At 40.2% G+C, this 120983-nt stretch overlaps 8 protein-coding genes across 14 annotated transcripts; 3 read left to right on the plus strand and 5 right to left on the minus strand.

Annotated features, from left to right (window-relative positions):
* The first annotated feature begins 5572 nt into the window (after positions 1-5572).
* Positions 5573-9478, plus strand: gfi1aa (growth factor independent 1A transcription repressor a). Its single transcript, XM_063885352.1, has 7 exons — positions 5573-5609; positions 7028-7225; positions 7383-7586; positions 7956-8356; positions 8557-8694; positions 8878-9043; positions 9137-9478. Exons 2-7 carry the CDS (start codon positions 7114-7116, stop codon positions 9313-9315), a joined length of 1200 nt encoding a protein of 399 aa, XP_063741422.1. The 5' UTR covers positions 5573-5609; positions 7028-7113; the 3' UTR covers positions 9316-9478.
* A 2081-nt stretch (positions 9479-11559) lies between these two features.
* On the minus strand, positions 11560-33023 carry rpap2 (RNA polymerase II associated protein 2). 3 transcript variants are annotated; one of them, XM_063885351.1, is made up of 12 exons: positions 32094-33023; positions 25642-25690; positions 25327-25441; positions 24402-24500; positions 24247-24312; positions 24060-24148; positions 23837-23872; positions 21833-22820; positions 20448-20542; positions 19833-19913; positions 16684-16752; positions 11560-12175 (listed from the first exon to the last, which is right to left on the minus strand). In XM_063885351.1, exons 1-12 carry the CDS (start codon positions 32395-32397, stop codon positions 12031-12033), a joined length of 2136 nt encoding a protein of 711 aa, XP_063741421.1. In that variant the 5' UTR covers positions 32398-33023; the 3' UTR covers positions 11560-12030. The 3 variants fall into 3 exon arrangements, with proteins under 3 accessions (XP_063741421.1, XP_063741420.1, XP_063741419.1); XM_063885350.1 differs by lacking the exon at positions 32094-33023 and adding an exon at positions 28872-31847 and having other exon boundaries at positions 20448-20539; XM_063885349.1 differs by lacking the exon at positions 32094-33023 and adding an exon at positions 28872-31847.
* A 503-nt stretch (positions 33024-33526) lies between these two features.
* Positions 33527-46216, plus strand: glmna (glomulin, FKBP associated protein a). Its single transcript, XM_063885357.1, has 19 exons — positions 33527-33609; positions 33994-34068; positions 35601-35726; positions 35809-35922; positions 36577-36685; positions 37566-37854; positions 37932-38031; positions 39116-39297; positions 39956-40009; positions 40335-40365; positions 40589-40678; positions 40766-40807; positions 42767-42840; positions 42922-43006; positions 43115-43224; positions 44658-44721; positions 44861-44996; positions 45712-45782; positions 45867-46216. Exons 2-19 carry the CDS (start codon positions 34030-34032, stop codon positions 45954-45956), a joined length of 1806 nt encoding a protein of 601 aa, XP_063741427.1. The 5' UTR covers positions 33527-33609; positions 33994-34029; the 3' UTR covers positions 45957-46216.
* Positions 46217-46742: 526 nt separating this feature from the next.
* cdc7 (cell division cycle 7 homolog (S. cerevisiae)) lies at positions 46743-54191 on the minus strand. 4 transcript variants are annotated; one of them, XM_063885356.1, is made up of 12 exons: positions 53972-54191; positions 53028-53118; positions 52698-52784; positions 52453-52588; positions 51544-51637; positions 51259-51401; positions 49889-49952; positions 49337-49444; positions 48721-48908; positions 48464-48546; positions 47897-48046; positions 46743-47734 (listed from the first exon to the last, which is right to left on the minus strand). In XM_063885356.1, the coding sequence occupies exons 2-12, from the start codon at positions 53116-53118 to the stop codon at positions 47340-47342; spliced, it is 1539 nt and encodes a 512-aa protein (XP_063741426.1). In that variant the 5' UTR covers positions 53972-54191; the 3' UTR covers positions 46743-47339. The 4 variants fall into 4 exon arrangements, with proteins under 4 accessions (XP_063741426.1, XP_063741425.1, XP_063741424.1 ...); XM_063885355.1 differs by having other exon boundaries at positions 49886-49952; XM_063885354.1 differs by having other exon boundaries at positions 49616-49952; positions 53028-53162.
* A 500-nt stretch (positions 54192-54691) lies between these two features.
* hfm1 (helicase for meiosis 1) lies at positions 54692-85192 on the minus strand. Its single transcript, XM_063886426.1, has 40 exons — positions 85107-85192; positions 84187-84305; positions 83986-84101; positions 83229-83541; positions 82329-82669; positions 80982-81023; positions 80809-80879; positions 80555-80687; positions 79819-79970; positions 79641-79718; positions 77788-77943; positions 72218-72418; positions 72020-72108; positions 71874-71917; positions 71664-71765; positions 70648-70793; positions 70277-70371; positions 68747-68880; positions 68601-68648; positions 68321-68401; positions 66910-67001; positions 66686-66792; positions 66554-66601; positions 65977-66074; positions 65747-65881; positions 65559-65644; positions 64971-65054; positions 63053-63210; positions 62772-62875; positions 61950-62123; positions 61288-61353; positions 61073-61197; positions 60225-60307; positions 59958-60073; positions 59796-59879; positions 55910-56203; positions 55656-55731; positions 55382-55460; positions 55003-55136; positions 54692-54891 (listed from the first exon to the last, which is right to left on the minus strand). The coding sequence occupies exons 2-40, from the start codon at positions 84270-84272 to the stop codon at positions 54837-54839; spliced, it is 4626 nt and encodes a 1541-aa protein (XP_063742496.1). The 5' UTR covers positions 84273-84305; positions 85107-85192; the 3' UTR covers positions 54692-54836.
* Positions 85193-85902: 710 nt separating this feature from the next.
* On the plus strand, positions 85903-97214 carry znf644a (zinc finger protein 644a). 2 transcript variants are annotated; one of them, XM_063886023.1, is made up of 6 exons: positions 85903-85950; positions 90028-92488; positions 93006-93581; positions 94336-94461; positions 95413-95515; positions 96202-97214. In XM_063886023.1, the coding sequence occupies exons 2-6, from the start codon at positions 90031-90033 to the stop codon at positions 96395-96397; spliced, it is 3459 nt and encodes a 1152-aa protein (XP_063742093.1). In that variant the 5' UTR covers positions 85903-85950; positions 90028-90030; the 3' UTR covers positions 96398-97214. The 2 variants fall into 2 exon arrangements, with proteins under 2 accessions (XP_063742093.1, XP_063742092.1); XM_063886022.1 differs by having other exon boundaries at positions 85907-86011.
* On the minus strand, positions 94097-109721 carry LOC134866085 (uncharacterized). The gene is made up of 11 exons (XM_063886025.1): positions 109523-109721; positions 109011-109126; positions 108636-108726; positions 104604-105180; positions 104299-104371; positions 104054-104129; positions 102685-102838; positions 102517-102577; positions 102298-102428; positions 100874-100963; positions 94097-97549 (listed from the first exon to the last, which is right to left on the minus strand). Exons 1-11 carry the CDS (start codon positions 109627-109629, stop codon positions 97529-97531), a joined length of 1497 nt encoding a protein of 498 aa, XP_063742095.1. The 5' UTR covers positions 109630-109721; the 3' UTR covers positions 94097-97528.
* Positions 109722-111668: 1947 nt separating this feature from the next.
* Positions 111669-120726, minus strand: lrrc8da (leucine rich repeat containing 8 VRAC subunit Da). The gene is made up of 2 exons (XM_063886043.1): positions 120398-120726; positions 111669-115587 (listed from the first exon to the last, which is right to left on the minus strand). Coding segments are annotated over exons 1-2 (2556 nt in total). The 5' UTR covers positions 120399-120726; the 3' UTR covers positions 111669-113032.
* Positions 120727-120983: the final 257 nt, after the last annotated feature.

The raw sequence follows: 120983 nt of genomic DNA on the forward strand, positions 1-120983 counted from the left end.
CTATGGTCACGAAGGATGGGTCATGACCGAAAGAACGAGATCGCGGATACAAGCGGCCGAAATGGGATTTCTCTGCAGGGTGGCTGGCATCTCCCTTAGGGATAAGGTGAGAAGTTCAGTCATCCGGGAGGGACTCGGAGTAGAACCGCTGGTCCTTCGCGTTCAAAGGAGCCAGTTGAGGTGGTTCGGGCACCTAGTGAGGATGCCACCTGGGCGCCTCCCTAGGGAGGTGTTCCAGGCACGTCCAGCTTGGAAGAGACCGAGGGGTAGACCTAGGACCAGGTGGAGGGATTATATCTCTTCGCTGGCCTGGGAGCACCTTGGAATCCCCCAGTCAGAGCTGGTTGATGTGGCCAGGGAAAGGAAAGTTTGGGGCTCTCTGCTGGAGCTGTTACCTCCGCGACCCTGAGGGATAAGCGGGAGAAGATGGATGGATGTTTCACAAAATGTCAAACTATGAGGCTACTTTAAAATAACGCAGAAGCAGACCCAGAAACGTTCTTATATCTCTGTTTTTTAAAATTTAAATATACAACAGAATACGTTACATCGATGTGCTGGTAGTTTTCAGTCTTTATGCTAGGCTAAGCTAACTGGCAGCTACATGTAGATTGATATTTATGGTACAGAAATTAGAATAGATATAGTCAGAAGTTTAAACTTGAAATATAGGCTACATAATATGTGTTTTATGTGTGCAGTACTAACTCAACAGTGGACTACATTTAATTGACACATTTAGTTTGTAAGTGTCTTGAGTCTGTTTTATTCAATGGTCAACTGTACATTTGACACATTTTGTTGTATGGGTAAAACAAATCATTTAACAGTTGTGTCAAAACCAAACCAGTTCAGTGTCTATCTGTTACTTCTATCAACAACTAGACTTCTTAAAAAAAGGAACCAGGGTCTTCTGCTTTTCCGTTAGAGCAGAGACAGATAATATCCCACACAGTCACTCTTGGTGCAGATGTTCTCAGTGTTAGATAAGAAAAGCCAAAGTCACTCTTGTGGACAGCTTTGTTGCAGTCGATCAAGCTCTTTTTCTGCAGAACTGATTTCACAATAAAGAGAAGCAACTGTCCAGTCATGCAGCCGTGCTCAGCGGTGATGAAGATTCACACTTGGGGAAGAGGTGTGGTGGGTGGAGGGAGGGAGTAACACTGTTAGCACATATTTACACTTAAAATGGTCATTCCCTGAGCTTGTTTTGAGTTTGACTCTCCCACGCTACATTTTAATATTTCGCTCACTGCCTACTGTAAAGATGTGTTATTGACAAGAAAATGACCACTGATTTTCTTATCAGCTGCTAATACATGTTTTTCTCCTAAAAGTCACAAAATAGAATTGAAAGAAGTCGGCTTTGAGGTTGAAATAGAAATGACTTGCAAAAAGTCACACGTCAAAAAATATGTTAACAGGCATGCCGCAGATAAGAACGTTGCGCTTTGTGGACAGGCAACACACTTTCATGCCTTTTTTTCTCACTTCTGAATGCTTTTATTTCTCATGTGTATGCAGACACATTGTAGAAGTAAACATTTCCCTTTGTGCATGAGTGTGATTACAGCTGCAACATGTATGTACCTCATTGAGCTGCCACTTATTTTTAAGCAGTATGTGCTATGATACAATACTAAGTTCTGTGTCCTGTATGCAGTGGTGGAAGTACTCAGATCCTTTACTTCAGTAAACATAGAAATACTTTGAAAATACTCAATACTCCAAGTAAAAGTGCTGAACTGAAAATGTTGTCTAAGTAGAAGAACAGATGTAAAGTATACCCATAAAGCAAAATGTGTCTTTTCAAACTTATTATAAAATATTATGTAATTCTGTTTTTATCACTCATAAATACATATAAGAGCAATAGAAAATAAAGAGCCTTTTGAACATTAAAGCATGGAGACATGTCCCAGTAGAGACATTAAATACTTATATGAACCTGAAAATGAGAATAATATGTCCTCTTTTAATTGCATTGAATGGAAATACTTAATTAGAGTACAAGTATTTTAAAACAGTAGTAATTAAGTAAATGTTATTAGTTACATTACATCACTGCCTGTATGGCATACAGTGGAACACACAGAGAAGGCCTTTTTAGCTAAACACAAATCAGTTCTGCTGAAACTGAGTCCTGCTAACTTTAACACCAGACAGAATATTTCAGGAACAGCAGAGATGGGGAACAGATGAAGTTTGTGTGTGAAAGCCTTGCCTTTTTTTCTCAAAACGCCAAAGCGACAGCATCAGCTCAAAGTAGTTAGCCCTTGTATGAATCAAAGAACAGTAGAGGAAATATTTCTATTTGATAGTACATATTAGGTGCATATCTAGAGTTTAAAGCAGTGTCAATGCTATAAAGGTATTAAAAACATCAACAACTCATAAAGGCAAACTCACACATTAACTGCCTGTTGAACTTTGACCTTTCAAACGGTCACATCACCCCCCAGTCATGCACAGAGACACAATGACCAGGAAGCACGGAGCAGGTTTCTTAACAACCACACACCAATGTCCCCTGATGAAATGCTCAGTATTTAAGAAAGAAATTTACAACCAGAAACGGGCTGGCTGCAAAAAGGGGAGCTGCTGATCACAGTGATGGATGAGGGAGGTGATTTGTGGAGTGTTTACAGCACAAATCTAAGCATCCGTTCAGTGTAATATGAGGGTTTCTCCCGGGTTTTTCACTCTCAAGGTTTTGTTTTAGCTTAGCCTTGCTGAGGTTTTAGGATGTAACTGTTAAATCCGAATAATTCAGGTAAATTGACACAACAAAATCAATGTCAGTTGACTGCTGTTGGACCTAAAGATTTAAAGTGAGTGTAGGCTAAGAAAACCAGACATTTGTTGAGCTACTATGTGAAAGAAGAACTGTCTTGAGGTCAGCAGCGTCCAGTAAATCATTCATTGTGTTCACACTCTGTCCCTATCTGGTGGCTGCAGTTGGGGCCAGTGCAGAGCTCGATGAGATTCAGACATCCACCGACAGCGAAGGGGGGCTGCCTGCAGTTGAACCTGAGGAAAAAGGACTAAAATCAGATTGTAGCTGTAGGAAAAAGGACGGAGATGGTTTGAAAAAAGAACAGAGGGAGGGGCGGGGTTTGTCACACTGTGGTTAGAGTTCTGGAGCCAGAGGAACCTGTGAGGGGATGAGATAGCATGATGTGGTTTTCATTGAGACGCCACAGCATAGGGGAGGTTCAGAGGAGAACACTCACACTCTGGGAAAGTCAGTTTAGCCACAATAAGCTATCATGGCGTGAATCCATTGCATGCAGAATACTATAGGACAAAAATGATCACTGGTTTTAAATATTATTCCTCTTCAGTCTGAATTTCCCGGAGTATAAACTGCACAAGTGTTGCGGAATGACTTTTTACACACTGGTTTCTATTTTCGTCCATCCGACAAAACCAAATCTGTTTTAGTTTCATTTGTCAGCAGTTGGACTTGAAGTGAGACGATTCTATTTTAAAAGAAGAAATAACACAATTATGCAACCAAAAAGACAGTACAAGTAAAACATATATTAAATCTGTGCTACAGTTTTATAAATCAATTCAACTCAGGTATGTTATGTCTTCCAAACATACACTTCCTGTGTTGCTTTTCTCCCTTATTTACTCCATTATGTTGTCTTTGTCCATGTTAATTGTGTTGTTTGAAAAAAATAATGAAGTTAGACAAAATAGCACTTTAACATGATACTTTAACACACCAATGACTTCCTGCTGCAGTGTTATTTGATCTCGTATGACCAGTACTGTAGGAAGGTTAATGTGAGCTATTGTTAGCAAAAAAAATGCAAGTTATTTTTTGGGGGCTTTTTGCCTTTAATCGGATAGGACAGTGGAGAGTGACAGAAAAGTGGGAGAGAGAGTCGGGGTGGGATCCGGAAAGGACCACGGGTTGGGAATCGAACCCGGGTCGCCGGCGTACGGTGCAGGTGCCCCAGCCAGTTGCGCCACGGCCGGGGCCTTGTTAGCAAACTTTTGTCTGAAATTCTTATGTAACAGAAGCCAGCTGGCCACTTGATGAATGTTTTTACTTTTTCATGTAGCCATTTTTGTTAGCTTATGTCATTTGAAGGAGTAATATTGACCTGCAACACTTGGAAGCTCCAGGACACTTAGCCTGTTTGGTGTCCCTAACTTTCTGGCTTATAAATAAGAAAGTGATAAAGGGCGCATTAAAAAGTTGACTGATCTAACATTGAGCTCAAATGGTCCTCCTGAATCAGCCCCTTGGTGCTGGGTTTGCTCAAGCTGAATTGGAGCTAACGGCTAACTGAGGGTCCAACTTCTGGTGAAAAAGCCTCTCAACGGTGGGGAAAAAAAGTGGAGTCGCTTAATTGTTTACTACTTCAGATTTAATCAAATCTACATGTTTAAAGCATCCACAGGCCATTATTCTCTACTTCTTTATAATTTTTTGTTGAACTGAGGGCAGACTGGCAGCGATTATAAGGCAGGACAGGCCAGGGCTAACTGCTTAGCATGCTAATTTCAGTAGATATCTCTAAAACACAATACATAGACAGTTTCAACATGAGGTCAAAACTGTAACCTCTTCAAATTCTGTTCCTAAAGTTTATTTTGTGCATGTATTGAATTCATATACACGGTGCCCCTTTTAAACAAATTACATTGGGTCAAAATCAAGACAGCGTTTTGACAGCCTTGGTGACCTCTGCTTCCCTTGTCAACATTCACACACATGTGGTATAAAAGCTGCGGCTTCTGGTATATTAAAAACTACGAGGAGTCCCCACAGTCTCTTTCTATCCTCGTGCGGGCGCAGAGAGAAGCCCTAAGTTGAGCTCGATGAATTAACCTTAATGGCTCAACAGCACAAAGAGTCTTTATTTAACCCCCCGGTGGTGATCTGCTACTTTGACTCAAGGTACTCAAGCGCTGCTGCGAAAAGCAAAGCAATAACACAAGAAACAACCCCTCCACCCCCCACCCCCACACCTTCTTTCCCCTGGCTGTGATCACTGCGATTGAGCCTCTATTTCAATCACATACTTGCTGTAAAACCGAAAGAGCGAGAATCAAGGCCTCGGGGGGAAGGAGGTGGTGGGGGGGATACAGAGAGACAAGAGGCTGTGGCAACACTGATAGCGTCTTCTCTGCGCTGGGTTTCCTGTTCTGACTCAGTGTGTAACTCGGAGTTTAACACTGTCCTCCTCTAACTCACTGCTTATGATTGAATTGAATACTGTCAATCAGCAGCTTGATTTTAAACCTGTTAAGATATTTAAAATGAAAAGCATTTATTTAATATCTGGTTGTGAGTCTCATGAGATGTGAGGTTATAGAATAAAATGGAGCATTTGTTGTAGAGATAATTTGATTTTAGCTTTAAGAATTCTCTCGCTCAAGACTAAAATTCTATTAATACAGAAAACTGATGTCTGGTGGGACAACAATTGCTGTCTGCTAATATGGCTAAGAATTACATCTTTAAAATCCCAGTATTGGGGGGGGGGGGGGGGGGGGGGGGTTTGTGGTGTGTCTCTGCAGCCTGTGCGGATATTTAGACATTCAGCCTGATTGTGGACAGAGTTCCGGGCAGAGTGTGCTGGGAGACAGTGAGTATGGGACATGTGTTCAGCTTTATGGCTCGGCTATCTGCGCTCTGCTTGCAGCTCTGCCACTTGTTGCAGCTGCACCAAACAACCCCTGTTCCCACATGGGAGAAAAATCGATGTTCTGCCGCTTTGCTTTGACCTTGAACACAGCCCAAACCTTCGCTATGATTTGTGACAGATTGGAAAACTCTGTGTTGATTCAGTTTATCTTATTCTCAGTATTCCGCCTGACACTTAAGTATCCAGTCCTGCATTTCTTTCAGTGGACAGCCTAATTGCGTCTGAGTATAGGGGAGGGGGTTTTAATGATGTAAAACAATAAGGCTGAAGCAGTGTCGCTGTAAAGGGATACCCAGCTCCCCAGCAGCAGGCTGGTGTGCGGAGCGCCCGTGCGCGTCTCTTTAACAGGATCACTTTACAAGCAGCCAAACAAATAGGTCATTATGCAGCACAGCCTCTCTGTCCGCACAGATCCACAGGTTTAAAAGTCTAAAAACATTCAGTTAATATATTGTTACCGGCACGTGTGGCAATGGTCTAGCTCGATGAGACTGAATTGCCAAGTTTTTATTGTCAATTCTGCTTCTAAAGCGCAAATTCAATCTCGGTTTTTAAATAAAATGAATTTGAACAGACATGACATAATACTGGAAATATTTAGGATGGAAAGAATCACCTTTTCCGTGAAGCTTCAGGAAAACCAATTTGATCATGCTTTCGTATAATCCCTGCTGTTTGCTTTTCCTTAACACTGAAAACACCCCGTGTCTAATGTTTCATTTATTTATTACTATTGGTTTATTTTATTTATTTCTTTTCTTGTTTATTTACTAAGTTATTATACGTTGGTTTGTTTGCTGTTTTTGGGTCAATGAAAAAGATTGACTGTCAAAATGTTATGAATACTGTGATCCCAAATAAAGAACTACACATTCATTATTTTCTGAGGTTTAGAAAAAAACTTGTTCATTTGTGGACACCAATTGGACATTTATTATAGAAAAAAAATATTTCTGGGTGTGAACAAATGTCATACATTTTTATTAGGTTTTCCCTTTTAAAAACACTCTCCATTGTGATAAAAATATAAAAATCATACTTGAAATGATTAACGTTTAATCTAAGCACACTATATCCATTTAAGTTCAACAGGTTTGGTTTTAGTCTTTAATAAAACATGTCTGTAAACTTCCTGTTATGATTCAGCCTTTGTCAGTTTAGTATAAAGACATACAACAAGCCCTCTTGGATCCCATCTCTACCGGGATCATTCGGGGGGGGGGGGGGGGGGGTCGCACTTTTGGCCACCTGCCCTGCAGCACCTGCTAAACGATACCTTCTCTCTGCGCATGCGTAATAGTTGGCCAAAATCCCAACGCAGTCTCGCCTGTCAACCAATTGTGTTGCAATCTGTCCAGAGATAAAGTCAGAGCGGCGTGGAGAGGGTGAAGTGAAGTGGAGGATTTTCAGAGACGCAGCAGCGAAACACTGAAGGAGAGTAAACATGCCGAGGTCTTTCCTGGTGAAGAGTAAACGGGCCCACAGCTACCACCAGCCCCGGTACCTGGACGATGAGTACAATAGGCTGGACACGATTCTGGCACACGTGTGCGCAGGTAGGTTCACTTGTGCGTAATTACGCACAGAAATGATTGAATAACGCAAAAAAGAGCGATCCGTGGAATGTATCCATATGTTGTCCTCATCGACGTAGTATATGTTTTCCCCCTATCCTGCACATTAACTGCCATTGCTCTCCTCTGTTGTCACTAGAAACCAAATCTCAGGCGGAGTTTGAGTCCACTTTGGAGCTGAAGGAGGATGTGAGCGGCGGCGCTGACAGGCTGCCCCCCGGGGCCAGGCTGCTTTCCCCGGGGTCGCTGTCCTCCAGCTCCCCGCTGAGCTGCGGAAGCAGTGTGTGTGACCGATCCTCTGACTGTGATTACTGGCGTCCCCCGTCCCCATCCTCCTCACCAGGTCTGTGGATATGTTTTTCAGATTTGTTTGTTAGAATTGATTTTAAACGCAAGAAGAGACAAAGCATCGTTTGTTAGTGTTTGTCCCATTTGACTTGTGATCTTTTAGACACGATAGTTTACATACAATTTCATTTTATAATTTGTAACAGTTGTCATGAATCCATATCCGCGTTATGATTGGGTACAATGTTTTGAAAATGTTTAGCACCGTTGCCCTAATATCCTGGTAATTTTGGATTATCATAAAGGGGAACCAAAACAAATATATTGTCACTCTCTGGGTGTCGGAAGAGGGACACAAGCCTTTAATAAATCATCACTTATAAATACGATTGTCCACTCACATTAATTCTATATTATTCTCCAGATTCCGAGAAATGCTGCACTCCAGCAGATGACGGGAACCACTTCGACTCCCCGCTCTTTCCTTGCTCCTGGACGGCGTATTCGGGCTCGGAGCTGAGACATCTGGTCCAGGGGCCATATCATCGCCACCTCCAGGGCCACAGAGAGCTTCACTCACCCAGTGGCCTCTACGGTGCAGAGGACAGCGGTACAGAGACTCTTTACGCACAGCGGGGCCCGCTCTCCGGATGCTACCAGCACTTTCCTTCAACGGCCCACCAGATGTGCAGGATGCGGGACGGGGACGAGCTGAGTGTGGATGTTAAGCAGAAACCTCGCGTCGCGGAAATCAAGTCTGAAAATGATTTTGTCTGCTCTAACATCGAGTCCAGTGAATCCTTTAAATGCATGAAATGTTCCAAGGTAGGCCCAAAACCACATCCGTCCTATTATTTTTTGAGATTGTTGATATTTTAGAAATTATTTTAGTCGTTTTTTATTAGTAACCATTGTACCAAAATGTAATACAGATGTCATTCCACACGTACAAAGTGTGTGATCAGAATACATTCCGCAGTTTTTAAGTTTAATGTCGAATTAAAAATCACCGTATTCTTCTAAAGGTGTTTTCAACACCTCATGGGTTGGAGGTGCACGTGCGGCGGTCACACAGCGGCACGCGGCCGTTTGAGTGCGGAATCTGCGGGAAAACCTTCGGACACGCAGTGAGCCTGGATCAGCACAGGGCAGTTCACTCGCAGGTAGGCCTCTCGCTGGAAGTAAAATCTGCTATAACTCTCAAGGCCCACATACTGTGCGTAAAGGGCCCAGATTGCATATTTCCAAACAACATTTCACACTTTTGCGGTTTTACTGTTTTTCTGCAGATAAATCTTATGTATTTAAAGCCTTCCACCATGACATGGTGCATTTTCTTTTTTAAGGAGAGGAGCTTCAGCTGTAAAATCTGCGGGAAAAGCTTCAAGCGCTCCTCCACACTGTCCACGCACCTGCTCATCCACTCGGACACGCGGCCTTATCCGTGCCAGTACTGCGGGAAGAGGTTCCACCAAAAGTCAGACATGAAGAAACACACTTTCATCCACACAGGTAAACACTGCAATAACAAATTAAATGCCTCATTGTGCGTAAAACGCCTCTATGTGGACACGTTCTTATTGTGTGATCTCGTTTGTGCTGCAGGTGAGAAGCCGCACAAGTGTCAGGTGTGTGGGAAGGCCTTCAGTCAGAGCTCTAACCTCATCACGCACAGCAGGAAACACACAGGCTTCAAACCGTTCGGCTGCGACCTGTGCGGGAAGGGTTTCCAGAGGAAGGTGGACCTGCGGAGGCACAAGGAGACGCAGCACGGACTCAAATGAGCAGACTTCCATGCTTCAGCACTTTACTGTACTCTATTTATATGGTCATGATTTATTTTTATTCTATTGTTTGTTGCATTGGCCTGTATTATGTTGAATGTAGTTGATTATTTAGCCTGAGTTATTATTGATGATTTCATGGAAATAAACGTTTATTTATCGAGTGTGCTTTTACATTATTATTGACATGTATGACATTCTATAGGCTGTAAACAATGCTTAAAAAAGGATGATGCTCTTTTGTTATGTTTTCTGAAATTACTTTAAAAAATATATAAATAAATCCTTTGTTATTTGGCCGATATGTCAGGGACTAAACGTGAATTTTTCGAGCTCAGTTTTATTTTATTTTTAAAATTGGAATTGACAAGCCTTTAATTCCAGCTTTTCTACATTTATTCTGTTTTCAAATTATTATACAGCATCTCACATACTGAAACGTTGACTTCAATTAAATGTATTATGTCAACGAGTTCCACATGATTGTTTCAGGTTAGTTGAAAGCAATAATATTAAGTTGAACCTGAAATGTTATATTAAACTTAATATTATTTTCATCTTAATACAGTTGAGTGTTATCTGTTGACATCATATATTTAAATGAAGTCAACGTTTCAGTTTTTTCAGTCCACACCATGCAGACATTTTTAAGGTTTGGACAATAACCTCTTTAAAATAATGTTAAATCCACAGATTGTAGGAACGTTGTAAGAAACGAGAAGCGGTGTTAATCTAAGCAGGCCATCAATCACATCCCCAATCTGCATGACAGCACAAAGTTATATCTCCTCTCTTAAAAAGAAAAACGTTTTGCTGCGTGCGCCACCTGCTCAAAACCAAATATCTTCAGACACACATTGTCAACATACCCATATAACAAACGTCATTAGGGTGTCATAAAGCTCCACGTGAAGGAAGTCTGAGAAACTTTTATTGCAGCACAGGCTCCATAAGCAGCGTGTCCACATGGTGTTTTCGGGGGGAAAGCTGGGTGTGATTTATTTGGCTCTGCAGAGGTTAAACATCCACAGCTCTAAAACTTCAAGGATGTGATTTGCACACATCGCACCACAGATTGTAGACATGCTGTACTGTAATGCTGCTGGACAGAATCAACAGTATAACAGCCTGCAGAGCAGCGGTGGGGGGGTAATCAGATCCTTTATCCAAGTATAGGTATGCAAGTAATCATAAAAATGTACTGAAGCTAAAATGCACAAAAGAACCCTGGGACTTTTTGCTATTATATTACTTAGTTAATAATAATTCATCAATATAAAAGCAGGATGTAACTGCTATTGTTAGCAAGTAACACATTTTCAACTATTTTGTATCATACTATAACTAATGCTTTTTTTATTATACATTTATTTGCAGATTTTCTTTTTCTATTGATTGTTTGGTTTGTAAATAAATAAGAAATAAAAGTGAGAAATGCTGCCAGAAATGATCAGATTCCAAAGTGTTTAAACTAAATGAAAACAAAAGAATAAAGCAGCACATATTTAAATGTCAGAAGCAGCAAACATGGATCAATTTAATTTTGGTCCATTGATTAATATTCATTTACTTGTAAAAACAGATGGTTAGTTTAATTTCAGAAAATTATATATGCTCTTTTCTGCTTTTTCGGGGTTTCCTTTCCTGTAGTGTGTCCGCTTTTGTTTACTTCTCTAGAAAACTGTAGCAATACTGTGGCGCTGATCCTGTATATAAGAAATATCAATTCTCACGAGAACATGACGCCCGTATACAAGACGTCGCTGCAGACGTAAACAACACAACATATGTTTTTCCCGGCATCACTTAAACATTTTACAGGAAACATTTTGGTACGAGGGCACACGCCGAAAGCAAACACGTAAACACTTTTTTCTTAATTTTCCAAGGGGTGGGACATCTCTAAGCGATTGAACAATCACAACAGAGCCGCCCAGCTAACCAATCAGAGCAGACTGGGCTCTGGTTTCAGACAGAGGGTGAAAAGAGGTGCTGCAGCACAGGCAGTATGAGAAAAATAAAGAGCTTTCTGAGCATTAAAGCATGGAGATATGTCACAGGAGAGGCACTAAATACAAATATGAACCTGAAAATGAGCAGAATATGTCCTCTTTAAGACAGAGGGTGCTCAATTTAAGATTAGACCTTGAAGAATTGATCCTGAATTTATTATTATGAGAAAAAGGAAAACTAGAAAGTCACCAGAATACACTTCTTGCTGAAAAAATCCCTCTGGCAATATAATGATGTCTTAATGCAGTGCTGTCTTGTTTTAAAATAGCTACATTTTTCAAGCTCCTCGTTTGTTTTGTGTGCAGAAATCTTAATTTATAAAGTAACTTAAACAGTCAGATGACTGTAGAGCAGTAAAGCAGAACCCTCTGAATAGTGGAGTGGAAGATTAAAATGGCATGAAAAGAAATAATCTCACATCTGTAATTCAGTGCAGAATTCAAGTAAATGTACTTCTAAAGCTGCAGATTGCTGTATCCTAGATCAGAAGTAAATAGATCTGGTAAAAAAAATAAGCTTTTGTTACAAAATAATTATAATCAGGTTTTATTTTATGAAAACAAACTTGATAGTAAATGCAGGATACCCACATTTATATAATCCAGTCAGTGATCCTGAGACAGTATTTATTATTAATACGTCTGTGTGTGTGTGTGTGTGTGTGTGTGTGTGTGTGTGTGTGTGTGTGTGTGTGTGTGTGTGTCAGTGTGCAGGGGCTTTAAACAGCCACACTAAGTCCAGCAGGTCCTGGTCCTGCAGCCCGAGCTCCTCCATCAGTGTGTTCAGATACTTTGCTGACGCTGCCGTCTGCAGGGCCTCCCGCACCCCCAGAGACACCTCGGACAACCTGCAACACAAAATGATACTCAATCACACTTCATGTTATGCATTTTCTGCAACAAAAGGGAACATTAATAATAACAATAACGTTCTTTAGCACACATTTCAATAGCTAAACCTATATTAAGTGCTAAATATGGCTAACGTCCAAAAAAAGGAAACTGGTTTACTGAGTCATACAGATATCTCATGACTAAAGCACTGATCACATCTCTGAAAAACAGTGGTTGAGCTGGGTTCTAGTTCTGACTCAGCAAAGGCACAACTCTGCCCACTGCCCACATGTACCATAGTGTTTACAGTGGTGTTGAAATGCACATCAGTATCATGGTTTCTCACGTTCCAGCTTCACATTGAACCAGGTTACAGATTGTCATGACTCCTCAGTGTCCTGGTAGTGGGGGACTGCAGCAGCAATATTAAGGTTTCTTTAACCATGATTTATTATCTACATGTGAAAACACAAAACCCAGATACTGCAAAAACCTCGACAGGAAGAGGAGGAGGTCCCTTCCTCTCCAAATCAAATGGATGATTAGATCTACTGAAAAAAACCAAACAGTTTGACAGTAAAATGAGTGTTTTTTAAAGCTGTTCAACTGATGTTTCCCAGCTTGTTCTTCATAACCTAAAGTTCCAGACCAGATCAGAAAAAAAGTGGAGGTTTTTTTTCTCCTGAATATATATCTTTTAATTATAATTTTGAGTGGATACAAAAAGTATTTACGATAAATAAATAATACTAAAACATAAAAATAAATGAAAATACTAAAAACAAATTGTATTGTTGAATGACACTTCTGTATAATAATAATACATTTTACTTAGAGGTGCCCCCCCCCCCCCCGTACAAAGTACACAACAAAAAACAAAAACAAGACAGTATAATGGATAAAAACAGAGGACGTGTGATGTATGCGAAAAAAGGGATCCAACTATCACACAACCCATATTCTCCAGGGATAAAGTAAGTATTTCTGATGAGGAGTAACATGATTAGCATCTGAGTGTCATCATTCTTGCACAGTGTCACATTTGAACAGAAAATGTAAACTAAATCAGCACAGAAAGTGTTTACCTCCAGCTCTAAATCCAGCTTGCAACCTTCTACCTGATCTCCGTCACCTCTCCAACACCCGTCCCTCCCCTCCCTCCCCTGTCCTCTCTACCTGTGTGGAGGCTGCCTGATCTCCGGTTCACCCCGGGGTCTAGTGTTGCAGGGGGAGCATCCATTATTCAGCCGGCCTCAACAATAGAGGCCAGACTAGCCCCACAGCTGCCGTGCAGCAGACAGATAGAGCGCCACCAAATTATTCATGATGGAGGAATGGGAGGATGGAGAAGCTGGAATCATAGAGAACCAGCGGGACATCTGACAACGACAGTAAATGTTTCCAAAAGGGACGATTATCAAAAACGGATAACACAACTATCTGGACGGTAGTCATCATGTGGATCGTCATGCTACTACATGTAATGACTTTAGGTTATTAAGGGGTACATAGATCAGACAAAATCTGTGTTTAAAAAAAGGGTTAAATTGAGCTTCTACTGACTTAAAGAGGCCCTATTCTGCTCATATCAGGTTCATGTTTGTATGTAGTGTCTCTCCTGGGACATGTCTCCATGCTTTAATGTTCAAAAAGTTCTTTATGTTTCTCATACTGCCTGTGCTGCAGCACCTCTTTTCACCCTCTGTCTAAAACCAGAGCCCAGTCTGCTCTGATTGGTTAGCTGGCTGGCTCTGTTGGGATTAGTCAACCGCTTAGAGATGTCCCGCTCCTTAGCCTATCACAAACAATGTGTTATCCTATAGAGGCATCATAATGTCACTAAGATCCAGAAGTAAACAAAAGAGTCCAAGGTGTTAAGCAGGGGGAGTGTGTGGGAGACACACTCCGTCTGGGTGGAACTTTAGGATTTTAGCCTTTGTAGACCATTTATATGCACTAAAACATATGTAACACACTATACAGGAGAGGGAAAACCCCCCAAAACATCATAGGGCCTCTTTAATATTTATCTTTCAACGTCACAAGAGCCCTACGATCGAGTAAAGTCACAAAGTCTCCCCCTCAGATAGGTTGAAAAAGTCTCATCAGCACATCCCATTACCAGCATTTGTGTTGGATTATAATGCTAAATCTATTTTGTCCAACAAAAAAACGTAATAAATCCATTTTATAATGTCCTGAGGCTCCCATGCATTAAAAGTCATAGAGTTGTGGACCGCCATGTTCCTCACCTGGTAAAACTAGCGGCCCATGCTCAGTCCCTGGAGGACCCAGGTTCAAATCCAGCCTCGGACCTTTTACACGTCTCCCCTGTCAAAACTGTGACTCTCCAATAAAGGCTAACCCGTCCCAAAGTAAACAGCACTCAGTATATCATGTTGTTGTGTTATTGCAAACTGACCTGGGGCCAGTGTTGGAGTCATAAATCAGAGTCAGCCGGGCATCAGGTGAAAGTTTTCCCAGGCAGAGCAATTTAAAGAGCTGGGATGTATACAAACTCAACTGTGAGTGTGTTTAAAGGGCTGCTTCTGTGTGTGTGTGTGTGTTCTCTCTCCTGGATCACGGATCTGGATGGGGGCAATCAGGTGGAGATAAGGCTATGAGGAGTCTGTGTGTACTCAGGCGGGAGCAGCACGGAACTGTCCATGAACTGCCAACACACACACACACACACACACACACACACACACACACACACACACACACACACACACACACACACACACACACACACACACACACACACACACACACACACACACACACACACACACACACACACACACACACACACACACACACACACACACACACACACACACACACACACACACACACACACACACACACACACACACACACACACACACACACACACACACACACACACACACACACACACTAAAGGGTCTCGTCTAAAGCAGCATGAAGCTCTGAAGCTGGAATTACAGTCACATGGGACAGTTTTCTTCTTTGGATGAAGAATAGAAGCTTTGATTTAAGCATCCATATATTAAACGGTAACATTTCAGTATTAAAATGTCTAAAAATAACTAGACTACATATTTTGTTGAGTTGTGTACTTGCTTTTCCCAGATGTGTCCAGGATTGTTCAAACTAAGGGACCTAAATGACAGATTTCTGCATCTGTTTCTTTGATTGTGCCTGTAATGGCGACCTATCCCCTAGTGTTGTAGTTGTCTGCTAGAAGGGCCCTACATTTACTGTATACTCACCTTTAAGTCACATTTTTTACGATACACTTTTAATAACTAAGTGATTTTTTTACCTTGTTTTTACCGGTAACTTCTGTGTCCATTTCTTTTGGAAATAAGGGGCCTGTGTGGGTAGTTCGGCTCCTGGTAAAAACCTTCTTAACCTTACCAGAGACACATTAACCATGAACATTTTGGCATAACTGCTACTTAAATAACTGTAATTCATATACTGCCATATGTATATATGTTTTCTGCTACTGTAATATATTGTGGAAAATGATCTAGAACATTTTATATTGAGTATTTTTGTGGTTCATGTCCTTCATACTGTAGATATGTACATAGCCTTGCTGCTGTTTGTTTTTACTGCCATTTTATTTTATTATGTAATACTCTCTTCCACCTTTAAAGATTTTAATGCCTGTACACAAAATAAGTTCCCAATTTGGGATCAATAATATTCTAATATAGGTTAAGCAGCAGATCTCTCTGTGTTGCTCATAGCAGAGATCTGTTTAAGTCCAAGCAGTGTTGTGGAATCACTGATTTTGAAGACGATCTGCTTTACTGGTTTCAGATCATCTGGGCTGCTTGTTTTGAGAGAGTTCAGACTTCTTCCTAAAAACCTCTGGATCGATGAACACTGAAGGAACTTTAATTCCATGATACTTCCCCATGCCACCAAACTCTGTCTTCTTTATTGTTAAGATCCTAGTGACAGAAAATTAAACATTGGGTGTTCTCAGTATAAAATGATGGCAGAACACTAATTATACTAAAGTATTCCATTTCATTTATCATTAAAGGGTGCTTTTTACTTTCATGTCTTTCGTCTTTCAAATGTAAAACATGCTGTTTATTTCAGCTTTATTCATTTCATTTGACCTCTGAGCTTATTCTTTATAAGCTACACTAGGTTAATACAATCTCACACACACACACACACACACACACACACACACACACACACACACACACACACACACACACACACACACACACACACACACACACACACACACACACACACACACACACACACACACACACACACACACACACACACACACACACACACACACACACACACACACACACACACACACACACACACACACTAGCTGGATGGGTGTATTTCTTGGAAACAACTGCACTTAAATTCTGGTCATCATGTTTAGTCTTTCTATAAATTCCTCTACAACTGCATCACCATTTCATCCCCTTCACACTCCATTAACACACACACACACACACACACACACACACACACACACACAACTTACAGATGGAGAAGCACGACAGCTATGAGTGTCCACTCTGAAGTTTTGTGGATGATGTTTGTGTTGCTGAACCTGCAGTGTGAAGACAAAAACAAACAAAAGGTCAAACATAGATTTATGTGCTGTAAAGTCATGTGTGTATACGCTACACATATCTCACCTCAGGATCTGGGTTAACACACACACACACACATAACTCTAACAACCTTTCAAGGCAGGCGTCAAAAATCACCCGATTGTGACGCTAAGTGAAACAGGGAAACAGAATGAGCCCCCGGCTGCAGCGAGCGCCACACACACTGCCTGTAATAGAGCTGTGATGTGTGTGTGTGTGACAGCGCTGTGCATATCCTCTGGGTTAGCCTCTTGTCAGCGGGGCCTCTGGCAGCAGAAAGGAGAATTCCTGGAAGCAGGGCCGTGGAGGTGCCCTCTCTGCACAGTGATTTAATAGCTCTGCTGCTGAAAACATGCTAACCAGCCAATGGGAACGCAGAGTGCTTCTATGGCAGGAAATGTTCCATTCTGGGGAGAGTTCTAAAGAACCGCCATACTGACTAACACAGGGCAAGGAAAATTTAAATACCATTTCTATTAGTGCTGCTTGATATAAGGGAAATATACAATGATGCTGAATATCACGATACGTACATTACTTGAAATATAGAAATAGATAATAAAGTGGAGGTGCAGTTTAGTGCATATTAGTTGCTTTCCATATACTGCGTAAATAAAGAAAGGAAATTAGCAATTTTCTATAGTTGGAACATTGATCTGCGTGATGTTTGTGTTTGTTTTTTTTGTTTCTTTCCCTTGACTGTCAAGTGGGAACTAAGTATTTTTTGTACGTTTTTGTGTTTCTCTTATTTTCCTATGACAGACCATCTATTTCTATTTTATTTTGAGAAAGGGGCAGGTGATACAAGATTATTGCCTTCTAACTGCTCCTTTTCGGGTATGGTGTGTTTACAGACATGATTTGTGATCTGTGTATCCAATGTAGTTTCTTCAATTAAACTGTGCTTGTTCTTTTTTAAGCATTACTTAAATATACCCTAACCATTGTTATTAAGCACCTCTGCTTTACCTGCAGTGACACGTCCATATTATAGCCGTGGGAAATAAGAACGTCGTTTTGGTTTCTGAAAATTGGTGACTTCATGTTATTGGTCTAACCATATTTAACCTCAGCTGAGTGTAAGAAGCCTGGTACAAAACATATCAATACTGTGTGAAGTGTATTTAATGACATGACTGTGTTTTCTATATGCTTCAGTATCCACCTGGTAAGTAGATCAGGCCAGTGTGTTTTTTTTTTACTTCTTGACAGAGCTTCAAGTGTTATGATAACACAGGGAAATTGCACAGCAAGCCAATACATCTATTGAACATGACAGAAATGCACATTTCAAAATGCCTGGTCAATAAATACTGAATTGTGACGTGTTCTTATTTAAAATAGACATTAGGATTTCACATTGTAAGAGAAAGCCCAGCTGTTGAACAATATGAGGAATATGGAAAGAAAGCACCCCAAGAGAATATATAAACATCTCATAATTGATGAATTAACTACAGCTGTGCTTCTAAAAATGCTACAGAGTTGTTAAAACGTCTTGTTATTTTTTAATGCGTCCTGAAGGGGGCGCCCATGTTCCTTATCACAGTTCTCCACACTGCTGAGGGGTTCAAACAAACTCCAGCTAGCTTTAGGATAAAAATCAGCTCCTATCGTCTATTCCAGTCTACTATTCCTTGACCTTTGCGTGAAACATCACGGGGTTAAGGAATAGTGGATAGGAGAATTCAAAAGGACTATGGAAAAGAGACTGTGGTGCTTTGAGAATCCAACTTACACTATCCCACGTATTTATGATGAAGCACGTTATTAATGTGCGTCTGCTGTGGGGAACTACAGCTTCTATAAAGCGGACTACTGAAAGTGCATCTACTCTGCACCGTGCTCTGATGGGGCTGCTTATGCTTTATGAACGAGGACAACAGAGAGACATATATTCTTCATTACAAAGGCTGGAATTGAAATAAAAAAAGTGAAACTTGTGCTGTCCCCCTCACCCCCCGGTCCACATGTATTAACCCACATGAATCCCAATATGTATGATTATATTTAAAATAAATACAAACGTGTTTATTATAAACTAGTTATGCCTTAACCTATCACTTTGAATATCACAATTCAAACATGTTTTAAAACGTTTCAGAAACCCCACACAGCTCAGTAAACGCTGAAATGTGGACTTTATTTGATCATTTCAGTTAAAAGGTTCATATTTCTCCTTTTGATTAATACAGTGCTGAACGTTGAAAAAAGAGCCCTTTATTAAGTAACAGCATACATTTTAAACTGCTTAATAAGCACCGTAACTTTCATGATACACATTTCTCCGTCACGATCGGCTGTTTCCGTGAACGGCCGAATGTAGTGTGATGGTAACTGTTGCCGCCGCAATGCATTGTGGGACAGCATTTTCTCCTTTCCTTTCGTAAAGGAAGGTCCAGTGTTTCCTAAGCTCATTATATAATAAAGGTTATAAAAGTTTCAAAGCTCCTTTCCTATCATCTAGAGAATTCAAACAGCTCTTATCATGGCTGCCACTGAGGTATGTCCGGGTCATTTCACTCCGTTAGGAACCTTCCTAAGATATACTGACTATTCCACCGCAACCTTAGTTTCTCTAGGACTATAACAGTAGTCTCAGGGAGATTGGTGGCCATCTTTGTTGCTGCCAGCAGACTGTTGCAAAGGTTTACAGACAAATGAGTTTTCCCTGCCTTTACACCAAAAAGACAACAACACCAAAATGTTTCTAATTATATTAAGCCAAATGTTGCAATACTTGGATCATAAAGACAGTCTTAATTAAGATGAATCATATATCACAGGAAATATATAATCTGATGATGAAGTGTAGGCCTACTTTACACACAAGGCATCTTTAAAGTTGGGAATGTCTCAATTTCATGAATAAGGCAAGTGGTATTTGGTCATTGGGAGGCATGCAGAATGTTGTACTGATCCTTATATCCCATAAACACATATTTATGCCTTTTGCAAGATGTTAAAAATACATTTTAGAGACAGATTTCAGGCCTCTTCGGATCGCTGTATCTGTATCTGAGTGTGCTTCACTGACCTGAAGGTCCTGACCAGGTTGTTGAGGTCACTGGAGACGTCAGTCATGGTGAGACGCAGAGAACCCACAATGTTTCTGAGGCTGCAACACAGACACAAAGATGAGGCACAGGGACAGAAACACTGCATAGTATATGTAAACTAAAACATATTCCTGTGAGAGTGAATGAGACTTCTATTGTCCAGCAGCTTGATAACTCATGGAATGGCTCTCTGAGTGCACGGCAGTTATTTCGCCCTGTGTGTGAAGGAGCTTTAAGTTGTAATGTGGGAACAACATGGCTGCTAAACAACACGTGGATAGCTGTTCCTGAGACTTTCTTATTCCAATATTATTTCCCAGTCAGGAACATATTATTTAGATTATTTGGAGACCATACGAATCCCGCCGTTTAAACAAAGTGAATTGGATCTGCTTCTTAATTTATTCAACAGGCTTTCCTTTGTCCATACTAAAACCCTTTACCAAGTTTAGTTCAAATTGGTCTGTTTATTTTTACGTTATCCTGCTGACCGATACAAAACTGATAACTAACCAATCCCTCCTTTGCAGCGGAAACTTTAAAATGCAAAAAGCTGGAAAAAAAAGAATCAGAAAATCCCCACAAACACACACCAGCTGCTGAGCTTCTCCACTGTGATCCGTTTCTGGATGAGGTGCTGAGCGTGAGAGTCCACGACTGGCAGAGTGGGATCCTGGACCATCAGCTGCTGAGAGATCAAAAATCATTTAATAATAAACCTACTCGCATCAGCGTAGACAGACATGTTAAATCAGTGGTTTGATAAGGATTTCATTCTCTTAGGTACAATTCAACTCAATTCTTCAACATCCTGGTTGGGTAACCTGCCTTTAAAGAGCAGGAACTCTCTCAGTCAGATCATACAGTGGTCTAGCATAATGATTGGTCAGCTTAACCTGGAGTTCAGACAGTGACAGCGGTTGTCCAGCTCCCTATAGAATGATCACTCCCACCCTCAGAATGTAAACTCCTTCCTTCTGGCTGGGGGTTAGTTGTCCCAAAGCGTAGAACAAAGCGATATGAGAACAGCTTTATTCTAGCAGCTATCGCACAAAGGAATAAGTTCCACAGATGCCAATTTATTTATTTATTAACTTCCAATGCCCACATTTGTACTAGTGGTTTTTAGAAGTGACAGAGCAGGGTGTACTTCTATTAGAGATGTGTCTGTTGTTTTTAGAATGTGCTTCAGGATGGATCCCTTGTCTTTTTATCTGAATACTCAATCTCCCTACTACTACCTACTAATAAATAACCTGAACCTGAAGTCCCAAACATCTGAAAACTGTTCTCCATGCATTCATCACTAGCAGATTAGATGACTGTCTCTTTCCTGCCTCATTAAAAACTGCCAGAAATGTTGATCTGACTGGGAAGCATGACCACACCTCACGGATCCTGGCTTCCCTTCACTGGTTGCTATAACATTTAAAAATGTCATTGCTTACTTACAAATCTGTGAGGCTATGTATCCCCTCCCACACCATGAGATCCTTCCTTCATCCTCCTCTTTTTGTCTGTTTAGTTGCTGTTTTTTCGTTTATTAAAAGGTGTTCTGTTTTTATGTGAAACCATGTTGTAAGTCTGTTTAAAAAAGTGCTGCATGGATGAAGTTTATTATTACTTTAATTAATACTACGTCCCAATTACAGTTTAAAGGGGCAAATATGCTCATCTTCAGGTTCATATTAGTATGTAGTGCCTCTACTGGGACATGTCTCCATGCTTTAATGTTCAAAAAGCTCTTTATGTTTCTCATACTGCCTGTGCTGCAGCACCTGTGCCCAGTCTGCTGTGATTGGTTAGCTGGGCGGCTCTGTTGTGATAAGTCAACCTCTTGGAGATGTCCCGCCCCTTAGGCTATCACGTACAATGTGTTGGAGTGCTGTGATGTCACTTACAAAGAGGTTTCATATAGTGCCTCCATGTCGCCACTGATTCTCCCTTCATTTCCAACCCTCCTCTCTCCTTCCCTCACCTTGCTTCCTTGCTGCTGCTCTTCCTCCTCCTTCCTGCTGCCTTTATAGAACTCCCTGACTTTGATCATGGCCTGCTGGGTCTCCTGCCTCAGCGTCTGGTAGTCTGGAGCCGCAGCAGACGGTCTCTTCTCCTCCCGATCATCATCCTCATCTTCAAGGTCGTCTTCATCCAGCTCCTCCTCCTTCTCTTTATCCTCTTCTTCTTCTTCTTCTTCTTTAACACCAGCAATAGCCGAGCTGTGTGAGTGGTCAGTGCCGTACAGGAACTTCAGCGTGTGCTCTGTCCTCCACTCCTTCAGCGTTCTCCTCAGCCTCTCCAGCAGATTGAGCCTGATGGAGTCGGGTTTGGCAGCAGCGTGGTGTTTAAGGAGATCTCGAAGCCCGGCTGCACCTCTCTTGCTCATCCCCACCTGGGTGATGTTGAGGCCTGGCTGGATGTTCGATGTGGTATCATCCTGATTACTGTGGATCAGGGTTGAAGCTGAGCTGTATGAGTCTTCACAACGTGCAGAAGCAATAAGATGTGTGTGTTCTGCTTGTGGTGTTGAGTGAACAGTTGGAGGAGCGGCGTGAGTCTCAGTTAAATTGTACAAATTCAGCTTGGCTATAGCCTCTTCAATGCTGGGTTCTTCCTCTGGCTCTCCATTTGGTTTGTCTGTATTTAAAGATGGCGGCTGTTTTTCAGCATCAGTTTCTGTTGGTGATTCTTGTTTCCTTCTCCTCTCCGTCTTCACTTGATCTTCTTTCTGGTCTTCATCCATGCGTTTAGGCAGGTCGCCCCAGTGCACCCTGGGTCCCTGTCGCTTGGAAACCACGCTGGAGACAAAGTCCTGCTCGTGCCCGATGTCGCTGCTTTCACTGAAGGGATGGCCAGGGTCATCAGGACCCTGCTCAGAGTTGATAGGCTCCTCTGAAGGAGCAACATTCTCGATGTCCTCCTCTTTCAGACGCTCCACCGTCAACCTCACCTCCTCACCAGAACTCCCGCTAGAAAAGACAGAAGAATGCCTGTTATAGGACTTGTGGTGGAGGGGAGGACACTGACCAGACTGTTATCTATCATGGATAACCCCACCCACCCTCTCCACCTGCAGCGGGACAGACAGCAGAGCTCCTGCTCCAACAGAGTGCTCAAGCTCCACTGTCACAAGGACAGATTCAGGAGAACATTCCTGCCTACTGCCATAACACTCTATAACAATTCACCCCTGGCTGGCAGAGAACTCTCTCATCCACAGCTTCTATTGCACTACTGGACTTGAACCCACGCTGTACATTTCACATTTAGATTCTATTTAATATTCCATTCCTCAAACACTTAAATATACAATATCCTACTTTATATTTTGTATGTATATTTTATAAATTGGGATTGCTATTTTGTTTTTATTGAGCTGCTGCAATGCAAAAACTTCCCAAACTGGGATCAATAAAGTACTTATCTATCTATTCATCTTATATAATATTTAGAAAATGATAGAAGAACAAGTGTTCATTAGTTAGTTGATTCTGCTCTAAATTATTGAGATATTTTAGTAAAAACTAAAAATGCATAATATTGAATATTTTGGCACTTAATCAAAAAAGGCAGAGTATGGTGATGTTGTGAAGTAGCATAGCATCATGGGAGTTTTTCAGTTCAGTCAACTTCTCCCAGGAAGGATTATTTTGTTCTTCATATAATTTAATTTAAAATAAATCGGTGTTTCTTTTATCACTAATTGGTGGATATAGGATGGAGGGTCTGTACTTGTTAATTTAAGGTAGAGATATTGAGTAAGTTTAAACAAGGAGCTGAATTATTCACAGAGGAATCCTCTTCTTGAAAACAACTGGATCCAGTGAAAACGCTGAATAAAAAAACAAAAAAATCCATGTTTTGGCTGCTGCAAACGTCTGCTCAGGTGTAAACATTTTTTGAACAATGTGGGATTATGCAAGTACACACGGAATATGAAATACAGGTCTAGTTGTTTTTATAATATCTTTAATAAGATACATACCCATCTCCTTTCTTCATCAATTTAATTTCTGGAGGACTGTCAGTGATTTAAAAGAAGTAAAACACACAGTTTTAGTACAAGATAACATAAGATGTACCTTTGTTAATCCCCGTGGGGAAATTCAAGTGTTTATGCAGCAACAGAGAAGAGTAGTACAGTGTGTAGTAGAAGTATGTACAATATTATGATATTTAATCATCAGTTGATAGAAGAGTACACCTACCTCTCATGATGCCTGAGCCACAGAGGGGAGGTGGATATCTGCAGCTCAAACTCTTTGGAGGCTTTGTAGCAGAAGTTACTACAATAACACTGATCACAAGAGGGAGGTGCAAAAATAACATGTTCTTAACCGTTCATGAGAAATAAATCTTTATGATACTTGAATTTGTTATCCATGAAGTCCTTACCTTGCGCTCTGTGATGTCGTACACCTTATTGGTCTTTGTCGATATTTTATACCGTTGAGTTGGGATCTATAAAATGAACAGAGTCAGTTTGGAAGAATAAAACAGCAGAGACACAACGACGTTTAATGTTTGAGTTTAATTGTAAAGGCTCTTACCTTGCCCAGTTTATTTGAACATATGGGATAAGCACACATCTTAGCGATGAACCTCTCCTCCACAACATCTTTGTAATTAGTAGGAGTGATGAACTTCGCCTGCGGAGAAAGGAGACGATAAAAACAAATGTGACTATTTTAAACAATACAAAAAAAGAGAAAGTCCACGGCTTTCACCATGACAGATATCTGGTTCTGGATTGAATACTTCTCACAGAGAGCCAAACAATGACACATCAGTATTTGACAGTGAAAACACAAACAAATACAAAATCAGTGGGCTTATGTTCCCTTTTAACACGAGGGGGATGGTTTTAGACATTTTTAGCGCATTAATGTTTACAATATTTATGGTTGAAATGTCTTTATTTATGTAAATAAATAAAATCATTCAGCCACCAGGTGATAATTCTAAATACAATGAATTAAAAAGCAGTATTGGCATCAGACAGTGTGTACTAATTTCCAATATTAATGTTATCCCTGCTGAGTCCATACAAGTCAATTAATCTGTTAGTTGTTAGCCCTAATTTCATTTAAATGTATGAAACCCCTGGGATTACATTTAAAATGCACCATTAATACAATGACAATATTTTAAGCCTCACCTTTACTGATCAACATAGTTCATATCTTTTATTGTTGACAGACCCATGTTTTAGGACATATTCCACAAAGGAAAAGGCTAATTTAATCTGGATTGAAATTCAAGTCCAAAGAAAATTACAAGATCGACATTCAAGTGGATGCGCAGTGTCATAGGAACAGGGTGATGTCAGGAAGAAATATCTCATGACATGGCAGGCATGACTGTTCAAAGCTTGGGCAATGTCCGGCAGATGTCTCACGCTAGACTATTTCGGCGTGAACTGTGTGCTGGAGTTCTTGTTGATCTAGCACAAAAGTGAACTGACATGATACCTACACAGTCAACCAGGAAGTCTTCTGCCACATTGTCCTCCAGGAGACGCTCCACTATCCTCAGGGCTCTCTTCTCCAGATCAAGCTGCTCCCTCAATTTTTCCTTCACTATCTCTCTCCTGACAGAAGACAGATCACACGTTAGAGGAAGTGCTGTTACTAATGACATACAAATACAAGTTTGCCCATAAAGAGATTAAAGTGAAGGGGAAAACCATCAGAGTACAGTCTGAATGATAAGTGTCTGCAAATGTACAAAACTCAACTCTATCTGGCTCCTCCAACACAGACTTCAAATGTAAAACATGCCATTTCTCACCTTCTTGCTTCTTCTTCTTCGGCAGGCATTGCTTTGACGCGTCTCCCCCCTGCCGCACAAACATGTTTACATTATTAAAATCAGATAGTAAAAAAGTTTCAGATCCCCTACTAAAGTAGAAGTACTAATAAAACACTGTACAAAGAACTTCATTATCAGTAAAAGTACTCCATTGAGAATAGTACTATCATACTTAAGGTATTTAAGTATGATCAGGAAAATGTATTTGAAGTAAAATAAAAATAATAAAATAATTTAAATACATTCAAATATGTATATTGCAAAAGCACCGAATCTTCACCCTTTAGACTGGAACTATAAACATTTGTATATAAAAAAAACGACTTAAACTATTTGCTTTCAGTGTTTTATTTTTAAATACACAGTTTAATCAACATATATTCTTCTGCCCTCAGCTATATGTGGTGCTACACAGCCTAGACAGCGAGTTAAACAAACTGATCCAAGGAGTCTGAAGAGGCTTTCAGAGCGTTTACTTGACACAGTATTCTTGTGAAACTGCAAAAAATACAAAAATACAAAATAAAGATCTGTTTTCAATCTACTTGCATTGTTAACCTACTCTAGCATTACGCTATCTAATTTATGCTACAACAAAGGACCAGTTCAATGCTAAGCTCCACCGAATTGCTAGCTAGCACAACATGTTGTTTCATTACATTACAAACATGAATATATATGCTAAAATTAACCCAAGCACATATAGTTGACCTAGTTACAAAATGACTACTTACAGATTGTCCTGTATCGAGTGCATTGCGAGCAACAGAAACAGCACGTCTTTCTCCCTCGTTTACCGTTTGCACACTAACCACACTGAACGTAACTTACTGACTAAATTAAAACCGATACCTAACTTGGCCACTAGATGGCAGTATTTGACCACATAATAGGCGATTTTAGCAACAAACCTAGAGACAGAATACTCCCCGCTTGACATCTTAAGGATGTCACCCAAACAAACTTATGTAGAATATTTGAAAAGGATATAAAAGGAGTTCAAAGTCTCTTAAGCAGTGTCCTTAGAAACCAGAAGGACGACTTCACTTATAGGCCGTAGGAAGAGTCTCTGTTCGCCCTTCCGCATGACTTTGACCTCTATTTTCCTGACTCTGCCATCCTCACTGAAAAAGGTTTTGTTGACGAGTCCGATGGGCCAGTCATTCCTCTTCTCCTGACCATCCTTCAGCAGGACCACGTCTCCTTCTTGTAGGTTCGGTCTCGGTGTCCGCCATATCCGTCGGTCTTGGAGCCCGCTGATGTATTCTTTTCGCCATCGTGCCCAGAAGACCTCAGCCATGTACTGCACGCGCCGCCACTGCCCTCTGAAGAGGTCACGGCTTTCAAACTGGCCTGGTGGTGCTGGTGACGTGCCATACTTTTGTGTGAGCAGCATGGCAGGGGTGAGAATCACAGGGTGCTCTGGATCTGTGGAAACTGTTGTAAGGGGCCTTGCGTTCACTATTGCTGTTACTTCAGCCATGAATGTTACTAACACCTCATGAGTTAGCTTTGCATGCCCATGTTGCAGTAGAATCGCATCCAGGATTCGGCGAGCAACTCCAATCATGCGTTCCCAGGATCCGGCCATGTGTGACGCATGAGGAGGATTAAACAGCCACTGGCAACCGTTGTCTTCAAGGTAAGTTTCGATGTTTTTGTTGTGGCATCCGTTCTTGTCAATCTGCAGCTCTTTGCAGGCGCTCACAAAGTTGGTCCCACAATCAGATCTGAGCAGCTTCGCAGCACCTCTGATCGCTAAGAACCGGCGCAGAGCATTTATGAATGATGATGTGTCCATTGATTCTATGATTTCAATATGTATGGCACGTATACTCATACATGCGAAGATGACCGCCCATCTTTTGGCCTCTGCGTAACCTACTCTTGTCTTCCTTGCTGTGACCAGTCCATGGCCCGAACACATCCAGACCCACATATGTGAATGGAGGGTCTGAACGTAGTCTGTCCTTAGGCAGGTCAGCCATGAGCTGCTCTTCTTGCTTGCCTCTTAGCCTGCGGCATGTGACGCAATTGAAGATTGTGCTGCTCACCGCTCTTTCCTCCCACAATCCAAAATCCAGCGGCTCTAACCGCCCCTTCAGTGAAATGTCTGCCCTGGTGGCACACTTTTTCATGGAAGTGCCTGACTATTAGCTCCGTCACATGATGTCTTCCTGGAATAAGAAGAGGATGTGTTTCATCCAAAGTCAGCTGTGCTCTTGTTAGCCGACCTCCCACTCTAAGAAGTCCACTAGTGTCCACAAATGGACTGAGTTTGCTAAGCGGGCTTGCTTTCTTTACAGGCTCATGCCGCTCCAAACATTTTAACTCATCAGAGAATATCTCTCTCTGAACGGCGCGAATGACTGTGACTTTGGCCCGATGAAACTGTTCTTCACCAAACTTCAAGCTACATTCATGCCAGCCGTGACAGACATTCTCTTGCCTGTCTTTGAAGCACTTGGCAATGTGTTGCAGTCTAGCAATGGCTTTCAGCAGAATGTTCCAACTAGAAAATCTTTCAAATCTAGCACTTCCTAGTTTACCTTCTGACAGAGTGGTAGTACAGGTCACGACCTCTGGCCGCAGTTCTGGATCCACGTCGGGTTCGACAAGGCTGAAGGGCTTCCCCTGTTTTTGACTTTGCCTCGGGCTTGTGAGGAAAGCAGGTCCACTCAGCCATGTAGAGAGTGAGAGCTGTTCAGCAGGTAGTGCTCTCGTGGCATGATCAGCTGGATTCAGATGAGTTGGCACAAAATGCCACTGATGCACCTGTGTGGATCGCCTGATACGTTCTACTCGGTTATGGACATAGACATAAAACCGTCTCTTCTCATTAGAGATGTAGCCCAGCACCACTTTTGAGTCTGTAAAGAAGTTCACTTCATCCAAATCAATGTCTAGCTCTTCTTGAACTAATTCTGCTACTTCCACAGCCAGCACTGCAGCGCAGAGCTCCAGTCTCGGGATGGTGATGTCTGGTTTTGGAGCGAGTTTCGCTCTATCGAAGAGGAAGCCCGCTTCACTGTCACCATCAGCGTTGGTAAGCTTCAAATAAGCAACAGCACCCACTGCTTTTATGGATGCATCACAGAAAATGATTACCTCTTTCCTCTGTGCTGCGGACGAAGGGATTGAGGTGTACATCCTTGGGATGCTAAGCTGCTGTAAGTGCTTTAAAGAATCTTTCCATCTTTCCCACATACCTTGCTTCTCTTCTGGCAGCTGTTCGTCCCAGTCACAGACATCAGAAGAGATGTCTCTCAGAATGACACGACCTTCAATGCTGACAGGCACCGCAAAGCCGAGGGGGTCGAACAGGCTGTTGATGACTGATAGCACTCCACGCTTTGTAAATGGCTTCTCATTGGTGGTCACCTGAAACATGAACAGGTCTGTGGACAAGTCCCATCCTAATCCTAGGGTACGCTGCATAGATGGTGTGCTTTGTCCAAGACCCAGGCCCTGTAGTCCGGTGGCCAGATCTTCATCTGGAAAGGCGCTTGTGATAGTCGAACTGTTGGATGAGATCTTGTGCAGGCGTATATTTGATTGTGCCAGCATTTTCTGGGTTCTGCGCAGCACATCAATAGCCTCAGTCTCTGAAGAGAAGGATTTCAATCCATCATCCACATAAAAATGGCGTTCGATGAACATCCTTGCATCACTCCCATAGTCTTCCTCGCCTTCGATGGCAGCCCTTTTTAGCCCATAGATGGCGACTGATGGTGATGGACAATTTCCAAATACATGGACCCTCATTCGAAACTCTGCAATGTCTCCATCCAGGTCGTGGTTCTGAAACCACAAGAACCGAAGGTAATCCCGGTGTTCCTCGTTGACAATGAAATTGTGGAACATTTGCTCAACATCTGCCATCACTGCATAAGGTTCGCGTCTGAATCGGATGAGCACACCGACCAAGGTGTTGTTGAGATCTGGGCCCTTGAGCAGCACATCATTAAGGGATACGTTATTGCATTGAGCGCTGGAGTCGAAGACTATCCTGATTTTTCCAGGCTTTTGTGGATGGTAAATGCCAAAGCTCGGGAGATACCAGCATTCTTGATCAGCACTAATGGGAGGAGCGCGTTCTGCATGGTTCTTCTTAAACATCTTCTCCATAAACTCCACATAATGATCTTTCATCTCTGTGTTCTTTTTCAGCGTCCGACGGAGGGACATTAGACGATGGACGGCTTGACCTCTGTTGTTGGGCAGGCGCTGTCGAGTGGAACGAAAGGGGAGTGGAGCCATCCAGCTATTGGCCTTGTCTTTGTGGAATTCTCTGTTCATGATATCCAGAAATGTCTGGTCTTCTACAGAAAGTGCCAGCTTGTCATCATCGGCTGTTTGCTTGAATATGAGTTTGCCTACATCCTCCTTAGTCTGCGTCTTTTCACCTAGGGGGCAGGTGTCTGTGTACCTCTCCCTGACGTGAATTCTGCTCTCACAGGGGGTGAGGAAACTGGGTCGCCCATTTTCAAGTATGCTGGTCTTGAAAGAACTCACAGTGGGTTTGTGAGCTCCTCTGAGGCAAACGTCCCCTATGATCACCCACCCTAGATCAAGACATTGAGCGTAAGGTGCATCATGTGGGCCGTTCACCTGACTGCGTACCTTGTGTGCCCTGATGATATCCCTGCCTAGGAGGAGAAGGATCTCTGCAGAGGGATCCAGTGGAGGTATCAGAGACGCGATGGGCTTCAGATGAGGGTGATGAGCTGCAGCCTCAGGCGTAGGTATTTCTCTCCTATTATCCGGAATCTGGTTACATTCAGTGAGTGTCGGTAATGGCATAGGTGCTTTCCCATCCATCCCCTCAATGATGAAGCCGTTGACTCTTCTTCCGCTGGTGTTCGTTATGCCAGAGCATGTCTTCATTGTATATGGTAGAGCTTCACTTTGTACGTCAAACATATCAAAAAAGGAAGACCTTGCCAGTGATACATTGCTCTGGTCATCTAACATTGCATACATTTTCTTCTTCTTTTCAGGGAACTTGGTTGGATAAACATAGACCAGGCAAATCTTCGAGCATGACTTTCCCTGTAGCCCCTTTCCACATACCTCTGTGCAACTGGAGGAGGTTTCAATGTAGTGTGGGTTGTCTGGCTCCCCGCCTTGACCCTCTGTAGGTGTCTTTGGATCTTTGACTGACCAGGGCAGTGGGCCAGCATGCAGTGCTGACACGTGACTGTTGCTGTTGCACTCTGAACAGTGAATCACTGCTTTGCAGTCTTTTGCCCTGTGCCTTGTAGATATGCAACATTTGTAGCAGATGGAATGCTCTTTGAGTAAACCTTTTCTCTCGTCCAATGTCTTCATTCTAAAGCCCCGACATTTAGCAAGAGAATGTGGCTTCTTGTGAATGGGACATTGTTTATCTGGATCAAGAGGTGGTGTATAAGCATTTGCATCAGGCGTGTCGATTTCTGTTTTGTTTGCTGTGATGGGTGTTCTAATCTTTGTCTGCTTCTCTTGTGCTTTTTCTGCTTTGGGATGTGGCGTGTTGTAGCCTTGAAGCATAAAGCTGGGGTCTGTTTTCATTTCAGCATGACTGTTCAGAAACTCGACAAAATAAGAAAAGGGTGGATATAAAGCATTATGTTCTTTCTTATATCTTGATCCTTGCTTGATCCAAGCCTCTTGGAGATTATTCGGTAGCTTTTCAACTATGGGGTTTATTCCTCTCGACGTATCAAGAAAACTGAGGCCTGGTAGATAGCCTTCGTTCTTCGCTGCTTGTAGCTCAAGAAGGAGGTCAGCGAGTTCTTGCAGCAGGTGGTTGTCTTTGTAGAAGATCCGGGGGAAACTTTCCAGACGCTTAAACAGGGACGCCTCAATGGCTTCTGATGAACCGTAATTCTTGTCCAGCCGCTGCCACAGACGCCAGAGGCCTGTCTCTGGATTGTTCACATGAACTGCTCTAATCCTCAGGGCATGTTGAAGCGACTCCCCGTCCAGCCATTTTGTGAGTAGATTGAGCTCCTCGCTGGCTTTGAGGTTTAGTCCTTCGATGCCATTGCAAAACATAGACTTCCAGGACAAATAAGTCTCTGGCTTGTTGTCAAAGACCTTGAACCCAGTGGTTAGAAGATCACGGCGTGCAAGGTAAGTGGCGAGATCTGAGAATTCTGTTGTTCTGGACATTGATCTGCTTTGTGAATGTGTGTTGTCTGTTCTGGTACCTATGTTAAAGACAGGTGGGGCTCGATGAGGATGCCATCCAGCTGGGGTCCCTGTAGCCCACCCAGGTGTGTACTGAGTGACTGGTGGTGGCACACTGTACCTAGGCTGAGATTCTCGCTGAGGCCTTTCTTCCATCTCAGGTTCAGGCTCATCTTTAAAGTGAGTTTTGATGTATTCTGCAACGCGTTTGACTGGATCATGCGTTGTTACTGGGATAGCTGGAGTGGTCAACTCACGGTCATCTGGGCCTTCAGCTGCCGCCTCAAGGACTCTTGCTGCAGCGAGGGCTGCTTCAGCCTCACCCTCCTGCTTTAGAGCATTCAGCCTTGCTTCAATCCGTGCCTTCTCGACCTCCATATCGATTTGGCGTTTGGCAAACTCGGCTTTGGCGCGGGCAGCTTCAGCTACAGCCCGTGCTCGGACTGCAGCCATGCTAGCACTTGACTTGCTTGACCGGTGTGAAGCTGACGTTTTTGCTGATCCACACTTTGATCTAACTTCCATTTGGGAGACGGGAGGGGTGTTATGTGCATCTGACATCTTGACTGGTTAGAGATGTAGCTCTTGGTGAATAACTTGATGTGTTGACTAATCTTTTCACTCTTCTGCCCTCAGCTATATGTGGTGCTACACAGCCTAGACAGCGAGTTAAACAAACTGATCCAAGGAGTCTGAAGAGGCTTTCAGAGCGTTTACTTGACACAGTATTCTTGTGAAACTGCAAAAAATACAAAAATACAAAATAAAGATCTGTTTTCAATCTACTTGCATTGTTAACCTACTCTAGCATTACGCTATCTAATTTATGCTACAACAAAGGACCAGTTCAATGCTAAGCTCCACAGAATTGCTAGCTAGCACAACATGTTGTTTCATAAATGCACAATTACTCTTTACACATTACAAACATGAATATATATGCTAAAATTAACCCAAGCACATATAGTTGACCTAGTTACAAAATGACTACTTACAGATTGTCCTTTATCGAGTGCATTGCGAGCAACAGAAACAGCACGTCTTTCTCCCTCGTTTACCGTTTGCACACTAACCACACTGAACGTAACTTACTGACTAAATTAAAACCGATACCTAACTTGGCCACTAGATGGCAGTATTTGACCACATAATAGGCGATTTTAGCAACAAACCTAGAGACAGAATATATATTTTGTAATTGTCTTTGACATGTATCAGATATATTAGTAACTTAAGCAGTCAAATAAATGTAGTGAGGTAAAAGCAAAGTACTTCCGTTGAAGTAGAAGTATGAAAGGGGCACAGAAAGAAAATAAATGAAATTCTAAATACCTCAAATGTGAACTTAAGTACAGTACTTGGGTTAATGTACTCAGTTATTTACCACCACTGATTAAAACGCTAAAGGCCTGTTTAACGTTTCTTACTGTACAGTGATGTTTTACAGTCATAGAGAAACTACACATGTACGTATTTGAACTCTTACGGACACGTGCTGGGCTATACACATATACAGAAAGTCTATTAATGATAAGAAAGAACAAAACATTAGTGAAAACCTACCATTTTTAGTGTTTTTAGTTTTTTTAGCAGAGACTTCGCTCCTTCTCCGCTCGGTCTCCATGATGTTTCTGTTTGCTTCGGTTTGAACTCTGACATATGACGTAGTTCCTTCTACGGCAAGCGCGAACGGACAACAAGCCGTTTGCGCTTTATTACGGTAGCGTTAGCATGGTATTGTCACCGGGCTGTTTGGGCATGTAGTGTGCTAAGGTGGGGTTCTACATTTGTGTTCATTTTGTTCCGTTTTTTACTTTTATATTCTGAAATAGGGAATACTGCTTAACTGTGTTTGTATAGCCAAGCTAGCACAATAACATGTTTTAATGCCTAAAAGCTAGGCTAATTGAGATCTATTCAGTAGCATTCATTCTCATTTACATTTGTTTACAGCAGGCTGCCCAGTATGTACTGCACACACAGGCATGTGCACGTGGCTTATCTGACTTGAACCTGATCATAGTAAAAGTGTTTGCACATATAATGAATTAACTCATGTGCAGCTGTGGGAGTATGCACTCAAATTAGGAGAGATATGTACTTGATTATTATATGTTATTCATTATTTTGACATGAAGCTTCCTTTTTGTTTTTGAGGAGTTTCTGAGTGAAGATAAACCTGAAGACAGAGGCATGGCTCTGGAGCAGCTCAGTGATGTGGTCCAGAGATGTGTGAGTCACCACACCCACCTCCTTTCATGCATCCGCACTTTACACTCATTAACGTCATGTCTGTGTTCTCCAATATTATTCAATGCAATGTATTATTTTACTTGGTCTGAATGTTTTCACACAGTGGGCAATAGTGATTTATGCATCTCTATTTTATCTGCTATTTTCACACAGCACTGCATCCCATCAGGAAACTTTAAATAACTATCAAATGTTTCAGTTTTAAGTGAAGGAGACATTTTTCCAGGCCTCTGTGTTTTTCATTAAAGGAATACCATATCCCTAAAATTTACCTTTTTAATATAAATTACTCCTGTGTTTCCTTGAATTTTTTTCCCTTCCACGATAAAAGACAGAACGAAGAAAAAGTGTTAATGGAAATATGGGCCAAATTTAACAACATCAAACTAAAGCCAAACATTGTTTACGCTAAAAGTTTTCAATAGGTGTTTTAAATAGTAAGGTTTTGACCAAACTCCCATGTGTTTTGGAAGTAAGTGGTTTGGAAGTAAGAGTTGTGTGAGAGTTTGTAACGGTGGTTTTGCTGTTAAACACAGCCCTCATTAGATTCAATTCATCAACAATTGTTTTCATTTTTCTGATGACGTTTCATCCGAAATTCAAGGTAACACAGGTTGAGTGTCTAATATCAGAATCAGAATCAGGTTTATTTCCAAGTAGGTTAACACATTTTAAAATAGCCTTAGTGTATTTGGTGCATTCATAACCACAGTTAAAGAAGATACATTGGAAGTGAAGGACCATCAAATAAAACAAGAAGATAAAAAACTATCTTAAGAAAACTTTAATAACATTAAAATATAGCAATATTTATATGGAATATGGATGAAATATAAATATAACCATAAAAATAAAATATAATAAAATGTGTGCATGGGAGGGATGGCACATTGCAGCCGATCAGCCTCTCTGCAGAGCGGATGATACGCTGCAGCCTGTCCATGTCCTGATCAAATTCTAATTTATTTAATCTATTCACAATTGACTTGTCAAATATTTTTGATTAAGGAGACATCTCACATTTTAATACGTCAAAAAGAAGGATACAACTTTGAATTAGGGCTTGATGATATAGAGAAATTCAAATATTCCTATAATTCTGATCAATAACCTCAATATCCTTATTGTGGCAAAATGGTAGAGTTGAGTGTTGGTGCTTTCAAAAAATACACAACAACATTTTTGATTACTAATAATTAGTTTTGTGGATATAATGGTCTGATAAAGGCATATAAACATACAGTCTAGTAAGTTCAGAAAGTGACATGTCTTTACTATAATGCATTCTTTGAAACCAGGTAAGAATTGTATGAAATATGACAATATCAGAAATCTAAGATGATATCTCGTCCTATGGCAGGATATTGATATATTAGTGATAGATAAAAGCAGTAAAATGTCACGTTGAGCAGTTAGAAACAAGCATTTTGATCTTAAAAAATGACTGATCAATTTCCTGCAATACAAATGTTTCTTTTTCTAATCCCTTCACCTGTCTGTTTTTAATACAGCAAGCGCTCCCTGATGACCGCTATACCTCAGAGGACCATGACGTATTCACCATTTCTGGGAGGACCTGCATCGAGGAGGGGAACTGCGCTCAGGTCCTCAGCATCGTCCTGGATGAGAAGAACCAGGTACTCAGTGAGCCCTGTTCCAGCACGGAGACTTGCTACATGTGTGTTGCACTGCATTAACACTCCATTTCTCTCTCCGCAGGACATAGTGAGGTGTATGGGCTGGAACCTGCTGCCTCCTCTGATCCAGGTTCTGCTGAAGAAGGACAGCCAGAAGCTCTCTCAATGCCTAGCCATTTTCAACCACCTGCTACAGGTCTGTTCATAAGATATATAGGATGAAACATAAGGTAGAATTGATTAGATCCACTATCCAACTACAACCGTGTAGAATGTAGATGTATAGTAAGTAAGATTTGTATTGCTATATCACGTTTAAAAGAGTTTTACAAAAGGCTTCACAGAAAAAAAAACATGCATTTATAAATATAAACAGATGAACAAATACAGAGGACACTAATACATTGCAGCCCTATAGAGGGAATGCATGTCTGTAGAGGTGGATTCTAAGTAGGCCTGCAGGAATAACTGAATTCAATCGGAACTGCAAATTGGACTCGCAATATTACGACGGCAGGAAGCACAATATCTGTTAAAGGCTAAATATGTGAGAATACCATTTAAAATGAAGTATTGTGGAGAGGTATTAAAAAATATTGAAGTAGATCTGATATCCTACAGATGTAACAAAACATGTTTGTTTTGAACAGACCCTGTTAAAAAATCACCACATTATCATTTAATATTTATATAACTTCATCAGAATTCCCAACAATATGGGGAATCATATCGCAGTTGCAATCTCCAATTAGTGCAGCCCTGGTTTGTAGAAGTTCGAGCAGTTTGCTGACAGCTGATCTGACAGAGAGGGAGGATGAGACCGGGTGTTGATGCTGGTTTTGGTTTTCAGACCTGCAGACCCAAAGAGCTGCTGATCGGCCTGTTGGAGCAGCTGGAGCAGGACGACCTCGTCGCCATAGCAGAAAGCCTCCACCTGTTGCTGAACCCCCTGCAGAGAGGTAAACACATCAGGGCTGCTGCTAAACATTATGTAATTATGGATTATGTACGACTCATGTGGTCGACAGTGGCTCATTCTGGGTCGCCGTATCAAGTCCCAGAATGGATCAAGTTTGGAGAGGGGGACTGGTACTTTGAGATGTGTCAGTTTTTGAGCAAGGCACCAAACCCCCATTACTGTGGGTGCTGCACAACAGATGCCCACTGTTAACAATACTATAACTAGTAAATATACTAATACTAGTGATACTAGGATGGGTTGAATGCAGCCTTAGGTTAACTTTATTTATTTTTAGAATTCCTCTGTGTGTGCGGTACTTTATACATGTACATGTATATCCTTGCACTCTTAATGTAAAATATCCTGATTTATATTGTGTTAACTGAAAATTGTTTTATTTGTCAGACAGTTTATTGTTGTGTTGTTTTGTTTTATGCTGCTTCACTGTAAACATTTCCCAGTTAGGGATCAATAAAGTACCTCTTATCTTATTATCTTATCTTAATGAGGAATTAATTCAAATCCTTAATTTCCTCAATTTTTTGATTAATATTTTGTTGATTTTGGTAAATGAAATGATAGAAAATATAAAAAAATGTCCATCCCTGTCCAAGTACATGTCTTTAAATGTCTCGTCCGTCAGTCATTAACCAAGAGATATTCACTTTAGTGTGACTTAAAACTGAGAAAAGCAGGAAAAATAGAGCATTCTCTACCAATTCTGGATGAAAAACGTGATAGAAATTAATCAAATATCGGAATATATGGCGACTTCGGTTCAATTAGTCCACTTTTAATTGCAGCTTTACTGCAAATATGTACTCCAGTAGATTGCGCCACATGTTGACTCAAACAGATGCATTTGCCTCTCCTCTCAGTGCTGCTGTGTCTGGGCAGCCGGAAGGCCTCGTCTCTGGGCATGACTCTGTGCTCTGTCCTGGACCAGCTGGCCAAACTGCCTCTACCTCACACCAAGGAACAGGAGGAGGACGACGTCTTCCTGCTGTGCCGCTGCTGCAGCGATATCACACACTTTGTCAAGCCCTTCGTCCAGGAGGCCAGGCAGAACCTCCAGAACAGAGAGGAAAACAACCAGAGAACAGACAGTGTGGGGGGGGAGCTGGGCAGGGACAAGGAGGACGAGCTGGGGACAGAACTGCTGAAGTTGTGCGTGAGAAGTTTAGGATTCAGATTGCATATTAAATCTCTGCAGTGTGTTAAACTCTGTGTCTCCCTGTCTGCAGCTGCATGAAGACTCTGAGCCACACTCTGCTGGAGGCGCAGCTCAAAGATCCGGACACTCTGCCAGAGTCCCCCCTCAGGGACTTCGCCACAGACATTTTGGTATGGAATTAAATCACTATTACTCTGTCAAAAGTGCATGCTGACCAGTATCTGTATTATAAATGTTGGGATGGGTCCTGCAGATTGGGGGAGTTACTACAGCAGTAAGGCAAATAAATATACTATACTATACTATATATTTTGACTCTACACTCATTTAATTTATTATCTGTTTGCACTAATACAATCTTAATGTTACATTTTCTTTTAATAACGCTTTATGAGATTATTATTTATTTATTTTCTACGTAATTATTTACTTTTGGAGGCTTAATTTATGGCATATTCTTTTTTTTCTAATTATTGTATGGAAATTAGAAATATGTTTGTAAAGAAAATACAAAAATGTCCATGTGAATTGACTTCTCAATTCACATGGACATTTTTTAATGAAACAACAGTCTAACAAATATCTTTGGTGATTGACCTCCTTACTTTAACAAAAGTATAAACATATCTTTTAGTTTTTTTCATTTTTGATTCCATTTCCGCCTACAAATCATTATGTTAAGGGTTATGTATTACACAGATGGGCAGAGGAATAGATGAAAGCTTTGCTCTATTGTATGCTCTGCCTCTCTGGGAAAATGGAGTCCAGATTTGGTGAAATTCTGATCATTATTCCCAGATTCATGTGATAGCACAGACAAGTTCCCCTTTGTCTTCATTTGTCTATTTTTGGTTATGGGGAGGATCCAAACATCAACCAGAAAACTCACTTGAAAAACCATATATATAATAATAATAATAATAATAATAATAATAATGAAGTGCTCAAAGCGCTTTACATTACATATTACATATATTCGACATGTAATACATCAATACTGTGGACAATACCCAGAGGAGTAATTTAGGGTGAAGTGTCTAGCCTAAGGACACAGTGGCATGTTGACTGCAGTGGTGATCAGCGCACTTGCCCACTGCAACAATGACCCCCCCCAAAAAATATAACATACAACATATATAAGATCAGTAGATACAGGACTCTTATTTGGTTGGTTGATCGTGTCAGATGGTTTGTTAATGGTGTGTGTGTGTGTGTGTGTGTGTGTGTGTCTGTGTGTGTGTGTGTGTGTTACAGAACAGCCTGAGTGCTGTGGGCGAGTCCCTCCCCAGTCTGGTGTTCCAGCCTCTGCTGAGGAGGAAGCAGGTCACAGGCTTCCTGGAGGAGGAGGTGCGTTACCCTAAAGAGTCTCTGGCCTGCCTGGCTCACCTGCTGTTCGTCCATCACCTGGCTGCGGACACCTTCCCCAGTGTCTTCAGGTACCAGAGAACAATATGTTCTACCCTAAAGCTCAGGGGCTCCGATACACTGCATGAGATTCCTCCATGGTGGCTCGATATTAACAATGGACAATACTGACGGTTATCTATACAGCTTTCACACCTAAGAAAAAGGCTACTTTGTTTTTTTAACCTGGACACCCCAATTTTTCTTGTGTTTTTATGTCCAAGTGTCCTATGGTGACAACAGTTTTTTCAATAGGTCTTTGCCTCTGACAGGCTCAGATAGTTATACAGATTATACACAGAAATATCTGTATTTGTGAGGAATAAAACGTTTACTTTAGCTTTCACTCGATGCAGTCTGTTTTCTCACCAAGTCTCGCTCGTTCTGAAATCTTGCGCTGCAACCACAGTGTCAGAATCAGCTAGTATATAGCCATGAAAAATATTTTAGATAAAACTACACCTGGACTCCTCTCTTTAACCCACCCTGAACTTTCCATGTTGTCATTGGCCCACAAGTCACATGAAACAATGACAGTGTTGTGTGCTTTCACTCTACACTGGACCTAACTCGTCCGCCACTTAATCACCACGAGATAAGAACCTAGGGTTAAAACAACAGAAGTGATCCTTTAAAATGATATTCTGAATTTGGATGCATTGTTAACCCTCCTGACCTTCTGTGTCACAGTCCTGTGTTCGCTCTCCGGTGCAACATGGAGCACGTCTGCCTCCTGCTGTCCAGGTGAACACACACACACACACACACACACACACACACACACACACACACACACACACACACACACACACACACACACACACACACACACAATATCATTTCATCAGTCATGTTCTATCGCCCCGCTGGCCGTGTTCATGATAGTTGGATTTCATAAAACGACATATGAAGCATAAACGAGGATGAACATCATGCCAAACAAAACCATTTGAAGGGAATTGATTTTAAAAAATGTCTTCATGAAATTCATGAAAAATAATTTGGTGCATGTGCGCTGTGTTTATGAGCTGAACCCCTCATAAGTTATTTTATTATATTTTATTGACAGAACTGAGGAGTCCAGGATTCAGAAAGGACTGGTGAGTTAAACTGGAACATTAAATTGAAGATTATTAAAGATTTGTTTGCAACATGCTGGAGATTTGTATTGAGGTTACTGTTCAAATATTACCCAGGTGATTTAGCTTCAAAATAAAAAATGAAGAACATTTTCTCCTTCTTTTCCAGCTGTTATAGCGAGCTAAATCTTAAGATGTCCATGTTTATTTTGAACAAACCTTTCACGTGTGATTTCCCTCTCAGGAGCTGTATGAGAAGAGTCTGGTGCGGGTGGAGGACGGCAGCCTGCCCGCAGACCTGCTGGAGATCAGGAGCTTCCTCACAGTCCCTCAGGTGACCTATGATCAGCTGTTTCTCTGCTGGGGTCCTCAGGGTGCTGCTCTGTGATGCTCACTGACTGATTTCCCCGTTTGTTTCCAGAACTTGGTGAAGGTGATGACGCTGTGTCCGAGGCATGATTTGGTAAGTCTTCACATTGTGGATGATTTACTGTGTGTGTGCAAAAGCTTCATCAGGTGTAACAATAGCACAATAGATAAGGGGAGAGTTCATCCTAAAATAAACAACACATATTTTCCCTCCTAAATGTAACGCTTTTTATCTATCGAGATGTTTTGTCATTTTTAGAAATGATGACCCGGATACTTAAGATTATCCATAAATTTGTTTTGGATGGTTTCATTTAGGGAACTACTTTCTTGTTGACCTTACCATCAGGAAGGTGGCAGCATGCATCTGCACCGAGATCAGAGGCTCATAGTCCTGAGATGAACTCTTTTGAATCAGAATACCTACATTGGTCACACAGAGGGGACAATTGCATTTGTTACAGCGATTAAAGAGCCATCAATCAATAAGCATGCATACAATTATTAAAAGGTACAACTACAAATTACACAATTTACAAAAACCACATCCAGTACCAGAAACAGTTTTCTGATACAGCAGCCAGGTAAAAGTATTAAAGGTGGAAGTATATATTATACAGCTATCTACGGTATATGTGAGCTTATCACTCGGCCAGATACTAAACAAACTAACGGCTCGCCTCCCAGTAATAATTGAAATGATTTTATTGACTCAAAAATGATCGTATTTCTTCCGTAAGAAAAAAAACCTCCATTCCACGGCGCACCAACGGCTGGAACTGCGACAACAACAACTTTACGGCAGCACTGATGGAGGTTTTCTGTAACTGTTCAAGTCTGTTCACAGTTTCTGGTCCAATAACAAGTCCTTAAACCCTGCAGAGCCCAGACCATGTTCCTGTTGGTGTTCACTTCCTGTCTGTCTTCTTCTGGTGATTTATCTGACGTCCAGCGCTCCAGCTTTGAACCCCTTTTCATTTCTCTCTCTTGATCCTCCTTAGCAACGGTCAATATAGTCCTGGACAGCGGTCTGTACTACTGGATTAACAACGTGTCACATGTTCTGAATTGACCAATCAGAATCGAGTATTCAACTAAACCATGTAATAAATATACAGCCCCGGAAAAAATTAAGAGACCGCTTCACATTTTTCTTAAATCTTGATCTCTACATGTATGGCAGCCATTCCAGTGTCTGTTGAATTCCAACACAGAGAAAACATTTCAGTAGTTTATAGAATACAATAAAATAAATAATAATTTAACACAAAGACATGTCTATAAAAAATAAAAGAAGAGAAAATGATAATGCTGAATTGGTCTCTTAATTTTTTCCGCGGCTGTATATATTGCACGACTGTAGTGCTATAGTCTTTGTTATACGTATGTGTGTGGCGGGGGTCTATCACGGGCCGTGGTGGTTGTAAAGACTGACTGCTGGTGTTGGGAAGGACTTTTTGTAAACCCTTTGCCTGTATTTACAATTCACATGTGAAATGTGAATTTTTTAAGTCAATCAAAATGCTATTTCATATGTAACTAGAAGGAAACTCAGAGAGTGCAGACCTCCATCACCCCCAATCTCGCAATGTTTTTTTTTAACATTTATTTTGAGATAATGGTTGATGTTAATGGTGGTCTCCTCTGCTGAGCTGAACATCAGCTAGCTCCGGAGAGCCTCTAGTGGTGTGTGCATGATTTCATCTGCGCAGTGATACAGTAGAGAGAAAATAGTTCCTACATGAAACAGCTCTCAACAAGATCTGTAGATTATCTTAAGTAGCTGGGTCAAGATTTCTGAAAACAGACATTGCTGTTAAGTTTTTCTGTGCTCTGAGCACCAGCAGCTGGGTGCCATTGGGTTCTATTATTTTTGAGAGAAGTTAGGCAACTTTCAGCAGATAACGCCAACGCTCTGCAACCCACACTAAGACAATCTAGAGACAGACTTTGGCTTGGATTTTAAATTAGGTCCCACTTCATTTGTATGTATTTTTATCGAGACGATTTTCTATAATAGATATTCCTTCAATGTTTCCTTCTGTGTCTTCAGAGAACCAGAGGTCTGAAGGTGTTGCAGCTGAGCATCGATAAGCTCAACACTGAAGCCAAGTACAGCTTCTTCCAGTAGGTTCCACTTCTCCTCCATAAACCTGTCCTCCTGCTCCACCCTCCAGCAGACTGACTTTCACTTTACCTTTGTTTCAGGTACATGCTGAAAACCAGCAGTCACTCAGGAGTGGAAGGCTACGTCATCAAAAACATCAAGAACCAGATCGACGCGGCGCTGCAGGTCTGAGGCAGCGACTGACCGCTAATGAGGGTTGTGTACTGCAGTTAAAATGTCTTATACAAAGCATCTTTCTTTCTTCCTCCCTTCCTCCCTCCCTCCCTCCCTCAGCCCGGGAACAGTAACTCGTGGTTTGAGGGGGTGCAGCTGCTGCCTCTGCTGCGTAAGGTTCTGGTTCTGCCCAACGGCCCAGAGACCGACCTGCTGCAGTACCTGGACAGGTCAGCACACACAACACTGCATGCATCATCTTTAAATGCCCCTTGTCTAGCTCATTGGAACATTTCCCAGCATGCATTAGGGTGAGAGTTCATAGCACTCACACATAAGAAATGAGTCGGTGAGCTTTTTTCTCCTAACAGTGTGATTTGACGTTGTTAAAGTTGTTCCTAAAGATAGATAACGATAAAATGTTAACAATTATTTATTCTATGAAGCATTAGTGTGCGTTTAATGAAACGGAACAAAAAGCCAGCATAGGATTTAAATGAATAGGAGTTTAACATTATTTCCCCTTGAATTTGGGATTGATTTTAGCCTATATAACTTAAAAGATTAGAGAAATATTTCTTAATCATTTGCTGTTGATTAGCAGGCATACGTTTTGTATCAGTTTTACATAGACTGACATGTAGTTTCATCAAACAAAAGGATAACAAAGTGTTCTTATTGAACATTGTTTAGATCTTTCAACTATGTCACATGCAACTCAGTAGCCATTTTTTTATGCAGCCAGCATTTGGTCGGTGTTGTTAATTTACAATACAACATTTTGATATTCTCTGGGGTAGTGTTACATTTACATTACAACAAAAAACACATTGGGGTTATGTTAAGAAACCACATCGATTTGGAAAGGCAAATATGTCTGCAGTCAGGATCCTTTACATGGTAAATCCCTGCTAAACTCATGAGTTTGTCCCTAGTGCTAAATGAAATTGCAAAGTATAATTTGATTAGATTATCCACTGCAGGCATAATGAGAGATGATGTAATCTGGCTAACTGAAGCTATTTCCTTCAAATGAGACAGTATGTGGAGTGTGATACTAGATGCAGAAGAGTTCACTCTCATTCACATATTGGGCCAGGACTCTCTTGTAAAATAGAAAGTTATCCGTTTAACTCTTCCCTTTAGGTCCCTAGTGAAAAGCAGAAAATGTGTGGAGTATCGCTGGCACTGAAATCCTAAAGGCTGCTCTCTCTGCAACAACTTTCCCTCTCTCACAGCTCTTACAGGAGGCACCTGAACACTTACAGACTTTATAAAAATGGTGTAGCGACAATAGGTTAACCCAGAAGTCATGTACCCAAACAACAAACCTGATATCTCCAGTGATATTAAAAGGTACGTAGGTGGGAAAAAAATAATATTAGAGCAGGAACCATGATTAAAAAGAGTCTAGGTGGGGAAGGTTGAATGAGACATTTTAAAAGCTGCATTTCTTTGAACACTAATACGTGTTAATATGTTGCGCCTGCATGTACATGTACTGATTAAAAAGCATATTTCTGTCTAGGAATATTCCTCCTTGGCTCCTTCCTTGACCCTTCTGTGCTGTTGTTCTGCTACCCTGTCATTATTACATGATTATGGTCTTCCATCAGTGAGTAGGTGAACCTTTATTCAGTATTGTTTGTGTTGTTTGAAACAGAATCATGGAGTCTCTGAACCTGCTGCGTTACCTCATCATCAGAGACAAAGTGACAGAGAACCAGGTGAGGGTTGTACCTGAATGAATGCTAGTTTGATGAGTTTCTCAGATGCCAAAAGAACAAACAAACATCCATTCTTGTTTGTGATTCCCATGGTGCATCAGTGAATTATCACATGTTTCTGCTGCTGTTTGGATTGCAGACGGGCATCTGGACAGAGCTGTATAAGATAGAAGACACATTCCTGAAGCCGCTGCGTGTTGGAGTCAATATGTCCAGAGCTCACTACGAGAGGGAGCTCCACGACACCCTGGTGACCAAGAGGGGCAAGGTCAAAGGTCAGACCAACACACTTATGTCTATAGCGTTGCAGGAAAGAGTCCTAAAACCTGGAAAAGAGTTGGCATTTTAGCACTTATGTTTCCCGCGTCTCAAAATCATTTATTCTATGGGTAGATGGCTGAAATGAGGTCAGTGGTTATCACCAGCTGAAGAGATTTTAACTTTTTAACTTAAAATTGTTTAAACTGCGTCAGTAAATACCAACTGGTGAATGTCTGAAGCTTTTATGTGTTTTTAAAAACAGCCGTTGCTAACAAGTGACTAAATGAGACTACTAATCACCATCTCGCCAAACATTAGCCGCCTTTAGCTTAGCGATGGTGGCGTGAAGTAATGTGACTGTGATGTAGTTAGCTTGTGCCCGATTGTAAGCCTTTTACTTCTGGCAATTACTCTTCAAAAATCATAAAGTGGTGTTAATATGTGGAGATTATCCTCCTGATCAAGACCTCTAATAAGTATCACAACGGTGTGTCTGCGAAATACAGCTTATTTTCTGCAATATTCAGAAACCCTTTGGAAAGTCCCGTTAGCTTTTTTGAGGTATCCGTTGCCATGCTACCCCCCGCCAAAAATCCGTCATCAATGCACCACTAATTCAGTTTCTCATTGATCAAATCCTTCAAAAGCTTTCGCAGAACACCACCTTTTTACACAGAAGCTGTGAAAATGTTATAACAGTATTTAATATACATGTATATGTTTCCGCAGAGGAGTCCATGCTTTCTGTGTCCGTTGGCAAAGAGAAGCTGCCCAACATGACGTCAGAGTCTCAGATCCAGGTCAGTGAGTTTATATTAAATCCTGATTGTTTTTGTACTGTGCTGATAAAAATGTACTGATTCGATTTGAATGTGTTCTGCCAGGCTCTGCACTCGGCCCTGCACACCTTCGACATGATCGAGAGTGTGTTGGTGCGGATAGAGGAGCTCACCGAGGTGAAGGAAAATCTTTAAACCGAGACAACCAGTTGTTACCAGAAGTCCTCATCGTCTCAGGGACGAGCCAACACAAAGCCTTCAATGTTCTGTTGATGTATTTTGTTAAAAACAAAAAGCAGCATAAGTTGTTAAAACATTATTTGTGTTTTAGGTCTTTTTATTTTTGTATTTCAACAGTTGCATTATGTCTAAACCACGATTGAAATTATGGAACATTTGTATTTGCTTGTGTAATAAATGTTCAAACTCTTGTACACACGAGTTAAACGAGGTGATGCACTGTTATTAACTGTGATTTATTCTGTGGCTAAGAACTATTCAGTTGTAGTTTAGTTAATGATGCATATCTGAAACGTGCATCCAGAATAATTGCACAAAATGTATGAAATTCTGACCAAAGGAAATAATACATCGCTGTTAACAAAAATGAGCAGACATATTCCAGTTGCAGTTCATATTCATGTCTGATCAAAATGTTTGTGTTCTGGACATTTGTGAGACTGAATTATTATGTTTCAGCTGAAAAAATATTGACCTAAGAGTACATTAGTGCCAAATTTGAAGAGATTCCCTCCAGGGCTTCCTGTGATATATAGCTAGTCATTTCATATACATAGAGTCATTTCAATGATCATTTTTACTCTTAGTACACTCCCTATGCTCAGTATTCCCAACACTACGTACAGTAAAAGGCAGCCAATTGCCTTGATTTCCCCTTTATTAGAAAATCAAATAGAGTGAGGCAGCAGTACACTTTCAGTGTCATAAATCACATTTTTATACAGCAATATTTAGAATCCATAAAATACAGATGGAATTTATTGGCACCTTTTTAAATTAAAAGCTCTTTATTGCATTAGAAACAGTCATCTCGTATTGCTGTCATATAGTGCCAATATTAAACATACAGAATTCCCTCTTGCTAAGTTCACCCCAACAAGAATTTAAGAGGCACGTTAATAATAAGAAAGTATTGTTCTTTTTTTGGTCTTCCAAGTGAAAAAGTACAGAGGGTTTCAGCACCTTCGGTTGTAAAACTGTTCAAGCCAATAATTCGATCAATATAATGCCTCAAGTCAACGCTCTTCCTGTCTTGTCGCGTGCAATTTATTTTGGTTATACAGTGCACGTGCAGAGCCCTTTAAAATGCCCAGGATAAGTGTAGTTAGTAACATAGCTGCCATGGACTGCAGGCCTTTGAATAAGTAATGAGTAATCTTAAAATCTATGAAGCATTTAGAGGTTGAACACCTCCATCTTTAAGGTTTGAAATGTATCAGCTTGGTCGGGTAGTTTCTCGAGCAAAGATGTAAACTTTACTCTACTGCTGCTTTGTAAGCAAAACTGTTGTCTGTGCAGCATGTGGTTCATGAAACCTGAACCAAAGAGGAGCACGTTTCACAGGTCTTTGAAGAGGGGGTGCTGCAGGGCCTGAGCCGCGGTGATCCTGGTTGCAGGGTTCAGGTCCAGGAGCCGGTCCAGCAGGTGGTAGGCCTCGTCAGGAACTCTGTCCCACCCCCGCTCATCCACCTCCACCTTACAGTCTGTTTCTGAGTCTCTGGGTTCCTCTGGGAGAGTAGAAGAGAGAGGGCTTTCTCCTGCTCCGTGCTGTACAGAGGGACGATGTGTGGGCGTAGCATCTTGGATGTTGTGATGACAAGCGGTGCTGGAGTCTTTGTTAGCTTCAGGGAGGGGTGTGACTTCATCTGGAGATGGCCTCCGCCCCCTGAGGGTCTCACACAGCGTCCTGAGGTCCTGCCGAGGCAGATCCCTGCTGCACGCCACCGACTTACCTGAAACAAGTTCAACAAAACAGGTTGATTATACAGTGAGGTTGAATTCACTGGTTTTCTGAAATGATTGTATTATTTTGAAAGAAATGATTGTATTATGTGGTGCACTTTAGGGGAATTATTAGAAAAGAAAAGGGACCAGGTTAGAATAACAATACTAACCGAAAGCCTTGGCGGCCTGGATGGTTTCCCTGGAGCCTCGGATGGTCATGATCTGAGTGAGGGCGATCAGGTCGTCGCTGGCTTTGAAGAACGGGTAGCGTCCGCTGAGCAGTGAGAGCAGGATCACACCAGCTGACCACACGTCTATAGCTGCAGGGCAGAGGGTGACATTAGTAACAACTACAGAGAGGAAGGGGCCAATCAGATGCAGCGCTTTTGAGCAGCCTGAGGCCACCTCATTTTTAAAAAGGAGAGAGCTTTGTGAGCTGCTTTTGTGTCACTGGTTTGGCCTCATGTCCAAAAGCACGGTTGCTAACCCGGTTATATCCTCCTTGTAAAAAGACTGTGGATATATGAACAGCTTGATATATTGGCTCATTGCCAACGTAGTGTGTGTAAGCTAACATTAGCGCTCAACAAAAAGGCAGTTTGTAGTACCTCACGTTTTCAACCAGCAGCAAGCGCTCTATCTGATCCGTAAGAAGAATCCAGGGCTGAACTTTGGCACAGCTATCTTATTTGTGATTGTATCAATCATTTATAATAGTCCTGCAGTAAAATACCAACCTGTTCCCTGGTTGGGACACTTTGTGAGGACTTCTGGTGCTCTGAAGCCCGGGGTACCAGCCCTGGGAGCCACCTGTTGTTTCCTTTATTGAAAGAACAACATGGAGCAGGGTTTAAAGGAGGAACACACCAGACAGAGAAAGAAAACACTCAGACGGATGTGTCGTCTTTAAAGTCTCTAGGTTAACATTTATTTAAGGAATACTTTTCTGTATGGTGATTTGTATCCAGAGGATAAAATCTCCTCTCTCTGTTACCTGGACATGCAGATGTTGCAGACCCGGTCCGTCTGGTAGCAGTTGCAGGTGTGGCCCTGCTGTACGGCCCTCTGAGGCTTCTGAGTGCTGCTCTGGGTCCTGACAGGCAGCGGGCCCCTGCCGGCCGCAGTGTACTTTCTGTTGGCTGGGTCCTCTGTTTTGCTGGACTTTACCAGCTGAATGAGAGTCTTTATGAGGAGAGAAATAGCAGAGAGTACGAAATAAATGACAATTATATCCTTCAGAGGGTCTGAATTTAAATCAGATGAAAAGGACTCTGTTTCTTTTTCAGATATAATAAAGAGAACTTTACATTTATATTCAACTTAATACAATATAATCCATTCCTTACACACTTAATGTATATATAACATACTGCTTTATGTGTTGTTTACATTTTGTGTACATTTTTATTCCCACATGTATATTTTCTACGTTTTTTATTGCTATTGAGACGTTTACATTTTGAATTGTTTATTTCTAGTCTTTTAATTTGACTCTGTACAAAGCCTTGTCTTTTTACGCTGCTGCAACGCAAACATTTCCCGAATCGGGATCAATTAATTACTTATCTATTCATCTATTCTACTAAAGCTTTACTGTCCGCTGTGCTCACCTCTGCTTTAATGGCAGCTGGTTTAGTGGTGGCTGCAGCTGGAGTGCAGCTGTTCAGGTTCCTCTCTCCAAACACCGGCCGAGGCTGTTTGCGCAGTCCCGACAGATCCTAAAGGAAACAAATAGGGGTAGGACAATTGAGTCAAAGGCAACACATTAGAAGGAAACAAATAGATGCAAAGACAAACACATCTTTTATAAAATCTATACAGGAGATTCCCAGCCCAAATTCAGGCGAGTGTACCCAAAAAACCAGATAGAAAAATATGAGTGCAGACACCTTTGTGTGCTTGGAACGAGAGGCGGAGGTGGGTGCAGTGGTGGAGACAGAACGCGCTTTTTTAACCAGCACTCTCCGAGTGGCTGAGGAGAAGGTGGTGGAGGAAGAGGAGGAGGAATGTGGTAGGGTGGTTGACGGCCGTGGAGGTAGTGAGGTGGAGACTGTGGTAGTGGTGGTTTTGGGAGGGGGCCTAGGTGGTGCTTTGCTCCTCTGTGGTGTGTCTTGTTTCCCTGTGGACCCTCCACCTTTTTGTGCTGCCCTCTGCCTCACCACCTTAAGGAGCTCGATCTGTGTGTCCGCTGTTCCCTGAGCCAGGCCGAAGTCCACCAGCGCATACCTACACACATTTAAAACAAGGAGATGTGTGAGACTTTATGTTAAGGTCTCATTTGTTTATCAGTTACCTTTACTTCTTGGAGGAAACTAGATTGTCGTGCATGACAGATTATCCAGTTGTATGCTCACTTTTAAAGGGGCCATATTCTGCTCATTTTCAGGTTCATATCTGTAATTAATGTCTCTCCTGAGACATGTCTCCATGCTTTAATGTTCAGAAAGCTCTTTATGTTTCTCATACTGCCTGTGCTGCAGCACCTCTTTTCACCCTCTGTCTGAAACCAGAGCCCAGTCTGCTCTGATTGGTTAGCTGGCCGGCTCTGTTGTGATTAGCCGCTTAGACATGTCCCACCACTTAGCCTATAATGTATAATGAGTTGGAGCGCTAGCCAATAGAAGCACAAGTGTTACAAAGTGATGTCATTATGTTCAGGAAGTAAACAAAGGAGTCCAATTGAGGCGTTTCAGGCAGGGGGTGTGTGGGAGAGAAACTCCCTCTGGAGGGAACTCAGGGATTTTAGTCTTTGACCATTTACATGCACAAAAACCTATAGAACATACTACAGGAAATAGAAAACCCCAAAAGCATAATCTGGCCCTTTTAAGTCATTTTGATATCAGAAAGCTTCTTTTTCGGGGGAATCATTAAAGTAGGCCCAACCAGGCAGTTAGGAGCAGCTGTGAACCTCTAACCTTTAGGTGGAACCTCTGTATTTTGGATCTTGACATGTTTTGACAAGAGGCTCATACCGGTTACAGCAAGTCTGATAATCAGTGAAATATGTGGACCCGAGGACAGTCTGGGGAAACTCATGGCAGCGTACCTTCAGTTATAGGACATCAGTTCCAGCTTCCAGTGGCTTTTTTCTGCTTTCCAGTTTTTTTGCTCAAATAAATTATGTTCCAATTCCATTAGACTTGCTTCTTTCCAAACACATTTTTAAAAAAAGGCTCACGCTTGCAAGCTACTAGCTGCTGCGAGTCGAGATAAGTACTGTTTTGATGTAGTTTTAATGTTGTAAATGCGATTCCTATCAAAGATTTTTTTAAATTATTTGTCCTTTGTGGAGGAATGCAAGAAAAAAAGTGTCTTTATGAACTCAAGGTCACACAGGCTAAGAAATCAATATACAAATACATCTTTTCTAAATAAAAGTAGTCTTTGAACTACTTCAATACCAATTGAGATTGTAAAGTTGTTACACAATTGCTCACAAAATCCTTGGCACTAAAATAAAAGAATAAATGAACAACAGTCAGACGTAGTCATGCAGCTGCATTTCTTACAGAGAGATGCGAGGACTCACATTTTGCTCTTCCTGTTGAACAGGAAGTTGTTTGGTTTAATGTCTCTGTGGATGATTCCAAACTGGTGGACGTGTTTCAGAGCCTTCATCAGGTGATAGATGTACAGACGGACCTCTTCAAAAGTCAACGAGCCAATGATGTCCTGATGAATACATCGAGATAGGATCCGAAGTTTTAATGGACATTAGAGCAAACATAAGAACAAGAATCAAGGGATGACTGTGTTTCATTACAGACAGTAACTGAAAAGCTTTCAAAAAGAAACGTGTGAAAAATGTACATACCACAATAGCTTGATGCTCCATATAAGGCATGACAATCACTACATGGTCCTCCTTCCTGAAACAATATGTTGCCCCCATCACACTCTCTTCGCCTCTACAAAGTGACAAAGAAAAGTAAATGATTAAAACACAGAACTAATGTGCTGTGTGACTTCTCTGATGATGTCAATCTTGGCTAGTTACTTCCAATAATAATAGTAAAAACACTGATTGAACCTTCATATATTCAAATGAGTGCATAGGCAAACCATCGACCAACCAAAGGAAAGAGATTAAACTGTAATTATACAAGAGTTGTTATCTAGTATTTTACATGATACTGTGTCTCAAATCTAACTGCAGTCTAAGTTTCCAAGGACAAGATAACACACACAGACAATAATAAGGATCAGCAGAGAGCAACATTTACCTAGCAAATAAAAAGGAATTACTAATTATGTAATAATGCAACAATAAAAACAACTCCTGATTTTTATTAGACAATAAAAATCAGGAGTTAAAACTAAAATATTTGTCAAAGTCCAAAGATATGTCCTCTTTGAAAAAGTACTGTGGAGCTGCAATTTTAAATCAAATTAAAATTGTAATGTCTGTTCACATTGCTTCTGTGACAAAACAATTTCCCAATTTGTGAGGAATAAAGTACATATCCATCATCTATCTATCTGTCTTGGTTTGGTACAGATCATCTTTAAAAAAACATCCCATCATGATCATTCATTTATATTTTTAACGATAATGAAAATAATGATGTGATTATTGATAATGATTCATTTGTACAGCTCAAGTTTATACAATCATTTTAATATATGACTCAAAAATATAATTAGCTGTTCAGTTCTTGAACAAGCAGTCTGAAAGTCTGGAAATGTAAACTGATTTATAATCACTCCACAGTGTTGGACTCACCCAGCGACAGTGAGACACTGCAGCTCAGCAGCGATGCGTGTAGGGTGGCTGGTTGGGATGAGGTGCTTCAAGGCAAACATCTCTCTCCTCCCATCATGCATCTGAGCCTCACCCAGAAACACAGAGCTGAATGTACCTGGTATACAGACACACATCTCATGAACACACTCTTCTGCTTCAACCATCCAATGATGTGAACGAATGCCTACTTTGTTAACCTTGTAAAAAGTTTCAAACTTATGTACCTTCACCGATTTTGTCAATGATGCGGAACACCTTGGCCAGCTGAGGGATAGCTTTGTTAAGGTTCTCAATTTCTGTTTCCACATCTCCTAGAAAACAGGAACAAAATATGCGGCCATAAGCGAACACGATTTTTAAATCCAAAACCCTTAAAGTACTCACTCAAAAAAAGTGTTACAGGCTTTAATTTAAGACAGTACAGACATTTATTGTATTATATTCTTACGCGTCATTTGTAAACATTGTGATAAACTAAAATAAAAAGCAAGATCCACAGAAAGTATTGACAATAAATATAAAAATGTTTGTTTTTAAGTTGTGAGGGAACTTACTTGAGACTTTGCTTTTCCTCTGTCCTCTGTCCTGTTTGATAACACATCCCTCTGTGCTGATGCTGTCCGTGCACAAAGGAGACAACTCCATCTGACACAGAAGGGAAAAAAGGAAAAACTTCAAAGAGCTGGTACCTGAAACATTTGAATTATAAAGGATTCAAGAGGTGCAATACTTTATTGATATTAATATAGTTGATCAAATACAGTTAGGACATAGAAATATCTAAATTAGGGGTAGAAAGGTAAATACATTAGCTCTAGTATTGTACTTAGGTACAAGTTTGAGGTACTTTACTGTAATAGTAATTATTAATATATATTAAGATAAGACTGTATTGATACCTTGGTAAAATTCACAAGCTACTCAGCGTTGTATGTATACAGCTCCGGAGATATGTCTATCAATCATTTAAAAAGAGAGAACATGATAACACTGAAGCGGTCTCTTCATTTTTCCGGGGCTGTATATATGTTTGAAATAAGCCCCACGTACAGATAAACTGGAACGGCCGTTCCGTTCTGCATGATAAGAACAAATGTTTTATTCTTTAAATATACTTGGATGCTAACACTTGTGCACTGTCACTTATGTAATACTTGAAATGCAGGGCTATTACATAGAATAGAGTACATATGACTATGGTATTGCTTCTTTTACTACGAGTGTGTCCGCCAATATTAACGTTACCCTATGGTAAGTCACTGTCATATTAACTTATGTTAGTAATGTTAAGTTGGATAGTGTATGGAGAACTGTATTTACTTGCTAAAGTTATTGGCAAACTATCGTGTTATTAGCAGGTGGTCAGCATATGCAGAGCTAATGTTAAGCTTAGCTCCGTTTGTGTTTGTCTTTACAATAAATGTAGCAGCTGCTGCTAGCCAGTCTGTCAAGCTATAGCTAACCACAGCCTCTTGAGTTAGACAAAAAAGAAACTCACCACTTTAGTTTGTCGTTGAATAAAGCAGTTTCTTCATATGAACCTTCCCTGCACCCAACATACGGTGATAAGCGTATGTGTCATGGGAAAAACGCTATAAATAACATATAATTATCAGTCGGCGGCTGAAAAAAGTAGTTGGTAGACTTTCAGGCTTTGAAGCTTTCCGCGAACAACAAACTCCCCGCTAAAAGTGACGTCGCATCTCGCGCAGCATCAGCACGGTCTCCTTCTTCTCTCGGTTTAATGGCAGACTGCAAACAAGGTTAAGCTGCATACCGCCTCCTACTGTACTGTGCACTCATGTCATTCTAGCATTGTAACCAACGGGTTTGAATTCTAAATACAAACTTTAGGACATTTAAGGTAGTAACTACTAAATAGTGCCTTACTGGTAGTTTTCAATCTGTATTAAATAATCACATAATTTAATAAAGAAGGGTTATTTAATAGCCAACTACAAATTACCTGTGGATTATGTGGTAAATGTTGAACTACAACACAGGAGGAAGAATTATTCAGCCAAACATTAGGGAAAGACTTGTCATCTATTTACACAATTAAATACAAGGCTATGTCTAATTATTAAATTACAAGCTTATTAACTTGTGGCTGATATACTCCACAAAGAATGCAATGAGTTCTCCAATAAACACACCCTTTATTAAATAAATAAATAACATGAGTAACAATAAGACATTAGAAAACATTTGTTTCATTTACAATATGAACATATATCACACTTATGATAACCTTTAATAGCCTATAAAACAGTCTACTACTCTTCCTGTAAATGTCATGTTAACGAACACAAATATAAAGATGTTAACAACATATTCATATTACAGTTTTACTTGCAAAACATCTAAAATAATCCATCAAATATCCCCAGGAAAGCTTCCTCTTCTTTGTAGTTTGTGCTGAATATAAAAAAGAGGGTGAAAATGTTTACTTTAGTCAAAATACTTAAATGTAGAAGAACATAACAGTGGTATAAGAAAAAAAAGCCTTGTTATAATAGTTTCCTCTACCTTCTGTTGACAGATGAGCTGCTGTTAAATGGGAGGTTCGGTGAGAAGAAATCAAACCCTCTGGTAGTAGGGGCCACGTTGGGGAGAATTTCTGGGGTTTTCACTGTCATCTCTTCTTGGAATATGCTTGGTTTCTGCAAACAGAGGAAGAGGCGCAAGTGTCGTATTGGCCAGCTTTTTAAAGCACATTTGATTTAACCTTGGAGTAAGAACCCATTTGGTAATCCCAAAATCCCATCAGCAAAACGGCAACCTTGATTTGGAATTTTGCTTTTGGCCATGTTTGTTGTCGATTAAACAAATTAGAAACAGGTCATATGTACAATAATATTATCCATGTACATCCTAAACGTAGACCTCTGCATGCACACACACACACCTTCATATTCCAGTCGAGTGTGAGTCTGTTTTGTGGTTTGACTGTGGCCAATGAGGATCCTAGATGTCTGAATCCAGGACTTACAGTTGGTGAAATTGACCTAAAACACATAAAAATAGGACAAATGTTTACTACCTTAGCTACAATATAAAAGCAAAATGAGTGATTGTGTTATTTTCTGAGATTATATTTGACATATTTTACACATTACTTGGTTTTTCTTGTGTTCGAAACAGCCACACCTTTTGGAGATCATTTGTGTGTCTGACCTTACCTCAGAGATGTTCTGGTGAGCCGATGTTTTATTTGTGAGTGATTAAGGAGTGCTGGTGCAGATGCTACAGCAAAGCCTACACAGGAAACATCTGGATTCTTATCAAAATCAACAGTTGAGTCATAATCCCTAATGATCAGATGATAAAAACACGACTGTGTTTAACAATGAAGTCTTAACTAGATGTCTGAAAAGCTTTAAAAAACACAGAATACTTCCTTTATTTATCTTCTGAAATAAATGTAAAACTCTACCTGTCACACTGTAGCTAACAGACTGCTGGACTGCAGGTTTAGCATTAGTTTGATACGACATCTCGCTGGCATTCACCAAGTTCTCATCATCAAAGTCCCCCCAGTCGTCCCATTCATCTCCCAGGTCGAAGCTGACCGTGGGGATGAGTGAGGATGAATCGTTGTTGCAGTGAGCGCTCAGGTTCGGCACAGCCGGGGACCCGTTCTCGTAAGCTGAGCTTTTACTGATCTGGTTTTGAGGAGGTTTGTGCTCCACACCGACACTGATCCCTGGGTTGCTCCCCGCTGAGGAACCTGAACAGGGAAAAATAAATAAAAAAGATGAATACACCGTGAAATGCTGCTGCGCTTTGGGTTTTGTTGTATTCAACAAAAAAATAGTATCCCCCTTTTAAGACCATCATTGGTGGCTTCGGATGTTTTTACCACTTCAGCAGGAAAGCACTCCAAAGGCATAAAGAAGATAACCGTGGCCAACTAATATAGATATACAACATTTTTCAGTGATCGCTGAAATAACACAAACAAATTCTGGTTTAGCGGAACAGTTTGAAAACAAAGCTTTTTACACATAATCTGTTATAAAGTTGATATAGCAAACATGTTAGCACTAGCTCAGTCTGTATTTGGCTTGGGGACCAGATGGTCGTCTGTTCGAATCCCCAAACAACCAAAGTAGGAGCGTGGACTGGAACTTGAAGAGGTCCCAGTTCAGCTCCTTGGCACTGCTGTGATCCTCTGCTCCCCCGGGAGATGTTCATCTGTTACCCAGTGCTCAAAGTACTAGGATACGTTAAATGCACCAATCCTTCGCTTTTCCGTTGATCAACATTAGCATCCATTTGGAGTTGTCTCTGTGTTCACCTGATAGTATTCCAATAGCATCTCACTTTAAGCTTTATTTGGGGTCGCCACCACCCCAAGATCAAAATTCAGATTTGGTCCCTGCCAAGTTTATTTTTCTTCATTCACCTTCTGCTCTTTGCTGCTGTTAACTAAGAGGACATTTTTAAACGACAGCTAAAGACACATCTTTTTAGATTAGCTTTTTATTAGCGACACCGTCCTTTAAATGGTCCTTTAGTCTTTATAATTGTATTGGTCTTAAAGGGTTTTAACTTGTATTATTTATTTCACAGTTTTAATAGCAACACTTCCTTTTAAGGTGGTCTTTTAATAAACATTTTTTACCCTTTATTATAATTATGAAAGTTTTGTTACTATCATCCCTTTACATTTTATTGTACACGTTTGCTTTTATGTTATAGGGTTTTATATCTTTGCATTGATTTACTTAGTCTTATGTCTTGTTTTTCCGAGAGGAATCTTTCCTGTTAAAATGTTATATTTTGTTGCTATGCTGCATGTATCTGAAAAGGTCTCAACTTCTGATCTGAGGGGAATTTATTGTTGTTTTGTTTTTAACTTGGGATGTGTGCCATTTTGTAAAGCACTTTGAGCTGCATGTGCTGTATGAAAAGTGCTATATAAATAAAGCTTTATTATTATATCCAGTGCTACAAACAGTCAAACATGGCTGTGGAGAGGACCCCTGAAGGTGCGAATGAGCTAAACCTGTTCTTCAACAGGTTTGATCTTCCCATCTCTGGCTTAACAGGACAGCAGGGGTCCTCACTCTCTGGCATCATTTCCCACCTTCCCACCTCTTCTAATTCTTCTCCAACCACACCCAACAACACTGCACAGGGGACAGCAGCGTCTCCCCATTCAATCTCACTCTTTGGTGACACTTCCAGCAGCTGCACACCTCCGATAATCACCACTGGACAGGTCAGGAATCAGCTCTTGGAGATCAATGTGAGAAAGGCCCGGGGGCCAGACAACACCAACCCCCGGGTGCTCAAGGTGTGCGCCGGACAGTTAGCAGGAGCTTTTCAGCACCTCTTCAGTCTCTTTTTGAAGCTGATGAAGGTGCCTGAGATCTGGAAGACTTCCTGCATTGTCCCTGCGCCCAAGAAAACCCGCCCCAGCACTCCAGGAGACTACAGGCCTGTAGCTCTGACCTCTCATGTCATGAAGATCTTTGAGAGACTGATCCTGCAGCATCTCAAACCCCTTGTATATGACTCCCTGGACCCTCTACAGTTTGCCTACCAGGCCAACATCGGTGTAGAGGATACCCTCTTTACATGCTGGACAGAGCCAACTCACACCTGGGGAAGTCGCACAGCTCACTAAGAATCCTGTTCTTCGACTTCTCCAGCGCCTTCAACACCATCCAGCCACACCTGCTCACTGAGAAGCTGTCACTGATGCAGGTGGATCACAGCTTGGTGGCCTGGATCACTGACTACCTCACCAACAGACCTCAGTATGTCAGACTGCAGGGCAGCTTGTCTGATGTGCTGGTGAGCAACACTGGAGCCCCCCAAGGAACTGTGCTGTCACCATTCCTGTTCACCCTCTACACCTCTGACTTCTGCTTCAACTCCGGCTCATGCCACCTACAGAAGTTCTCCGATGACTCTTCCATCGTCAGCTGCATCACAGATAACAACGAGGAGGAGTACAGGGCCCTGGTGGAGAACTCGTAGGCTGGTGTGACAACAACCACCTCCAGCTCAACATCAGCAAGACTAAGGAGCTGGTGGTGGACTTCAGGCGGAGCATGAAGAGGTCTCTAACCCCCATCACCATCAGGGGGGAGGAGGTGGAGGTGGTGAACACCTACAAGTTCCTGGGAGTGCACTTGAACAATAAACTGGACTGGAGTGACAACACTGACGCTCTCTTCAGGAAGGGACAGAGCAAGGTGTTCTTCCTTAGGAGGCTCAGGTCCTTCAATGTGTGCAGGAGGCTGCTGCAGACGTTCTACCAGTCTGGGGGCCAGTGTGGTCTTCTTTGCCGTGGTGTGCTGGGGGGGAAACACCAACAAAAGGGATGCTGACAGGCTGAACAAGCTCATGACGAAGGCTAGCTCTGTTGTTGGAGTTAAACTGGACAATCTGGAGGAGGTGGCTGAGGGGAGGACAAGGAGGAAACTGGACAGTATCCTGGATAACCCCTCCCACCCCCTCCATGCAGAGCTAGTGAAGATGAGGAGTACATTCAGCCACAGACTCATCCCTCCTCGGCACAGCACTAAGCGCCTGCGAAACTCCTTTGTGCCTGTAGCCATCAGGCTGCACAACAAGGGGTTAACCATGTGACTCACTGACAGTAACCCGGACTGCACATCAAGCCTGCACATTTGCACAAAGACTTTTACCCGTATCAATCAACGTAAATATATTTAACAATCCAGATACAAAATGTATATATGTTCATTGAAGTCCTTAATTTCGTTTTTTGTCTTAACAGATACTTACCTGTACATCATTTTAATCTTTTTATTTTTGTTTTATTATCCTGTGTGAAACTATACCGTCCTGTTTTTCACTCTTATTCTGTTGCTTAAACTACTGAATTTCCCCACAGGGATGAATAAAGGTACATCTTATCTTATCTTACTAAATTCCAGTTCAGTTCTGTCCAAAAAAATGTGTGCTACAAATGTAGTCCTATCTTGCTAAGTTTTACTTCCCCTCTCTACAGAAATATAGTTTTACAACAAAGAAATCTAAGTAAATAAGATATTTACAAGGGACAACTGACATATACTGTAGTTGCTCTCTATGTTGGTGCTTTTTGGATGCTCAATCTAAAAGTGGACAAAGAACACACACTATCATAAAGCATGTTAACCGTATCCTTATATAGCTTAAAAATGCACTGTACCACGCTGTTAAAGAAAGGGCCAACACATATATAGTATATAGTGAGCTCAGGATAATGGCTGAAACTGGCTGTGTGTGTAAAAATCAGCTAAATCATGCTAAACCAACAGTTAGTCGTTCTCATGATGAGTTAATCTGTTTGACAATACCATGGTGGTAAGCGTGGGACACAGCAGGTGTTGGGACAGGCTCGTCCATCAAACTGTGCGTCTCCTCCACATAGTCATCGTAATCTGAGGGACAAAGACATATAGTTACAGATTAAGGGGTTAGCAAAATGTATACTGAGTTGTTCAAGTCGTGTTTCCCACCATCAATGCAGTCCAGTTGAACTCTGTCTGGAAGCTGAAGTCTGAAGTCTTCCCCAGTCAGATCCACCGCCTCAGTGTGAGGTCTAACTGCAGCTTCATACTGACTTCCTTCATACCTTCATCACATAGAACAGGTCAGGGATATCATTTAGCATCAGTTCAGCAGATGTCATTTAAATTAAACTCAGAATCTCATTTGCAGCTGTTAATAGCCTTGTAATATAACTTAAGAATCAGAGTGTGAAACGTCAGTGTGAAAGTGAATACCAGGAAGCAGTGGGTAGCCTCTCTCTGGGTTTGTAGGCAAACTCCTGCATGTTGGCACACACAGACTGCTCGCCCATCTTCATCTGAGGGAATAGAATAACAGGTTTTAGTATCATTGCCAAGACATTTCCTCCACTCCAATGCACTCCACATAGCAGCAAACATTTAACATTTATTTTAAAGAAATTATAAAAATGTCAGGATAAAAACAAAAACCAAACACAACATGTATTTACCTCAGGAATAAACAATAGTTTAGATTGACTTATGAGCAAATAAGAAGAACGTTTGTAAAAAGTTGTAAAAGCTATCTTATTAAAAAGGTTCCAAATGGATTCAACTGGCACCATGGCAGATTAAATTCAGCAATAAAACAATTCCTACGATAAAAAAAATCAATGGTTAAAGTTACCTAACATATTCCATATTTCAACAGACCTGCACTACCATTCCAATAGTATCTTCATAGCCTGATACTGTGCTGTATACTGTTACTAATATGGGGCTGTTTCATTGTGGCTGGCTTATTTCTTATTACTATTTGCAACAGATTCACTGCCCGACTCATTGACATCTTTTTCATTCTTTGCTGTAGACTCTACATAAAGTGTATTTTCAGAATAAATAAATGAATCTTGCATACGTGCCCTTAGAATTCTATCGTGGCTGATGTCTAGAGTAGTAAATATAGCCTTAGGTTTGTCTCTTATTTCCATTTACCACACATTGAATTGTGTTTATTCAATTCAATTCATTCACATGTTTTTGTGTGGTGGCTATTATGTTAAAGAGCATATGGCTCAAGCTTCAGACAGATTCCAAAAAATCCTACTGGTTTGCTTCCTCACCTTGAGTCGTTTGACAGGAGTCTGCCCGAGTGAGTCACTCCTGCTCCTCAGGTCTTGCAGGTAGGAGGAGAAACTGGATTCTGGATAAGATAACCTCTTCCGGGCCACAGTGACACCTACTTTACCTTGAGGGTGGAGGGAAGACCTCAATGATCATGACAGCCGGTCAATGCAATAAAATACGCACACAGGGAAAAACCAAGGGTTGTACTCACAGCATTCATGGCCACAGACATCCTTATTCCTGCAGAGGTGGTTGCACTGTCTTTTATTGCCTGGATCTGAAAAGGGAAAAAAGACATCACAAATATCAACTCATTTACTTGTGCATTTCCATTTCATGCTACCTTGTACTTCTACACCACTACAATTCAGAGATAAATGGTGTACTTCTACTCCACTACATGTATGTAATCCCTTTAGTTACTTTACAGATCTGGATTAATGATGGTAAATATAATCAGCCCTTAAATCAGACTTTAGTTCACCTGCAGTAAATCCAGCAGCTACCCTGCAGTATACAAAGCCATTCAAACTAGCTGCACCTTTACCAGCTCTGAGAACACTTTAATGACCAATAATTATAAAACATATCAGAGATATTATTCTGAAATGGACCAATCAAACAATCACTACTTTTACTGTCGCTACTTTAAGTACATATAGATGAGAGTACTTTCTACTTTCACTGGAGGAACATTTTGAATGCAGGACTTTTACTGTGACAGAGTATTCCTACACTCTGGTACTTCTACTTTTACTCAAGTACAAGATCTGAGTACTTTTCCAAGCTCCACTTGCCTGAAAACACACTATAAGGATACACACAGTTTCATACTTCAGCATTAACAAACTGATCAGTAACAGAGTGCAATGCCTTGGTCTGCAGCAGAGGCAGGTTGAGTTGCAGCCTGCTTGGCGGACTGAGGGTTCGCTGCAGCGTGCGCTCTCTGTCCACTCGGATCATACGGAGAGTTGTGTTGATTATCAGTTCCAAACCTCCTGGCTCCAGAATAGTAGACGTTAAACTTCTGTTGGATGTCCAGGCCCACTGCAGGAGAGAAAAAGGCCAAAATGCTCAGTGACTGCAGTCTTTGCACTGGTAGTCCATTTCAAGAGTTTGTACCCGGGCCAGAACAACAAAATATACACTTAGATTTTTATTTTGTCCCAATTTGCTTTCAAAACTTCTCAAACGACAAAACCCTGAAAAAAAGACCCCAACTTTAATCCAGTCAGCTATATATAAATCAGATCATTTAACATCACAATTTACTATTTGAACATATTTCGCATTTCATTTTTTCCCATATTCTTTTTATTTTCTTTATTTTTTCCTCGTATTATTTAAAGCAATACTTGATTGTATAATGTGTAATGTCATTGCTATTTCCTTTAATTTCATTTTATTTATGAACTTTAACTGCTCAATATTATTTTTACTACATTACCATTGTTTTATGTCTGTAAGGTTGGGGGGGGTGAACTTGGTGTTTTGAGTAGGGAAAAAGAAGCACTGTGAAAGCTGATAATGCTTTGTGTAATACCCAACATAATGTTCCTTTTTTCAATAGTGTGTAGCAAAAATACAGCAAAGTAATGGAGAAAATGTCACGTTTAGGTCGACAAATTGTCATACATATTGTGGACATAGTGGATTTAGTTCCATTTAAAATGATAAAATACTTCCATGGTTTACCATATTGTGAGCTGATGAGATTGACGCTGATCTCGTCTCCTGTTGAGGCCTTCGCCACTTCAATCTTCTTCGACCAGCTACCACACTTCAACAGCACCAAGTCCCTGAAAAAAAAAGATGATGCCTGCTGAATCTCCATAATAAATGACTAGTTTCTGTCTTTTTCCACATAATAATGACACGTCTGTGTTCTTGAGTAGTGATAGAGTTAAAGAAAAAGAGAGGGAAGTGAAAGAAAGCAAAGACAACATTGGAGGATGGGGAGTGTTTTATTTCCTCACGAGAGTTTCTGTAGGAAGACCACCGTGTTGTCAGAGTTTCCAATAATCAGAGAGACGTAATGCTGGTCTGGAGCCTTTTTCCTAGACAGCAGCTGTGCTTGGTTTTTGAGGTGTACCTTCACTACGATCTCCGCTGTAGCACAGCTATACCTGGGAAGCTGCGAAAAAACCAACAAATAAAAAAAATACGATTAAGAATAATCCAGTAACGATCCCACCAAAGCAGTTTATGGAATGGGATAGGTGGATATCGAGGTTTATATGGGGAGGAAAGAAACCTAGGACCAGGTACAAAACTCTGCAGCTCCCTAAAGACAAAGGAGGTTTGGCTTTGCCAAGCCTCGAGGAGTATTTCTATGCCACATAAATCAGACCCTTGATATATTGGTGCAACAATGAGTATTTTTCAAGATGGAAAAGTATAGAAATAGGGCAGATGGACGCCGAAGTACGAAACTTGATAGCAAATAAAGGCCTTCTGGGAAAATTAGGTAACCAATTAGACGTAATAACCAAAACTACACTTGAAATATGGAACACTGTTGTTGAAAAGTATAAACTGGAGAAAGAAATAAAGATTTTGAGTTGGTTTGCGTTTGATGATAGGTTTATACAATATGCCAGCTGTGGCTCAGTCAGTAGGGGCTTGGACTGGGAATCGTAGGGTCGCCGTTTCAAGTCCCCAAAACAGACTTGAAATATGGAAAGTGGACTGTTACTTGAAGAGGTCCCAGTTCACCTCCTGGGCCCTGCTGTGGTGCCCTTGAGTAAGGCACCAGACACCTCCAATCCCCCCTCCCCATTGCTCCCTGGGCGCTGCACAATAGTTGCCCACTGCTTCAAGTATTAGGATGGGTTAAATGCAGAGGACCAATTTCACTGTGTGTGCTCTGCTGTGTGCATGTATGTGACAAATAAAGAGGGCTTTCATCCTCCGATTCTTCTAATTCTTCTTCTATACCCGGGATAAATGATAAAGGGTTTAAACAATGGGCGAGAAAAGGGATCACACAATATGTACAATGGTTGAACAGGGTAAGCTGCAGAGTTTTGAAAAGTTGAGGGGTAGATTTGGATTAGATAAAAACGAACAAAATCTCAGTCCTATATAGAAGTTTGATGTCATGCAGAAAGTCTTCTTCTCTTTATATCAAAGAAAAATGGGGAAAAGGAATTGAAAGAACAAATCAGTGAGGAAGAGTGGTTTAATACTTGTAAAACGCAGTGCACGTCACTAGCTCCAGGATCTGGAGGGAATTTAACTGGAAGAATGTGGTCAGATTTTTTATAACTCCAAAGATTAGGAAAGGAGTGGTGTCTATTCAACAACCATGCTGGAGAGCATGTAGTCACATGGATGCTGACCATACACACATATTCTGGTCCTGCCAAAAGTTAAAAGGATACTGGGACAAACTATGGAGGGATTTACAAAAAATAGTAGGATATGAGATACCAAAAACGTGTAAAATACTCTACTTGGGGAATTTAACACAAGACATAATACAAAGAGAGGATGAGTATCTTGTTAAAGTGCTGCTATCAGCCAGTAAGAAAACGATTACGAGAATGTGGTACACAGTAGACCCACCGACTGAGGAGCAGTGGATGTGCACTGAGGAGAGATTTTTGTAATGGAGAAAATCACACATAAACTGAGAGGACGAGAAGAGGACACCACCATTGCCACTGGACAATAAGGACATTGATTTAAGGATGAGTGTTTAACTATGTATGTACGATGTTCCCTGAAACTGTAATTGTTGAAAGAAAAAAATAATTTTAAAAAAGTTTAAAAAACAAAGAATAATCCCAGCATGTAACCTCGATCGCTATAGGATTAGCTCAAGGTTTCCCAACAAAGGGTAGAACGTTCACTTACATATCCTCTAATATAAAAGTCTTCAATGTTCTTTACCTGCTCCAAAGTCACTTCATACGTGGGGAGGTTCAGAACAGACTCTTTGATTTGGTTGCCAAATGGTGGATGTCTATTGAGGATCTGAAAACAAAAAATATAAAGTTAGAAATCACATCCAAACACTTGAAAATGATAAACATGATTAACACAGATGGTGACATATCAGAATCACAGTTGAAGCAGCTGTAACTGATCCAGCTCAAACTGTTCTGAAATTAGATGTCCGCTAGCTGTCCCTTCTTTGAGTGAAGTGAAGAAGACCCAGGGTTCAATCATAGGACACAAGTGAGTTTTGAGAGATTTCTGGAGAGTGGTGGCCTCTCGGTGTGACTATTGTAGGCAATAATTCATTTCTCAACATTATGAATGATGCATTGAACTATAGCACAGCCCTAGGAGGCAAACAACACTACACAAGCAAAGGAACATTTAATTTAGGGATCTAAAAGGAGGGGAAAAGGTTATTGAGTGCTACATTTTAAAAATCATTCGCACAAATTGCTGTCTCCACCTTAAAATCAAGTGCTTTATATTATCAAAAAGTGTTCTCTTTTTAAAGAGAACACTTTTTTTTCACACACTGACCAGCTCCAGCTCTCTGGGGTTGCTTTGCTCTATTTTGCTGAAAGTGGTGAGTCCAGCGTTCACCATGGCGGTTGACAGGGTCTGGCCTGAAACACACAGTGAATAATCATCAAATGTTAAGATTTGGTTTGAAACTGCACGTGAAAAGCCCAGGATTTAAGATCTTACGACATGTAATGTGTATGCACCTATTTTCTCCAGCTGTTTGGAGACATAGGGCGAGTTTTCCCACAGTTTAGCTCTGAAGCACTTAGCTAGCATCAGGGAGTGGAGCACAGCAGAGAAGCCCGTCTTGGATCGGTGACTCAGAAACTCTGACAGGCCTGTTCAGCACCAAAATACAATCAGAGTTTAAACTCATATCTATTGAAACGGAGAGTACATTGTTTGTTTGTTATCCCTGATTTTACCATCGTACATTTGCTGATGCGCATGCCATTCTTGAAGATCCTTGCTGTGTCCTGCGTGAGTCCAAACTCTTGGATTGAAATGGAGCCCAACTGAGCCTGAATCAAGCTACAGACGAGGCGAGGAACAAAAGACATGTAGAGAGGACAGTCCATAAGCATATCATAATATATATTCTGCAATAAAACTCATAAACCAGTTCCATTAGCTTTCAATACAGCGGACAGATACCTGAAAATACAGCTTGTTTAATTTGTTACGACATTCAGCTCAATATAAATAATATTATTCCATCATGTTTTGTGTTTTACTGTTTATACATATTCCACATAATTTTTCCCCCCTATTTAACTATTTAAATTTACTTTGGTACTTGAATTCATTGACATTGTCACCAAATGTCAATGAATTCATTTATTTTATTTATTTACTTTTACAGTTTATATCATTTATACTCAGAAACTCCACAGACAAATATGTATAATATGTATAATGGGGGGTTCATAAGCCATTTATAAAATATATTCAGAATAAGAGCCATAAACCAGTATTACTTTTCTGTCCTAACACTTCATGAATGAACCTACCAGCTCACTTTCATCTCACTGGATTTGATCTTTCCTTCGATTGGAAACCTGGAAAATTACAGACAGATGTAATCCATGAGGAAACATTCAAAAACAGGGGTAAAGAATTATGCTATTGTCAAAGTGTGTGACCTGATGGTGATCCTGTTCTTGTCTCTGTTCAAGGTGTTCAGGAGCCTTTTCTCGTTCACTCTCAGCTGAATGTCGCTGAACTCTCTGCTCTTTGACACCATCTCGATCTGCACACACAGCACTATTTTCTTTGCCTCGCCTTACCATTATAATAATGGAAATAATTCTCTTTGCAGGAAGCCAGCCGGACAAAAGAGAAAGTGCAGCGTTCTCAGGAAACGTACCAGGTCGGACAGGCTCTCAGTGCCGGACAGCTGGCTGAACTGTTTCATGGTTTCAAAGGCGACACAGAACCGAGCCATCAACCTGCCGCTCTCTGTGGGGAACACAAGACAAGACTGTTTAACACTTTCAACCTTGTAACATCTGCTGATCCTCTTTATATACAGTGCACAATAGTATTGTGAACAATCATTTAGGGAAGGTTTAAAATTCTCTACTCTTTATCACCTGCCTCCCTATTAGAACTATGCATAGGCTGTCAATCAAAATTGAAAAATCTAATGTTTGAATCTGAATGTTTCTCATGTTTCATCTCAAAATGGATTCTCAATTTAGAACACAGGGGTTTTACTCCCGTTTGTTTTGCGCTATTCAAGGTGGTGTGGCAAATAAAGTCGTGAAAGCAGAGTAAAGGGTGTATGATTATGGAGTTTTCACATTCCATCCATCTTCTCCCGCTTATCCCTCAGGGTCGCGGAGGTAACAGCTCCAGCAGAGAGCCCCAAACTTCTCTTTCCCTGGCCACATCAACCAGCTCTGACTGGGGGATTCCAAAGCGCTCCCAGGCCAGAGAAGAGATATAATCCCTCCACCTGGTCCTAGGTCTACCCCTCGGTCTCTTCCCGGTAGGGAGGCGCCCAGGTGGCATCCTCACTAGGTGCCTGAACCACCTCAACTGGCTCTTTTCAACGCGAAGGAGCAGCGGTTCTACTCCGAGTCCCTCCCGGATGACTGAACTTCTCGCCTTATCACTAAGGGAGATGCCAGCCAGCCTGCGGAGAAATCCCATTTCGGCCGCTTGTATCCGCGATCTCGTTCTTTCGGTCATCACAAGAGTTTTCACATTTGTCCGTTTTATTAACTGATTGCAATATTGTAAATATACAAAGGCAAACCCAAAACAAAAAGCATCATTTATTTATTAATTTCACAAATTACTAAAAACTTCGTCAGTGCCTTGATAAAAACAACAAGTTCCAAGTTGTAAAAAAGATTACAATTCTGCCTGTTACATTAATAAAATGGGTAAGCTAGGCTAGCTGACATGGTGTGTATGATTGTTGTCAATCAAAATTCAGAAATTCAAAAAGTTGAATATCATATACACAACTTAACTGTAATTGTGTAATAAATAAGTTGGGTCACAGGTTCCTCAACATTGCAATAAACAATAAATAGACTTTTATGTAAAAACAAACCTTTTTCAAAATCAATCTTTGTCAGTTGTGAATTGATTCAAAGTCTTGAGAAGCTCTACCTTTATATTCATTATTTACCCCACCCCTACTGTTAAAGCCCAGTTAAAAAGAAGTAAGTGTAATCCTCACTTTGATCACAAGATAAAAATATGAAGGAACTCAGTAGGCGCACACTGGGCATTTTGCCAAGCACTTAAACTGATCTCCTCTCTACCTGTTGGTTTGATGTTGATATCCTCATCCATGTGGATCAGATCGATGGAGGACAGAGAGTTGAGGTTCTTCAGACAAAGCTCTATGAGAGGGGAAACACAACCACCTTGAACTACAGTAGTTTAAGTCGCCGGACATTGACCCAAAAGGTCATTTTACAGACAGAAGGACAGCTGGGATGAAAGGTTGCTTCAGTACAGAGGTTGGAATTATTTATTAGAGTATTAGTCTAATAACAACATACTGATGGGAAATAGGGAATAAAAACAGATGTGGCTCACCTTGCAATTTTGCCTCAATCCCAAATCTGTCTAAGTCGGTGGAAAAACCTGAAATGAGTCAAAACAGTTTTTAAATACAGATATGAGAAAATGCAGAACATTCATTCTGATTTAGATCTGTTTTGCTGTGTGTTCTGAGCTCCTACCATAGTGTGTGGGGTTCTTGAGGGCTCGGATGTAGAGGAGGGTGGAGCGGATCCAGTCCAGAGCCATGTTGACATCGCTGATGGTTTGGAGGACAATTTCAGCGTTCAGGTGCTCCACCAGGTGAGTGTGTAGGCTGCGGGGAGAGGGTGTGCTGTTAGCTCGTGTGCAGGCTCGGGTCACACTACTTTGAAATGCATTCATTGTCGAAGTACAGATGAAATGGCAGTGTTTGTAAAAAATAACCTTACCTAATGGAATTCTTTTAAAAAAAGAACTTAAGCTGAATACATTTGAATTTGTTTTAAAAATCTAAAAGAATATTAGACCTGTAGTAAAAATGTACGCTCACCCAAATTTGTACAGTATTTATATCCTTTTTCTTTTTAAACATCTCAAAACATTTTGAATGCATGTCAAATTTTGTATATTCAAACCCTTCTCTGGACTATATTGGAGATGAGGGGGGGCCCAAGCCCTCCGAAGTGGTCTCTACGGATTAGCAAGGACGGAGATCCATATATTTTACATTGTCTAGCAAGCCATTATGTATTTGTTGTGTCACCTCATATTTTTGGGATTTATTTACTTATTTATTATTATTATTTTTTTGTTCGTTGATTCATTAATTAATTTATACTTTTTATAATTTTATTGCGTGTGTGGAGAGGGGTACACATTGCTATCAAGGTTTCAAGGTTTCAAGGTTTTATTTGTCATATGCACAGCAGATACAGCGTATATGTTGGCAATGAAAATCTTATGTCGCGTGCTCCTCCAACAACTCCACATACATGGTGCAAATAACATAAATAAAATAGTGCAAAAAGAGAGAAGAATATTTACAATATAGAGAAGAATATTTACAACAAGCTCCTTCTTGATTGTGTTACTCTGTGAAAATTCAATAAATACATTTTAAAAGTTTTGCATATTCATCATTTGCAGTTGGTAACTAAAATGACTCAAACAGAAAAAGCACTTCAGATAAACTGTATGTATTTTACATCATGTGGGTCACTGTATTTATGGGCGGTGGTGGCGAAGTCCATAGGGGCTTGGCCTGGGAACTGGAAGGTCACCAGTTCAAGTCCCCGAAAGACCAAGTGCCACCGTGGTGTCCCTGAGCAAGACACTGGTTACCTACACTGCTCCCCGGGCGCCGTACATAATGGCAGCCCACTGCTCCTAACACTAGGATGGGTCAAATGCAGAGACCGCATTTCGTTGTCCTAGTACTTGTACTCTGTGCAATGACAATAAAGTTGAATCTTCATCTGAATCTTGTATATATTTTTTTGCAGCTGTTTTTTAATCAAAGCCCACATACAGTAGGGGTTTTGCTATTGTAATTAACCTTAGTAATCAAAAACTTAACTCAGAACTCCTTGACAATGTAACTAATTATCTTATTAATCAGTGTAGATTATAGGTACTTTATATATAGGTGTTATTATAAACTGACGTAATGTCTATTCCTACCCAACCCTGCTCAGGCTGAGAGAAAAGAGGAGGAATGTGAGCTGTAATACCTGCTCTCAATGATTTCCATTCCATTCAATCGATTGATGTATTTGTCTCTGGTTTGCATCTTGGTCATGATCACTGCAGTCGCTGTTGTGTCAAACTAAAGGATGGAAAAGACACAAGTTGGTATTTAGTTTGTGCCTCGTTCTCAAGCTGTTGTTATCTTTATCAATCCATTCACTGTGTTCAAAATATACAGCTATTTCCTGACCACTCAAAGGTACAATTCAAATGTGAACGTAGAGAATGGTACAGTGCCAGTGAAACAAATGCACATATCTACACTTAGTTTTGTTGTAGTGCACAAGACGTCTTCCTCATGCTAAGGGAGATAAGTAAAACATAATGCATTATTTGATTGTTAGTCTGCCATTACTTGTGGTCTTCCTGCTCGGCCTATCATCTGCAGCATGTCCGCCTCGCTGTACTCCTCGCAGGAGCCAGACACATACTGCATGGTAGACTTGATGACCACCAGATGAGCAGGCAGGTTCACCCCCATGGCCAGAGTCGTGGTGGTGACTAGTGTGTTATAAAAGAAAATGCATCAGCGTACGACAATACAATGAAAGCTGTTCCAAAGCTCCTGATTGTTAGTACTGTTGTTAGGGTGTTGGAAATGTTATGCTATATTTTAGATTACAAATGCATAAATAAGATGGCCTATGAATATAATTAGTGTTTATTGGCAAAAATGATTCACTGCCAAAGTGTATATGAAATACTTTACATTAAAGAGGACCTATTATGCTAATTCTCAGATTCACATTTGTATTTTTTTTCCTCTACTGGGACATGTCTCCATGCTTTAATGTTCAAAAAGCTCTTTATTTCTCTCATACTGCCTGTGCTGCAGCATCTCTTTTCACCCTCTGTCTGAAACCAGAGCCCAGTCTGCTCTGATTGGTTAGCTGGCCGGCTCTGTTGTTATTAATCAAAGGACATTTTATTTTGAGGTCTTTATTGTGTGTCTGAATTAAAGAGAATAACATAGAATAAAGGTTTGAAACTCTTTCTTATTTGTACTTAGATTCCTACAACTGGTGCATATCAGTCAGTATGGGCAGAACAACATAATGGTTGGTTATTGGCATAAAAACATACCAGTATAGATCATTTTAAGTTGTATTCTCTGCAACTGAACAGGCAGTTTTGACACAACCCTGTAGTCACAAAGTTTGGTCTGATGCCATGCAATGTTGAACATGATATGGGTGAAGTTCACTCAGATGTTGTAACCTGTGGTCTTTCCTGTTTTTGTCTCCAGCGTAACAGTAAATAAACGCACTCAAGTGCAGGACAGCAAAATAACTTTAAAGAAAAGTCCTTTACAGCAAGTTCTTCAGGAATCAGAGCTGGGCAAGGCAGAGCAAGGATTAACATCTGACTCACAGAGGACAGGCAGGTCTCCCACAGTGAAGGCCTCTTCTATCAGCTTCCTATCACACAGGTCCACTCCTGCATGGTGGTATCCAACTCCAAACATCACCAGATCTGGTACACAGACATAACCCCCGAATAATGTTAAACTGTTCAAAATGAAGGCCACAATCATGTCTTTCTTTCTTGGTTTTGACATGTAGGTTCCAAGAGAGCACTCACCTCTTAGTTTGGAATCCAGAATAGAGTTTGCATAGTTCATCAGCCTTAACGGATTAAAAAGGAAAGCAAGTTCAGCTAAATATGTTTACTGAACTAAAATGTTTTGATGAATAGATGAACCTCCTAAAGATAAGTCATGAACGTACCTTTGCTTGTGCTCAATGCTTATAATGAACCGAGCATCCTTGGCCAGAACTGCAGCTGCCTGCTGGACTCCTTTCCTTGTAGAGCAGAACTACAGAATACCATCATTATTAGATTATGAAGAAATACAATTCCACCATTTTCAATAATCACATTAGATTCCTATCCAATAAAAACAGTATTTGGCTCAATTCCCCCACCACGAGTGTGGGCTTCTGGTCAGAGTACGTCTGTATGATGTTGGCCATCTTGTAGTTGAGCGACAGGTCAAACTTGAACTCTGATTGGTTGGGACTGCAGGGGAATCCCAGCACCACCTTCCTCAGCTTCACTGGACGGTGGCTCTCGTCCATTTCCAGATATGTGGCCGGACCGCTCTCATCAGACAGCCAGTCTGCGATCTATCAACACAACATTGGAGCCAAAACCATGATGAGATTACTGATGTACATTACATTGATTCTATAAATTAGAGTACAGCACCTTTCTTAACTGTTGTTACTTAATTACAAGTTGATACTTTAGTTAATTTTGGAAACTTTGTTTTATTCTGTGAATCATACTTATGTCAAGTTTACCATCAGGGCTCACTGTATATTTTAAAAAGTGGTACCATGGCATCAATTTGGTTGTAAAAAATGGTTGCCATTTCAAGTCAATTGATAGACTAGATTACTTCTTTTTTTCTTTGTCTTTTTGGTCATTGTGCTTATTGTTTACCTTTAAAAAACAATATGGAAATATGACAATGTGTCATGATCCGTGTTTCGTATCTGTCATCTCCTTGTGTTGTGCTTTATTTTGAAAGGTTTTCCCCTCTTGTGTCATGTTAAGCTTCACTTCCTGTCTGCGTTTCCCTCCTGTGCCTGACTGTGTCATTGTGTTCACCTGTTGCCCCTGTGTTTCTCCTCCCCCTTCCAGCTGTCTCTCGTCTTGTGATTACCCTTGTGTATGTAGTCCCTGTTTCCCTTTTGTCTGTTGTTCGGGCGTCGTCATTTCTTCCCTGATCTTGTCCATGTTACCTGCCTGTTCCTGTCGCCCTTCATGTCTGGAGCTAAGTGTTTTTCATGTCCTGTGTTCCCCTTGCTTCATGTTTTCATCAACAGCTTTTGAATAAAGCTCGCTTTTTGTTTTTGACCCTTACCTGCTTCCCCTGGATTTACTGCACTTGGGTCCTGTTTCCCCAACCCTGACACAATGATGATGATGATGGTAATGATAATAATAGTAATAATAATTATGATGGCTATTATCGTAATTATGTTAATTATCATAGTTCATATAAAAGTAGGATGAGAAATGATCTTGTCTGTCTGTCCAAACTGCCCCCGATAAACATCTAGCACTTTGAAAAATCTCAAGATGCCTGGACCACATACATCACTGGATGAGCAATAACTTCCTCCAACTAAATAGCAGCAAATCAGAGGCCATTCTCATTGGAACACACCATCAATTACTCAAAGTTCACATCCCTCAAATCGTCATCAATGGCCACTCCATTCCTCTCTCCCCTCTTGTAACAAACCTAGGTGTGAAACTGGACTCATCCCTTTCTTTCCAAGCACACATCAAGACTGTCTGCAAAGCTTCCTACTACCACCTGAGGAACATCTCCAAAATGCGACAGTCACTCAGCAAACTGGATGCAGAAAAACAGGTCCATGCCTTTGTCACCTCCTTCATTGACTACTGCAATTCTCTGCTTGCTGGCCTACCAACAAAAACAACTCAGAGACTGCAATATGTACAAAATGGTGCCGCCCGGATACTCACTCAAACACGCAAATCAGAACACATCAACCCCATCCTTCACTCACTCCACAGGCTCCCCATAACCCTCCGGATCAACTACAAAGTCCTCATCATGGTCTACAAAGCCATTAATCAAACAGGCCCCACCTACCTACAGGACTTGCTTAGTACACAACACTCAAAAACATCACGCACCCTCAGGTCATCCAACACCAATCTCCTGGCTGTTCCCCGGACAAAACTGTTCAGCATGGGAGACCGTGTTTTCTCCTCCCTTTCCCCCCTTGTCTGTGGAATCAGCTCCCAGAAAACCTAAGGACCTCCACATCCCTCTCGGTCTTTAAGAAAAGCCTCAAGACCCACCTGTTCCTCACCGCGTTTCACTGACTGTGCTTTATTTCATATTTAAACCTTTTATGCTCTTAACCTTTTTCTTTAATCTTTTTAAAACTCAGCTCACTAGTTGATTTTCTTTTTTGTATTTTATTAAATATAATCCTTAGATAACTGTTATTTCATTTTTGTTTCTTGTCTCCCTCATAGCATTGTGAAGCACCTTGAGATAACGTTGTTTTTAAAGTGTGCTATAGAAATACAATGTATTATTATTATTATTGTCTTGTTATCTGAACATGAACTTCTAGGAATTTATTTTTTCCCTTATTTTCTTTTCACCCTGGACACTGGGTGTATGTATATGTGTATGTATATATAGAATTGTGTTTATTTGTGAGCTTATTTAATTACTGATTTATTTTCTCTTTTTTTCCTGCAACTGGATGACTAACGGGAGGGCTACTTTCTGTACAAGCTTTGCTTTCTGCCCTACCACTTCTACTAGTTTTGTTTGATTGTCCAATTCATAAATTGAGTGTATTAATATTGTAATAGTATCTTTACATATGTATGTGTATGTATATATATATATATATGTGTGTGTATATATATATATATATATATATATATATGTATGTGTGTGTATGTGTGTGTATATATATATATATATATACATATATATACACACACATACATATATATATATATATATATATGTATGTGTGTGTATGTGTGTGTATATATATATATATATGTGTGTATATATATATATATACACACATATATATATATATATATATGTGTGTATATATGTATATATACACACATATACACACACATACATATATATATATATATACACACATATATATATATATATATATATGTGTGTATATATATATATATATATATACACACATATATATATATATATATATATATGTGTGTATATATATATATATACAGTGGGGCAAAAAAGTATTTAGTCAGCCACCAATTGTGCAAGTTCTCCCATTTAAAAAGATGAGAGAGGCCTGTAATTTTTATCATAGGTATACCTCAACTATGAGAGACAAAATGAGAAAAAAAATCCAGGAAATCACATTGTAGGATTTTTAAAGAATTCATTGGTAAATTCCTCGGTAAAATAAGTATTTGGTCACCTACAAACAAGCAAGATTTCTGGCTCTCACAGACCTGTAACTTCTTATTTAAGAGGCTCCTCTGTCCTCCACTCGTTACCTGTATTAATGGCACCTTTTTGAACTCGTTATCAGTATAAAAGACACCTGTCCACAACCTCAAACAGTCATACTCCAAACTCCACTCTGGCCAAGACCAAAGAGCTGTCAAAGGAGACCAGAGACACAATTGTAGACCTGCACCAGGCTGGGAAAACTGAATCTGCAATAGGTAAGCAGCTTGGTGTGAAGAAATCAACTGTGGGAGCAATTATTAGAAAATGGAAGACATACAAGACCACTGCTAATCTCCCTCGATCTCGGGCTCAACGCAAGATCTCACCCCGTGGGGTCAAAATGATCACAAGAACGGTGAGCAAAAATCCCAGAACCACACGGGGGGACCTAGTGAATGACCTGCAGAGAGCTGGGACCAAAGTAACAGAGGCTACCATCAGTAACACACTACGCCGCCAGGGACTTAATCCTGCAGTTCCAGACGTGTCCCCCTGCTTAAGCCAGTACATGTCCAGGCCCGTCTGAAGTTTGCTAGAGGGCATTTGGATGATCCAGAAGAGGATTGGGAGAATGTCATATGGTCAGATGAAACCAAAATAGAACTTTTTGGTAAAAACTCAACTCGTCGTGTTTGGAGGAGAAAGAATGCAGAGTTGCATCCAAAGAACACCATACCTACTGTGAAGCATGGGGGTGGAAACATCATGCTTTGGGGCTGTTTTTCTGCAAAGGGACCAGGACGACTGATCCGTGTAAAGGAAAGAATGAATGGGGCCATGTATCGTGAGATTTTGAGTGAAAACCTCCTTCCATCAGCAAGGGCATTGAAGATGAAGCGTGGCTGGGTCTTTCAGCATGACAATGATCCCAAACACACCGCCAGGGCAACGAAGGAGTGGCTTCGTAAGAAGCATTTCAAGGTCCTGGAGTTGCCTAGCCAGTCTCCAGATCTCAACCCCATAGAAAATCTTTGGAGGGAGTTGAAAGTCTGTGTTGCCCAGCAACAGCCCCAAAACATCACTGCTTTAGAGGAGATCTGCATGGAGGAATGGGCCAAAATACCAGCAACAGTGTGTGAAAACCTTGTGAACACTTACAGAAAACGTTTGACCTCTGTCATTGCCAACAAAGGGTATATAACAAAGTATTGAGATGAACTTTTGTTATTGACCAAATACTTATTTTCCACAATTATTTGAAAATTAATTCTTTAAAAATCCTACAATTTGATTTCCTGGATTTTTTTTCTCATTCTGTCTCTCATAGTTGAAGTGTACCTATGATAAAAATTACAGGCCTCTCTCATCTTTTTAAATGGGAGAACTTGCACAATTGGTGGCTGACTAAATACTTTTTTGCCCCACTGTATATGTGTGTATATATATATATGTATGTGTGTATATATATATATATACACATATATACATATATATATATATATGTGTGTATATATATATATATATGTATATATATACACACATATATATATATATATATATATATGTGTGTATATATATATATGTATGTGTGTATATATATATATGTGTGTATATATATATATATGTATATACACACATATATATATATATATATATGTGTGTATATACATATATATATATATACACACATATATATATATATATATATGTGTGTATATATATATATGTATGTGTGTATATATATATATGTGTGTATATATATACATATATATATATATACACACATATATATATATATATATATGTGTGTATATATATATATGTATGTGTGTATATATATATATGTGTGTATATATATATATATATATATATATATATATATATGTGTGTATATATATATATGTATGTGTGTATATATATATATATGTATATATGTGTGTATATATATATATATATATACACACATATATATATATATATATATACACACATACATATATATATATATATATATATATATATATATGTGTGTATATATATATATATATGTATGTGTGTATATATATATATATATATATGTGTGTATATATATATATGTATGTGTGTATATATATATATATATATGTGTGTATATACATATACATTCATTATAGTAAGCCAAAAAAAAATCATCTCAAAGACGTCGGGATACTTTGCCTCCCAAAACTTCAAGATATCATTTTGGTTTTTAATTTGGGTTTTATTTAGTTCTTTTTCAGTTTAATCGATTTGCCCCTTCGTGATGTTGCTGTGAGTGAGTTAACACACAGACGGACATGCCAAGTTGGCTGGTTCTGATTGTAAGAGCAATATTTAAGATTACCAATGCTAAATATATTTTTGATGTATTTGTTTTGAGGTGAATATTTCCCTATTTCTTTATATGTTAAAATGCAAAGGTAAAGAATTTGTGACCAATTCCTAATGAAATGTACTATTATCGTCACTTTGAAAGCTACCCTGTGAATTATTTTGCCATAAATACATTTGTCAGCCACTCACATCCGAGACGTTGGGGATGGTGGCTGATACCGCCACGAACCTCATGGAGAGGCCAGTCTCTGGATTCTGTGCTGTTCTATAGGCATGCACCGCCTTCATCCTGCTCACCACAACCTCCAGCGTGGCCCCGCGGGTTTCATCCTTCACCACATGCACCTGGAGGAATAACGTGCCGTTACACAGGTGGCTAAGGAAAACACCTTCAAGGCACGACACAGAGATGTAGGTCAAATCAAATGAAGCTATCCTTTAGCACTGTACTCCATTATTAACACCAGTAGGTGTATTTCAGGTCCTGTGCATTCTCATAATACACAGTCCCAGAACATGATGTACAGTACTTTTAATAACTAGCCTCAAGAAATGAAGTGCTGAGGGCAGAGGGTAATTATGTAGCATCACACACTGCGGCATAATAAAGCAAACTGTAAATCTCCTGCTGCACAGTGAGCATCCACCTCTGTGCAGGATATAAAGGCCTGGTGTTATCATTTCCTTTCAAAACCCAAGCCACGACGTGACCAAGATGTAATAAAAACATCCTGAATGATTGTGATACCTTTCATGTGGGTCTTTCTTCAGAACTGACGTCATCATTTTGAAGGATAATGTTATAATGTACTGAAGTGTGCTTCTACCGCTGAAATTCACACTAAAATATTCATGTTTGGGAATCTAAGCTCGGGGCTTTACGTAGAATTTGGAGTTCACAACAGATAAATTGGTGCATTGTTGTCAGGTAGAAATGTGTTAAAGTAACATCCCTGTAAATAGGAAATGAACCCATCTGAAAGCATGCTGGTTGGTTGTTGTAAAAGATGGTCCTTTAGACCAGAAATGATCTTAGGTCAGACGTAAGAAGAACATTTGCAAAAAAGGTTTGAGCTTTTATTCAACTGCAATTAGGGACTTTTCTTCTTAAAATAACATTTCTGGGCACCTTTTACACAACTGATAATTTATATTCTAATAAGGCAAAGCTAGCACCAGTGTGTGTTAAGACAAACTGTATACCATCATTAGTTTTGAAAGTAGAGGTACATTATCTTGCCCAAAGGATAGGAGTAGTGCAAGAGCAAATCATGTCTTGTTATAATGGTTGTTATTTTCCAATTTTCTCAAGTCTCTGTTTTTAAGCAAGACACAGAATCTAAATGATAAAGGCTATATTGTTGATGCCTAAAATAATAATAAAAATGCACACATAGTAATTCAGACATTTTGGAGTTTACAATTTGCATAAGAATGTGGTGCTGTTGAGAGAAAGTCCTTGTAGACTTGTCCTTGCACTGTAATGTAACTTTACAAACAAGGCTTTAGAAAAAACAAAAACAATTTTAAGAGTCTGGAAAGTCTTCTGTCCTTTAAAAAGAAGTACCCAGATGGAGAAAAAAAAGAAGTACATTATCTGTGAGAACCAAATTAGATATAAAATTATTGGTGGAAAGGTTGTTCCAATATCATTCAGGACATTTTATGACATTTTTGATCCCGTTAGGCACTTTAAAGATTTTAAATATAGATATTAACAATTATTTTATTTTAAAATCCTACTTCACATGTCCAAGCTTTTATTTCTTATTATACTAATACATTTTCTTTTTATAAAAAATGGCAATTCAACAATCTTTTTATATATTATTTGTTATTTATTCATGCCTCTTGTTGCACTGGAGCCTTTGTTGCTGTCACACTGCAGGGGAACTAATTAAGCATTATCTAACTCTAAGACTTTTGAAATAGTGATTTTATTCCAATACCAGTTGATGCCTTATGATACATTTAGGAATTCAAAGCCTTCAAAGAAGCCTTTATTGGATGCTGCAGGTTGCGCTGTAAACAAAGTATCTGACCTCATCGATGAGGAATAGCCGGACCAGCTGCAGTAGGCAATTGTCCTTCCATTTTCTGGTCATGCTGTCCCACTTTTCCTGTAAAGATAAAGTTAAATAAAACATTAAATATTCAAAGGTAACTCCCTATCATATTTTATTGTTGCATTGAATTAGGACGCAGTGTAGTGTCACACACAGGCGTGGTAAGGATGATGTGCGAGTCCTGGATTTCGAAGAAGTCATCGATCTCCGTGTCGCCCGTCAGCTCCTTGCAGTTCAGCCCCAGAGGCCCAAACTTCTTCTTCCAGCTCTCAAAGCACTGGCTGCACAGAGCTTTGATGGGGGCCACTGACAAGAACAAAGAGGGAGTGTTATTACCAAACAGTTCTCTGCTCCTCAGAAACACAGAGATCTATAACTGAGTCAAACATCAAAACAATCAAACTACAGCAAGTCAGAGGAAACATGTTCAAAGCCCCAGGGAATGATTTAATCAGGAGTGTGTGTGTGTGTGTGTGTGTGTGTGTGTGTGTGTGTGTGTGTGTGTGTGTGTGTGTGTGTGTGTGTGTTGAAACTCTGTTGATTCTGATTAACTTTGTTTAGGCTGTATTTCCTAGTTTAGGATTTCTTCCACATGCTAGAGTTTAGACACAGAAGCTTTGTTGATATTGGCAAGGTTTATATAAAATAGGTGTAAGTCTGTGTTTGATATTTTCAGTCATTTATAAAGTAAGACAAACATTATGTAGCAAGTAAAATTTTCTTGGGAGTTAGGAAAATAAAACACATTTTCAGGAATTCTTCTAAACTTTGGCTGGAAACACTACTTTTTAGCGTCATTTTTGTGACAATAAATCCTTACTCTGGGCTAAATCTACTCAGACCGGAGTTTCGATGATGTATTAATTGGGTTTAAACAATATTATGCTCACTATAGACAGCTTTGACATTATTCCAGGGCTCTGAGGTCTCCATTAACAGACGAATGATGGCCAGCTCAAACAGCACCGTTTTACCAGATCCAGTAGGGGCACAAGCCACAAAGTTGTTACCCGTGTAAAGAACCTGTGAACAAAGTAAATAATAAAATACACTCAAGGAAAGACAGTTACATATCACACATGTTATCTAATTGGTATTCATAATCCTCAGATTAATGTTGTAGAGGTTTTGGAATCCTGCTTACATCATCCAGTGCTTTGGACTGAACGTAGTTGAAAAAGGGGAACTCTTTGAAGACGGATCTGAACTTTGCTGCTGTGTTAGCACGGTTCAGGAAATCAAACCACATTTGTTGCAAAATTGGAGAAGCATTCAAGTTCAGTTTAACAAGTGTGTTGCCAACCACAAAAAGGATACGGATTTCAGAAACCGGTCTCAGAACTCCAGACCCAGAGGACCCTAAAATACAAAACATTACACACTTTAGTTTAAAGTCAGATCTCACAGATTCAGCTGAATCCGCCAAGATGTAAAAAGGAAATGTTAAGAATTTTGCAAGGGAATTTTTAGTAAAACTGCAAAAATATGTGTATTGCATTTATTTTTCCTAGTTCATTATCTTTTTTGTAATTTTTAATGACAGAAATTGTTTAGTAATTAATGTTTTCTTACTTATGTTACTAGTTCATTTAATACATATACATAACTTTCCTTTTTCTTAAAAAACACATAGTGTCAAAGACAGGTTTTTTTAACCCCCCCCCCCCCCCCACACACACACACACACACACACACAGAACAAGACAACATAATAGTACAAAACATTTAAAATGATAGACACATTTAATATCTTTTTATGTTTGACTATGCCTGTGTTTTTATGCAATTATGGGGCTGCTGTGGCTCAGGAGTGAAAATGGGCATCCACCAATTCAGAGGGTCAGAGGTTAAATCCCCAGCCCCTGTAGTCAACATGTCCAGAGTTGGAAAACGTACTCAGATCTTGTAATGAAGTAAACGTAGCGACAGTAAAAGTAGTCATTGTTTGATTGGTCCATTTCAGAATAATATCTCTGATATGTTTTATAATGATTGATCATTAAAGTGTTCTCAGAGCTGGTAAAGGTGCAGCTAGTTTGAATGGCTTTGTATACTGCAGGGTAGCTGCTGGATTTACTGCAGGTGGATTACTGCAGTCTGATTTAAGGGCTGATTATATTTACCATCATTAATCCAGATCTCTAAAGTAACTAAAGGGATTACATACATGTAGTGGAGTAGAAGTACACAATGTATCTCTTAATTTGAGTAGGGTAGAAGTACAAAGTAGCATCAAATGGAAATACTCGAGTAAAGTACAAGTACCTGAAATGTGTACTTGACTAAATGTACTTAGTTACTCTACAACACTGAACATGTTGAAGTGTCTAGGCTACTGAAGCGTATGTAACCTTAATAAATAATATGATATTAAAAGTAAACAAAAGGCTGCAGACTGTATATTTTTAGGCACCACTGTTACTCTGTACAGCTTCTACTGTTTTTCCACCCACCACCTAGTGCCTAGTATGTTGCATTACAATGGAGCGGTCACTGAGGGGAGTTCACCTCATTTTACCTTATCACACACAAACACAATGTGACAGCTGCTGTTGGGCTGGACCTGGGCATGCTCATTAGCTGCAGCACTTTGCAGAAGGTATACAAGTGTTATTCGGTGAACCAGTGAGGGACACAGTGACTGTGTCAGCGCAGCGTTTGCACCTTGTATGTGAAGAGGCTGAGGCGTCATGGGAGGAACGAAGGCTCTCTTTGTGCCCTTGTCCTGCGCCTCAGCATGTGCCGCCTGCTGCGGGGGGCGGCCGCTCACTGCAGAGCACACCAGGGGAGGGGGAGGGGGAGGGAAGCGGGTGTTTGGGGAGAAAGGAGGAGCCGCCTGCCTAGCTGTCGCCCCTGGCATCCGAAGAGGAGGAGGAGGCGCTGTCGTCATGGTAACCGGCCTGAGAAAAGTTTGAGGTCTGGATGCTGTCTGGCTGCCGCTGTTTCTGAGGTCATCGTTGTTTGACGAGTCACCTCCACTGTTCCACACCTGGACCTTGAACAAGCTGTGGTGGGAGGGAATGAAGAATTGATAGAGGGAGGTAGAATGGGAGCACTGCCAGATTTCCGGCTGCCTATCTTTAAGAATTGTCCACTGATCTGAAAAAACAAATCTCTTTATAATCGTTATATTTTGGACCTTCTCTTACAACATATTTTCTTATGTCAATCATGTTTGCGCATCATACACCAAAGCATATTCGTTGTATGTTTAAACGTACCTGGAAAAGAAACTTGATTCTGAGTCTGATTTAGTGAACAATATTAATCCAGCTATGCTGCAATACAATGCGAAACCTTGTATGTGGAGCAGTTGAGGAAAAGGGGGAAGAACGAAGGATATGTCAAATATATTTTGTTAAAGTTAATTATATTGATCATGCTAATTTAAGCTCTTTTTTGCTTGTATGTTTTGCATCCTCCTCCAAGAAGCAAAATCCTTTTTTGGCTTGCTTTCTCACAGCCTCGTGGTCATATATAGATCATTTGCAGTTAAACACTTTCAAGTTATAGATCTATACAGCCTGCAGGTCTGTATGGTCTTGAAAACGAACTGACACTTGCCTTCTCCGCAGAGGTGGGCTTTTACTGCTGTCAAGAGACAAACACCTCCTGCTTATGGCTGTATGACGAGGGTCCTGCGGGGTTTCATCCCCACTTTTGGCGTTATGGCAGACATCCTGAGAATAATCCCAGAAGCCTTCACCTCCCCAAAGGCCATCACTTCTGCTGAGGATATTGCTGCCATCCCGAGTTTGATCAATCCCTTTCTCAGCAATGCTATAATTGTATGGACTGTTGACTTTTGATGGTAGAGCCATAAAGCCAGCTGATCCTTTAAAAGAAGGCAGGAATGGCTTGGGTATTTGTGGGAAACCTGTGAGTAAAATTAAAGGACAAAAGAGTTATATATACTGTAACAATGTTGTAAGTTGGTATAAAATGGTGACTTATTTAAGGAGAACATATTTGTTGGATAGAAACTCCCTATAGTGTGAACATGGGAATTTTAGCATTTGCAGACCATTTACCTGCACAAAAACCTATATAACACACTACAGGGAACCCCAAAAAGCATAATAGATCCTCTTTAACATTCCAGTTATACATACGATTATGAGAATATATCACACATCATATATTCATATTATTACCCAGAACCCGGTTTGTTTACCCAAACTATGGAAAATTGGGAAAGCTTTCACGCCTTTTTAAGCTTTTGTGTCAGTGAGTCACACAGTTAAATTTAGTAGACCAAATACTGCGCGGTTTACTCAAGTCAAGTGAAAAGGAATTCACTCTAATCCAGAGCACAACATACTGTATAGAGAAGAGAGAGACTCTGCCTCTTTCTGCATATCCTGAGTGGCTGGAACCTGAGAAAGAGACGGAGGCATTTCCAGGTGCCATGGGCTGACCTCATGGTGCAGTGGTTTTCTGTCAAATACAATCCAGAATGAAAAATATGCTTCAGCTGTGAGAGGAAAGCTGGTGAGAAAATGGGGCATCTATGTGTACTCACACTTTGTGGACAATGGGTTTCTCGAAAAACAGATTGTCCAGGGACAAGGTGCAGTCATCGGAGTCCAACATCTCATCAGGTCGCATTTGAACACATAGCCGGTCAATGTCATTCAATCACTATGGGTAAATGGTTGAACGATATATGGTTAAAGAAAACAAATCACAAAAATACATTTATAGATGCAATAACAAACCAATAAATAAGTAGCTATTTTATAAAACATTACGTCTGCAGCTGAGATTTATTTAGAGGTCGAATGAGAGAAAGCTTGGAGGCTTGTAAACGTTTGTTGTTGTCTGAAACAACACAACAAAGCCCTTTTATAATATTTGTATTCATTTTCCAAATGAGATTATAAATGATATGTTTCGACACACAAAAGAGTCTTAATAAATGTATGGCCTTCACGGAACTACTGTAAGCAATCTTACTGCTGATTTAATGTGAGCGAAAGCATTAAGAATAGCTACTTACACATACAGTGGTGTTAAGTAACTAAGTAAATGTACTCAATTACTGTACTTAAGTACAATTTTGAGGTACTTTTACTTTACTTGATTATTTACATTTTAACAGTAACCTTGTACTTCTACTACACTTACATTTGACATACACGAATGCTGTATAAGACCACCAGCTGAACAAAGACATATGTACAATGTACACACCATTATGACTAATGTAATTAAGTATCTCAGTAAAAATACTAAGTAACAACATTTACGGGCTCAAAGAGTGAAAGAACTTAGTATTTGTTAGCTTAAGCTAAGGCGTTAGCTAGTCAAACAACCAGCTAGCAATAATAAAATATGAAGACATATTAAACAAAGGCTATCGGTTAACTGCATACTTGCCTAACAGTTTAACTATTGACCTACATGAAAGTTATTTATACTTTTGTCTTGTAGTGAACTTACCTGTGTTACAGTTTAATTGTATTCCGGGGATAATCAAAATCAGTTATTAACCATTGACCTCACCAGCTACATTTAACAATTTAGACAGCTCCGAATACCATGTTGCGTTCAATAACAACTTTATTCAGTAGCACATTTCTATAGACAATGCTGTTTTTTTTAATATAAAATGTCAGCTATAGCTTGTTGTTCTCATTAAAATATAAGTTGCCCAACTATAATAAATGTTACTTTGAAATAAATGTATTTCTTTGTTGAAGGTGTATTTTCTGTTTAAAACACACGTCACTGTGAATAACTTAACCGGCCGCGAAAGCAACAAAGACCTGTGAGGAAAAGACAACCATTGGGGCACACTGTAACATCTCTCCTGTGTTGGCAAACAAGTAGTGTCTTTGTGTGAATGACAAATTTACATAGCAAAACTAAGTCTGTTCTTTTAAAAAATAAAACAATTATTAACTGAGACTTCAATTCATTGTATCAATTAAAACGACGATTACGCCGCCGTCAACCTAAAAAAATCTGATACTCAAAGGAGATGGTCATTAACTCAGGTTTTTTATTCCTCCTATCTGGACTGAACCATTACAAATCTTTCGGGGGGACATGGCGCCGTCTCGTAACATTACGTGACGAAAATGTACAAGACAATATCTTGCATGACCTTTTAGTTATAGCTATTTTATAAAATAGTTCCACTACCAACACAATATTTGAAGTATGTCTTTGTTTTGTTACCGTGGAGACAATTGTATGTATGGTTCCCCTTACAAAAGAAATGTTCTGTCCCACACCAGACCACCACGGAAAATGGCGACTGTGAAATAGATGGAAGACGAAAGTAAGAAATTATTCAATGCATCGTTTAAATTGTTCCCTGTCTGCATCCGCACCGCTCGAAGGTAACGTTTGTTTGTTTTTCATCATATTATTGATGTCTGTTGTGTTACTAGCGAGAAACGGTTGTCAATAGCTATAGTTTAGCCTGAAGAATAGGTTTTGGTGTGGAACAGCCTTAATGGAATGGTCTGCAGCTCCCACAAGCAGCATCCAACAACACAGCGTGTTATAAACGTCAAAGAAATGTAACGATACCCTTATGGGACTTGGTATACATTATACAATTCGGCCTGTATTAAAATAGCATTGGAAACATACTCCAACTATTGTAGGTTGGCATATAACTGGACTACTGTGTTGAAAGTTTTAGCTCTGTACAAAATCCCCAACCGCTTATTAAAAGCCATTTCCGAGGTCCATCTCTTTGCATTTTCAGTGCTGCTGTGTAGATGTTAGAAACATCTTACACAGGAGCATTCACTTGGTATGGCACTTTTATTGCCCTTCAAATGCAAGACCTCTCACTCCTGCGACCTTGTAGCGTTATAAACGGCCACGATTAATCATCAAAGCAAGTGTCAAGTATATTTAAATTAAATATATTTATATTGTAGTCAATGATTGTTGGTTGAGTAAATAATCTAACACTGATGACAATATAAGTTACTAAATGGTTTACTTTTTACATCAAACAGACATATTCTAATCAATTCAAAAACGAACTATTGTAGCTTATAAAGCATATCAATCATGGAATTGAAGCATGAATCTGACTTGTTGTCCTTCTGAAATTTGTCACAGCCTTCTAAAAGTGTTAAATTGTCATTATAATCTGAGCTAGGTGGTAAAACATCTTAACCATCACTGATTACGATTGTATTTGCGGCTACAACTGAAACAAACAGACAAATCGGCCAATTATCTGCTTTATCTCTTAGATGCTAAAATGTAAACAGGGGGAAAAAAACGTAACATTTTCTTTAATGTGAGGTTAACTATCAAAAGCGCCACAGGGATGACGTATTTTTGTAGGCCGACCCGGAAGTAAGCTGCGCATGGGTTCCTTCGACAAAAAAGCAATGCAATTTCTCCATAGGATTTTGGAGTATTGTAAAAAATAAGATCTGAGGAAAACGAACCTGTTTGATAAATGCACGTTTTGTTCAGCCAGATAATCTCCACATGTCTACCCTACTTTTAGAATTTTCGAAGCATAAATCTAATCACCAGAAGCTAAATGCTAACGTTATGCTATAAACCATAGTTCAGTAATAATCAATACATTAATAAGGGATTTTCATTTTGAAGGGGCAATTCCATTTTAACCGGCGCCAACAGGGAGCGAAAGAGACCAGTGAGCGATACAGGGAGATAAACACAAGAAGAAGAGACAAGTTAGCGGGAGAGAGAAGATGGACAAAAGAGTGACGGGAGAGACAAGTTAGCGGGAGAGAGAAGACGGAGAGAAGAGTAAGGGGAGAGAGAAGATGGATAGAAGAGTGAGGGGAGAGACGAGTTAGCGGGAGAGAGAAGACGGAGAGAACAGTGAGAGGAGAGACGAGTTAACGGGAGACAGAGAAGGCGGAGAGAACAGTGAGGGGAGAGACGAGTTAGCGAGAGACAGAGAAGGCGGAGAGAACAGTGAGGGGAGAGACGAGTTAGCGAGAGACAGAGAAGGCGGAGAGAACAGTGAGGGGAGAGACGAGTTAGCGAGAGACAGAGAAGGCGGACAGAAGAGTGAGGGGAGAGACAAGTTAGCGGGAGACAGATGGCGGAGAGAAGAGTGAGGGGAGAGACGAGTTAGTGGGAGAGAGAAGATGGACAGAAGAGTGAGGGGAGAGACGAGGTAGCGGGAGAGAGAAGACGGAGAGACGAGTTAGCGGGAGAGAGAAGATGGAGAGACGAGTTAGCGGGAGAGAGAAGATGGAGAGACGAGTTAGCGGGAGAGAGAAGACGGAGAGAACACTGAGGGGAGAGACGAGTTAGCGGGAGACAGAGAGAGAAGGCGGTGAGTGGAGCACCAATGAGCACCTTCACATGTGTATGAGAAATCCTGGCCGGACAGGCTAGGGCTCAGTCCTCTCACTGAACAAAAGACAGTCGGTGAGGGAGTGGAATATAAGAGGGACAGAAAGACAACCCTTAAAACTGTTCCATTGTTATGATCGGACTGATATGTTGTATAATTGGCTGAAACTGTTAAGATGTGAAACGTTGACAAAGAGAAAGGGAAACTCCAGCTGCTGCTGCTCTTTATTTAAACGTTCTAAAATTAAGCTCTTTTAAGATGCACACATTCAAAAGCTATTTTATTTATTTTCTCTATTTAATTTTAAATCCAGGCCGAGTGGAACATTAAAAATATCTACAGTATTATACTGTATATCTGTATAGTTCAAGAGACAATAAATATTGTTGTACTTTGTTAGTTTGATGACACAGTCTGGACCTCGTTGAATTTTAGTTGAATACTCCTGCTATAAACGAACTACAGACGAGTACAACAGGGTCGCACGACTTCAACGTCACGCCAACTTAAGATCCTTTCAACTGACTTTCATGCGCTTGCATATTTTAACAAAGCTTTTCCTTTTAGCCACACTGAATTTTACAGGGGAAAACAAACTTAGCCACAGTGTTTACGTGTTTGGCGTAGTGACGTATAACGTCCTCGACAACTTCTGTTGTCCTATTCAGCCACTTGTTAGCAACCATCATTTTTCAGACACGTAAACTCTTCAAAAATCACCAGTGGGGGGTCACTGCTGATGTATTTAATGTCGTATAACGTGAACGTGATCCGTCTGTCGTTTGTGTCAATCACAGACCTTATTTCGAGCTATTTTCCAAAATCCTACGGAGAAATCGCACTTACTCTGAGACGAGGGAACAGGAAGTTGTAAAATGCTAACTTACTTCCGGGTTTTAGGACTCGTTCCTGCGACACTCTATAGGCCGCACAAAAAAACAGGTAGCTGGCATTAGAGAATCTTTAAAAAAACACGAACACATTTTTAAATAGTTGCAGATACATTTTCTGCTCAACTAATCGTCTCTCCCTAACTAACCATTTCTGCCCCATATTCATTTAAAAAATAAACACATTTTTTTCCCGCTGTTTCTAGTGGCTGTGAGGCACATTACACTCGACTCTACACATTTGAAAAAAACATGACAGTCTATAGACTATTTTGTTGTGAGTGTCAGCTAGCGCTAAAGTGTTATATAAAATACATTGCGACTGCAAGGGCTATATTTGTTATCGTTACGCCATGTGATGAAACAATTAACAAAGCAAAACCTTTTTTATTGCTGCATTTCCGTGCAATTAGAAAATGAAAGCAAAAATACAAATTCAAAAATGTCCGGTTTATAATGATCAAGGCTAAAGGCTTTTTTTCACACCAGGGAGGGACAAATAAAAAACATGAAAATGCAGCGTATTGGCCTTTTTAATAGTTTGCATTATCAATATTGACATTCAAGCCCTCATTTCTGTTCTGTTTCTTGCTCTCACTAGCCGTTACTGTTTACCTCACAATCCATATGAAATATACAACATGGTTTCCAAAATGTAAGAATTGAAAAAAATCCTCTCTGTGAGAACTACAATCTATTTGCAGTCTTTTGGCATTTGTTAAGCCATTACATGCATTAATCTGTTTCTCAAACTGGACTTCCTTGTATTTAAATGTTTAAAATGGTACTTAAAAAGTCATACCCACCACAAGGCCTGTTTTACAAAGAGCTGTCTGCTGGGTTTCTTTCTCAAGGCCTTCTAACACCATACATTAATATGAATGCACAATACCTCACCACACATTTGTCTAGGTTGACGCTATCAAGCCAAAATCTCAAAAGGACATTAAAGAGGAACATTTTTACCTTCAGTATACAGACAGAAATTCAAAAGGCAACAACCCTACCAAGATCAGTTATCTGTTATTGTGCCGGGACAGATAAGCCACCTACGGTGATAAAGTTTTAAATGTAACCTTTGGGTAAATGACAGTAATAACAGGATGTTGTAGTTACTTGTAGTTAAGGAATATCTAAGAAGGCTATTTTCTTTTTTCAGGTCATGGCAGCTGAAATGTCATGTCGGACAGGTGTTGATGAAGACGACAAAGATGCAGATCCTGAAATCAATGCCCTCACACTCTTGCAAGTACCAGTGAGAATGGCCCAAGAATCCGCATCTTGCACCAATTCTTTCAGCAAGCCTTCTACGAAACAAAACAGTGTCCTAGATGTTTTGTCAAACACAGATATGCTGTCTCCGGTTGGCCTGGGAAATGGACCATCTTCGCACCAGGCTACAGAAGCCCATGAACTCAACAGCATCTCTATAGAGAAAGAGGAGACGAAGAGCATCACCCCATTAAAAACGGTGCAGGAAATTGACACTGCAGGAATTTGGGGGTTTGATGAAGACTCTCCAGAGGACTCGTTGGATGATTTCAGTAATGCCAGTGACCTTCATTGGGACCCTCACAAAGAGTTCATGCAGTTTCTTTGGGAGAACCATGGGGATTCCCCTGGTGAGGAGCTTAAAGATGAAGACCTTCCTTCCAACAGCCAAAAGACAAGGAGACGAAAAATGGACATGGTTGTCATGGTGGATCCTTCAGAGGACCTTTACCCCAATCTGAGCCACAAGTCACCTGAGGAATTGTCTGATGCTGAAGACCAAGTAGATTCCATTCCATTCAGAAAATTCAGAAAGTCAAGAAACCTTTCCCAGTCAGAGTCATCACCATCAGGTAAAGTTACAAAGTATCCTAATGGAACAGTCAAGGCCATCAAGGAAATTCTTTACAATCCACCTGCCAGAAACTCCAATGAGAACAGTATCGGTCATGGGCTTTTACCAATAAAGGGAAGACTTACCATAAATTCTCATTCTGAGGAAAAACCGCTATGCTACCCTTGCTCAAAATGTAAGCTTGTTTTCAAGAAAGAACATCATTTACTTCGTCACGTGAAGTCTCATGTTGACGCGCCGAATATTTCGCCAAAGCTTTTTATATGCAGAGAATGTGGAAAGTCCTTTAAACAAAGTGGTTTGCTTTTTGAGCACATGTCCATGCACAAGGAGAAAACGGCAAGACTCGCTAAGGAGATCAAACGCATGAATGATAAGAAGAAAGAGGATAAAAAGAATCTTTTCTGCCCTCAGTGCCCATTTGGTACAAACTGCCCAAACAAGTTTGTTCAACATGCAAAAACACACGAGAAGGACAAGAGAAAGTTTAGATGTGACAAATGTAGCTTCAGGACTATGAGTGAGACAGATCTTAGGAGACATGGCATTATGCAGCATACTGTTATTACTGTTAGAAATCAGATCCAGAAGGAAGACTCTGAAATCTACTCCTGTAACATTTGTTCTTATAGAGCTTTTAGCGAAATAGTTTTTAGTAATCACCTTCTGCGACGTCATCAACAAACCTTTGAGGAATACGAAGCTGAACAGATGAAAGAAAAAACTGCACAAAAATCTAAGGAGGCGCACACGCCTAGTAATAAATCTTCTGTAGAAGATGCAGAGTTTACATCTAAAATCTCTATAAAAAAACAGATCTCGTCTAAAAGAGCTTGTTCACCAACTGAGTCCAATGATATTTCAGACTTATTCAAAAATAGCAAGATCAAGAGAGGTCTCAAGTCTCAACTAACGGAATCAAAACTCGACAAATCCATTAATGTTCTCCTGTCCCGACAAAGAAATGGGAAAAAAAATTCAGAACCGAAGAGGGAAAGCAATAATCGCAGCACATCGGTTCAGGATTCCAAATGTGACAAAGATGTCTCTGATCAATTGCCTGGATCCTTGACAGTCAAAGTTGAAGATGCAGCTTTATCCCCAAATGGCCATAGTCCAGCCGAAAGAGATCAGTCAACACTCAGAAAGTCACCGTCTAAAAGGAAGATGTCCACCCCATATCGAAACATATCTGACCAAGACTCATGCTTCATCTTACCAAAAACTCTGCCAACTCCACAGAATATAAACCAAGAAGAAGAAGACGAACTGTCAGACTATGACAAAAAAGACATTTTCCAGTTTACCGATTCAGATGCGGATACCGACTTTTTTGACAGTGGTATGAAGAAAGAAAAGCAAAACATAATTTATACCTATAGCAGAAGAATGTCCATGAGGGGTGCTCTGCAAGCATCTAAAAGGTTGTTTGAAAAAATAAAAACTGAAGAGCAAGAGCAGACTGACCCTGAAATCAAAGAAGAATGCATAGAAACAGAAGTCTTTCAAGACGCCTTTGACGCCAACCAAATACCATTGTGTGAAGACTTCACAGAGGATTTGTCAGAGTTGGACTCGGAACGCAAGAACTGTCCATACTGTCCTGCAGTCTTTGAGTCGGGCGTTGGATTGTCCAATCATGTCCGAGGGCATCTTCATAGGGTTGGACTGAGCTACAATGCACGCCATGTGGTTCCTCCTGAGCAAGTAGTTACTCACGACAGGAGGCCACGAATTCGACGGAAGATGTCAGCATACCGGAGACTGAAAAAAGGTAGTTATGCACTTATTGCATGTTCTTCTATTTAGACTTTGCTTATATGTTTGTGACTTTGACCATCAGTGCTGTTTGGTATTATATAACACTAGTGGCGTTATGACTTAACGTCAATTTTGTGAATTCTTATAACAACCTTCGGGATGAGTATGCATTGTTGTAAGCGTAGTCGTGCACACTGGTTTTTCATTGAAATTAAAGATTATTAGAGACATTATTTGACGGTCTTCTGTGGTTTGACCTATTCTGTGGAAAAAAAACAGTTTTTAAACAACCTGGTTGTGTTCCCCCATTGGAAAACCTTTTAGCCACCTTGGCACATCCAAGATTTCTGTTCTTGCAGCTTATAGAACCAATAGACAAGCCAACCAAAGTAAAACTTCATTTTAAAACTAGGTTTAACCTAGGTTTACTTTCTATTTTACGTAGGAATCCTTTTTTAACTGAACTATGTCTTTTTGTCATTTAATGGTAAAATGTTTCTGATTTGCTCTTATCTTTTGTATTTTTTCAGCGTTACAGCAACAGGAGTCCGAATCTGAGACTGTGAAGAGCATTCACTCCTGTCCTTTATGTGGGGACTCATTTGATAACAGGACTGGTCAGTCCAACCACATAAGAGGCCACCTCAAAAAGCTTGGTAAAAGCTTTGCAACAAAGAAAAAATCCCCGTTATGTTTACTCCGCGAGTTGATTCGTGACAAGAAGGAGTTCCAACGGGCCCTCCAAATTGTGGGAAAGAAAAGGAACCATTTCCAATACGGTGCTTCCTCAAAGCTTTCCAGTTTTGACCGTTTCACGCTGCCGCCCATTGGATGCCCCAGCGTTTGCACTGATGACACACCATTGATGCCCCCATTTTCCTTGGCGGGAATAGAATCTGAAGAAGGGCAACCAGAGACTAAGTTGGATGTTAAAAATTCACTCTCGGGCACAACTGCTTTGATAGGAATTCTGAAGAAGAGGAAGTGTCAGGAGGACAGCAAACTAAAGGGGTCCCTTCAGATGTCAAGGAACATGTTTGTTTCTTCAAACAGTGAGCACTGTCCAGGATCAAGACTTTCGTCTTCACTGCCAAATTCAATATGCGGTAAGTTACTCCCTCAAATGACTAACCAGTAGGTTATATACTGGGCATGGAAGTGTTTTGATTAATTGAGCATGGTCTATAATAATAATTTCCTGTAATTCTATGTATGAAAATATGATCAATATCTCTGATATGATAATATCAAATGTACGCCTAATAGAAAACTTTAATATAAAAATGTATTAATCTTGAATCGGGGAAACTAATATATTTATTTGGAATAGTCCAATATCGACTTATATCACCAGTACATCGGTCTGTGTCTATTATCATGTTCGTGCCAGATTGATATCTTACAAACAAGGTTAAAAAAGCAAAAAAATATAGATTAGAGAAGTGAATGACCTCACAAAATTAAGTTGCGGTTGTTCAATGCAAATATCTGAGAAGCATACACACATCAGATTGTAAATGTTGTTAAAGTGAGGTGTCATCAGCATAAAGGCTTAAAATGCTTCTTATTTTGTAGCCAAAACTGAGGAGCTTATTGCACATAATAATTCAAAAGAATAACATTATTTCTGTCTTGAAACTTTAATAGCAGTAATTACGCATGCAGGGTTTTGAACAATAGGATAGGACAGTTTCTATACATGTTATTAATCTTACATGATTGGATTGAGATTCCTAACTTTGCCACAGAAAGGAGTGGAAGGACCTTTTGTTGATAAATCCTACAATTCAATACCAATAACAAATCAGCATGACCATGTTAACTTATTTGTTTGTCTTTGTATTTTTTCTGTTTTTACAGAGAAAGGTGAATTCAATAGGAAAATGTGTGTCCATTGCAATGCAACTTTCCACAGTGGTGTTAGCTTGTCTAATCACCTGCGGGCATATGCAAAGCGAAAAAGGAATGCCTTACTTGACGGAACCGGTAAGCGCAATCAGCAACAGATTAAGTTGAAGACATAATGAACAGCCATTTTTAGAGCACAGGTTGGTCATTTTGATCATGTATATATATTTTTAGAACAGTATTTGCCAGTGTGGAGGTGAAACCATTACTCAAATTAATACTTTGGTCTTTGGTATGCAGTTGTTAATGTTCCCATCCATCTCCGTAGAGACCTCAGGTTTCACTCCTGAGGGTAGTGTCTCTGGCTTGGTTTTCCGTTCTAATGAATACAATTGTCAGTATTTGGGAGGTAGGACATCCAATGAAGGATCACATCCTTGTTGCTAATCCATGTACTTGAGCACTGGCAATATAGATTTGTCAGAACGGTGTTAGGGATAGAATTTTTGGAATTCTTTGAGTGGACATTTTTTCAAAACTGACCCAAAAGTCAGTGTGACCATATGCTATAGGTACAAATACATTAGATCAACTTTTTTTTAAAGATAACCCGTTGAGATTTTACTTAAACAGTTATGCCTATATGAACTGTTTCCCAGCAAAGCACATCATTTATATCGTTTAGACAAAACGTGTTAAAAAATGTCCTTCCTCCTAAAACTATTTTCTAAAATTTCAAAATAATCAGTTTTTCTAATCATACTGTCTAGCTATAGTTTGTTTTTCCTCTAACACCAACCTAGCATTGGTTTTAATTGTGGAGCTTCATGGATGCATCCATTGGAGGAACAACCTTTTTGAAACGGAAAGCCTTAAGGGCTTACTTTTCCTGCAGACACAGATAATTAAACTTATGTGTTAGGCTTTTGGTCCTAGTGACACTGGATTGGCCAAAACTGACACAGAGACACAGAGCCAGAATATTAATTATGAATAAAGAGAGAGATAATATATGTCCACACATCCCGTTTGGATGTTAAATTATCAAGGGTAGTGCTGATGATTAATAAAGTTTGTTCTGTCTCTCAGCATTTGACTGTAAAGCAAGGAGGCATCGCTCAAGGCCTGGCTCAAAGAAGAAGATACTGCCCTTACCACAAACTCCAGAGGAAATGTACAGACTCACCTGCAGGTAATGTTTGTGCAAAGTTTAGAATATACTGATACTATTTTTTAATAGCATACATCAACGTGTTTGCAATCCAACAGTATGTTGGACCGATGTCAAAATATGTTTGGGTTCTGTTTGCTTCTGTTGCCAACCTTTTTCTTAACTATAAAACAATTATTGTGAAGAATGTACTCCAAAGAGGAGCAAAGGGGTTTTAAATAGTCCTGTCGGGTAATTGATTGTATTCAATTATTGTATTGCTTCAGCTAAGAAAAAAGTGTAATTCTTCTGTGAAGCAACGGCTGGAACTGCGGCGACAGCAATGTAACTCGAGATGACGGCAGCACTGATCAAGGTTTTCTGTGACTGTCCAAATCACAATTTTTTATTGTTCCTTTTTATTTTCTTTGGACTGTGGACAGTTTAGCAAATATGAATCAAAAACAAATATACAAATAAATATTTCAAATGTTTTTTTCTGATGGAGAACCAGGAAACGATGTGTTTTCTAGCGTAAAAGTGACTGGACATCGTTCTGTGGCACATGGTCCCTTGAACAGTGCGTCCTTAGCAACAGTCCACTATCCTTAACAGCGGTCTGCTATCGAGAAATATCAGACTGCTGAATTTCCAAAAGGACCAATCAGAATTGAGTGTTCATCTAAGCTGTGTAATAATATCTTTTTATCAATGTTTTAACTCTGCAGGTTCTGTGACCTCGTCTTCCAGGGTCCCTTGTCAGTGCAGGAGGACTGGATTAAACACTTACAGAGACACATTATGAACACTAGTGTCCCTCACACTGGGCTGGGCATGGTGGAGGTGCCCTCGCTGCCCACGGACACCTCAACTCTCAAGACTGACCAAGACAGCTCTCTGACAGCCACACATGCTGCCTCATGAAGCCAACGGGGACCTTTTAGATTTCACTAGACTCTATGTGTATGTACATTGGATGTTTTCACTTTTTTCTTTTTTTTAGTCGAAATACTGGCTAAAAGTACATCATTGCTCAATGATGGATATATATTGTAGATGTTTGGACAGATAGTTTTTAATTATTTGGATAATGTTACCTTTTTTTTCAGTTTTTACATGGTTCATTTTTTGGAAATACACTTCCAACGGACACACCATTTTGTTTTATGCAGTAATGTAGTGTGGAATCCATTTCTAATGAAGACAACCTTTACCTCAGATTTTTCATGGTTTCCATTTTTGTCAAAATTTGGGAGCACCTCTCTTTTTTTCACTTTTTAAAAGATGCTTAAAATCATGTTTATTTTCTATTGCAACATGTCCAAGCCCACAGTCTCTGTTTCCAGGCCACAGAGTGAGTGAGATTAATATTCCAACTGAAAATGACAGCACCTGAAAACTCACAATAAACATTTCCAAGAATCCCGAGTGGAAGATGAGCTACTCTGCGAGAACAAAAAGAAAATGTCTACAAACTTGTAATGCATAGAAAGTGTTTTTTTAAAATAGTATTTCAGTAAATGCATTGTTTTTAGTACAAATACAAAATTTAAACTGAAGGTTGTTAAGAAAAAAAAAAAAGAGTTAAAGCACAGCTGATGCTGACCATGCCCTTCATACATGTCACCTATATTTAATGTTTGAATAATGTTTTGAAAATAATTTAATTTTAAATGTACTATATCACACAGATACAATGCTTAAAACATTTGTGTTCTAAATAAAAGAAAACAAGAAACAAGTTGTCTTTTTCTATCTTTTTTTTCTCACAAAACATTCAACCTGTAAATTAATAATACTACACACTCTGTCCTCTTGGAAGGCTCAAATGGTGATGCTAGGAGAACTGTAGACAAACAATGTGTAAACAAAGCGACAAGAAAGTCCATATGGTGTGAACAAACCTTGATACAAGATGAGTCTCTTTATTCAGACAAATCCTGAACGACTCAATAATAAACCCCTCATAAATGCAGCATTCATGTGGTGGTGGTGATAGTGCTTTAACTTCATAGTTCTTCATCAGCCGTCTTTCGGAGACTTTCATTGATTCCATCATTCAAATGGGCTGCCACCCTGAGAAAAACAGAAAGGCATCAGATAGCTGCATCATAGAGCCTTATAGAGTCCATTTTAATAGTAATCACTAGTAGGACTGTATTAATGGTTATCTTCTCAATTAAGAAATAGTTATTAAAGGTTAGATCATTTTGAATCATGTCCACATTTTCCCCAAAAGCCCAAGATGACATCCTCCTTTAATGTTTAGTCTACATCTTAACGTATTTCTGTTTACCGTCATACAGTGGTATGCAAAAGTTTGGGCACCCCTCTGAGATTTCATGACAATTTGCTTTTCCTTTATAATAGAAGATCACAGCAACAACATTTGTTTTCCTACAAAGATGTAGACGTTTTAGTGTTTTCCAGACCAAAATTCTTAGGGTAGCATTACATAGTTTTATTATAATAAAATAAAATGCAAAAAATGGGATGTGCAAAAGTTTGGGCACCCTTATAAATAGCATTCATTTCAACACCTGTACGGATTTATAGCTGACAGGTTGCTGCACAAAATTGCTTTGATTAGCTCATTAGACCTTCAATTACAAAGACAGGTGGAACCAATCATGAAAAAGGCTATTTAACATAGGTAATAGCTGGCTGTGCCTGGCCTAGGTTCTTTCTTAGGGAGTGGCAAGATGGGGACCTCAAAACAACTCTCCACTGACCTGAAAGCTAAGATAATCCAACATTATAAATTAGGAGAAGGGTACAAAAAATTATCTGACAGGTTTAAACTGTCTGTCTCCACAGTCAGAAACGTAGTTGTGAAATGGAAGGCCACAGGAACAGTCCGTGTGAAGGAAAGATGTGGTAGGCCGACAAAAATAGGGGAAAGGCACAGGCGAAGGATGGTGAAAATGGTCACAGAGAAGCCACAGACCACCTCCAGAGAACTACAACAACATCTGGCTGCTGATGGTGTAGTTGTTCACCGTTCCACAATCCAGCGTACTTTGCACCAGGAAGAGCTCATTGGAAGGGTGATGTGCAAAAAGCCTTTCCTGAGTGTTAATCACAAGAAGAGTCGCATGAGGTATGCAAAAGCACATCTGGACAAGCCAGAAGCATTTTGGAACAAAATACTGTGGTCAGATGAGACCAAGATTGAGTTATTTGGTCATAACATGAACAGGTATGCATGGCGAAAAAAACACACTGCATTCAATGAAAAGAACTTGTTGCCCACTGTAAAATTTGGTGGAGGATCTATCATGTTATGGGGCTGTGTGGCTAGCACAGGTACTGGAAAACTTGTTAAAGTTGAGGGCCACATGAATTCCTTACAGTACCAGGAGATTCTTGACAAGAATGTTCTAGAGTCAGTCACAAAGTTGAAGCTACGCCGGGGTTGGATTTTTCAGCAGGACAATGATCCTAAGCACCGATCAAAATCCACCAAGGAATTCATGCAGAAGCACAGGTACAATGTTCTGGAATGGCCATCCCAGTCCCCAGACCTTAACATCATTGAAAATGTATGGATTTATTTGAAGAAGGCTGTCCATGCACGGAGGCCAAGAAACCTGACTGAACTGGAGACGTTTTGTGTGGAAGAATGGGCCAAAATACCACCTGCCAGGCTTAAGGGACTTGTCTGTGGCTACAGGAGGCGTCTACAGGCCGTTATTGCAGCAAAAGGAGGCAATACTAAATATTAATGGAATTATTTCTTAGGGGTGCCCAAATTTATGCACATGCCTATTTTTGTTTGAATGCACATAAACATGTTTCTGTTTGACCAATAAAAGTTATTTCACTACTGAGATGTTTCTGTTACCATAAGGTATAACATATGTTAAAATGAAGTTGCTGCTTCAAAAGCTCAGCAAGTGACAAACTGATGCAGTGGTTTTCCTAAGGGGTGCCCAAACTTTTGCATACCACTGTAGAAGAACAGAGAGGGAATGCAATGAAGTACATTTAAATGTGTACTTAAGTATACTTTTCAGGGTACTTTTACTTTGCGTATTTTCATTTTATAATATTATATACTTCTACTTCAATAGATTTTGGAAACCAATATTGTACTTTTCACTCCACTACATTATCTAACAGCAGTTATAGATGCATTAATGCATCAAAAATCTTATTCTAGTCATTTTTCATCCTTGTGATTAGTCTTCTCACTGTCTTCTAAACGTTGGTACCATTCACAGTGTTTACATGCATCTTTCTTCGGAGTGTGAAAGGCAAGATTGAACTCATTGTCAAACACTGTTCTATAAAGACTTTGTTTTTTCTGGTTTAATCTTCCACTCCTGTTCGCATTTCTCTTTATACAGTGCATACATTTTTGGCAGATTCAGAGATCTTTCCAAGTAGAGCTTGTTTGTATCTTTCCTGGAAAAATCTTTCCATTTTAGTTAGTGCTGTTTAGGGGCACTACCTACACTTAATCCCTTCTGGCTCTGAAAAATACTGTAGGCTCTTGTATTGTTCAGAGCCAGTAGGGCTTAAGTGGACTTGCGCCCTTCTGGCTCCAAACAATGCTCAAACTTTTGTGTTCGGTCTTTGTTGTTTTGTTGCTTTATTCAATACAGGTTGATTCCTGATGCGTCTTTTTGCAACGACTAGATAGAGCTCATCAAGACCTTTAATTTGACATATAGAACTAATTTTCGCCCAAAATGCCACTTACGCCCCTCTGGTTCCAAGCCCTCGATATATGTGATCCTGAAATGGGACATTACTTTTGATTCTTTAAGTTTATTTTGATGCCAATACTTTCGTACTTTTACTCAAGTTACTATTTGAATGTAGGACTTTTACTGGTAACAGAGTACTTTTTACAATTTGGTATTGCTACTTTCAGATAAGAAAAATATTTCTGTACTTCTTGCACAACTGAGGAGGAGTAAAGGATAATAAAAAAAATCCCATTTAAGATGCTGGAATCAGAGAATAGTTGGTGGTACATTTTATAGATTACTTTATTAGTATCCGTAGTTGGTACTATTTCCTAGTGCTACTGTTTATATAGTGTACTGAGGCTTGAAAAAAATGCATTACTGAAGGCAATCATAACAGGTTTCATTTTGATTTTGTTTTCCTTGATATGGAAAGATTTGGTTCGCTGTCCCTATATATTTGAACGCAATATTCACATAAATAAAAAAGAAGCGCCATCTCATATATACAAATGGAAGGAGAGTGTTAATGCTTTTAACTTTAGGGGATTATTTATGTAATTCATAACATATTTGAATTATCCACTCAATTGAAGAAACAAAATAAGTTTGGAAAGGTGTATCATTTCTTTCTTCTTAACACAAGTCTCCATGATGCCATTGGTGGAGTTTGAATAGTTTTGAAATGTTGTTTCTTGGTAAATACCTCCAGGAAGTGTTCGAACTGATGTTTCAGCTTCTTCATTATGGTTCCTGCTTTGTCAAGGCAGGAAAGTCTCTGCTCCACCTGACAATCCTTCAGGCAAAAAAAAAAATCCCATCAGAATTATAAATCATCACCTAAACTTGACTAAAGAAAAAAGAGATTTAAGGCACTATAAATTGTCAAAGCTGGGGTAGGCAGTTTATCGTTAGCATCATTGGGTAAGCAGCCCATAATAACGTTCCAGCATAGTGTAGTCCTAGTTGTTTCATATAACATAGTATGCCAGAATCTGAAGACAACCCCTCATCCTGCAGTGTTTTCCTCAGTCCTAAGCCCCTCCCAGCACAAAGGGTTATTCATAGTCATTAACAATAGGTGTGACTGTCTTGTTTTCTTTGAAAACTTGTTGGTCTGTATCGAGGCTTTCACTAGCTTAAATCAATCAAACAAAGTTTATTTATATAGCCCAATACAAACATTTTACTTTTGTCTCAGTGGACTTTACAGTTTGAACGGAATATGAATACGACACTCTCTGTCCTCCGACCCTCACATCGGACAAGGAAAACTTCCAAAGAAACCCCCAGGAAGTGGGCAAAAATGGAGGAGGATCCCTTCCCCAGGACGGACAGACGTGCAATAGATGTTGTGCGTAAATTAAAAAGATACAGTATAGATTTACAGTATAGGTAGTCCAAATGCTGGAAAATGTATGTGAGCAAAGTGTTTTAAAGATTAGGAAAAAACATTGCTAATAGTGTAGCGTAAAAATAGCGTTTTGCTAACCGTAGCAGTTCAGCCAACTGTAGCGTTTATATGCTATAAGCTAGCCGCAGCTGTAAGCCTTGGCTATGGTAAGCCTGAAGCTAAGTTATGAGACTTATTTTCTTTCATTCTCTCAAATTCTTCACCAACATTGTTAATTTCTCTTTTTGATTAAAAAAATCTGTCTTCCTCTTTAGGGTTTGTTTTTAATGTAGGCAGTCGTCGCATCAGTCTCTCACTATCTGATAGGACGTGCCAGACTTGGATTACTTGAGTCCTGGACTCGGGTGCTGATTTTTGGGACTCATGACTCCACCTTGCACAGTGATGGACTCGGACTCGGACTCGAACTCGGACTCCTGAATTCTCGCGCACTCAGACTCGCACATTGACGATCGGACTTGCACTCGGACTCAAGCTAGATTTATCTGGAGTCTGGATGTACTCACGCAAAAAGGTACATTTAAACAAATATATCCACTCAGATTTACACATGATGACTCGGACTCGAACACAGGCAATGATGACTTGACTGGGACTCGACTCTGACTCTTCTTGGGTGAGACCAGACCATTTAAATAAATATATATACTGCATGATGCCCAAAATACACTGCCTATACCATCTTCAAAGGTTATGTTAATTTCCAGCAGTGCTACCTTGGTGTTGACAAGGTGTTCCTGAGAGGTGATGTGAGCCTGCACTGAGGAAGCAGCTGTGGAAAGGAAGACACTGCAAGCTGCACAGTGGAACATTTCAATCTTTGTCATGTGGTCGTTTTCCTGCAGAGCTGACGAAACAAAGATTGTATTGTATTTAGACTTCTGGAATAGATAATACTTATATAAGTGATCGTGTGTCATAAGGAAGTGATTTACCTTGAAGTGCACTACTCTCCATGGCTCGGTCGCACTGATGGCTTTTATGCAGCATGACTTCCTGCAGACATAAGAAAAACTTCCATCACCACGACAACAAAATAATGATTTGCACCAACATTTGGAATAGGCAAAAGGATGTATTTAGCCATACTTTGTATTATTTACCTGTATGAAGGCTATAGTCATATCGTCATAGTTATTTTGCTGCTGGATGAACTCCATGGTAGCCCAATGACTGTTGCTCTCCAAGTGATCCTCCAGCTCCAAGCCATTGATAAACTCAACATCACAAAGATCACAGGAGATGTCACAGGGGATACTAAAAGAAAGATATTTTGACATTAAGTGTTGCAGAACATACACAATTTAACATCAAAAAGCAGACTTTTTGAAAGCACAAATGACTTCTATAATCTTATACAAGCTTAAAGCGACGCTCATTTAAACCGGACTAACAATCAAAACATTCTAACATTGAAGTCAGTTGTAAATCAGTTCAACGCAGCTCTGGCATCATAACAAGATCGGCAGTTTATGATAAAGCTTTGCGACGACAGTGGCTAACATTCAAAGTACCAAAGCATTAAGCCACAAAGTTTTAAAGCAATTGGAATTAAATGTTTGCACAATGGTAATGTTCTCGCAACCTGGTCATTTACCCTATAACAAATGTGACGCTTTTTAGATACAATACGCTATTCAAGGAGCTCTGAACAAGACATACTTGGGCACTTACTCTAGCTTTTAAGCTAGGCTAGGATAAATGGCCTCAATAATACAGTGATGCGTTTAGGCTATGATGCAATACAGTTTACACAAATATAAATCTCTATAAAACAACCTGGTTTCTGGGTACGTTTAGGGAGCACTTATTTGATATGAAGCTGTTTTTTATTTATGACCGGAGCACGCAGTTTGAACACATTATTGTAAACAGCCCCTGTCAGACTGAACAGCAGCGGTTGATAAGCTGTGTGTGTGACATACAGACATGAGTGTTGTTTTGTGTGTGACAAGGAGAGACAGTAATGGGGAAAAGTGAAAGAAGCAGAGGCCAAAACTCACGCCAGCTTAAAAAAATGACAAGAAAACTTGTACTAGATGTTTGTGATATAGTCATTTCAAACAGTATACCTAGAGGCAGTCGCAATACCTTGTGTATATTTTGAAAAATGCCCAGCCCTAGTCTTAGCTGATGACTGCTAAAAACAACTAGCCTATCAGCATGGTAATAAGGATGTGTGCAAATCAAAAATATTTAATCAGAATTTACTCCTATCTTTTGCAATTCCTACTACAGCCAAAGCTGACGCTGCCCTGCCATATTTTGATGTTGCTTGAAAGGCTCTTCATTTGAACCACAAGATCAACCCGCACAATTTTAGCCCAACTATGGCAGATGACAATATAAAGCAAATGTAAAAATATCTAACCATGTTATTTGTTGTTGCTGCTGTTGCCAACGAGTGTGATGTAACTACTCAACACGTGTAGCATATTTAAACTATCATGCATCAGTATCCTTAGTTCTTACGTGTCCATTATCATTCTCAACTTCCTGATTCTTGGCACATCTGATGAAGGTGGAATATGGTCCAATCCAGTAGAACCTTAAAATCAGAATAATTATTAGGTTACAGAGGAAATATATGCACACAACAGAATAATGAAGTACTGTTTTGCTTATTCAAAAACAATACTCTCCATAAGCTGATGCAATTTAATTAATGTTTCTCCTGTACTGACTTCTTCTACATTTGGGTCACATCACAAATGTACCTGTTCCCCTGGATTCCGACGGAAGTGGATAGTCCCTCTGTAGCCTGGGCGGGGATAATCTAACTTTGGTCATCTACACAGGAGAGAATGGGCTGTCATGGGTACCACACCATTATCCAAAAAAATAAATAAAAAAGGACATCAAACAGATCATGTATGCTGTTCAGGTCTACAACTGGACCTGACACAATGACTATTTATCGTCCACAACTACCTTCAGTTAAAGCCAAATGATAAAGCAGTGCTACATCACATCAACATTTAGAAAACAAACATTACTAGTTGTTGAATCTTATTATTGATACCTCACTCATGTATTCCGGGATTATGTTCCTCTCCTCCCCATTGGTCCGCTGTTCTCCATAGGATGGAGGAAAGTGCTGGGTGGAGGAGTCGTGGATGAGCCTGTCAGGGCTACCCACTCCGTGGTCCTGATGTCTACTCATGGAGTCATAACCTAGATTGTCATGTGATTCAGTGCTGGGGCTATAAGCCTGTCGTTCAGGCTGTCTATGATCAGACTGTCTATGATCAGGCAGTCTGTGATCAGGCAGTCTGTGATCAGGCTGTCTGTGATCAGGCTGTCTGTGATCAGGCTGTCTGTGATCAGGCTGTCTGTGATCAGGCAGTCTATGATCTGGATTGAGATCTCGACTCTCACTCGGTCCAGTTTCAGGGATCAGGTCCTGCATGTTGATGCCCACTGACTCAATGAAGGTGGAGGCAAAGCGGCGTTTTTTCTGGCAGTCTTGACCTGGAGACAAACGCTGACGTTCCAGTTGGTTGTCGTTATCAGGGGGTGACTGGTTGCGGTTTTGGGCCTGTAGCATCTCATGCTCAGAGTCTGACGAGAATGGATCATAAGGATCATAAATCTCAGCCCTGGGGGAAAACAAAGAGGGGTTAGTGTGTTTATGATACATAATTTACCTTTATGTAGATTAGGGCTGACCTCCAATATTCGACTATTCGATTTGGAGAGGTCTGATTGGACTATGAACCTTGTATCGAATCTTAGTAAAATGTTGTTATACAACAAAGACCATACCATTCTGACTATATGGGGTGCCCGCGGCTGCCGAGCATTAATTGTTACATAGAATGTCTTTTTTGTTATATAAAAGCCTATTTTAATGCAAAATCTGTCTATTTTATGTTAATAAAGAGTTCCAATGATGTGTTGGTTTAAATGGTAGTCTTAGTTTATTACGGTATTAATAAATCACACCCACTGCAGTTGCGCAATCCAAATGAGCGCAGGTGAGCAGCACCGTTAGGGTTTACGGATTTATTGGCTCACAATGGCTACTAAAAAGACATCAAAAGTGTGGAACTATTTTGAAAAGGTTAAAGATGACCCGAAGAAAGTGAAGTGTAAGTTGTGTGAGCAGGTTCTTGCATATCACACGACGACAACCAACATGGCATATATTTGAAGCGGGTAAGGCTTGTTAACTTTACAAACAAACAAACAGTTCTACCACTCTTTTATCAATACAGCCATTAAAATATTATTGTTAATATTATTGACACCCGCATTGTCATGACGACAACTCAACCGGCACGTCTGCATCAGCGGCGGCCCCCGAGATTAACGCAAAAAAAACTTGATATGAGACCACCACTTTCAGAGAAGAGAAAAAGGGAAATTACTGAACAGATTGCGGAGTTTGTGGCACTTGATATGAGGCCTGTGCGCATTGTTGAGGGTCGGGGATTTAAAGAACTCTTGCGCACACTTGAGCCAGGCTACACCGTCCCTACAAGAGCTACGGTGATGGATATCGTGCACACAAAATATCTATCAACACGGTCAGAGATATACAGCCAGGGCAATACAGGACTGTGAAGCTGTCAGTTTCACAACTGATATCTGGACCTCGCTTCAGATGGAGGCTTATCTCACAGTCACATCACATTTCATCACTGGAGACTGGTGACTGGAGAGTTTTGTTTTAGAAACAAAAAAAATTGCATTGCACGAGAACTGACGGAGATCATTTGCGAGTGGGACATTCCAAGTACCCAAGATCGTTTCTGTGGTGCATGACAACGCAGCAAACATGGTTGCGTGCACCCACCAGTTGGTCCAGCAGTCCTCCTGGGGAAATATGAAAGGGGTGCGCTGCGCGGGCCACACATTACAACTCTGCATAAACAGCGCTCTGAAGCAGGACCCCATTTGCCGCACTGTTGCCGCTGCAAGGCGCTTGGTTTCTCATTTCAAAAAAAGCGCAAAGGCCACCACAGCACTTCAAGATAAACAGAAACAACAGAATGTTCCTCAGCATAAACTGATGCAGGATGTTGTCACCCGTTGGAAGTCTGTTTATTTGATGCTCGATCGCTTGATCGAACAGAATGGGCCAGTTTCAGCCGTGCTCACAGATGACAGTGTGAGCAAACGGTCCGATCGTGACCTGGAGCTATCCACATCACAGTGGCGCACAGCAGAGGACATTGTCGCTGTTCCTAAACCAATAATCACTCTGACAGAGCTTTTGTCCCAAGAAAATAATGCATCCCTGTCTGCCACTGTCCCCATGCTTATGAATATTAAAAAAAGACATTTGGTGGTGCATGCGGTCGACAGTCGAACCACAAAGATCATCAAGACTACGCTGTCCGAGGAGATGGACAGGCGATGCGGCGGTGCTTGACCCACGATTCAAGAAGCTCTCCTTTCTCTCCGACGACCAAAGAGATGAGGCGTATTCAGTGGTGGCAGAACTAGCTGAGAGTCTAACTGACAGGTCTTGCCAGGAGGAAAGTGACACGGTGGATCCTGGGCCGACTGCAAAACAGGACACTGTGATGGCTATGCTGCTGGCCAGTGATGAAGATGAGGAGGAACAGGATGAGACAAGCGAGATGAAGGCCTATTTGAAGGACTTCACTAAATGCACTGGAGGCCCCCTGGAATGGTGGAAGAAAAATGAGGATAGATATCCAAAGTTGTCAAGAGCTGCTAGGAGATTTCACAGCATCCCCTCCACCTCCACGCCCTCAGAGAGGATATTTTCCAAAGCGGGTTTCATTGCCAACAAATCAAAGAGCGCACTTTTCCCGACCAATGTGAACAAGCTGGTTTTCCTGGCACACAACCTCAGAAAAATCAGATAATCACAGGTGCAGTAGAACACTTTTCTTATGTGAAGAAGTGATTTTTTTCTTTTTCTTTTGGGACAATTGTGAATTAAGCTGGAGGCTGCGTGGGGAGCGTCTCTTTCTCTCTCTCTTCTCTCTCTCTCTTTTTGCTGCATGTGCACTTTCTGAAGCCCATTCGATTCTGACTTTTATTATGTTTATTTTTTCGTTGTTGTATAATTGTTTTTATTTATTCAGGCAGGCTTATTGTATTTCTAAAAACATTTATGTCATTTTGCACTAGTTCCAGGCTGTTGCGATAAGTTTAATTATTTATTTATTTTATCCCGATTCCCGAGTGTAAACTGAATTAAAAGCCAAGAAATAGGTTCTTAACTGAGCGATAAAGGCATGTTTTGGCACGTTGTTGTTTTTGAAGCCATTTTGTTCCGATTTTATGTGAACTGTTGTGATGTTTAATATGCCCAGTTTCGTTCATCTGGCTTTAAATAAATAAAGGTATTTGTTTCACACCTACCATGTTTTTTGAGCTCTTTTGTTTGAAACGGAAAAAAAAAGAGATCTAGCTGCTATCTGAAAAAAAAAAGGTTCGAACTATCAGTCGACTACGGCAAAATCTGACGAATCAGATTCGACTATGAAAATCCTTAGTCGAAAACAGCCCTAATGTAGATCATATTAGAGTTGCTATGGTTAGTCGACTGATCGATTCGTCATTCGAGTGATGAATCAACCAAGTAATGCTGTTCAGCATCTCCGATATGAAAATGTCCTGCTTTGTGAAAATTTGTGGGTTTTTGAATGACAAAACATCACATTTGAAGAAATCATGCTGGACTTTGAGAAACTGAGAGAGATTTTTCAAAAAGTGACATTTAAGACCAAATAGAATAGAATAGAAAATAATGGAGGGATTAATCGATAATAAAATAATTGTTAGTTGCAGCACTATAGTTTCTATAAGGGCATGACACTATTAACCTCTTAATGTTTACGTACACTATGAATGTGTTAAAAAACTTTACGTGCTGTAGGAAAACTTTTTTCTGGATTGAGATAAAACTAATAGGAGGTATAGATATAGGAGGTTGTGCGGCATTAACTGAAACTGTGACACTTAAGTCACAACAAAGTTAATAGTTTGAATATTTGATGTCCTGGATTGTGACATCACTTTCTACACTGACACTGACACTGTCAGTTTACAGTAGAAATCACTGGCTGCTTACCTTTGTGAACTGTCATTGATTTCGTCCACAGCGTCATTTTCATCTCCTAATAGTTGAAATGAAGACTTCCATTTATCATCAGAGGGTTTCGCTGTATGATAAGAAAATAGGAATAACAATAAACAGCATATATTTGGACGGACTGGGTTAGGGCTGCACAATTACCCAAAATGTTATCATAATTGCTATCTAGGAGTAGTGAAATATTCCAATCGCAGGGAGCACAATATTTGTTCGAGGGGACATATTTGTTCAAATACCATTTTGAATTAAGTATTGTGAAGTTGTGTTTGTTCATTAAAAGGATCAATATTATCTCTCAATGTCACTTAGAATCGTCTTTTGTGTCTGTTTCATTGTGATCATTGAAGTTACCTGAACGTCTCTGGGCTGGTTTTGAGTGAGCAGCCATAGCAAATGTCCTCTTTGTGGTGTGTTGTGCTGGCTTCACTGGGATATGAAGCATAGCTTCTTTGAATTCCAGGGGTATTCTGTTTATCACAGAAAACAGGTGTCAACGTGTAAAATTAGCGCAATAATAAAGACTAAGTAAATACAACAATAAAATATTAAGTTCCTTAACATTAATGTCACAAAGTAACGGCAGGGTGGAATTTTATCAGCGCTAACTTCAACAAGTTAGGCTAGCAAACTTAGCTGGCTTTGCATGTTGTGTTGTTAGCTTTAGCCACATAGCTACATATATAACAGTTTCTTTAAAAAATATATTTGAAGTGGGGATTGATAATAATTGCATGCACCCTCAGTTTTCCAACTATTCAAACAGGCAACCGTGCACAACATTGTTAACCTGAACACCTTCTCAGGTACATTGGCGTTGCTAAGCTAACGTATATGTTTAAAGTGAAGCACTGAGCTAACGTTACCTTCCAGGATGCTGCTGCTGCTGCTGCTGCTGCTGTTTGAAAGCTGGAGCTGCTGCTTTAGCAGCCTGAGCTGAAGGCTTTGGTGGAGCTTGACTGAGACGGTTCATCGTGTGGTTGTTTTGTTGGAAAGTAAATGAATTAGAATGTGTGAGAAGAGAAGCCAGTTCACCTACAAACAGCAGGTCAACCTTCCCCTGCCGACAGATGGCAGCATAATGCAAGAGGTGATTGTTCTGTACTTTTCAATTGTTTTCGATTGCGACTAAATGCCATGGAGCGTGGTATCACAGATCTCCAATTGGATTTGTTCATGTTCTTTATGTTTTATTTGTGCTATTTGTAAAAATGTTCCATACTGAACATTTGTACACAAAACTAACATAGGCTAATGCAGTTCATGAAATTATTGACATAGTGGTTCCTCCTCAAGTAATGATTTCAACTATTGGTAGTAAAGCTTAGTGGTGTACGAATTAATATATAGGCCTATGTTATAAATAAATTAGCGTTAAACCAGTTGACACATAGTAAGTCATAAGTCTGAGCTTTCCTTGTTCCTGAATGAGCCCTTGCAGGCCCCAGATTAAGTGTGCCTGTTGTTTTTTCTATTTAAAAAATGCTACTTAAGTAACACATTCATTATTATCTGTCTTGCATACTGTATATTGCTATAAGCATTTGTTGTTTATTAAATTACCGCAGGCAGAGGGTCTTAGGGGCTTGCAGCTCATTGTAGCATTAATTATAGTTTTGCTTAAACTGACAAAATGTTGAAAGCCATTACAAATATTGTTGGCATCATGCAAGGTCCTATGTTTAAGTGTTTATAGTTACTAAAAAAAGAAAAAAAAAACATATGTTGAAACCTATAAAACAAATGTTTATTTTACCTTGGTATAATTTCATACGATTTAATCTAAGGTAGTTCAATACAGAGTACATTGGCGTAATGTAATGAGCAACATTATTTGCTGACATGTCTTAAAACAAGTCAGTGTTAAGGTAATGATTTAAGTTTTCATTTCGTCATCATTATTATTATTACTGCAAGACTATCAATTTGGCCGTTGAACAGCAGGTTACCTACGTGCATAACATGCATGACCTCTAATCCCTCGACAAGATCACAACAGAAACAGTGAAGCTATTGTTTCCTCACCAAGACTCACTCGCTCACTCTTAACAATGTTGCAGGTTTGCAGAAGATCTTCAGGTCTACAGTAGAAGCCAACCCATGTATTGGCTTCTCAGAAGGGAGTTTTAATTTGACATATCTTCTGTAGGATCATATGGATTGATGAACACGAGAAATATCTATCTTCATCATGTTAACATAAGACACCAGGTGAAACAGATTATGGATTATGTGGGTTAAGCCTACCCTACCGCTTCTTTACTATCAGTGACCTGGAAACGCATCACATGGACTAATATGCTTGATTTTCTAAACCTTAATGTTCATTGTAAAATGGTTGGGAGCATTCTATTCTCTGTGAATTCTTGACTAAGGGGCCTTTGTATAAAGCCCCTCAGGCAGGGAGGGCAAGATTTTTGATCACGGGCCATATACAGAAACATTTAAGGAGTATAGGTCCAAACTATAGTACAAACTGTAGTTTCAACAGGTTACTTTGCAAGAAAATCTGTTTTTGTAGACCAGGAACCCTGCCGAGAAAATTCATTTTCAACTGTTTTAAACAGTGTGGCATTTAATTGCTGTGCCTTGAAGTGATGTAAATGTGTACACCTAATATTAGGACGTAACTATCAGTAAATGATTGGTTGAAATGCGAAGAGAGAGAATTCCGGGCGCTTTTCTATTACATTTTTTGACAATCATCCCAGGTAGTTAAAAAACAGTCAGCGGGCTAATTTACCCAACAAAGCCAAGAGAGGAAATGAGCAAAAATTCTTGTTTTGTTGACAGAAAATAAAGGAACTATGTAATCCAACAAACAGAAGTGTTACGAATAAGTAATAATAGCTGAGACAGAGGCGTGGTAATGTTATTAGTTCCACCTCCTGTAGTTTTTGCTATGAGTCAAAAGATTTTATTCGGAATAACTCACTTGATTTATTCACTTCTCTTTCTGCTATAGTGTTGAGCAGAGTGGACCTGAAGTAGCTGAATAATAATTAGACATCATTCTAAAATCTTGTTTTATTGTGCCATAAAAGGTGTGAACTTTGAGCAAGATCTCAAAGGTGGTACAGCAGCACTGAAGAATAAATACTGTATATATAGTGTACGCAGAAATACATTAAAGGCAGTCATTGTTTGACGTCATTACAACAATCTGTTAAATAATCAGTTTTACCTGGGTGCAGATTTTATTACACATTTCAAATTTCAAAGCATGATTAAAAAAGACAGTCAACAGAGTTCCCTTTATCAGGTCACGTTGGTCTTGGTACACGTTATCAGAAAGGACATTCACTGATCTTTAAATCATTAAGTTTTCAATGTGCAAATGAATTACTATAAGCCTTTAGTATACAATCTCTACAAAAGTAAGGTAAAGGGTCAATTCTGGTGCTTAGTCTCCACCTGAGTTTCACAACTCTAAACTCAATCGGTTGGCTACAAGACATGGAGGAAAAAAAAGGTTACATGATTTCAAACAACTGCTAAGAAAAAAGTGTTTCATTTGTCCCCTTACATAGAAGTGTCTTGTAATGAAAAACTGACAAGAAAACATGAAATATTCATTTTTGGCCTTTTTGTTTGTGAAAGCCCTCACTGTTAAAAAAAAAAAAAGTAGCAGCAGTTAAGGCAAAAAGATTGTTCCCCATGGTTACAATTATACCTGAGTACCTAAAACCATAATTATAAATCTACATACTGTGTCATTGGAGTGAACAGTTTTGGTCTAGAGAGTATAACATACAGAAGCAAAATGTTTTATTACTTAAAGCTATGAAAAAAAAGCATAATGCCAATAAAGTTGCTGAATTACATACTCAGCAACAAGAAAATCATTCTGTACCATTTTATATATATAAGACAACTCATTAAAATAATCAAGAAAATGCATTTTCATTGTTATTACAATAATGGTGCGTTCACACCGGACGTAAAGCGAAGAATGGCATCACGTTCCTTTTGCAAGTTTGACCACGGCATCATTTGTGTTTACTAGCGTCACACGTCCTAAACTAAACTAGACAGCTGGCGAGGAGGCGGGGCTTATCTTTATGTAGATATCAAAACGAACATATTTTGCACTGATTTTATTTTTCATTCATTACATAACTACACCGTAGTTGGGTATATGATATGTTGAAATACATTTGTCAAAATTATGCAGTAATAACTATGTACTGATATTGATTAGAAAAAACATGTATTAATGCTTTTGCACAGCAGGCAAATAATTTGCGCCTTTCTGCATCTTTTCCTTGACGTCACATGTAAGCACGACGCATAAATAATTTGCTTCACGTCCGGTGTGAACCCTCCTTAAGAGTCTACTCGTACATCCATTATGCAAGCTTGTCATGCTTTGTGTGCTATAAGCCACTGGTAAACGACACGTTGTTCTCCCTGCTGATGTTCTCCTTCACTTCTACAGGCAGTGCGTCAAAGAGATGGTCCTCCACCACGAGGCCGCTTTTACGCAGCAGGCGGCAGTTTCCCAGCTGCACAGGCAGTCTGTCTAGGCAGTTTCCTCTCAGCTCCAGCTGATTGAGCTGCACCAGCTGACCCACCGTCTCCGGCAGCACGGTGAGCGCGTTGTTCCCCAAACACAGCGCCTTGAGCTTGGTGCATCTGAACAGAGGCTTGGGCAGCACCTCCAGCTTGTTGGAGTTGATGGCTAAGTGCTGGAGATTGTGGAGGAGGCCCACGTCCGGAGGGAGCACTGTGATGGAGTTGTGGCCCACGTCCAAGTGCCGCAGCTTAGGGAGCGTGAACAGGGCCGGGGGCAGGGACTCCAGTTTATTGTGGGACAGGTGGAGAGACTCCAGAGACTTGACCTGGCCGATGGAGGAAGGGATGGTGATGATTTTATTGTGCCAAAGTTTGAGGCACGTCAGCCTTTTGAGGTGCTGGAAGCTGATGATCTCCTCTATGGTTCGGATGTTGTTTGATTTCAGGTCAAGCTCCTGCAGGTTGTTCAAGCTGAAAATAGCGTGGGGAATCCTCTCAAGTTCGCACGTGTGCAGCTCCAGTTCAATTAGATTTGTCATCTTTTTCAGACTATTCAGTACCACAAGTTTAGTACCATCATTGTGCACCACTAGCTTAATCAGATGCGGGGAAAGCTCTGTGATGTTTGTGGGCATTTTTGTGAGGTTGCTCTTCAAGCATAATGTCTTTAAATGCCTCAGATCTCGCATGGACTCCAGCCCAATCATCTTGTTATTTTCCGAGCTCAAGTTGCCGATGAGGTTGAGCTCCCTCAAACTCCTCAGCAAGTACACCCAGCCCGGAATCTCGGCAACATCAGTGAACTTGACGTGAAGGCAGCGGAGATGATCCCGGAGGAAAGCAAAGCCGTTCTGCTCTACTTTGGCCGGACAGTGCAGGAGATGAAGCTCCAGCAGACTGGTCATTTGGGAGACCTTGGCCGAGAATCTCACCTCAGGAATGAGCTCCAGTTTCAGCACTTCCAGGTCCGTGAGGTCAAACACGGCATTGGGAAGACCAGAGAGCATGAAAAGGTGCAGTTCCTGCTGGTCCATTGCATTACGGATCACAAGCTGCCTCAGCTTTTCAAAGGTCCACTCATGATTAAGGCTGATCTCCCTAAGCTTGTTTTCACTGACCTCGGACAAGAAGACCCCGAAGCGTTTGGAGTAGAGTTGGTCATACTGGTCAACCATGTGTAAGAGGAATGCAAAGTCATTTTTGACGTCAGGAATGTCACTAAAGCTGCTCTCTTCGCGGACCTTCTCGAACGAGTACTCTTTGAGCGGCCGTCGAAACACCCAGAAGAGAGAGTACAAGCAGGCCATCCCATAGATCAAGATTAAAGCCATGTAGCTAATGAGCAGCTTGTTCAGCATGAAAGCCATGTTGTGCGTACAAAAGAACTTTCCGTATCCCGTTAGCTGCTTAATATCAGGTTCACAATCGTGCTTAAAATTAATTTTAGCCAAAAACGTAGAAGTGTAGGATAATATCAAAATAAACTTGACCGTTTTGACAACAGTCTGCGCTACATAAAGCTTGTAGATAAAGTCACTGTCCTCCACATGAGCTCGGAACTTCCGTACTTTCTCAAACAGGGCTTTGGCCTGCTCCCCGTCTTTTTTGTCCAGGATTGTCATACTGCTTGGGACCTCCGCGATGGGCTTATCTGCGGAGAACTTCACCCCAAGCATGGGTGTGGAGGAGTTCACATTTGTGCTTTCTTCTTTCCCCTCTAAAGATACACGTTTCTGGGCTACGGAGGTGCCTGTCAACCGCTGTTTGTTCTCCTCAGAGTCCTCACAAGCTGTCTCAGACAAAGCCTTCGTAGTCCAGGGAGACTCAAAACATCTACCTAGAATTGAAACAAAGTGCTCAATCTTTGAGCTGGTTTTGGGGTATTTGAACCAGAAGTTGCTACTGACCATGAGAACAATGGTGTGGATGAGGGTGAGGTAAGGAAAGTACTTGGAATACCAGGGCAAGGCAACATGGTAACATATTTGGTTGATGAAGATATATTGTTGGTAGTCCAGGTTGGTCCTGACCCCTGTGGGTTCAGGTTGATTAAGGTATTTCCCTGCCGCCACTGGGGTGTGTTGGTGTGAGACGTGGATCTCGTGGACAATATCGTCCGGCATGTCCTTAGTGACTAGTGGGTGGGATGTTGCTACGGGGGCTGCTGCTGAGGCCTGGTTCTGTGTGCTCGACTGCGTGAACGAATTAGGCTTCACCCCCGAAGCCTCGTCCGGTTCCTCCAGACACGGAAGGCAAGCCACCTGGTCCTTGGTGATCTGCATGGTCATGGCGAATATGGCCAGCATGAGCATGACCAGTCCCAGGTAGTCCATAAAGACGTCCCACCATGGCTTCAGGATGCGGTACGTCGGCTGGATGTCATTCAGGGACGCAACCTCAGTGAGCGTGAACATCACTGCAACAAACAGAGGAGAGTCAGTTCATCCATTGTAGTTGTTCTAGCATTAATGGTTAGTACAAGGGCAGGACAATACATGGTTACATCAAAATATGCGTATGCAGTCACATTGTAGGAAGTAGTGTAGTGTAGTGTAAAGCTGTTTAACTGAAACATCATGCTACAAATAGTTTTCTGTTTGTTTAAACATTAAACTATTTTAAATCACAACAAAAGTCCTTCTGATAGAACATTACATTTGTGAGAATAATCAATATATCAATATATGTGCTTAATTATGTAATTTGCCTAGCCAAAGAAGTGTTATGAAATATGTTATAAAGGATGTTATTTGGTTACGCCTCTCTGAACATCTGATTAATCATCTGCTGATCTGGTTAAATTGATCTGATCAATCATCTGAAGATCTGATTAAATAAACAATGCACCAAGAGAGATGGATCCGCCCAAGCCGACATCAGCCAATGGAAGAAGACCAAATATGAGGGGGGAATATAAAACGCCATGTTATTTAGAGGAACGGTTTCTTTTATCCATGCAACTGGTAGATAACTGCTCTATGTGGACTGTGGATCAGTGAATTGGATAAGGAACCACAGCTGTGTTCCCTCGTAAACCTACTATACGATTGCATTAATAAATACTGTTGAACTTAAACGAGAAGCTTCCTGGTCTACTTTAGACCAACTCTTGGTCTTCAAACAAAGAACACCTCAACACTTTCTAAGTTTTAAGTGTTCTTTGAGACACTGTGTTGCTAGTGATAGCTATGCATGCACAGCAAACACCCAATTAGAATCAAGTTTGAACAGGAAAAAAAATCCTTAATATAAGACTTGGATGGAAAAAACAAAAGCAACATCAGTAGAAATATACTATAAATTTAGCCACAGAAAATATGACGTTGACCAAAGCCAGGTACTAAAATAGTAAATATTGCAATTTCAGTTATTTTTTTCTAGTTTTGTGCAGCCCTAGTTTCTATGAAAGTGTCCCAACTAACAAATTAGAGATTCAACATTTATTTAATTTATCAATGTACTTTTTAACATAAAATAGTGCTAGCATTTTTAATTCTTTAAAAAACTGCAAATAAATTCAATAATTGCTCTATTTCCAATTTCACCGCTTTTCTGAGTTTTTCTATTATTGTTATCCAAATGGGTTTGGATGTGGGTCAGACAAAACATGACAACTTAAAACATCACCTATAAACCACAACTTTTTCACAGTTTTCAGACATTCTATAGAGCAATGATTAATCAAGAAAAATTAATCAACAAATGATTATAAAATATAAAGAATGGCTAGGGGCTGCCCTGATCATCAGTTTAGATTACCAATATCTGAAATGGTCCATATCTTGAAAAATGACACCCTGTTCCATTGAGTAAGCTTTCAGGGAATACAAATAAAAACAACATTCGACATCTATGGGACTGTGGGGGAGATTCACAGCAGGATGTGGAGATAGTAGCACTGTTAACTCCCCAGCTGTACAAGGTGTGAATGTGTAACTGTGAACGCACTGCTGCAAGTCAAAGCACTCCAGCCTTTTATCTGGGTGTGCCAACTCTCACTTTGCGTTCTACTTTCATTCATTTATGTGGTGATGATGTTTAAGCGGATGACTACAGAAGGCTGTTACTGGAATAGACAGGAAACACAGAAGATTGTAATTTGATGTCCACCAACTGTTCTGACTCAATAGGATGTTTTGAAAATGTGTGTTTTATTTTGTGAATAACCTTCTTTCTAATTTAGTGGATGTGGCTTTCATTTGGGTCTTCTTTCATCTGTTTCCTACTTGTAATCCCTTAAATCCAGAATGAAAGAATTGTTTTAAGCAATGGATAATTAAATGATTATCTGCCCATCTTGACAATGTGTTGTTTTTGGACCTGCACTAAACATCACAAAAGTTCTGTAACAATATTAATATATTTCATACTGCATTTCAAACTAAGGCACATTGAACTGTATTAACAAAAGCAGGTATTTCTTGCAAATAAGAAAGCTGGATTTGGAGAATTTCTACAAAGGAAATATATATTAGATTTGACCTTATTATGTTTTAATGTTCAAATGTTTTATTTTTAAATGGTCTGTTTGGCCCCTATGTGTCACATTGAAATAACTCAAACTTCATCTTACTTTTATTACAATGACCTACACTGGTTTGCACTTTATCATGAATACTAGATAAGGAATTCACAAAAATAATAAAATGATAAATGAATGATCCCACAAGCCCTAACATAATATGCATTCTAGTTTGAGGGTGACGCCCAGTTGTTGACACTAGGGATGCCATGGTACCAGGCTTTTGTTGACAAGTTAAAAAAGTTACAATTTCCTCTTGCTTATTTATTTTTTAACAACTGTATTCATTTAAGTTATTGCATATTTGTATTTAACAAGCTTACAATCAAACACATTTTGATATTGTCACAATATAGCATGATCAGGGTGAATTTACTTTGTTCCAAACACATTTTAATGTTGGGATCCACTGCCAAAGTATCAGTCATCGTTCCATCCTTCGTTGATACCCAGTTACGTATCCTTTAATAAGCCAGCAGTAACAGATTTAAAGGGGCCATATTCTGCTCATTTTCAGGTTCATATTAGTATTAAGTGTCTCTCCTGGGACATGTCTCCATGCTTTAATGTTCAAAAAGCTCTTTATGTTTCTCATACTGCCTGTGCTGCAGCACTTCTTTTCACCCTCTGTCTGAAACCAGACCCCAGTCTGCTCGGATTGGTTAGCTGGCCGGCTCTGTTGTGATTGGTCAACTGCTTATAGATGTCCTGTCTCTTAGCCTATCACATGCAATTTATTTGAGCGGAAGCCAATAGAAGTGCGGGGGTTAAATAGTGATGTGACTTTGTTATTGAAGTAATCAAAAGAGTCAAACAGAGGCATTTCCAGAAGAGGGGGGGGGGGGGGGGTGGGAGAGACACTCCCTCTGGAAGGATTTTAGCCAGTGCAGACCATTTACATGCACAAAAACCTATATGACACACTACAGGAGAGGGAAACCCTCCAAAGGCATAATAATTAGGGCCTCTTCAACAGGCAGGGCTTTCTCGCACATAAAAGCAATTGTATTTGAGATCAGTAGATGGGACATATATCATGAACGATTCTCTTCTTCAGTGCACATACATTGTTTACTTTCCTTTCTGTTGATAAAGTGCCTACCAACCCACTAAGAAGAAAACACTGTTTTATGTGGGCTGCCTTGGTCCGACCACATGTGAGTCAAAAAGCTTTTCAGATCCGGCTTCCTTCCCTATGTCACATGTAGGCTCATTAAAATGTAATGCACATACATTATACCTCAAATGTATGTTTTATTTAAGAAGAGCTTTTGTAAACTGTTTTACTATTATAATCAGCTGACATTTATTACGGATATTTCAGATCAGCCCAAATGTAATAAATTGCTATATCCAGAGATACCTACTTCTGACACTTCTTATTCTTATTAAGAGACTATATGTCTCATAATATGTTCTCTATATATTTAGATCAAGATTAATCCATTTTTGGTATTACTACTATGTTATACTAAGTTCCCTTTTGTTTTTAGGAACTTGGAAGTCGTGTGTTTTTTGGTGGACAAACTATGGGATGGCAAAACAGCTTCTAAATAACCTCAGATTTATCTTTGGTCTTTTTGCACCACCACTTTATACATATATGAGATGTATGTTATAAACTTGTGAAAAGTTATAAACCTGCCGATAGTATCTGCTGATATTTTTTGAAAGCAAACTCAAGACCTATCTTTTAAGTCTGACTTTTATTTTGATTAATTTATTTATCAATTTATGGACTATTTTTGTTTCTTCGAATATGTAAGTATTTACATTTTTTAAATTCTGTTTCTTACCTTGCCTCCGGTGTCGCTTCACTGCAAAATTAGATTTATGACAGTGACGTCACTTCATGTTTTTATTTTCAGTGAATGCTATGAGTGTTTCCAAGTAGGGGTGGACGTTGTTTTTTTACATGTTATGAGAGTAAATAATTAAATGACTGATGGCTGAATAATATTTGACATGCTTAATGATTTATCTTGAAGCAGGTGGTGTTTGTGTACAGCAAGGGTGACCAAGTTGAGCTCCAGTCCTTTATAATCATCAACCCTCCCCCAACTCTTCACACTTAGCAGAGGTAACACATCTTAACAGGCTGCTATGTGAAAAGGAATACGCCTTAGTGTGTGTGGGGCCCCCCAGGACAAGGAGGGGCCCCTCAGGACAAGGAGCGGCCCCTTACCACATGGCACCCTGGCAGCAGTGCCATGTCCCTGCTGCCCTGTGCAGATAGACTACATAAAACTGACCTCACCACGTGATGGCAGCCAGTGTACTGCGTGCTAAGAGTAATTACATTAGGACAAATGTTGAGTTTAGGGTAAACTAAGTTGAAGCCAGTTCTGAGGGTTAGATTCCAGAAGGACAGGACACAGTTTGCAGAAAAACAGGCTAGACTATGATTTTTGTTGTTAAATTAGACTATTCTACCGAAAGAGGAAATTAAGACATGTCTGTCCCATAATGATGAACAGCTTTACATTTCCCTTCACGTGAGTGCGCAGTTATTATGAGTTGGGTTCTGGGTCATGTGACTTGTTGAAACATGTGAAATTGAGAACCAGCATCGGCCGCCGTAAAACACTCAGGTAACCAGTTTCTTGTCTGGAAAGCATTATCTGCTCGGAATATTAATCAGGTTATTGATTATTACAGGTAAAAGTAAACAATTAAAACATACAGTAAAGGAAAATAGACTTACTGCCTGCGAGGCGTTATCTCAATCCAATTATTTCTTCCTCCGCCTGCATGCCACTTTTCGCTCCGTTGTTCAGGTGCGCCTCTAACCTGGTTTCTCAGCCAAGCTCACAAGTGCGGGAATGACGCCGGTTTTGTGGAACAAAAAGCTCCGAGGAACATTTGTTGGTGACAGCGCGGTCTGTCGGCTACATCCCTTCTACCTGAGCCCGGGGAGCAGAGCCGGCTGCCCGGCCGTGTGTCAGACAATACGCGCAGACAGACGGACTGACAGAGCTCCAATGTATTTCTGAGAGCAGCCAGATCCAACATGGAGCCGCTCAGACCGCTGCTGTGGGTGTTATGCGCGCTTCTCATTGGAGGATGACATCGCGGCAACTTCCCGAAGACACCGCCTGCTGGAGCTTATCTGAAGCTGCGTTCAGGGCATGTGGGAGAAAGTTAAACAGTCCACGGGTGGCCTGAAAATAAAACAACACATTACGGATAACGTTTGTTATCTCTAGGTGCTACTTTAAAAAAACATACCGTAACAGAGACTGTTTTAAAATAACACCTTGTAATACATTGATTTACTATTTACTGGTGTT

The sequence above is a fragment of the Eleginops maclovinus genome, chromosome 6 (assembly GCF_036324505.1).
Source record: "Eleginops maclovinus isolate JMC-PN-2008 ecotype Puerto Natales chromosome 6, JC_Emac_rtc_rv5, whole genome shotgun sequence".
In the NCBI taxonomy this organism is placed as follows: Eukaryota; Metazoa; Chordata; class Actinopteri; order Perciformes; family Eleginopidae; genus Eleginops; species Eleginops maclovinus.

Excerpts from the sequence above, each read along its gene's own strand:
- gfi1aa (XM_063885352.1), top strand. The coding sequence starts at position 7,114 with ATGCCGAGGTCTTTCCTGGTGAAGAGTAAACGGGCCCACAGCTACCAC. Across the intron at positions 8,695-8,877 it reads ACAGGGCAGTTCACTCGCAG|GAGAGGAGCTTCAGCTGTAA; the intron begins GTAGGCCTCTCG and ends TTCTTTTTTAAG. Across the intron at positions 9,044-9,136 it reads ACACACTTTCATCCACACAG|GTGAGAAGCCGCACAAGTGT; the intron begins GTAAACACTGCA and ends TTTGTGCTGCAG.
- rpap2 (XM_063885349.1), bottom strand. The coding sequence starts at position 31,818 with ATGTCCAGAACAACAGAATTCTCAGATCTCGCCACTTACCTTGCACGC. Across the intron at positions 24,149-24,246 it reads ACGACATCACAGAGCGCAAG|TGTTATTGTAGTAACTTCTG; the intron begins GTAAGGACTTCA and ends TCTTGTGATCAG. Across the intron at positions 19,914-20,447 it reads GTGGAGAAGCTCAGCAGCTG|CCTCAGAAACATTGTGGGTT; the intron begins GTGTGTGTTTGT and ends TCTGTGTTGCAG.
- glmna (XM_063885357.1), top strand. The coding sequence starts at position 34,030 with ATGGCTCTGGAGCAGCTCAGTGATGTGGTCCAGAGATGT. Across the intron at positions 39,298-39,955 it reads ACCTTCCCCAGTGTCTTCAG|TCCTGTGTTCGCTCTCCGGT; the intron begins GTACCAGAGAAC and ends TCTGTGTCACAG. Across the intron at positions 40,679-40,765 it reads GCTTCCTCACAGTCCCTCAG|AACTTGGTGAAGGTGATGAC; the intron begins GTGACCTATGAT and ends GTTTGTTTCCAG.
- cdc7 (XM_063885354.1), bottom strand. The coding sequence starts at position 53,118 with ATGGAGTTGTCTCCTTTGTGCACGGACAGCATCAGCACAGAGGGATGT. Across the intron at positions 52,785-53,027 it reads GAGGAAAAGCAAAGTCTCAA|GAGATGTGGAAACAGAAATT; the intron begins GTAAGTTCCCTC and ends CCTGTTTTCTAG. Across the intron at positions 48,547-48,720 it reads TGCAACATCTGCATGTCCAG|GAAACAACAGGTGGCTCCCA; the intron begins GTAACAGAGAGA and ends CTTTCAATAAAG.
- hfm1 (XM_063886426.1), bottom strand. The coding sequence starts at position 84,272 with ATGCGACCTGATGAGATGTTGGACTCCGATGACTGCACCTTGTCCCTG. Across the intron at positions 70,372-70,647 it reads GCCGAGCAGGAAGACCACAA|TTTGACACAACAGCGACTGC; the intron begins GTAATGGCAGAC and ends TCCATCCTTTAG. Across the intron at positions 68,402-68,600 it reads GATTGAGGCAAAATTGCAAG|AGCTTTGTCTGAAGAACCTC; the intron begins GTGAGCCACATC and ends CCCCTCTCATAG.
- znf644a (XM_063886023.1), top strand. The coding sequence starts at position 90,031 with ATGGCAGCTGAAATGTCATGTCGGACAGGTGTTGATGAAGACGACAAA. Across the intron at positions 92,489-93,005 it reads ATACCGGAGACTGAAAAAAG|CGTTACAGCAACAGGAGTCC; the intron begins GTAGTTATGCAC and ends GTATTTTTTCAG. Across the intron at positions 95,516-96,201 it reads ATGTACAGACTCACCTGCAG|GTTCTGTGACCTCGTCTTCC; the intron begins GTAATGTTTGTG and ends TTAACTCTGCAG.
- LOC134866085 (XM_063886025.1), bottom strand. The coding sequence starts at position 109,629 with ATGAACCGTCTCAGTCAAGCTCCACCAAAGCCTTCAGCTCAGGCTGCT. Across the intron at positions 102,839-104,053 it reads TTGAGAATGATAATGGACAC|TATCCCCTGTGACATCTCCT; the intron begins GTAAGAACTAAG and ends TCTTTCTTTTAG. Across the intron at positions 97,550-100,873 it reads AGTTCGAACACTTCCTGGAG|GGTGGCAGCCCATTTGAATG; the intron begins GTATTTACCAAG and ends TGTTTTTCTCAG.